Below are 124,370 nucleotides of genomic sequence, written 5' to 3' on the forward strand. Positions count from 1 at the left end.
ATTATAACTGTTTTCCATAACTTTTTGCCCTTACCATTACCTAGTTGTAGCGACTGTTTGTAGAAACGGACAATAAGTTCCTCCTAGTCACGTCGAAGTAACCTATTTAGCTAAGTTTTTACTTTGTTTTGCAATTCGTTCCTTTTGTTCATACTTTCAGTTCAGTCTTTGAGATTTGCTTGCTTGACTTTCCACCTTGTCAATACCAATACATATGAATCAGTGGTAGCTTGAGAAGAAAACTTGCATAATAAGAAATGCCTTTGTTCTGATTGGTCCGATAAAATTTACACCCGGTTGTATTAATTATCTGTACACGAAGACAGTCTTCCGTTTCATATTGGTCGAAGCTCTTGTGAAGGACGGACATGGCAGAGGATTTTAAGATTTAAGAAAGTACAAGAACTGCAAAGTTTTAAATTTACAAATTAGGTAGAAAATTAAGCCATGGTTCAAATTTCATGTGTAACAAGTAATATAAGCGTGTGTTTTTACGCAACAAATTGTGATGCGCGACTTGTTGATATAGTAAAACCGCCACGTTTTTGATAGACTATTGATTACTATTCAGGAAAGTGCTAGGTTTACAACTTTGCATATGAATAAAAGTGTGGCGGCTGCCTATTAACATGAGAACAATAGGACTGCAATAGATTTATGGGATTAAATGCTAAAGGCAGGGACAAAGAGTCATATGGCCAAGAGCGGTATAAATAAGAATAAAAGTGTGTCGGTTCACTAATTTGCATGAGAACAATGGGACTGCGATCAATTTACAGGATCACAATTCATGGTGTAAACCAAGGGGCACCTTGCCAAGAGTGGTATCATCCTAGAAACGTGACGGGGATTTCCATATTGGTGACTTCTTAGTCAAGTGACCGATCTGATAGGGTAAATGTTTATGGCCGGTCTGACCGGGTCAAAGATTGTTGTTACACACCACTATTAGGCGAGTTTTTGACATTATTTCTTTTTCAATAACCATCGGGTTCCAGTCCAACACGGTCAAATGTCGCTGGATGGTATACTTAGAAAATACGAATGATGGCAATCTTTTTCTAAATCCTCCATGGTTTACATTCTCTCTGGTTTTGTAATCTGTATGCGGGGAAAAGTAAACGAATGAACAGAACAACTTAGTCTAAAATGACACAGTTATCGATCTGTGCGATTAGGACGGCTTGTACAGTAATACTAGGGGCCATAAACCCAATCTTGCCGGATACAGCTGTCTAGCTAGACCGAGTCACAATTTTTCCTTAGATAAAAGAAACCTGGAGATGCGGCATCTAAAGATATAAGATCTAAAAAACGTCGCTCATCGGATCTACCTCTCACCGCCGCTCTCACATTAACTGGCGTGCCGGTCTACCATGGATTATCTGTAATTGGAGACTTGTCAGTTTGTAATTTACTCAGAGTCGATCGCAGTCCCTCCACTAAGAATGGAGAGACTGCGGTTCGAACATAGACCCGTATCAACAACGTACACTTTTGCGTGACAAAATCTTTCTAGATAAAAAAGTCTGTGACCCTGAAGTACAACGCTCCTTGAGTACATATCGACCAACAGCAGCCCGGATATATTTTTGTACGTCTTACGTCAATCTTAGACACTGATAAATTTTCACAGGTATTATAGAGTACGCCGGTCCCGTCGATGTAATTTCTTCCTATTAGTCGTCCGGTAAAGCAATCACCTGTCTGGCCTGCGGTCAAACAATCTCACTTCCAACATGGCTAAATTGGTCATATTTATGGGCTGTGCCGTAGTAGCGGCGATGATGCTGCCGTCAGTTACCGGATCAACGAATATGATGGAGATGTTCTTTCCTGAGTTTCAGAAGTCGTTCGCTCCAGGCATACCCCATCCCTATCACAATGTCACGGAGAAGTGCTATGCGGACACTATCAAGTACATGACTGATTTCCATGCATTCCGCCCATACGCAAGAGAAAGTAGGTAAAAGTAATGGTAAAACTGAAGAAGTGTGGGTTCACTGAAGCAATTTTCAAATCGACGTAATCTTAGGTGGTGTTGGGGGGGTTCCCGATGCTTCACAAACGTGTATACAGCTATGGGAGGGCCCCCATTTTTTCATTAGAAAGGTTTAGCCATAAGCAGTTGCTAGTTTTTCAGATGTGTCATAAGAACCGATATGGTAAATCAGTGCTAAAATAGTTATCAGGGGTACGTCATAAATTGTAGTTATGGCAGTATTGGGCATTTAAACATACCTTGGCAAGAACAATGTCGGGTAACAACAGATCTGTGACACTATGGAAGCATGTCGCAAGCTACAGCCATTTCATTTTAAAATTATATGGTAACAGTCGTCTGACAAAGATTGTACTATGGTGCCGATTCACTTCCACTGCGAACCTACAATTTTGGACTTTTCTCTTAGTGTCAATGTACTGCTATGTTATTAAAGGCACATGACGCTTCAAAAATGAAAGATCAAAACTTTCGCTAAAAAATTTCTCAAGCAAACTTTAAACCATTCCTTCAAAATTGAGGGTCACCATGCAAACTTTGTGCTAGACAAATAAATAATCCAACATTTCGGTACCGATTTTGACATTCAAAATGGCCGCAATCTCTGTGTTATCTCTATGGGGAAAAAAGTATGATTATCACAAAGTTAGCCAGTGAAAACTCTATTTACATTAGCTTCAGAATAAGCCCCCAAAAGTAGTGGCCCTAAAGAATATTGGACAAGTTTTAACCACACTAAACCGAATTATCATAACTTGCCAAAAGGTATACAATTAACTACAGTGGTGCAAAATTGGTCATGATAACAAGTATCTAACAATGAGAGGTTTCGTACCGATAAATATTTACACGATCGTTATGGAAAAAAACAAGCATTGAATAATGCCCCAATTGTCCAAACAATGCTGAAATTACGGCAGGTTAGTGCCATTATCGCACAAAGTAAACAGCAACGTGATTATTTGGGTTATTTATGAGCAAGGGTGCATTCAAAAAATGACACATATCAGTCGAGAAGATAGTATAGATATTAATCTAACAACACGCTTGCATGTTCATTTGACCCTTGATTCGGCAAAAATTCTCCATTTTTACATATAGTCTGACGGGAACATGAATTGAATCATTGTAAAGTGTATTTAGCAAAGAGATATTGAATCAAGTATCACAGTCGCGAAAAATAATTGGACGTGTATTATTCGCACAACACGCTGTTCTTTATAAAATCGTTTCTTAAAGTGATAATAGCTATAACTTATAGCAAATGCATTTTGCTCAATGTAAAAAATTGTCTATGGTACATGATTTTGTGCAAACTCAACCATTTATCAACAATTGGTCTTTCCAAATGTACAGCTTAGCAATTCAAGCATAGAGCATTGAATACACGATTTCGGAATAGAAGAGGAAAAATGCTAATGTACCTTTGAAGTTTCGTAAGACTTAAACTTTGGAAATTAACTTGTACTTACGCCCACTCTTAAAAGTGATAGATTCTGCCCTCGCCCTTGTGTTGGCAACAGTCTCAAAACAAAATATAACGCAAAAGCCTCATATATATAAGTCAAGCTGCGTATCATGACAATATCATTCACCGAGTTGACCGCCCACAATAACAAATATTTGTGGAGGGACCGTTGGCGGAGCTAAACGTTTACGTAGAGAAGACAGAAGGGATCGAAGATCTCACGCCGATGCTCTAATACACATCACACACAAATTCACATGCGATTTTACAGAACCACTCAAATGAAGTACGCCTGTCTTTACCCTCCAACAGTGTTCTACTCTTGTGGAGAAATCCGAGAAGACTATGACTTGACGTGGAACCGCAAGGACCCTGGCAACTTCGGTATGTGTCGACAGGTCAAGCCGGGCAATGAGACTACCTTTGAAACAGTGTACTGCTACACGACTATATACATCTCTGAAGTACGTGAGTTCAGGAATTCATATATTAGATAGATTTTGAATGTGATGTAGAGAGAAGACTACATACATAGAATATTTCATTCAGAGCCACAGAATGCGGTCATGCAGTGACACACACTCACATGCGATTTGTAAGAGATTTCGCCGATCTAGTACGCCTGGACGTACTCTCCTAAGTGTACAGCTTATTCCAGCGCACCAGCGCCCGCACATGGCTGAATCTTTCCGTCTAGAAAGCGATGTACTAGCTCTTCGTTGAGTTTTACTTTACCGTTTCGAAATCGCAGCCTTATCATTTTGCAATTTTAGGTTGACGTCATCGTTTTTGAAACACCGAAAGTACAAGCTGCGTTATACTTGAATTTCCCCATTTTCTCCAACTTTGTAAGATTTTCTTTTGTTCGGCGGTTGCGATCAAACCACAAAAGCCCGGAGATGCAAACGTATTTCAACAGAATCATTGTCAAGTACAGTATGGAAAATCCCGATATGAAATGACAAAAAACCTTTCTTTTTTATATCAGCTAATACGCATGGTTTTAACTTTAATCGAAATAATACTGAGCATTCTCGATGCTTTGATTGAATAGTCCCGGATGTGACATGATAGTTTTAATATCTATATCTACAAATCACATGACTAAGAAAGAAATAATATGTCGTATTTCAAATAGTTGCAAATCTATTGAAACCAGCTTGGCGCTGGACGCATATTTCACTTCTAATCCCTAATAGAGCAAATTTTAAAATACCAGGTTGATATTGGTACATGCCTGTATTCAAATAAAATATTTCCTCTACCTCTGTCATCTCTAAGCAAAGCTTCCCATAAGATTTTTTTTAATATTAGCAGAGGCTAGTATTGCTCTCATACCTTCCTGCGTTATGTCGGTATACATATGGTTGTATTATTATTATTATTAAAGGATAATCACCTTACAGCTCAGAGGATAAAAATAATGACCTGACAGACATAAAAAACAAAAAACAAAACAAAACACAGACTAAGTCAGAAAACACACGAAAAAAAAATACACTTCAGAGATTGAGTCTCTTAATGGCTGTTGGAACAAAGCTCTTGCTGTACCTTAATTTGTTACAATTCAAGCAGCGAAAACTCATTCCTGAAGGCAATAATTCAAAAGAGGAATACAAGGGATGGTTTACGTCAGCAGTGATTGATCGTGCTTTGCGCAGTATTGCATTATCCGTGAGCACTGAAAGGGACGGAGTGGGTCTACCAATTATCTTAGCAGCCGTTTGCGAGATTTTTAAAAACTTATTGCGATTTACGGTAGAGAGCAACGAAAAGTAGCAGATATTGCAATAAGTCAGAAGTGGTTCAATAATACTCCGATATAGTAAGAGTAACAGATGTGAATCCACATCAAAGGAACGCAGCCTTCTAAGCACATGCAACCTCTACTGACATTTCTTTTGAAGGGCTGTTGTATGATGACTAAATGAAAGTTTATTGTCGAGAATTACGCCAAGGTACTTGAAGAAGGTCACCTGTTCAACAGGTTCTCCGTCAATACAAATTGGGTCACATGGTCAGGAACCTGACGAAAGTCGATTGTAAGCTCTTTCGTCTTTGATACATTTAGCTCTAGGAAATTCGAGCTACACCAATCAGAAAAATATTTAATCGAATTTATGTAATCAATTTTCGAGTTTAAGTCACTAAGGAGAGCAAGTACAGCTGCATCATCTGAAAATTTGAAAAATGGGCTACTTGGAGAACTACTTTGGCAATCATTTTTATACAAAATAAACAAGAACGGACTTAAAACACATCTTTGTGGGGCACCAGTGTTTGTAGAAATCATCGTGGATTTGGACTGTCTAACCCTTACACATTGTGGTCTGTCAGTTAGGAAATTATAAACCCAATGAATGACTGAAGGTGGAACATTGAACTTTATTAATTTATCTATCATAATATGTCGCTGAATAGTGTTAAAAGCAGAACTGAAATCAATGAATAAAATCTTGGCATAGTTACCAGCTTTATCAAGATGTTCTAACAATTTATGGAGAAGGCAAGCGACTGCGTCATCTGTACCTCTTTTACGTTGATATGCAAACTGATTTGGGTCCAGTTTTGATTGAACGTGGGGGAGGAGATTTGACAGGATCAACCTTTCAAAACATTTCATGAGAGATGTGAGGGCTACTGGTATATAGTGATTTAATTCAGAAGATGATAAAATTTTGTAAACAATTGTTCATGGGTTGTTTCATTGTTAAAACATTGATTTATTTTTCTGGCTTATCCGTCAAAAACAGGGCTGTAAAACATGCGAAAATGCTGCGCCCTATAGCGTAACCACACTTTATCCTCAGCTATAGCGCCAGAGTTATGTATCATCATCAAACGAGCTAATTTGCAAAATTTTGCTGTAAAGAAAACAAGTATTTAAAGGTTAGCTAATTTACTCAAGGTATATCAAAGGAAATAACACATTATAGCCTATCATTTGAATCGAATTCGAATCAGCAAAGAAAAAGCATGTCGCGATATATAAATCTCAACTAGAAAATAAGTGTGATGTAAGGATAATTAACATTCAATTTGTACAGGCTTGAGAGCACTTGTTAAAACAATTATTGGCTTCTTATGACAATGAAACTGAGGCACTATTACTCAGATGAGGATGATGACGATGATGATGATGATGATGATGGTGATGATGATGATGATGATGGTGATGATCGTGATTATGATGATGACAAGGACAATGATGTTGATAATGGTGATGATAATGACGACGACGACGACGACAATGACGACGACGATGATGATGATGAAGATGGCGATGATGGTGATGATAATGACAAGGACAACGACGACGATGCTGATGATGGTGAAAATAAAAAAAACAAACAAGGGCAACGGATGCGATATGCTTTAATATATTTTACAAACGGAAATGCAATCTTAACATTTCAGTATTCGGGCCGTGCCAAATTAAGCGATGTGTTTATGGTAACACACGGCCACGAGGTAAAAGACGAGCGCTATAGCCCGAATAAAGACCAGGCTATAGGTGTATTGTTATATAGTTTTTAATGTGTTTTGATATTTTGCACCGCAACAATCCACTGTGACAAGTTTACTGGGCGATGTTTCTATAGCGGTTTCAGTTGTACGTGGTACCACTTTCTTTCAAAAATATTCTAAACATACCTAGCGACATCCTTGGTTCCACTTCATCTTTTTCGTCGATGAGCTGTCCAAGTTCCTACGCTGTTGGAATGTTGGAAAATGTTGGAAAATTTGTTTTAGAGGATGTATTGTCACCTATCCTGGACGCACATCTCATTCTAGTCACCCACCATTGTTGCACAGCTGCAGACGACACTGCGGTCATGTGCCGGGCACTTTTCCAAATTTGGTCAGAACTGTTTCCCAGGGAAATAGACGTATCTATTTTCACGTGACGTATTCTGGCGAATCGCGACAGAAAATGAGCATGTTGCGTGTTATAAAATGTAATATACATGACTGTACGCGATGGAACAATTTACAGTTATTGTAACAGATTAACAATCAACATTACACAGCAAAAGATATATTCGCGAAGAACTCTTTAGACTTTATGACATGCTCTATTGTAGCATGGTCGCGGGAGATTTCTGAGTATCGCTGCATCAACTCGCGGTACGTTTATAATTGGGTTTCAAGCCGCCGTTGTGCATTTTCGATATCTGCGAACACGTATTAGTCACAGGCACGACTGCATCTTGCTGTGGTACCCGGGCTGTGGTATAGTCGCTTGAGAACTGGCGTTCGCGTAGTGTTGTGAGTCTAAAAAGCTATCTGATTGGTCCAATTTGAATTTCTCTGACGTACTTACCCGCCAAAGTGTGACACTTACGTTTTGCCGTACAAACTGTACGAATCAAAGGAGAAAGATGCTAAATATCGCCGATTTTTGCCCTTTCCATCGAATTAAAGGATAGGTGTGGTAAGTACAGGACATGATGCTGCCACAAACCCAATATTTCAATTGTCTGGCATTTATTTGTTGTGTTTTTCTTAATCTGAAAATACAGATGTTGGAATCCCAGTTGCTCCCCTTGTCTCAATATATAGAGGGAGTGAATAAGTCAAACCCTAACCCTAACCCTAACTTAAGCCTAACCCTAACCCTAACCCTAACCCTAACTTAAGCCTAAGCCTAACCCTAACCATCAGAAATACGTATCAACAAACAAACAAACAAACAAACAAATAAATAAACTGCTCTTTATTGACAATATCAAAACAGCTTTTCGCTGTTATTTTATTAAAAATAACAAATAAACAAACACAAAGACATACACACAAACAAAAAGACACAAATAAACAAGCACGAGTCCCCTGTGGTAAAATGCCCGAGTGTCAACATTTTTGTTACGTAAGCGTGACGTCTATAACCTTCAATCTGATTAAAACCAGATGTAGAGTACGGCCTCTCACTACGAGGCGACAGCAAAAGAATACCGCGTAAGTAAAAACGTCGCCGTACTCTACATCTGATTTTAATCAGATTGGTATAACCTTAAAAATGCTACTGTACATGTGACTAGATTATAGTAGCAAAAGTGTGACATTCACGGTCTATCTCTTGTATTCTTTGTCACAGACCGAACAGAGAATCAGAACTAGCACCGGGATATTGGTTGTATAGCAAGTCCTATCACTGAATACCGCAGTACCTCATAGCATCGCTGTTGGTCACATTTTTTTCAAACTGAAAGGCAAACTATCAAAATCAACAAGGTAGAGAGAGAGAGAGAGAGAGAGAGAGAGAGAGAGAGAGAGAGAGAGGGGGGGGTTCTATGCTGTAGGGCTAAAGGCCTTGAAATAGAAATGTCAATCTTTTCTTTTTTTCTTACTTAACACCAGATTGTAAACTGCTTGATATGGTGTTGTGCAGCAGCTATCGCATTAGCTATTGTGTATGGACCGTATTCATCTGACGACACGTATCGCCTTCCTCAATGGGCTGCGATTTTGTACCTCACACTGTTTCGTTTTGCCATGTCTTTGTGCATTGGCTGGGTGATATTTGCATGTGTCACCAGGAATGGAGGTAGGGATGAGAGAGAGAGAGAGAGAGAGAGAGAGAGAGAGAGACTATATACTAGCTGTGATCAAAACGACACTTACTCACAAACACTCTCGGACTTAACCCATGAAAGTTAGTGTGTCCAATCAACAAATATACTGCCATTCTTGTAAATTCGGTACTTTCACATCGTTACAAAATTATTCTTAAGCCGTAAGCGACACTTTACTTTCGTAGGGGTCAATTGTTGCAATACAGAGGAAGGTACGTCGCTCAAGTTCAATTCTTGCAATTTCCTCAATACTTTAAAGGCCGATTTGTCGTGATTTTAAAGCTGTTATCCGATTGGTCGGCAGAATCTTACCGAGATAATTGAATAATACAAATAAAATCCTTAAGTTGCTGTGAATAATGGCAATCGACCAATCAGATATAACTTTGCAAACACGCTGCAAGTTAGCCGTCTTTTAGCCAGTCAACTTGAACTTTATTTTTGTCAGGTCTAGTCTGTTATCTACTGTTTTTGTTTTGCTTAGTTTTGTTTTGCTTTGTTTTTGCTGATTCAGCATAAATTATCTCACAATATCATCTTTTTTTTTTGCTTTTTTCCTTCCTGTAATCAGGACCAGTAAATAGCTTGTTGTCGTGGAGCGGATGGTTACCATTATCTAAGATAAACTACTGTGCATATTTAGTGCACATGATTGTGTTATTTTCGTACATCAACGGTTTTGAGACATTATGGCACTACACAGATTTCCATTTCGAATTTATTACTAACATTTTACAAATGACTGAAAAATTAACATGTACAAGTTGCTGAAATACTTTTAATCGCGTTAATAATCAACAATGCTTGGTGTAGCTGAATGTGTTCTGTTTATGTAATTTTGGGTACAGCATTTCAGTATTTTCCCTTTTTTGTGTGTAAGGAAATAGTTCTCTTATTTGTTTTGTCATATAAGATAACTCTAAACTTTGGTGATTTTCATTGGTTTATTCAGTCTATGATGTTGCCTGTAGTCTCCATTCACCCATCAACCTAAAAACATTCAATTCTGGCTCAGATAAATATTAGCGTGTGTGATCCCTCATCAGCAAGTGTGATAAGTTTGTAACAATGTTTGCAGAATGCACGAATGTAACAGGGATTTAAATTTGTAGCAACACATTATCGTAATTGAGAAGTTGTCTATGCGCTTTCCAAAAAATGTTTACAAGTAAACTATTCATGTCATCAATAAAGGCAAAACAATCGCATTATTGCCACTCTGACGTTTTTAAGAGAGTCGACTTTCTCAGTAAGTTCACTCAGTGTGTCATTTAACTACTTTTGGAGTAATGTACACCATGATAAGAGCCAATTAATTACACAGAGGCAATGAGATAGACATAGCATGCACAGGCATGCGTCTGCAGTTTGTTTACAGTGACTGTGTTTATTATTCGTCTCTTTGAGAACATGAATCGGACAAGTTAACAACTTTTTGAAATTAAGTACCTAATGTGTATCATAAAGTTCTGAAGGTTTAGATGTATCCTGTGATCCCCCTAGACTTGCACACAACAGTAACAATAGGACTGCAATAGGTTTATTGGGTTAAATGCAAGGCCAGAACGAAGAGTCAGCCGGCCAAGATTGGTATAAATCAGAAGAGAAGTGTGGTGGTTTACCAGTTTGCATGAGAACAATGAGACTGCAATGGATTTACGGGATTAAATGCACGGCAAGAACAATGGGCAATTTTGCCAAGAGTGGTGTGACCCATCAACGTGACGGGAATTTCTATGTTAATGACTTCTTAGCGCAATCAAATAATCAATCTGACAGGGTCAAGGATTGTTGTCACATACCAATATTGCTGCAGATGTTGTAAGTGTACGTGTCTGTCTGATTGCCTCTGTGTAATAAGCTCACAGTCCCTCTTATCATGGTGTACATTACACTCACACACTGAATGCATAAACAGAAGGAACTTAAAGCCCAGGCCAAACGACCCTGAGATCGGTGTTTTAGGTTTTTGCACAATCACTATCAAAGGATTCTGTAAATCGTTTCTTAACTGAACATGCCAGTGAATATGAAGTTGTAGAATCTGATATGGTGTAACCAACTTCGACATATGCTAGTCCACAGTCCCTATGGTTAATGACGTGTAATCTCCATAACGTGGCAGTATTTGGTAACGAATGAATTGAAATCCCCTTGCACTTTGGACTTAAATGACACAATATTGATCTTGGCGATTGGGACGGCTTCTGCGGTAATACAAAGGGCTATAAATTTAGTCTTGCCCAATACACCTGTCTAAAGTGTCTAGCTAGACCTAGTCACAATTTTTGCTTGAGATGAAGAAACTTTCTGGCAATGCGGCATCTAAACGATTTAATATCTTTGCAACGTCGCTGCTCTCACATTAACAAGCGTACCGGTCTCCCATGATCCTCTGTAATTGGAAGGTTGTCAGTTTGTAATTTGCTCAGAATCGATCGCAGTCCCTCCACCACTAATGGATGGACTGTGGCTCGATCATAGGCAAGCTTTCAAGAATGTATACTTTTGCGTGGCAAAAATCTTCCTAGATAAAAACGTTTGTGACCCCAAAGTGTAGTGCTCTTTTCTTACCTCCTTCAATACAAATCGACCAATAGCCGCCTGGATATATTTTTGTACGTCATACGTCACCTAGACACTGACAAATTTTTACAAGGGTTATACAGGCACACTGGTCCCGTCGGTGTTATTTCCTCCTATGAGCCGTCCGGTAAAGCAGACTTCTGTTTAGGCTGAGGTCAAGCAACCTCATTACCAACATGGCAACATTCGTCGTACTTATAGGCTGTGCCGTTGTAGCGGCGATGATGCCGCCGTCAGTTACCGGATCAACGAATATGATGGAAATGTTCTTTCCTGAGTTTCAGAAGTCGTTCGCTCCGGGTGTACCCCATCCCTATCACAATGTCACGGAGAAGTGCTATGCGGACACGATCAAGTACATGACTGACTTCCATGCATTCCGCCCATACGCAAGAGAAAGTAGGTAAAAGTAATGATAAAACTGAAGAATTGTGGGTTCACTGACGCAATTTTCAAATCGACGTAATCTTAGGTGGTGGTGGTGGGGGGGGGGGGTTCACGATGCTTCACAAACGTGTATACAGCTATTGGAGGGCCCCCATTGTTTTCATTAGAAAGATTTAGCCATAAGCAGCTGCTAGCTTTTCAGATGTGTCAAAAGAACAGATATGGCAAATAAGTGCTATGATAATTATCAGGGGTACCTCATAAATTGTAATTGGGGCAGTATTGGGCATTTAAACATACCTTAGCGAGAACAATGGTAGGTAACGAACAGATCAGTGACACAATGGAAGCATGTCGAAAGCTACAACCATTTCATTTTAAGATTATATGGTAACAGTCGTCTGACAAAGGTTGTACCATGGTGCAGATTCACTTCCACTGCGAACCTACAATCTTGGACAAATAGAGTTCACATTCTTCATCAGACGCCCATATGTGCAAATTACAGCATTTTAACTTCTCTTAGTCGCGTTTTTAATATCAGGAAATAATCGTGAAGGTATCCAGACTGTATTCAGCTAGATTTATCTACAAATTGGCTACTGACTTTTCTCTTAGTGTCAATGTACTGCTATGTTAGTCCAGTCAATCTAAGCCAAAAAAGGGGTAAACCTAGGACTAATTGCAACAGAAATTATTTCTTCACCATGCATTTTGGAAAGGTCCTAGAAATAACATACTAAAAGTATAATAAATCTAAGGGGTGCAACAGTGCCTAATTTGCATAAATGTAAAGGGGGCTCATGGGTATAAAATTGTCGCTGATAGACGGTTTCTACTTAAAATATGTGGCTAAACATGCTTTTGATCAGGGTTTTTTGGCTTATTTGCCTCCTTTTTGGTCTAAGCAATGTTGTTGAAAGTATTTTGTCGTCATACAAATATTCCTCATTTGCATAAATCCAATATGGCCGCCCCAACACTTCACTTTTCTTAGTTTTTCTCGAATTAATAACTATTTTTAAGCTACTACTGACGGCAATAGAATAATTTTTTTCACATTGTATTTTAGACAAGTCCTAGAATAACATACTAAAAGCCTAGTACAATCTAGAATTGTAAACAGTGCCTAATTTGCATAGATGTAAAAAGATTATGTGTACAAACTAAGTGCTAATAGAATGTTTCTGCTAAAAATAATTGGCTAAACATGATATGTTATGCAGGTTTTTGGCTTATTTGCCTTGTTTTTGGTTTAGGTAATGTTGATGGAAATATCTAGTCTTCATAGAAATATTCCTAATTTGCATAAATCCAATATGGCCGCCACAACCTTCACTTTTCTTTGTATTTTTCCCAATTAATAACTATTTTTATGCTACTTCTGACAGCAATAGCATTATTTATCCTCTGTGTATTTCAGAGAAGCCCTGACATACTAAAAGCCTCGTACAATCTAGAAATGAAAACAATGCCTAATTTGCATATATGTAAAAAGATTATGGTTACAAACTAGGTGCTGATAGAATGTTGCTACTAAAAATATTTGGCTAAACATGATATATGCGGGTTTTGGGCTTATTTGCCTTGTTTTTGGTTCAGGCAATATTGATTAAAATATTTTGTCGTCATAGAAATATTCCTCATTTGCATAAATCCAATATGGCCGCCACAACACTTCGTTTTTCTTTGTATGTCCCTAATTAATAACTATATAAGCTACTTCTGACTGCAATAGAATTAAATTTTCTTTGTGTATTTTAGAGAGGTCCTAGAATGACATACTAGAAGACCAATACAATCTAAGATTTATAACATTACCTTATTTGTATAGATATAAACGGATAATGGGAGCAATACATTCACTGATAAAAGAAATATGCATATTGAATTGAGAAAAATGCGACATTATGTTCAAGTAATGTATGCATTTATCTTAATTTTTGTCCAAGCAATATTTTTGAATACATTTTATCGGCCGAGAAATATTCCTAATTTGCCTAAATCAAGTATGGCTGCCACTGCACTTCACTTAAAAATTATATTTAATCTACACTATAAGAGTTTTTTGTTTCCACTCTGTATTGAACGTGTAGAATGACAATCAAAATGACTGTTAAGAGGGGAGACAGTGCATAATTTGAATAAATATAAAACTTAGAAAAGGGAACAAAATCGTTGCTGTTAATAGATTTCTTAAAAATATATTCAGCAAATTGATATTTAATTCAAGCAATTTCATTATTTAATGTACTTTTTGTGTTTCTAGGCAATGCATAAAATCATTTAAGAGTCCTCATTTTACATAACTGCAATGTGCCTCTCCTACCAATATACTTTTCCCTTTTTTGACCTATAGTATAAATGACTGTATATAATGTTAAAAAACAACGGAGATCATTAGAACTAAATTTTAGTAGGGTCATGGAAGTTACATATCGCAAGTTTAAAGGCCTGTGTTGGCACCAGATTATTTTCTCATCAGAAAATTTACCCATCAGATTACAATTTCAATGGAAAACAAAAGGCTCTTACACCTCAATCATTCTCTTACAGACTAGAACAAAGGCGATCCCAGGGATCGCGAAAAGTGCATTTAATGAAGTTGTGCATAAGACAGCTAATTTACCAAAATGCTAAATGGGTCATAGATGCTATACAAACCTGGTACTGATAATCTATTAACGAAAGTGATTTAAGAGATAAGCTGACATTGTAATGACTATGTAACATCATTTTCTTGTTTTAGTTCAGGGAATGTTTTCAAATATATCTTACAGCCATAAAAAAATTCTTATTTGCATTTGTCCAATAAGTCAACCATGTCACTTCCTTTTTCTAATTGGAACATGAATTATTTCTTCACCTTAAATACTTAAAAGGTCCAAGAATGGTATATTCAAAGCCTAATACAATCTACATTGTGCAAAGGACAAATTTTGAAAGATTTTATAGGAAATGCCTGCACTGTACTAAATGTAATAATTGAAACTTGAAAGGTTTTACAATATCGTAAAGAGAGATTGGAAGTTTTTACTAACATTGCTAAATATATTTTACCTAATTTTGAGCGATTCCTCATGTGCATAAATCATATATGATGATCATTAAAATAATTTTCTTTAATTTTTCAAATTGACGTCAACTTATTTTAATTAATTATGTTATCAGTAAAATGAGAGTTACATTAAGAGACACTACTTGTTTAAGTTATTTAATACTTTAAATTCTTCCTATCGAAAGATGTCCCTCAGTACAAAGAAATTGACATGGTTATTTATTTTCTGTGTATTTTAACTCATTGTAATGATTATATACTAATAGGCCATACAGAATGAAAAGCCCTGTAAAAATAAACAATGATTGATTCGTATAGTTCATTTCAATTATCTAGAGAATTTGCATAATGTCAATAACATTGGGAACTTACTGGAAGATTTGGATTTTCTTAATGCATACCAAAATGCTTGGCCAAATAACCAACACTTTGTACTAAGGGAGGCTGAAGAAAATTTGTGTTTCAGCTCTATTTTCTTTTATTTTCACCCTTACCCGTATTACTAATATAGATTAAGTGTAGATAAAATGTAATTAAAGACCAGGTTGTGTGGTCACTGGTAAATCAGATATACTTTTGACTGTGTGCAACTTGCCTGCTCATGCCACATACAGAAATTTATGATAATAATGATAAATAAATTATAATGATCATGATGATAGAGAGGTACAATTGTTATACTATACTGCCAATTATCATGAAATATGGATTAGGAAAGCTGTTCCTTTATCAGCTGAAAGACATTACAATAATCAAAGGACACTGCATTTCTCAAAATTTTGAAATTTCTTGAAGACAACAATTGAAAATTAATATAAAGTCATATAGTGGACTGAGGAGAGAGATATCCTGTTAAATCTTACCGTACAAAGCCATAGCATTTGAGGAAAAACTGACAAAAATCTGTTGAATGAATCATGATAATCTAAAACACTGGTAAAAGCAAACTAGATACTTTTCATAATGTTACATGGTCTAGCTGCTCTTTCAAATTTTCATGACCGTGAAACAAGAAAACCAAGATGTGAAGGGATTTGCATCACAGAAGCTGCCGTTAACGAGTTTATCAATTAGGATATCAAATTTGACATCAAATTATCATAAAATTGTTATCCTGTATTTGAACCTTATGGAAGTCTCACCTCAGATTGGCCAGACTCTCAATTCCTTGAGTGATCAATCTTATTGGTAATAATACAAAAGTCTAATAATCTCCAAATGGGAAGTCCATTACATAACAGCCCCATGAGTGATACTTGCACATTTAAGATCTGATATGATACGCAGTACAATTATATCATCCTATGCTTCACATCTTTTCATTGAGTTATCCTTCCCCATACTTATGGGTTTTACGATGAACTGCAGCAGCATGAATAACCCCGACAGAAAGCAAAATCTAGACTTTGTGTTGTCAACGAAAGGATTCTGGCTGTAAACAAATGAAGATGGAAGATGTAAACAGAGAGGAAGAGGAAGAAATTTTGTTATGATAAGGACCATCATAATAATTGTCATCACCACTACCATCATGGTGATTCAAATGATGTTCGTATTTATACTAATGATAGTACAATAATGAGAAGGATGATTAACAGGCACAACTGTTAAGTGTGGTGAACCATTTATTAGTAACTGAATATTTCCATCGTCATTGAAAATAGTGACCAAAAGCATAAAATATTCCTTCAAAAATGTTACTGCAATCGAACATGTTGTAGGAGAAAATGACTTAAAATGACAATTGATGTCAAAAACTTGAGCACGTCCAATGATTTTTTTTATGAATAACCTTATCGTCGTAAAAAAAAGAAGAATATCCAAAGAAAGAATTCTGATTCCTTTTATTTGGACAGTAATGCTCTGAAACTCTTCTCTTTATTATTTGCATTTCTGAATAACCAGAAAATGTCAATGGAAGCTATTGTAGGCTTATTGTATTCAGAAGACCGTTTGTGTCAATTATGCAAATTAGGCATTTTGTATTAAAATATGCAAATTATGCATGCAAATTAGGTCAACCTCTTTTGTTTTAGGTAATTCTTGCAAAACCTTAACAATTTCATAGAGAAAAAAAATTGTTTAAATATGAGCTTAAACATTCATTTTGTCTGAAATAGTGGAAAAACTGTGAATATATGCAAATTACTTAATTTGCATATTCGTTATCGTTCAAGACATTTAGAAAATAACTTATTGAACCTTACTAAATTGTGTTGCAATGAAAAAAGTCACTTGAATTCAGTTTAGATGCCCAAAATGTGAGTATAGCAGTCATTTTAAAGGCGATATATAGCTAATTTGAATATATGCAAATTTAACCAATTTGCACCCCTTATATTTTTCTATACTTTTAATATGTCATTAGTGAGACCTTTCCAAAGGTCATGGTGAAGAAATAATTTCTGTTGCAATTAGTCCTAGGTTAAACCCTAAATTGACTGGACTGCTATGTTATTAAAGGCAGTTGACGCTTCAAAAATGAAAGATCAAAACTTTCGCTCAAAATTTTCTCAAGCAAACTTTAAGCCATTCCTTCAAAATCAGGAATCAAAATTGAGGGTCACCATGCAAACATTGTGCTAGACAAATAAATAATCCAACATTTCAGTACCGATTTTGACATACAAAATGGCCGCCATCTCTGTGCTATCTTTGTGGGGAAAATAAAAAATATCGATTTTCACAAAGTTAGCCAGTGAAAACTTTATTTATATTAGCTTCAGAATAAGCCCCCAAAGTAGTGGGCCTAAGGAATATTGGACAAGTTTTAACTACACTAAACTGAGTTATCATAACTTTGCCAAAAGCTATACAACTAACTACAGTGGTACAAAATTGGTCTTGATAACAAGTATGAATGAGCGCTTTCGTACCGATAAATATTTACACGAACGTTATAAAAAAAAGCATTAAATAATGCCCCAATTGTCCAAACAATGGTGAAATTACGGCAGGTTAGTGCCATTATCGCACAAAGTAAACAGCAACGTGATTATTTGGTTATTTATGAGCAAGGGTGCATTCAAAAATGCATAGAATGATTTAACACCTGTATACATGTCAGTCGAGAAGATAGTATAGATATTAATCTAACAATACGCTTGTATGTTCATTTGACCCTTTATTCGGCAAAAATTCTCCATTTTTACATATAGTCTGACGGGAACATGACTTGAAATCATTGTAAAGTGTATTTAGCAAAGAGATATTGAATCTAGTTTGAGAGGCGCACTTTTTATCACAGTCGCGAAAAAATAGTTGGACGTGTATTATTCGCACAACACGCTGTTCGTTATAAAATAGTTTCTTAAAGTGATAATAGCTATAACCTATAGCAAATGTATTTTGCTCAATGTAAACAATTGTCTATGGTACATGATTTTGTGCAAACAATTGGTCTTTCCCAATGTACAGCTTAGCAATTCAAGCATTGAGCGTTGAATACATGATTTCGGAATAGAAGAGGAAAAATGCTCATGTACCTTTGAAAATTTGTAAGACTTAAGGGACTGGACACAAATTACAGGGGGGGGGGTGGGCCGGTGTTTTTCGAAACACCGCTGCGTCAAAAATAGTGACCCTTCAAAAGTTCATGCACAAAAATTAGTGACCCTCCCCATTATCCGTGCATGAAAATAAATGACCCTCCCCTGTTACTCAATACCCCCAACAAACCCGCAATGTGTTCAAGACCCCCCTTCTGACTTGCTATACTTTTGCAATCCCCCTTCCAAAAGGAAGGCAAAATGTGGCTGATATAACGCTTTGTCCAAAAAATTTCAAATCATATGTGTGTGATAATTCATGTAAATCTACTTTGCTTGAAGTGGCAGGTAAAAGTGCATGCATGTATGTACAAACAATGTAATTTTTAGATTTCATCGATAATGTTGATTCACTATACATGGGAGTCTATGACAAAACTGTGAAAAAATTCTTTCACAATTAATAATATGCACTTTTTCTGCATATATGGACCCTGAATAATTGACATAATTGTACTTGATTAGAAGAGGGTGGTAACACGTGCATCTGTGTACAAGAACTTTGTTTTTGGAATTTCGCATAAAAAGTTCATCCATCATACATTGTAGTCTATGACAAAAGTAAGAATAATTGTTTTAAAATACAAAACTTGGCAAATCTGTCTATTTATGTACACTCCATTATTGGTATAAATGTTCATGATTAGACTAGAGTGGTTTCAAGTCCATGGTTGTGCAAGAAATTTGATTTTGGCATATCACTGAAATGTTGATTCACATGGCAGTCTATGACAAAACTATGAATAATATTTTCCCAATACAAAACTAAGTAAATCTGTGCATTTATGTACACCTAATTATTAGTATTAATGTTAATGATTAGACCAGAGTGGTTTCAAGTCCATGGTTGTGCAAGAAATTTGATTTTGGAATTTCACTGAAATGTCGATTCACAATGCATAGCAGTCTATGACAAAACTATGAATATTTTTTTTTTTCAATACAAAACTAAGTAAATCTGTGTATTTATGTACACCTAATTATTAGTATTAAAGTTAATGATTAGACTAGAGTGGTTTCAAGTCCATGGTTGTGCAAGAAATTTGATTTTGGAATTTCATCGAAATGTTGATTCACTATACATTGTAGGCTATGAGGACACTACAAATACCTCATAGGTTATCTGTTCCTAAATTGTTATTTAAAAGTTGTTCAACCTGAAGCTTCCAGTTGTTATTGATGACATTTTGCACTATTCTGAATAGTTTGTATTCTGTCAATGTCCTCAAAAAATAAAAAATGTACATACGGCGACATGAACATTTGACACCGACCTAATGTATTGCCAATGGGAGAATGATATCAAATAAGTGATCTCCCAAATTGTTATTGAAAGAGTCATAATATGGGACAGTTATGCACAATAGAGGAGTTGGATAAGTAGAAATCATGACAACTTAAATCAATGTGGCTGCTTGGATCATCAATACATTGTTTATTATACCCTTAAAATTGCGCCCAAAGGGCGCGCCGAAAATGGAAATGGCAGAAAATGAAAGTGCCAGGAGGTATTTTTTCTTTTTTCAGTATTCCATATTCTTCAATACGTGCACATGCAAGTTCAGCTTTGATGCATAAAAAAGGTGACCCTCCCCCATAGGCATACACAAAATGTTATGACCCTTCAAAAATGCTTGCGCGAAAAATGGCGACCCACCCCCAAAAAACACCGGCCCACCCCCCTGTCATTTGTGTCCAGTCCCTAAATTTTGGAAATTAACTTGTACTTACGCCCAGTCTTAAAAGAGATAGATTCTGCCCTCACCCTTGTGTTGGCAACAGTCTCAAATCAAAATATAACGCAAAAGCCTCATATATATAAGTCAAGCTGCGTATCATGACAATAACATACAATGAGTTGACCGCCCACAATACCTCTACAAATATTTGTGGAGGAACCGTGGGCGGAGCTAAAAGTTTACGTAGAGCAGACGGAAGGGACCGAAGCGCTCACGCCGATGCTCTAATGCACATCACACACAAATTCACATGCGATTTTACAAGACCATTCGAATGAAGCACGGCTGTCTATACTCTTCCACAGTGTTCTACTCTTGTGGGGAAATCCGAGAAGACTATGACTTGACGTGGAACCGCAAGGACCCTGGCAACTTCGGTATGTGTCGACAGGTCAAGCCGGGCAATGAGACAACCTTTGAAACGGTGTACTGCTACACGACTATCTACATCTCCGAAGTACGTGATTCCACGAATTCATATATTAGATAGATTTTGAATTTGATGTAGAGAGAAGACTGCATACATAGAATATTTCATTCACAGCCACAGAATGCGGTCGTGCAGTGACGCACACGCACACGCGATTTTTAAGAGATTACGCCGATGTAGTACGCCTGGACGTACTCTCCTAAAGTGTACAGCTTATTCCAGCGCACCAGCGCCCACACATGGCTGAATCTTTCCGTCTAGAAAGCGATGTAGCTCTTCGTTGAGTTTCACTTTACCGTTTCGAAAACGCAGCCTTATCATTTTTCAATTTTAGATCGACGTCATCGTTTTTGAAACATCGATAGTACAAGCTGCGTTATACTTGACTTTGCCCATTTTTCCCAACTTTGTTAGGTTCTCTTGCGATCGGTGGTTGCGATCAATCCGCAAAAGCCCGGAGATGCAAACGTTTTTCGATAGAATCATTGTCAAGTACAGTATGGAAAATCCCGAAGTGAAATGACAAAAAAAATTCTTTTTTATATCAGCTAATACGCATGGTTTTAACCTGAATGGAAATTATACTGAGCATTCTCGATGCTTCGATTGAATAGTCCCGGACGTGACCTGATAGTTTTAACATCTATATTTACAAATCACATGACTAAGAAAGAAAGAAATAATATGTCATATTTCAAATAGTTGCAAATCTATTGAAACCAGCTTGGCTCTTGACCCATATTTCACGTCTAATCCCTAAAAGCGCATATTGTACAATATCAGGTTGATATTGGTACATGCCTGTATTCCAATAAAATATTTCCTCTTCCTCTGTCATCTCTAAGCAAAGCTTCCCATTAGACTTTTTTAAATATTAGCAGAGGCTAGTATTGCTCTCATGCTGTACCTTCCTGCGTTATATCGGTATACGTATAGTTGTAAACAATTGGTCATGCGTTGTTTCATTGTTAAAACATCGATTTGTTTTCTTCTGGCTTATCCATAAAAAACAGGGCTGTAAAACATGCGAAAATGTTGCGCCCCATAGCGTAACCATTCTTTATCCTCAGCTATAGCGCCAGAGTTATGTACCATCATCAAATGAGGAATTTGCAAAGGTTTGCTGTTTCTGTCGCTGGCATTGCGTGAAAACAAGTATTTAAAGGTTGGCTAATTTCCACAAGGTATATCAAAGGAACTAACACATTATAGCATATCATTTGAATCGAATTCGAATCAGATAAGAAAAAGCATGTGGCGATATGTAAACGTCAGCAAGAAATAAGTGTGACGTAAGACAATCAAAATTCAATTACAACAGGCTTGAGACACTTCTTAAAACAATTATTGGCTTCTTTTTGACAATGATACTGAGGCACTATTACTCAGATGATGATGATGATGATAAAGATGATGATGATGATGATGATGAAGAAGATTAAGATGATGGGGATGATGATTATTATGATGACGACGAGGACAATGATGTTGATAATGATGATGATGGATGATGATGATGATGATAATGACGACAACGACGACGACGACGACGGTGATGATGATGATGATGATTATGAAGATGACGATGATGGTAATGATAATGACAAGGACAACGACGACGATGCTGATGATGGTGATGGTGAACCTAAAAACAAAACAAAACAAGGGCAACTGATGCGGCATGCTTGAACATATTTTACAAACGGAAATGCAATCTTAACATTTCAATATTCGGGTCGTGCCATATAACGTAATATTGTACATGACTGTACCGCGATGGAACAATTTACAGTTATTGTAACCGATCAACAATTAACAATACACAGCCAACGATACATTCGCGAAGAACTCTTTAGAGCGGTTAATGACATGGTCTATCGTGGCATGGTCAGGAGATTTCTGAGTATCGCTGCATCAACTCGCGGTACGTTTATAATTGGGTTTCAAGCCGTCGTTGTGCAATCAAAGCTTAATACTTTTGGCGAACTATATTTTTTGCCTTTCAGAGCCGCGATACATTACGAAAGGGTGTGTGTTTTCCAAATTCCTGCACAGAGAACGATATAGAGATTTTCATCACAGAGGGTAAGTGTCGTTCAGTTGGTCTAGCTGTGGTTTCTATGAAAGCCAGTCTGGCAAATGGTTTCAATCAAAACGCAGTTAAAGCTGATTATAACGCCTACATACGAGCCGTATTAAGTTGGGTTTTTCCGGTGTGTGGATGCTCTTCGGTTGGCCAATTAATGGTTAAAGGATGCAAGCTGACACTGGGGCCTACGATCTCCTATTCCCATGCATGCGGTACTCTGGAGAACACGTTGTACCAAAAACCACGACTATTAATATTTCCCAAACAAAACACCAATTAATATTCATTCCTCTACATCCTTTCATTTGTACGTCGATATGCACATACGTATAATATATGCATTAGGAAAGCGCATGCTCCATTACCCAACAACCCCTGTAAATCTACTTGTCTTATACCTTTGTGCACATAAATCGTCTAATGGTCCCTTTGGTCAACAATTAAGTCTCGTTTTTGAACTCGCCAAAGTAAGTCATAGATCGGTCCTACTATACCTTAATCTTACCGTAGTACGTGTGCAACAAACATATTCTACTGGTTGCGTTCGTTGAGAATTCGAAATCCGTTTGCTACCAATCTCTGAGACACAACAATAATTGTCACCATAAATGGGTTGACCTTGTTGACTGATAGGCGTCCGAGTGTGGAAGGGGAGAGACAATAGTGCTCTAGGGCGTACCCTTGGTAAACATTAAAAAAAACAGGGTCGCGTGTTTGTATAATTTCACTTCGGTCGCCTTCCTACTTTATACATGTCTTATAATCGATGCCTGATTTGTTTCTTGCTTGTCCTATGCAGCACACTTGACAAATCCCAATATCCCTCGATGGGAATCCACGACAGCATCATGTGCAAAAGCCAGTCATGAATTTAGATGGGCTGACATCCTTGCAGCGTGAGTTAAAGCGTTTGTTTTCTTGCTTCAACATTAACTTGAAATTTAGTGGCATCTCAAGTTGCCGAATAATACCTTCACTACGGAAGCAACGTTCCTAAAAGTATGTTCATCCAACGCGCATACATATACATCCACACACACATACACAAATACATACGTGCGGTCATACCTACCTAACTACCTACCTACATACATACCAACCTACCTAAATATCTACCTACCTACAAACCTACTTACCTACATACATACATACATACATACATACATACATACATACATACATACATACATACATACATACATACATACATACATACATACATACATACAACATACATACATACATACTACCTACCTACCTACCTACCTACCTACCTACCTACCTACCTACCTACCTACCTACCTACCTACCTACCTACCTACCTACCTACCTACCTACCTACCTACCTACATACATACATACATACATACATACATACATACATACATACATACATACATACATACATACATACATATATTCATGCATACATTCATGCGCGCACGCACGCATGCTTCCGTGTTCATTTTTAACGCACTGCTATTGTCAGTCGGTGTTAAAATTAGCTCTATAGATGTTGAATTGTGAAATCGACAACTTTGTTGCACAGTTGTGTCAAAACATGTATATACAACAATACATTTTGATTTTTGGCAAGTTTCAAAGAGGTTTCCAGCTGCTTGTGGACGAGAGGTGCCTCGCTATCAAGATTTTTACACGGATTTGCCTATTGAAGAGACAATTATCGTAGCCGAACTCGATTTTAAGCATTATATTTCGACGGTTGGCATATTTGGCAACGAAACACTATCTAATCAATGCATCCACTGGGTATTGTAAGTAATAAGTTGAAAGGTGTAGGTACAAATTCAAAAATCTGAATAACAGAAAAAAATGTCTTCTCATAATAAATTAATTCTTGAGTAGAATATGTCGCTACTTATAATTTTGACTGCAACAACATTGAACGATTGAAATCGAATTTTTAATCAGTAAATTTCTGTTCAGCAACTATACTTTACAATGATTTGTCTCCCCAGTACGGTATGTTCGATCTTAGCAGCGGTGCTCACACTAGGTACAACGTACGATGTAGTTCAAAGGAGAAGATCTGAACTGAAGAAAACGGCGGAGCCTGAATTGACTACTTTCGCGAAAACGCCATCGAGCGACATTGTCGAAGAGTCGGTAGACGCTCTAAGTCGTAGTGGGAACGTTGTGAACGTTTCTTCTCGAGAACGACTAGATGTAGACGAAGGCACAACGGATAAGCTGACGAAAACCAGAAAATTCAAAGGTAGAACTCCGCGAAGTGCGACTGAAAGTCGACTTGTTGCCCTAATCAGCTTGAATTACAGCCATAGTTTGTCGGATGAAAAGAACGAAATAATATATATATATATATATATATATATATATATATATATATATATATATATATATATATATATATATATATATATATATATATATATATATATATATATATGAGTGACGCAAAACTTCTTATGTCAAAGTCTTCTGAATATCATCTCTGTATCAAATTATATATCATAACGATTCAATACAGAACAAATAAACGCTAAAATTAAGCCAACGTATGAGATGATGTGTTAAAGAAAAGTGAGTCATGCTTATTAAACTTTCTCTTGCAGCTGTAGGATTTTTAAGCGAGTGTCTGTTAGCTTTTTCTGTCATCGACGCTGGCAAAAACATACTAAGCACGTCACAAGGAAGTCGAAATATAGGATGTCTGAATGGCATTCGTGTACTCAGCATGTCTTGGGTTATACTCTATCACCACTGGCTACTTGTGGGTTCATGGCCTTTTACAATCGGTAAGTAATTTGACCTTCCGTGCCATGCATGGTTCATGCCTATGTCATATGTGTGTTTTAACCATTCAATTACGAGGTTATTAAACTTTCGGAATACCTGACATTAAAAATTTCAAGTGACCCTTGTTGTTAGTGATTACACACGCACTCAATCAGATACGAGTACAAAATGGTATTGCTAGACCGATCTCCTTACCAGCTTATTATAGGAATTCAGCGACCTCGGTTAAAGTGGCTTTGTAGATTTAGCTCGGATACCCTTATATGTAAAGCTCCAGAAGGCTGTATACTTACTTTTTGAAATTCGTCGATCGCTTTTCTCTGAATATCGTTTACAACTCCTTGCCAATCGATAAATCGACAGAATCGATTAGTACCAAGGGGCAACTATAGATAATTTATTTTTTATGTATCTTAACATGCGAGAATTTCGCGCGCAATCTTATTCACATCTTTACGAATTATTTACTTCAAAGACAGTTATTTCTCATCAGTCCAATATTCATCGTTGTATTCTACAAGTAAGTACACATCTGTTGGATCTGTAATGCATCATTCAAAAACAACAAATTTCAACAGTATTTTAAGGAGACAACATTTGCAATCTTTGATAATTTTTTCAGGATATTTGTTTCAGGAAACAAGTAAATGTCGTTATTTCTGCTCTTTGAAATGTGTCGATATACAAAATGAAGTTGTTGCTGACAAATAAATCTAGTCCTGACTAAAATTAAGTGTGTTAACTATAACATCATGTATGGCACATTTCATAAACCTACAGGCTATACTGATAAGTTGAGATAGATTTTGGAAAAGGCGAAGACGGTATTTTAGAAATAGAGCAATAATCCTAGGGTAGTGAAAAGGCGTCAATCTTTCATTTTATGGGACTGCAAGGCAGTTTGCGTCTCGAAATTGTTATGCATTAACTTTAATTAGCTTATCAAGGTAGAGTGGGCCTCGGGACATATATTTTGACTCTAAAACCTTTACAAGATTCTTTTGGCCTACCACGTACTTTGGGGGTTAATTTTGAAAGTTTACCTTGGGAAAGTTTTAGCAAAAGCTTACGTCTTTCATTTTCGTGGTGCTAACTACCTTAAACTTTCCGTAAGGAAACTTTAAACCTATGCTTTTCGAAATCAGGAATAGCGATTAACGGGTCACCGTGAACAATTTGGAACAGGTGAAAGAAATTACTGAATATTAACTGAATGAGTCACTCGAAAATGGCAGTCATCCCCGTGTTTACTCTACGAAGAAATATAAAATTTAGATATTAAAAAACAAGGCAGTAAAGAGTTTTCTTACTCAACGTACTTCAAAAATTGGCCCTAAAGGGCGGTAGAAATACATTTTGTTTAAACAAGAAAGTCGAACAGGTGCATTTCAGACCACCCTCCCATATATACGAAAATATACAGTACAACACACAGTTTTATTGAGCAAACATATTCTTCGATGCTGACAATGAGAACCTATCTGCAATTGTCTCGTTCATCTACAGTATAAGTGGATATTTATTTTGCAGGTCGTGGATTGGTGGGACTGTGTTGTCCGTCGTCACAACTTTAATCTCACTTGCATCAACTGCTTACATCGAGTACATACGAGGAACGTCTATCCGTGGGGACCCAGTGTAGGTGAAGCTTATAATCTGAATCAAATAATATGAGTATGAACTGACATTCGTATCTTATTGACAGGTCTATCATTATAGTATTGAACGGCCTCCATAGCCAGGTTCGTGTATGTCACCACTTGTGCTCTCTCGAGTCGAGCCTTTCAAAGAACTCGCTTTTGATCATATGCGGTCGGAGTAAAAAGTGACGTCCATTTGATTTAAAGAGAAAATGTGACGTAAAATGCCTGAGTGCCAACATTTTTGTTAGATAAGCGTTACGTCTGTAACCTTATAAATGTTGCTGTATATGTGACTACAATATACTGTAACAGCAGAAGTGTGACATTCATGGTCTTTTTCTCATATGCTTTGCCACAGACCGTACAGAGAATCAGAATTAGAACCGGGATATTGGTTGTATACCAAGCCCTACCACAGAATACCGCAATATCTCATCGGCATTGCTCTTGGTTACATCTTGTTCAAACTGAAAGGCAAACAAATCAAAATCAACAAGGTAAATAACGAGAGAGAGAGAGAGAGAGAGAGAGAGAGAGAGAGAGAGAGAGAGAGAGAGAGAGAGAGAGAGAGATTCTATGCTGTAGAGCTAAAGACCTTGAAATAAAAATGTGCATCTTTTCTTTTTTTCTTTCTTTAAACCAGATTGTAAACTGCTTAATATGGTGTTGTGCAGCAGCTATCGCATTAGCTGTTGTGTATGGACCGTATTCATCTGACGATTCGTATCGCGTTCCTCAATGGGCTGCGGTTATGTACCTCACACTGTTTCGTTTTGCCATGTCTTTGTGCACTGGTTGGGTGATATTTGCATGTGCCACCGGGAATGGAGGTAGGGATATGAGAGAGAGAGAGAGAGAGAGAGAGAGAGAGAGAGAGAGAGAGAGAGAGAGAGAGAGAGAGAGAGAGAGAGAGAGAGAGAGACTATATACTATCTGTGATCAAGGAAGGCACCTCGCTCAAACCAAATCTTGCAATTTCCTCAATACTTTAAAGGCCGAGTTGCAGCGATTTTGAAGTTGTTATCCAATTGGTTTGCAGAATCTTACCGTTATAATTAAATAATACAAATAAACTCTTTCAGTTGATGTGAATGATGACAATCGGCGAATCAGATATAACCTTGCAAACACGCTGCAAGCCAGCCGTCTTTTAACCAGTCAACTTGAACTTTATTTGTGTCAAGTCTAGTCTGTTATCTATTGTTTTTGTTTTGTATTGCTTTGTTTTTGCTGATTCAGCTTAAATCGTCTCACTGATCATCATTTATTGCTTTTTTCCTTACTGTACCAAGGACCAGTAAGTAGCTTGCTGTCGTGGAGCGGATGGTTACCATTATCAAAGATAAACTACTGTGCATATTTGGTGCATATGATTGTGTTATATTTGTACACCACCGGTTTTGAGACATTATGGCACTACACAGATTTCCATTTCGTGAGTGCTTCTTCTTACTGATCAAACAATTATTTATTTTAAAACGTAGCTGTATGAAAAGTCATATTCAAAAAGTAATCCTTCGACTCAAACGAGAGTGTTCAACAAAAATGTACAGTGGGTTTCAAATTCAGTGCCACAGCTCTGTGTAAGGGAAAGTTTAGTTTCAGCAAACATCTTCTTTCATCTGTTATAGTCACTAAAACCAGGTACATTGTAGATCAAGTTCAATAAACTGTTTAGCTGTCGGTCCAGACAGAGTTGTCCCATTCCGGTTTACAGTTACGGTAACTAATCAATGATTTGGTGACTTTGATACGTGTGGTGATAAGCCAGCTAATCGTTTATATAATTGTATACAATGTGTCTGCTACAATGTGTCTGCCTCACAAATAGGTGACACCGAATTGAAATCCACTGTATGACAGTTCACTTTTGTAATGTATGTTTTACAATACATTCACAATCATTGCATGAAACGTTCTTTCTCATGCATTTTGGATTAATTTCATTACTGGAATACAGGTTTCAGTTGAGGAAAGGATAACAAAATCACAAAAGGCCTAGCCAGAAGATCAAAAGTTAACTTAACCTTTCCGCAATTAATTTCTTTCGTGTTCGAAAACCCGACAGTAAAAAAGAGAAAACACAGTACAGAAAAACAAGTACCTTATGCAAACCAAAGTCCCTTAAGAACGAACACTGTGCTGACTCAACATAAGAAGAGCTTCTTTTTTCTCTCGGGAGACGCGTGGGTATGACCAGTACTATGATACTTTTACCGAAAAACGTACGGCTTTGCATAAAAATTATTGCATGACGTCCACACAGATATCATTGTAGGAGAACAGGACGACATGTCGTGTGCGGGCGCTCCATCATTTTCAGTGCAGGTCAATGCAGTGGACATACCAGACGCTGTCTGTATATGATGGCATCCCGTGTCAATGGGATGTGTTGCATACAAACGCCCTCGTGTCTGCTTTAAGGTGTATCTTCTCGAATGATGATACAGAGCTACTATAATAGTGACAACGAAATGTGTGTGTTTCTTCCCCAGGGACTGGAATTCCTCGGTGTACTGGCTCTGACGTATTCCGTGGCTTTCTTGCTTGCATCTGCAGTCGAGGTACCCTTTTTAAACTTCGAGAAGATTGTGATTCCAAGCAGACGTTAAAATATCCACTGGCCATTGAAGTGAAAGATTGCACAGAGAATCCCATCGCAATACTACACTACGACATTGAAAACACAACGCAATGACTCGATCGGTTTCTAGCTGGGAAAAAAAACATTTAAACGCCGCGCCTGTCAGCTAGTTTCTTGTGTAACGCCCTTCCTTGTACAGACTTTATCACGAAACGTCAATCACGCGGCCAAAGCGTGAGAAGGTTGGTTCAAGATCGGACGAGAAGGAGATAGAAGAAAACGTCATACTTTTAATTAATTATTGGTAAAAATTTCAATGAGAACTATCGAAACGGGATATTACAGGATGTGATCTTGTTTAATCTTAAGGAACAATCAAAGACTGGCGGGAAATTTCTAAGTGATGACTATTGTACGATGATGAGTATTTTGTAGTTATGTAAGCCTAGAAAAGTATTAAACTTTGTAGTGAGTGTATACTGATCATTTAGCATTTTAAACATGGAGTGTCACATTGCCATCTTGAAATAAAGATTAAAAGTGGTGATACTGTCAACTTTTTGGTGTGTCAGCTCCAGTTACTGAAAGTATTACGATCAAGACTGGTACCTGAACTCGTATTCCCATCACTACGAGCACAACAAAGTGGTAGAGAATCCGGGTTAGCTGAAGCTGATACACCAAAATCATCGGGTTTGAGTAATCATGGTGCATCAAATGTATCAAATACCTTATGTGCTATCATATCGTTGTATAATCAACATTATAGTACATCTCATCAGGTGCCAAATGGTCGACATCAGTTTGTGTAATTAATGTTATAGAAATCAAACATCGTACTGGCCAAGTGTTTGACTGGGAGGAGATCTCCACTACTGCGAGAACCTTGGATTCAAAATTGCGGCTTTAATGCACGGCAAGAACAATGGGCCATGTTGACAAGAGTGGTGTGACCCCCAAAACGTGACGGGGATTTCCATATTAATGACTTCTTAGCGCAATCAAATGATCAATCTGACAGGGTCAAAGATTGTTGTCATATACAAATATTAGGTGAGTCTCTGACATTTTGCCTTTGTCAATAACCACGGGGTTCCAGTCTAACATGGTCAAATGTCGCCGGATGATAAAAAATTAGAAAACACGAATGGTAGAATTGTTTTTCTGAATTCTCCGTATTGTGCATTATTTCTGGTTCAGTTATCTGTATCCGGGGAAAAGGTAAACAAATAAACAGAAGGAATTTAAAGCCCAGGCCAAACGTCTCTGAGATCGGTGTTTTAGGTTTTTGCACAATCACAATAAAATAATTCTGTAAATCGTTTCTTAAATGAACACACCTGTGAATATGAAGTTGCAGAATCTAATATGGTATACCAAACCTCGGTGTATACTAGTCCACGGTCCCTATGGTTAGTCACGTGCAATCTCAACAACGTAGGAGTATTTGGTAACGTATAAATTGGAATCCCCCTGCAATTTAAACTAAAATGATACCATATTGATCTTGGCGATTGGGACGGCGTCGACGGTAATACAAAGGGCCATAAACCCAATCTTGCCCGATACACCTGTCTAGCTAGACCAAGTCACAATTTTCGCTTGAGATTAAAGAAACTTTATGGCAATGCGGCATGTAAACTATGTAAGATCTTTGCAACGTCGCTCATCGGATCTACCTCGCATCGCCGCTCTCACATTAAATAGCATACCGGTCTACCATGATCGTCTATAATTGGAGGGTTGTCAGTTGGTAATTTGCTCAGAATCGATCGCAGTCCCTCCACCACTAGGACTGTGGCTCGATCATAGACTGGAGCTTTCAACAACGTATGCTTTTGCGTGGCAAAAATTTTCCCAGATAAAAAGTCTGTGACCCCAAAGTGCACGGCTCTTTTCTTACCTCTTTGAGTACACATCGACCAATAGCTACCCAGATACATTTTTGTACGTCATACGTCACTTAGACACTGACAAATTTTTACAAGGGTTATACTGGCACACTGGTCCCGTCGGTGTTATTTCTTCCTATTAGCCGTCCGGTAAAGTAGACTCCTGTTTAGGCAGCGGTCAAGCAACCTCACTATCAACATGGCAAAATTCGTCGTACTTATAGGCTGTGCCGTAGCAGCGGCGACGATGCTGCCGTCAGTTACCGGATCAACGAACATGATGGAAATGTTCTTTCCTGAGTTACAGAAGTCGTTCGCTCCAGGCGTACCCCATCCCTATCACAATGTCACGGAAGAGTGCTATGCGGACACTATCAAGTACATGACTGACTTCCATGCATTCCGCCCATACGCAAGAGAAAGTAGGTAAAAGTAATGGCAAAACTGGAGAAATCTGGGTTCACACAAGCAAGTTTTCAAATCGACGTGATCTGAGGTGGGGAGGGGTGTTCCACTTAATCAGCTATGAGAGGGTCACAGTCCCTATTGTTCTCCTAAGAACGATTTCGCCATAAGCAGTCGACTAACTTTTCAGATGTGTCAAAAGGTCAAAGCTAAAATAATTATCAGGGGTACCTCATAAATCGTAGTTTTGGCAGTGTTAGGCATTTAAACATTCCTTGGCAAGAACAATGGTAGGTATTGAACAGCTCAATGACACCATAGAAGCATGTGAAAAGCTAAAAGTCGTCTGACAAAGGTTGTACCCTGATGGTGCAGATTCACTTCCACTTCGAACTTACAATCTTGGAAAAAGAGAGTTCAAATTCTTCATCAGATGCTCATATGTGCAAATTCTGGCATTTTCAATTCTCCTAATTGTATTTTCAATATCAGAAAGTAATCCTCGAGGTGTCCCGTTTATCTACAAAAATTGCCCTACTGACCTTTCTCTTATGTACAGCAGCTACGTTATTAAAGGTATTCCAAGCATACCTTTCTCAAGCAAACCTTCAACCATTCTTCAACCATTCTGGGGGTCGCCATGAAAAGTTTGGAGCTAGACAAATAAATTATCCAACATTTCAGTATCGGTTTTGACGTTCAAATGGCCGCCATCTCTGTGCTACCTCTATCTGGAGAAAATAAAAAATCTCGATTTTCACAAAGTTAGCCAGTGAAAACTTTATTCGTTTCAACAGCTTCAGAAGAAGCCCCCAAAAGTGGTAGCCCTAACGAATATTGGACAAGTTTTAACCACACTAAACCGAGTTATCATAACTTTGCCAAAAGGTATACAATTAACATCAGTGGTACAAAATTGGTCATGATAACAAGTATCTATTAATGAGCGGTACCGATAAATATTTACAGGCGAACGTTAGCGAAAAAAACAAGCATTGAAAAATGCCCCAATTGTCCAAGCAGTGCTAATATAGTGCCATTATCGAACAAAGTAAACAGTAATGTGGTGATCTGGCTTATTTATGAGCAGGGGTGCATTCAAATATGCATTCAGAGTGATTTAAAAGCTGTACACATGTCAGTCAAGACTATAGTATAGATATTAATCTAACTCTATGCTTGTTTGTTCATTTGACCCTTTATTCGGCAAAAATTCCCCCGGTTTTAAATACACACCGACGGGAACATGACTTGAAATCATTGTAAGTATATTTAGTGAAGGGATATTGAATCTACTGAGGGGCTCACGTTATTATCACAGTCGCGAAAAAGAATATTGGACGTGTATCATTCGCACAACACGCTGTTCTTTACAAAATCGTCTCTTAAAGTTAAAATGGCTATGACTTGTCTCTTAAAGTTAAAATGGCTATGACTTTTTGTAAATGCATTCAATTTGTGTTAAATGTTAAAAACTGTTTTTGGAACATGATTTTGTGCAAAGTTATCCAGCATTCAACAATTGGTCTTTCCAAACGTACAGCTAGGCAAGTCAAACATTGATCATTTCCACATGATTTCGGAATAGAATAGGAAAAAATACATAATACACGCACGGTTAAAATGGAAGATACTTCCATAGTCAATACTATTCTGAAAATTGTAAGTCTTAAATTTGAAACTTCTACTTACATCCACTCTAGAAAGTGATAGATTCTGCCCTCACCCTTCTGTTGGCAACTATCTCAAAACAAAGCATAACGCAAAAGGCCTCATATTTATCTGTCATGCTGCGTGGCATGACAATATCATACATCCAGTTGACCGCCCACGATACCTACACAAATATTTGTGGAGGGACCGTGGGCGGAGCTAAACGTTTACGTAGAGAAGACAGAAGGGATCGAAGATCTCACGCCGATGCTCTAATACACATCACACACAAATTCACATGCGATTTTACAAAACCACTCAAATGAAGTACGCCTGTCTTTACCCTCCAACAGTGTTCTACTCTTGTGGAGAAATCCGAGAAGACTATGACTTGACGTGGAACCGCAAGGACCCTGGCAACTTCGGTATGTGTCGACAGGTCAAGCCGGGCAATGAGACTACCTTTGAAACAGTGTACTGCTACACGACTATATACATCTCTGAAGTACGTGAGTTCAGGAATTCATATATTAGATAGATTTTGAATGTGATGTAGAGAGAAGACTACATACACAGAATCTTTCATTCATAGCCACATGCAGTGACACACACTCACACGCGATTTTTAAGAGATTACGCCGATCTAGTACGCCTGGACGTACAAATTCGGTCGTGCAATGATACACAAACTCACACGCGATTTTACGAGATTCAGTACGCCGATGTAGTACGCCTGTATGTCCTCTCCTAAAGTGTAAAACTCATGCACAAACGCCCGCACACCGCTGAATCTCTCATTTTAGAAAGCGATGTTGTCGCTCTTTTTTGAGTTTAACTTTACTGTTTCATCAGTTTGCAAGTTTTGGACGACGTCATCGTTTGGAAACATCGATCGTACAAGCTGCGTTATACTTGACTTTCCCCATATTTCAAACTTTGTAAGGTTCTCTTTTGATGGGTGCGATCAAACCGAAAAGCCCGGAGATGCAAAGATATTTAAATAGAATCATTATTACGTCAAATAAGGAAATTTCCGAAGTGAAATCTCAAAAAAACACTTTAATCATTTTCCATATCTGTACATACGCAAGGCTTTATCCTGTATCGAAGTTTTACTAAGCACTCCCGATGCTTTGCGATGATAATGATGATGATGATGATTATAATCATGACGACGACGACGACAACGATGATGACGACGATGATGATGGTGGGGATGGTGATGAAGATGATCATGCTGACGATGATAATGACGATGATGATGATGATGATAACGATGACGATGCTGCTGATGGTGGTGGTGGTGGTGGTGGTGATGATGATGCTGACGATGATGATGATGATGACAACGATGATGACGATGTCATTATCATCATCATCATCATCATCATCATCATCATCATCATCATCATCATCATCATCGTCATCATCATCGATGATGACGATGATGATGATGATGATGCTGACGATGATAATGACGATGATGACGATGATGATGATGATGATGATGATGATGATGATGATGATGATGATGATGATGATGGTGGTGGTGGTGGTGGTGGTGATGATGATGATGATGGTCCTGATGATGACGACGATGACGATGACGATGCTGACGTTGATGATGCTGACGATGATGATGATGATGACGACGACGACGACGATCGATGATGATGCTGTTGATGGTGGTGATGATGACGACGATGACGATGATGATGCTGATGCTGACGATGATGATGAGTAAGGTGATGAGGACGATGATGAGGATGATGATGATGACAACGACGACGACAACGACGTTGCTGATGATGGTGATGATGAAACTAGATAAAAAATAGAAAAACGAGCTGGTCAAATATAGCTTTCATCAAGAGCAATTGATTCCGCATGCTTGAAGACGTTTCACAAGCGGAAATGCGGTCTGAACCATCTTAATATCCCCGCCTTGTCATATAGTATCTCAGTACAAGATTATACTTTAGGTGGAACAATTTATAGTCATTGTAACTGATCAACAATCAACAATACACAGCCAACGATACATTCGCGAAGAACTCCTTAGAGCGGTTAATGACATGGTCTATCGTAGCATGGTCGGGAGATTTCTTAGTATCGCTATGTCAATATCGTGACATGCAATTGAAAGCTGAATAATTCTGAGGAATTATGTGGTTTTGCCTTTCAGAGCCGCAGTACATTACAGAAGGGTGTGTGTTTTCCAGATTCTTGCACAGAGAACGATATAGAGATTTTCATCACGGAGGGTAAGTGTAGTTTAGTGAGTCTAGCTGTGGTTTTTAAGAAAGCTAGTCTGGTCAATGGCTTCACTCAAAACGCAGCTAAAGCTGATTATATCGCCTACATACTAACCGTATAAAGTTGAGTTTTTTTGGTGTATGGATGTTCCAAGTTTCTTGTCCTCTTAATGGTTAAAGGATGCTTGCTGACACTGGGGCATACGATTTTCTACTTCCAACCGGTACTCTTGAGGACCCGTTATTCCAAAAACCACGACTATTCATATTTCTCAAAAACAACACCAAGTAATATTCATTCCTCGACATCTGTTCATTTGTACGTCGAGATGTAAATGCCCATTAAATGGTAGACGATATGGATGAGGAATGAGCATGCGCTACTACAAACAAACTTTGTAAATCTACTTTTTCCATAACTCTGTGCACGCAAAATCGTCCAATGGACCCTTTGGTCAACAATCAAGTCTCGTTTTTGAACTCGCCATAATAAGTCATAGACGGTACTATATAAAATCTTACAGAAGTATGCGTGCAACAAAACATTCAACTGGATGCATTCGTCGAGAATTCGAAGTCCTTTTGCTACCAATCTCTGAGACACCAATCATTGTCTATAAATGGGTTGACCTTGTTGACTTACAGGCGTCCGAGTGTGGAAAGAGAGAGGCATTGCAAATAGTGTTCCTGCACTTGGTTAACACATAAAAAACAGGGACCACGTGTTTGTATAACTTCAGTTCGATCACCTTCCTAACTGTACATGTCTTCAAATCAATGCTTGATTTGTTTACTGCCGCTTGTCCTATGCAGCACACTTGACAAATCCCGATATTCCGCGATGGGAATCCACGACAGCATTATGTGCAAAAGCCAGTCATGAATTTAGATGGTCTGACATCCTTGCAGCGTGAGTGAAAGCGTTTGTTTTCTTGGTTCAACATTGATTTGAAATTTAGTTGCATCGTGCCAAATAAAATAACACCTTCATTATGGAAGCAAAGTTCCTAATAGTGTTTTCATCCTATGCACACATACATACATACATACATACATACATACATACATACAGACAGACAGACAGACAGACAGACAGACAGACATACATACAGACATTACAAATGACCTCAAAAGAGGGATAAAACTGCAGCAAGTGTGAAGGAATACAGTAAAAAATTGGCCGACTAGCGGGAAATACAGTACTCGTTAAAATAAAGAGCAAAGTTAAAACAAATACAGTAAAATACTAACCGACCAGCGGGAGATAAAACACTTGCAAAGCAGAGACTAAAATTCCCTTGTTTGATTGGCTGTTTTTCTTTCTTGTGTTTTCACGTTTCTCTAGCGAGTTTTTAGTACTGACGAAGGGTTGCACCCGAAACGTCTGCGCATTTTAGTCTCTGCTTTGCAAGTGTTTTATCTCCGCTGGTCGGTTAGTATTTTACTGTATTTGTTTTAACTTTGCTCTTTATTTTAACGAGTACTGTATTTCCCGCTAGTCGGCCAATTTTTTACCATACAGACAGACAGACAGACAGACATACATACATACATACATACATACATACATACATACATACATACATACATACATACATACATACATACATACAAAACAATATTTAATCGACGCATACACTGGCATTGTAACAGCCGACTCACACGTTAATAAGTTGAAAGGTTTAGGTACAAATTCAAAGATCTGAATTGTAGAAAACGTTTTATCATAGGGAATGGTATTTGAATAGTACTTAAATTTTGACTGCAACAATATTGAACAATTGAAATCGAGTTTTTTATCCATAAATTTCTGGCCAGTAACTTTAAATTTACTATGATTTGTCTCCCCAGTACGCTGTGTGCGATCTTAGCAGCAGTGCTCATAGTAGGTACGACATATGATATAATTCAAAAGGAGAAGAACTGAACTGGAGAAAAGGGCGGAGCCTGAATTTGACAACTTTCTCGAAAACGTCACCAAGCGACATTGTCGAAGAGTCGGTAGACGCGCTCAGTCGTAGTGGGAACAGTATGGACGTTTCTTCTCGAGAACCACTAGATGTAGACGAAGGTGCGATGGAGAAGCTGACAAAAACCAGCAAATTCAAAGGTAAAACTCTGCGAAGTGCGACTGAAAGTCAACTTGTTGCCCCAATCAGCCTGAATTATCAATACAGCTTGTCGGAGAAAATGAAAGAAACCTTTATGAGTGTAGCAACAATTCTGATATAAAAATCTCCTGAAAATCTTTCTGTATCAAATTTATATCATAACAATTCGATCTGAAAATAGATAAACGCTAGAACGATTTTCATATTGGTATAAGATGGTGTATTTAAGGTAGAACGCGCTTCGGGGACAGATAGTTGGATTCTAAAATTTTTTACAATTTTTATCTGATCTACCACTTACGGGGCCTCATTTAGAGCTATTGGAGAATGAAAAACTTTCGCCATATCCAAAATTTAATTTTCCCCCATAAAGTTAACACAGGGATGGCGGCCATATCGCAAAATGTTTAGTACTTTGTTTGGTTAGTTCCAAACTTTGCACGATGCTGCCCGATTTTTATTGTTTATCTGGTAAGAGTTTGAAAGTTGAAAGTTGAAATTCAGTAAAGTTTGAGCAAAAGTTTAAGTCTTTCACTTTTGAGGCGCATACTACCTTAAAAGTAATTTATACTTATTTCACTTTCTCGTGTAGTAGAATTTTTAAGCAAGAGTCTGTTGGCTTTCTCTGTCATCGACGCCGGGAAAAACATACTGAGCACATCACAAGGAAGTCGAAATATAGGATGTCTGAATGGCATTCGTGTACTCAGCATGTTTTGGGTTATACTCTATCACCACTGGCTGATGGTGGGTTCATGGCCATTGACAATCAGTAAGTAAATTGACTTTCCATGTTATGGTTCATGCCCATGTCATATGTGTGTTATAGTCTTTCAATTATGAGGTTATTTAACTATCGGAATACCTGACAAAAAACATTTCAAGTGACCCTTTTTGTTAGTAATTACACACGCACTCAATCGGATACGAGTACAAAATGGTATTGCTTGACCGATCTCCTGACTTGCTTATTCTAGGAATTCAACGACCTCAGTCAAAGTGACTTCGTTGATTTTCGCTTGAAAGCTCTACCAACAGACTGTTTATTTGTAATCATAATATCTATGAACCATTCGAGGCAGATGATATTCCACATTGATAAAAAATCATTAGCATAAAATGTCAACGCCGAAACAATTAATATAATTTGCATAAATTAATTCTAATCTGCCCCGTATCTTGCACTAATAGTATAATAACGTTAATAGCTGTCGACACATTCCGTTCACCATATATGAACATATGACATCCGGGTTAGCGGCTTATTTTTGAAGTTCGTCGATCGCTTTCTCTGAACATCATTTACACCTCCTTGCCAATCGACAAATCGACAAAATTACTTAGCACCAGGGGTAAAACTATAAATTCTTTCATGAATTTGACTTTGTTTGTGTACCGTCTATTTACTGTCTGTTCTGTGCTGTTTTGTGTCTATGTTTACAACTATTGTCTTACAAATTTTGACCTAGTGTTATTGGATTATGGATTGGTATGATTGCGATTATTATTCTATCAAGAGTTTAATTTTTTCTATATAACTTAACGAGCGAGAATTTCGCTTGCGCGAACTTACTCACATCTGTACAAATTATTTACTTCCAAGATAATCCCCGATATGTGCATGAAGTTGTTGAAAAACGGTGGGCATCACAAGTTCTTTATACCGGGCGTCACGGTGTTGAAGCCTTCCTGGTTCTGAGGTCTGTAAATGTGTAATATACTCAAGAGAGATACGCATTATATATGAGTGCGTATGTGTGTATATGTAGTTAAGCTATTAAAGTATGTAAGTTTTCCTAACAAACGTGTAAAACAAAGAAATACGAAAACTGTACAATTAGTATCCACTTAGCCACTACCGAGCACACACCATCAACACACACATACATACACCCATATACACATAGATACGTACATAGCCACATTGCGAAAATTCATTAAATATGCAAATCACAAATTAGCTGAGGTGAAAATACGGCTAGTTTTCAATCGGGTTCGAACCCACAACATACGGCATCAGTCGCTTAGCGGAGAGGCCACAGAGAGAACCGCTCGGCTAAATCTCCACTCCCAAAAAAGAGTGGTTCAATAGCCGGCTAAGTTGTTACATTTTTCTGACTGAGACCGCTCCACACGTTGTAGAGTTCGTGAAGCACTCACGCACGCATGCTCACTATCATACATCGCACATTCAAACTATATCGAAAATGCATTTATGTTTTAACTACCATAATAACATTATCTAATCAAAATAGACAGTAAGTTTCCTAGAATGTGCTAAGTCATTCCGGTTAAATTTTACGAATGAGTAAAGGCCATTTGATATGTAAATTAGAAATAAGCTAACGTGAAAATTTTAAATGCCCTCAATTTTACTTTATAATATCATCAACATATGAAATTTTACCTATACGTTTGTCATCCCCGTCAATTTTTTTGTCCCTTACTGGTAAAGGTCATTTAATATTCAAATTATTAATAACCTTAATAACTTTCATTAATGCTATATCATCTAGCTTGTTTGATCAACTTTGTTCAAGTTTATCCAGAGATAAACTCTTAAAAGGAAAAGTTTGTTGGATATACAAATTAGCTATTAGGTGATGTGAAATGCTAAACGACTTTTACTAATGTTGTATTATTATAGTATATTCAATGTGCGCAGCAAGTTTGGTTGAATCAATCCAGATATATACCCCTATTTAGAAACGTTCGTTCAGCCTGCAAAACAACATCTAACTTATGTGCAAATGCAAAATAGCGCACAATAAAACTACTTTCTTTCTGTTCTTGCAGTGGTCTGCTAGTAGCCTACTTAACACTGAAACAGATTGAAAAGCGCGGCGGTCCGCATCGCTTCAACTGGCTCCTCTTCTACGTGCATCGCTATTGGAGGCTGACGCCGGTATACGCTTTTTGCCTGATGATATACTCCACACTGACTCTACACATGGGTAATGGCGTGTGGTGGAATTACTGGTACGACCGACATCAAACGTGTCAGGACAGATGGTGGGCTAACATGTTTTATTTTCACAATCTGTATCCTTTCCCTGGATCACATAGAGGCATGGTGAGTTGAAAAACAGGTGGTAACAAAACATAATAATCAAAACAATTAAGATCAATGTTGTGCATGCATCTGTGGTGTTAGGAAAAACTGAATAGGTGTAGTCACTGCAACCTACAGCGAGTGTTGGATGTGAGTATATTAATTCATCGACTAGATCGTAACTGATATGTATCGTCACTGAACTACTAATAAACTGATAAAAATATCTGGACGTTGAAAGTTTTCTTGTGTTTAATAATACTGGTGAAAACTTTCAATGAGCGTCGGTGCACTAACTTGCCTTGTCACAGCGACAGAAAACTGAAATCCAGCCGAGTTCTAACACCGCAGCCAGTTAGTTTTGATGCATGACATGTTTATAGATTATTAACTCATGAATAATAAGATATTATTTTACGTATTGTTCATTGAGAGTCACCGAAAAATGAAGAAACCAAAATAGCATGTTCTTGAGCCAGCTTTTAAGATAAAAAGGTTATTTTACATGTCGCAGTGATATTGCATGAAAGGGCAATATAAGCTCGGTTGGCATGTTAATGAAAACACTTACTCCATCCATCATGGATGTCATATTATCTTTAGATATTCACTTATTTATCATAGTGCAATATCAACCTTACATCATTCTTCATGTTGTGTTTAGTGTATGGTATGGACATGGTATTTATCTTTGGATATGCAGTTATTTATCATCAGTCCAATATTCATCGTTGTATTCTACAAGTAAGTACATTTTGTTTTACATCATATTTGTTCCAGAGAACATGTTCAGTTCCCCTTTTTCCTGTTCTCTAAAATATGTTGAAATACAAAATGAAGTTATTGCTGACAAATAAATCTAGTCCCGACTAAAATTAAGTGTGTCAAGCATAACATCATGTGTCGCACATTTCATATATATTTCAGGTTATATTGATAAGTTGAACACAGGGAAATTCAAAATAGATTTGGGGAAATGAGCGAGAAATGCTAATGTAAAAACATAACAATAATCCTAGGGTAGTTACCCAGGCGTCACCTTTACAGCCGACTGATCTTAAAGGCAGTAGACGTCTCGAAATTGGAAGAGTAAAACTTTGGCTTAAGGTAGAATGCTTCTTGGGGACAGGTATTCGGACTCCGAACCTTTTACAATTTTGTTTTGGCCTATCACTCTTTGGGCTAATTTTGAACTTAAAGAAAGTTTGAGCAAAGTTCACGTCTTTCATTTTCGAGGCGCGAAAATTCTACTATCCGTGATGGTACCTCAAAGCATGGTGGCTTTCCAAATCAGGAACAGCTAATCATGGGTCAGCGTGCACAAGTTTGAAATGGGAAAAACAAATTACCTCAGGCTAATAATTACAGATTGTTGAAATTCAAAATGGCACTCATCCCCGTGCTAACTCTATGAGGAAAATATAAAATTTCGATATTCGAAAAAAGTAAGGCGGTAAAGAGTTTACTCACTCCAATTGCTTCAACATTGGCGCCCAAAGGTGGTAGATCAACAGATTACTGTAAACATTTTAGGGCCACAACACCTGTCCGGGGTGAATTCTACCTTTAAGTTAAAAAGGAGGGGTCGTCGAAACCGAACTCAAAGGTCGTATTCGATCCATACAATCAATGGAAAAGCTGTATCTAAATTAAGTTGGCGACCGGTGAAATTTAATGTTTGTCATGATGTAAAATTTAAATGTTCAGCTATGTTGATGCTCTGCATCTAGATATCACGTGAGAAATGCATTAGTGGGGAAACAAGAAAGTCGTACACGTGAACTGCGTTCCGGATCCCGTCCAATAAACACAAATATGTCCAGTACACCACATAGTCTCATTAAAAGCAAACGTGTTCCTCGGTGTTGGTAATGAGGACCCAACTGCATTTTCTTTATCCAATGTATAATTTTATATTTTTTGCAGGTCGTGGATTGGTGGGACTGTGTTGTCCGTAATCACATCTGTGGTTTCGCTGGCATCGACTGCATACATCGAGTATATACGAGGAACATCTTTGCCTGGGGACCCAGTGTAGGTCCAGATTATAATCTGAGTATAAACTGGTACTCAGATTTGATGGACAGATCTGTCATTATAGTAGTGAACGGCCTCCATAGCCAGCTAGGTATCGTGTATGTCACCATGCACATGGTCTATCTCGGGTCAAAGTCTTTTGAAGAAATTGAACGGCGTCCAGTGTGGACATATATAGTCAGAGTAAATATGCAATGTTGTTCCATTTAGGTAGAAAGGGAAGAGATAACGTAAAATGCCAGAGTATCGGCATTTTTGTTAGGAAATCCTGACTACCGTAACCTTAAAAATGTTGCCGTACCAAATATATAGCAAAAGTGTGACATTCATGGTCTTTATCTCATATTCTTTGCCACAGACCGTACAGAGAATCAGAACTAGAACCGGGATATTGGTTGTACACCAAACCCTATCACAGAATACCGCAATATCTCATCGGCATTGCTCTTGGTTACATCTTGTTCAAACTGAAAGGCAAAAAAATCAAAATCAACAAGGTAAATAACGAGAGAGAGAGAGAGAGAGAGAGAGAGAGAGAGAGAGAGAGAGAGAGAGAGTTAGTTAGTTAGTTAGTTAGTTAGTTAGTTAGTTAGTCGGTTAGTTAGTTAGTTCCATGCTCTAGAGTTACCGCCTTGAAATAGAAAAGTGCATCTTTTCTTTTTTTCTTTCTTTACACCAGATTGTAAACTGCGTGTTGTGGTGTTGTGCAGCAGCTGTCGCATTAGCTGTTGTGTATGGACCGTATTCATCTGACGATTCGTATCGCGTTCCTCAATGGGCTGCGGTGATGTATCTTACGCTGTTTCGTTTTGCTGTGTCTCTGTGCGTCGGGTGGATGATATTTGCATGTGCCACTGGAAATGGAGGTAGGGACATAAGAGAGAGAGAGAGAGGAGAGAGAGAGAGAGAGAGAGAGAGAGAGAGAGAGAGAGAGAGAGAGAGAGAGAGAGAGAGAGAGAGAGAGAGAGATACTATATCACGGTTCACATATTCTCTCAATGGAATTAAATTTCTGCGACAAGCTCAACCTAAGATCACGAAAGTGAGTGTATCCCAACAACAAAACTTCCATTCTTATAAAGTCAGTTACTTCACACCATTACAAAGTTATATCTAAACCGTTGGTGACACATTACTTTCGTCGGGGATCAATTCTTGCCGTACAGTGGAAGGTACGGCAAAGTTCAAATGTTGGAATTTTACCAATACTTTTAACTAGTCAACATTAAATTGTGTCAGCTCTAATCTGTTATCTCACCTCGGTTTTTTCCGCTGGTTCAGCTTTACTCTTCTCACCAAATCACCATTTATTGCTTTTTTCATTCCTGTACTCAGGACCAGTAAATAGCTTGCTGTCATGGAGTGGATGGTTACCATTATCTAAGATAAACTACTGTTCATATTTGGTGCACATGATTGTGATATATTTGTATTTCACCGGTTCAGAGACATTATGGCACTACACAGATTTCCATTTCGTGAGTGCTTGTTCGCCTTCTCGCTTTTCGTTCCTAACTTACTAATCGTCAGTCAGAGAGAATTATCCGTACACTTTGCAATATCGCAGCTACTTGACATTTTCAGTATCAACGGTTTTCCAATGTGCGACTCCCTCACACTTTGCGAAACGTAGCGGTATAAATAGTCATGTTCCAAAAATAATCCTTCGACTCAAATGAGAGTGTTCAACATATCGAATATCAAAAGAATACAGTGGGTTTCAATTAGGTGCCACACCTCTGTGCGTGAGAAAGTTTTGGCTTCAGCAAACATCTACTAACTTTCAGCTGTAACTCGAAGTCTGTAACTATAAACAGCTACTGTAGATCAAGTGCAATAAATTTTCAGCTATAGGTCCGGACAGAGTTGCCCCATGCAGTTTCCAATGTAGGTCTAGTGAACACACCAGGCGCTGCCCTTAAATGATGGCATCCCGTGATGCAGGACCCATGTCAACAGTTTGTGTTGCATACAAAGGTCCATGTGTCTGCTTTAACCCAGGGGAGGGGTATCTTCTCTAATGATAATACCAAGCAACTATATTGGTGATAACATAATGCGTTCTTTGTTTCTTCCCCAGGGATTGGAATACCTCGGTGTACTGGCTGTGACGTATTCCGTGGCTTTCATTACTGCAACTGCAGTCGAGGTGCCCCTCTTAAACTTCGAGAGGATCGTGATTCCAAGCAGACGTTAAAATATCCACTGACAATGAAAGTGAAATATGACACAGAGAATCCCGCCGAAACACTTAACTACCAATTTTAAACACGACGCATGACTCGATGATCAGTATCTAGCGAAAACAAAAAACATTTCAACGTCATGACTTTCCTCTAGTCCCTTGTAGCATTGGCAGAAATCATCTGTAGGAATTCTGTATAACTTTCATCATTTAGGTAATTTATTTAGCACAACGTGAGAGACATCGATCAGTGCCTTGCAGTACTTATGTATTCAACACCTGAACTTTCTTTTATTCTTTACCATATGTATCTATTAGTTTGGCTATAACGGTAAAAGTCCGACATTTTGATGCACTGCTTAGCGTGTTAACTGTATTACAGCATTTTCCCCGAAAGGGGCACAGATGTTATGGAATCATACAAGGATAACTTTGTGTCGTGTCTCTATACTTGATCCCTTAATCAATCAATCATAACCAAATATATGAGGTAGAATAGACGCATACATGTAGCTGCTTGTACTTTGCAATCGTCTGTATCATACAACGCAACTCACAGTGAGGGGTCGTTCAGAGCAGTGCGTAACGAAGTTCAGAGTTTTTTCAGCTGTGAACTCAGTTACCAACCTACAAAATGACTATTAAAACATCGCAGCTGCCATTTTGCCATATCGACTGATCTGTTATCATGCCGACCTATAGTCTCTCCATTACAAAAATTATGTTCACCCTGTTGCTTGATATTGCTTTCATTTCATACAGGAAAATAACACATTTATTCTGAAGAGGCCTACCCATAAAGGTGATAACTAGGCTTTTATATCGTTGATAGAAGGCAGAAGGCTTGATTTTGACCTTTTTAATTCTTACAATTAACACTCGGGCCTGATTCATCTGTGCTTTTAGGTCAAGGTGGCGAAGAAAAGTCAATCATTATGTGGCATTCTTATAACACACATGAAAACCTTAGTGTTAAAATTCATCTTATGTATTAGGGGGGTCGTTTGTAAAAGTGAAAGTTTTTTATAGTTTCTTCCCCTCACATCATAACTTGATTTGTCGCAAAGAAGGTTTGGAAAAAGCGATGCGCGCCTCATTTCGATCCCCGACATATACAAGACGTCGAATGATTTATTTACGCAACAGGCTTCAACCCACTAAGTCAATACAAACAACGATTGGGCAAATCAGAGTGTCTAAAATGTTCCGGCGGTGCATGCTTCTAATATGGAAATAAAAAGAATTTAACAAGAATACGTTTTATTATAAACCTCACAACGTTAACGTGATCAGTCAATTTGTCGATCAAAACAGAAGTGTACGTCGAAACGACGCTTAAACGTCGCATGGGACCTAAATTACGTTTAGTAACTGATGATGGATGTTAAAACATGTTTGTAATAAATGTTGCAGTTGATCTATAGGTAACTGTACACTGACTTTTTATGTAATGTTTGTCAGTCCTGCTGTGACAGAATGTTTTATCACAGCTGCCAGTCTCGACCCCAAAATGACATCAAGTGAAACTTGAAACGTACCTCTGTTTAAACGTCGATATGCGTTAATGTCTGTGGTAAACTGGGATAACTTGTTTGCTGAAACATAGACCGAGCAGTAGAAGACTACATGTACGACATTAATCTTGCTGGTCACACTGTGGCAGAAAACAGATCATCAATGTCCCCTTCCCATTTCCATTCCGACCAGAACTTGTTTTTAATTTGTTTTTTGTTTTGTTTTACAAAGTGATCAATCGTTGTCAGCCGTGCCTAACGACGTAGTCACGCACATGTCGACGCCAAACATAAGTTATTTTGGTTTGGACGCGCATGAATTTCTCGCCATAGCCATAACATCGGTCAACGTTTTCGTGGTGTCCTTCAACTTTTACACCGGCATCTGCATCTTCTGTTTGCCGGACGACAGTAGATGAAAGTGACCATCGCGTTGTGGTCGGGGAAGGGGTTATACGGGTGAAGTAACGTCATCATAATTATCCCCATCTCTCTTTCTGTATCCTATTTTCATTTCAAATCAATGTTGTCCAAGGGAATCAAAATCAATTTGATAGGTCACCGTTTTATTCAGTACTAGATAACTAATTCATGAGTTACAGCTCCATTTAGATGTAGTTATCATTTGTAACATACAGTTTCTTATTTTTTCTTCAAAAACTTATGTCATTCAGGTTGAATTTATGTTCGTTTGTCAGCTTATCCTTTATGAAAATGCAATGTTATTGTTGGCAACCGAATTTTCGTCCGGACTTGAAGTAGCCCGTCAACAATAACACGGCTTACCATATATAATATACAGTGCAGTATTTGCAAGGCATTTGATTTGTATTTCATGTGTTATTGAGAGAAGACGAAGAATACATTATCTTGATCGAAAATAGTTTCAGACGACATGTAATATTGTATTTTTGAATTCTGGCAAGGACGAAGACTAAAATATAAGCCATAACAGTGCACTTTACATGTATAGACGCTGTGTCGACAAGCTAAAATGTTTTTAGTAAAGTAAAACAAGAACTTGCAGTTGACACATAACAAAAATAGTGAAAAATCGAAAGTTACAGCTATTGAACCTTTAGCAGAGAGATCTATTAAAGAATAGAATAAAGTTACCTGAAAACACGAATGTTAACGTGTCTCTTCTTGAATACAAGTAGGGCGACCTCTTTATGTTCCTCTTGTACTTTGTCCTTTTAGCGGCGTTAGACCCTTTGCAATTGTTTTCCTTTCTTATAACTTAAGGAACGCAGAACGCGAGTCCTCCGGAAAATAAACGTGTGCAGAAAGTGAGATAGGCGTGCCTTTGAAGATCGCAGTCCCTGATACACTACAACGTCTATGTATTTCTACGGCAACAAATTTAAGAGGAAGATAACATACTTGTACAACCTTTAATGCTACTATTTTAGTCAATTCGAGCATATGCACTCGGTGGAAGGACACAGACAATCTATGGCTACGAAGGAATTTTCAGCATTTTTCGATGCGCCACTACCTGTCATTTGCAAATTCTACGACCTTAGACGTTGTCCTTACTTTTTAAATTCCAATTATAAATGTTGCTTCCCCAACTTCCGACGGCCGACTTGGGGGTGTTTCTGAAACACATGTACAGAGTACATCACTTACTTTAAGCACTGTAGAGCAGTAATTTGTAATACATTAGTAATTTGAATACTGCGGTAAATTGTAATAAAATTTTGCGGTAATTTGTAATACTGCAGACAATTGTAATAAACTTTGGAGTAATTTATAATAATTGAACTAGCGCAATTTGTAAAAAAAAATGGAGTAATTTGTAATAAAGCTTTATTGTGTCCGTGTCCGTGATATTCTCGAGTCTCACGACTCTCTGTTGATGTTCAGTAACAAGTGTTGTTTAAATAATCAAGTTCTTTGATGTCTTTTGCATTAAAAGTAAAGTATAGCTAGACATTGCTTGAAAATTTAATCAAATTACATGCATGCATGCATGAATGCATGCATGCACATATGCATACATACATACATACATACATACATACATACATACATACATACATACATACATACATACATACATACATACATACATACGTACGTACGTACGTATGTATGTATGTATGTATGTATGTATGTATGTATGTATGTATGTATGTATGTATGTATGCGTGTTAAATTGCATGACTCTTATTTGGTGTCTGACGTTATTGAAACCTATAGTCTGGTTTAGTGAAGATGTTTGGAAGAAAGCCCGAAGACTTAAGTACTACTGCTTTCAATTGAATATACTTTAGTGCTTTAGAATTTTTAGTAATTGGTCATTAATATTAGTTTTACAGGCTAGTATTGTTTCTGGAATTTGAACATATAAAAACGCAAAATATATAAAATATGTACTTGAACCTAAACCCTTTCTTGTACCTGCGACATAGGTGTAATTTGGCAATGTTTCCAGCGGAAAATATCCTATAACCTTACCATTTTCAGAGATTTTGAACAAAATTTCGATATGTTGCAGAACTGTGGAAAATCTTCCAATCATTATAACTCTCAAAGAAATGCAAGATTTATAAGCCTTGAAAGGAGCCAAACGTTTTCCGCTTGTCGCGAAATTTGGCTACTATCGCGCCAGGTATGTAACATAACCAATGATAACATAACCTCGATTCATTCGGACGGAACTTTAGTGTGCTATAGCCCCGCATATAAGTATTTCAAAGTTTATCTCTTGCTTAGTATATTTCAAGAAATAAAAAATGACCGAACCCTAATGATGTAGTCAATCTGAAGCTGGGTTAGGTTTAGGTAGGCTGTCCCCAGTAAGTTACTTACGAATGTAATTTAAGTAGCTGATCATGCGATCGTCATTGCTTCAAAATGGTGCCAATGTAGGTTTATTGGAAACGCTTAAACAATGCTTGTTGATGACTCGGTTCTAAGGGAAGGATAGCAGGGCACCCCCTACGATTGCTAGGCCGCCTGTTACCTGAAAATCAATCTATTCCATACATGTTAAAACTTTGCTAAAACATGATTAAAAGAAAACATGTTTGCTCGAAATAAAAGGATATGTAATCAGCGTTCGCTCACTGACTAATACCACCATTCAAATTAGATTGGCTCATCAAAAACTTGAAGTCTAATTACGATATACTGCAAATTTTATTACAAATCACTGCAGTGATTGTTATTACAAATTACTCCAAATTTATTACAATTTACTGCAGTATTACAAATTACGAAAGTACTAAAAATTACTGCTCTACAAGCACCTTTTTCAAAGATGCGTTTCTAATTGCCATGGCTAAGATTTATCCTTCATTTTTAACTACCATAATTGCCATTTCCGTTTCACTTTCGACAATATTAAAGTAATTAATTGAGAAAAACTTAAAGTTACCTTTATGCATAACTGTTTTCGGTAACTTTTTTACCCTTAGCATTACCAGTACCCAAATGGTAACGGCTCTTTGTAGAGACAGTCGAAAAGTTCCTCCTTACTCATGTCAAAGTAACCTATTTAGCTAACTTAAAGTCTTTACTCTGTTTTTTCATTTCGTTGCATTCCAGTCATGCTTTCATGTCATTCTTCGATTTTCCACCTTTTCGATACCTATTAACATATAAATCAGTGGTGGCTTGAGGGGGCGCTGTACCCAACACAGCGTATTTGGCTCAAAAATCACTTTTTTTGCGTATATTCTTTCAATTGTAATGAATTTCTTACTCCACGATTAAAATATTGGTTTGGTTCACTGTTTAGCTTGTCAAGCAGTCATAAGTGACGTGATAAAGCAGTGTTAATTTATGCAAATGTATGTAAATCACACGATTTCGAGGCATCTTCCTTCTCCCAATTTCAAGATTTCCAAAGATTTTAACTCCACTCTGCCTCGGTCAAATTTTCTGGTATTTTCACATTATGTTCTATAAATACTATATAAAAACGTATTTTGTTTGGCAATAAAGTCCTTACATTTTGTGTAAGAGGCATTTTAATTTTGCCAATCATCGTGATTTTAATCACTTTTTTGAGTGTCAGTCTTTTATCCCATGCCATTTTAAAATGAGGAAATATAATATATAATGCAAAATAAAATAGTCGTTTTTTTCTACGTATATTCTTCTTTCAAGTAAAGTATTACATTTCAGAAAATAGCGTCTAGTTTTTAACTTCAGTTAATTTTTATCATAAATAACAAAATTGAGGTTTTTTACCAAAAATATACACCCACTTCATTCTTCGACTAAACTACTGTTACCATACTAAACTTTAGAGTCTCTGCTTTTTGAAAATATATAACATAAGGGAGTTTCCTTGTCATCTTTGATGAGAAATATTGCTTTGAAAAAAAACTGTTTTGGCAACATATAGCTCCAACTTGAGAAGAAAATTTGCATGATAAGAAATGCCTTTATTCTGATTGGTCCGTTCAAAATTACACCTGTATTAATTATCTGCAAACGTAGACAGTCCTCCGTTTCATATCGGTCAAAGCTCTCGTAAGGGACGGACATGGTGTACTTCTCTGTTTTTGGAAAGAGAATATAACAACGACATGGCAGAGGATTTTAAGATTTAAAACGTACAAGAACCGCAACTTTTTGCCTACACCAATTAGCGTAGAGAATTTAGCCCTGATTAAAAGTTCGCGTGTACCGAGTAATATTAGAAAATCTATCAATAGAGTACGGGATTATGGAGACGTCATGGTCAGTGGCTAGAGCAGTGGAAGTACGATCCCATAGGATGGCGAGTTCGAGCCCCTGTACACTGTAAAAATTGCTATGGAGTAGTGTCCTTGAGCACTTTACTTCTTGTCCTTTCTCCCCAGCCAGGCGTAATGGATACCTGGTAGAACAGCAGTTGTATTGTATACGTTCAGCTCTCCTGCGCTTATTGGCTGCAGATGTGAGCTACTGCTTGCATCCCGGCGAGTTGAGTGGTATCAAATCAGGTCAAGTAATAAGTGTTAATAATAATAATAATTGTACAGCACCATAAGCACAACTTGTGGTTATGTGCGCTATAGAACTCTCGGGTCAGGAATTTTAGGTAGACCACCTAAAACCACTGACCCGAGGTTTTTTCTACACGGTGTAGGCAAGATGGGATGGAAGATGTCTATGGTCGACCAATTTTTAGACATTCTTCAATAAGTCGAACAACATTAGCAACTGCTCGTTTGCAACAATATTGGTGAAAATTAGGGTCAGAAGGTAGCGATAATGTCCCTTCAGTGCACGGCAAGAACAATGGGCCACCTTGCTAAGAGTGGTATGGCCCACAGAAACGTGACGACGATTTCCATATTGATGTCTTCTTAGCGCAATCAAATGACCAATCTGACCGAGTCAAAGATTGTTGTTACATACCAACATTAGGTGAGTTTCTGTCAGTATGCCTTTGTCAATAACCATCGGTATGTCCAATATGGTCGAATGCCGCTGGATGGTATACTTAGAAAACACGAGTGGTGGCAATCAGTTTTTCTAGATGATCCGTGTTTTTTAATCTTTCTGGTTTAATAATCTGTATTCGGCGAAAAAGTAAACGAATAAACAGAATGAACATCAAATTCAGGCCAAACGACTCTTACATCTGTGTTTTTGGTTTTCGCACGATCACAATCAAATGATTCTGTAAATCGTTTCTTAAATGAACACGCCTGTGAACAGGAAGTTGTAGATACGGTATACCCAACTTCAACATACGCTAGTCCACAGTTTCTATGATTGGTCTTGAGCAATCTTAGCAACGTGGCAGTATTTGGTAACGTATGAGTTGGAATTCCCCTTACACTTTGGACTAAAATGACACAATATCGATCTGGGAGATTGGGACGGCCTGTGCAGTAATACAAGGGGCCATAAGCCCTATCTTGCCACACACACCTGTCTAGCTGGACCGAGTCACAATTTTTGCTCTAGGTAAAAGATAAAAGAAACTTTCTTGCAGTGCGGCATTTAAAAGATATAAGATCTAAACAACGTCGCTCATCGGGGCCATCTCGCACCGCCGCTCTCACATTAACGAGCACACCGGTCTACCATGATCGTCTGTAATTTGAGGGTTGGTAGTTTGCTCACAATCGATCGAAGTCCCTCCACCACTAATGGAGGGACTGTGGCTCGATCATAGACCCGCGTTCGACAACGTATACATTTGCGTGGCAAATATCTTCCTTGATAAAAAAAGTATATGACCCCGAAATGTATTCCGCCCATACGCAAGAGAAAGTAGGTAAAAGTAATGGTAAAACTGGAGAAGTCTTGGTTCACACAAGCAATTTTTCAAATCGACGTGATCTGAGGTGGGGGGGGGTGTTCCACTAGCTATGAGAGGGTCACAGTCCCTATTGTTTTCGTAAGAACGATTTAGCCATAAGCAGTCGACTTATTTTTCAGATGTGTCAAAAGATCAAAGCTAAAATAATTATCAGGGGTACCTCATAAATCGTAGTTTTGGCAGTGTTAGAAATTTAAACATACCTCGACAAGAACAGTGGTAGGTATTAAACAGCTCAATGACACCATGGAGGCATGAAAAGCTATGGCCATTTCATTGGTAGCAGTCGTCTGACAAAGGTTCTACCCTGGTGCAGATTCACTTCCACTTCGAACTTAAAATCTTGGACAAAGAGAGTTCAAATTCTTCATCAGATGCTTATATATGCAAATTCTGGCATTTTCAATTCTCCTAATTGTATTTTCAATATCAGAAAGTAATCCTCGAGGTATCCTGCTTATCTACAAATTGACCCGGAGGACCTTTCTCATATGTACTGCAGCTACAGATGTTATTAAAGGCAGTCCCCGCATCTAACTGGAAGATCTAAACATTCGCAAACCTTTCTCAAGCAAACCTTCAACCATTCTTTCAGAATCAACAATCAAAATCTGGGTTCGCCATGCAAAGTTTGGAGCTAGACAAGTAATTTTCAAACATTTCAGTATCGGTTTTGACGTTCAAAATGGCTGCCATCCCTGTGTTATCTCTATGGAGAAAATAAAAAATATCGATTTTCACAAAGTTAGCCAGTGAAAACTTTATTCATTTCAACAGCTTCAGAATAAGCCCCCAAAAGTGGTCGGCCTAAAGAATATTGGACAAGTTTTAACCACACGAAACCGAGTTATCATAACTTGCCAAAAGGTGTACAATTATTGACTACAGTGGTACATATTGGTCATGATAACAAGCATCTATAAAGGAGTAGTTTCGTACCGATAAATATTTACAGGCGAAGGTTAGCGAAAAAAACAAGCATTGAAGAATGCCCCAATTGTCCAAGCAGTGCTAATATAGTACCATTATCGCACAAAGTAAACAGTAATGTGTTAATCTGGGTTATTTATGAGCAAGGATGCATTCCAAAATGCACCTTAAGAATGATTTAACACCTGTATACATGTCAGTCGAGAAGACAGTATAGATATTTATCATATACCTATGCCCTATATTATGTCTGTACTGAGTTCAGTGACATGATTTATCATGTTGATTTGCATGTCAATAAAGTGATACGCCTTGTTGATTTGCATATGAAAGGAATGATCAGCGCGTCTTTCTTTCATTCAATTGAATATTTGCATATGAAAAAGTGATACGACCTGTTGATTACATAACAAAGCCTGATACGGCCTGTTGATTTGCATACCGGACTACTTACATGGTGGCGCCCTAATCAAAACAAACCATGGTGCCCGTCTATGATTTTGACTTTGACTACGATATCATGTCCGATCTCCAAAAGTGGCAGGGTTTTGGAGGATAGGGAAATGCGGGGTAACTAATTAAAACACATGTGTCGATATCGGATTAACCTGCTAGTAGTGCTACCAATTTGAACAAATTAAAGAGCAGAGCATCACACCGTACGGGCACTGACAGATCGATGACAGTCCAGCTGTTTGCATGAGTGCAGACGACAAGCAAAAGTGCTTTTGAGCATGTCGGAGGACCGGAAAATTCAAAAGCACAACTTTCAAAAATATCATGTATTCATGGTAAATGCGTTCTGGAAAATAATACCAAACACAACACTTGCATGTACCGTACCGATTCGGTAGATATCCTACATGTTTGATGACAGAGTTCAAGCATTTCTCTGCTCAACCGTAAAATTATTGTCAATGAGCCAGCTGATAGATTACGTCAGACGCTAGTATATCAATCCGCCTTAGCAAGATGACGCAAATAAATGTAGTCCATCAAGAAAAACCACTGTGAAACGTATCATATTTTAATATACGAGATTTATTCATTCAATTACGTGGGCATAGGTATATGATAAAGAGGTTATCTCTCGATTTCACCTCTTGCTAGGGTCGTATTGCTGCTCGTGCGGTTGTGGGCCGCATCACACTCGTCTTCGACTCGTGTGATGCGGCCCACAACCGCACTCGCAGCAATACGACCCTACCAAGAGGTGATATCGAGGGATAACCTCATATAATCTAACAATGCGCTTGTATGTTCATCGTTATGAATCTAACTCAGTCTATATTAATCTCACTCCATGCTTGTATGTTCATTTGACCCTTTATTCGGTAAAACTTCCCCGTTTTTACATATAGTCCGACGGATAAATGACTTGAAATCATTGTAAAGTGTATTTAGCGAAGGGATATTGAATCTAGTCTGAGAGGCGCACGTTTTTATCACAGTCACGAAAAAAAATATTGGACGTGTATCATTCGCACAACACGCTGTTCGTCATAAAAATGGCTACGACGTTTTGTAAATGCATTCAATTTGTGTTCAATGTAAAAATTGCATTTGGCACATGATTTTGTGCGAACTTATCCAGTATTCACCAATTGGTCTTTCCAAACGTACAGTTTTGCAAGTCAACCATTGATCATTTCCACATGATTTCGGAATAGAAGAGGAAAAATGCATATAACACGCACGGTTAAAATGGAAGATACTTCCAAAGTCAATGCTAATGTACCTTTGAAAATTTGTAAGTCGTAAATTTTGGAAACTTGTACTTACACCCACTCTAAAACGTGATAGATTCTGCCCTCATCCTTGTGTGGGCAACATTCTCAAAACAAAACATAACGCAAAAGGTCTCATATCTATCTGTCATGCTGCGTGGCATGACAATATCATACATCGAGTTGACCGCCCACGGTAAGCCTACCTCGACAAATATTTATTGAGGGACCGTAAGCGGAGCTGAAAGTTGACGAAGAGAGAAGACGGTAGAGACGGAAGCTTTCACGCTGATATGGGGTGAGAACACCGCCAAAATTATCTTGAAATCTTTATTTAAACTTATCTCATCATTATTATTCCATTATTTGGTGATTTGGTCATTTTTACGTTATTATTTGGTCTTTATTATGCGATTATTTGGTGATTATTACGACATTATCTTGACATTATTACGAATTTATTATGTTAATTCGGTTCTTTTTCAATTATTCGGCATTGATGTCTTGATTTGGTACTTATTTCATCATTATTTTGCCATTATTAGGTGATTTGGTCATTTTTATGTCATTATTTGGTCTTTATTATGCGATTATTTGGTGATTATTACGACATTACCTTGAAATTATTATGAATTTATTATGTTAATTCGGTTCTTTTGCCATTATTCGGCATTGATGTCTTGATTTGGAACTTATTTCATCATTATTTTGCCATTATTAGGTGATTTGGTCATTTTTATGTCATTATTTGGTCTTTATTACGCGATTATTTGGTCATGATTACGACATTATCTTGATATTATCTTGACATTATTATGAATTTATAACGTTAATTCGGTTCTTTTGCCATTATTCAGCATTGATGTCTTGATTTGGAACTTATGTCATCATTATTTTGCCATTATTCGGTGATTTGGTCATTTTTACGTCATTATTTGGTCTTTACTATGCAATTATTTGGTCATGATTACGACATTACCTTGACATTATTACAAATTTATAATGTTAATTCAATTATTCGGCATTGATAACTTGATTTGGAACTTATTTCATCATTATTATGCCATTATTTGGTGATTTGGTCATGTTTATGTCATTATTTGGTCTTTATTACGCGATTATTTGGTCATGATTACGACATTATCTTGATATTATCTTGACATTATTATGAATTTATTATGTTAATTCGGTTCTTTTGCCATTATTCGGCATTGATGTCTTGATTTGGAACTTATTTCATCATTATTTTGCCATTATTAGGTGATTTGGTCATTTTTATGTCATTATTTGGTCTTTATTACGCGATTATTTGGTCATGATTACGACATTATCTTGATATTATCTTGACATTATTATGAATTTATTATGTTAATTCGGTTGTTTTGCTATTATTTAGTATTTATGTCTTGATTTGGAACTTATCTCATCATTATTATTTCATTATTTGGTGTTTGGGTCATTTTGTGTCATTACTAGCCATTATTATGCGATTATTTGGTCATGATTACGACATTATTATGACATTAGCTTGGCTTTCACATTATTTGACCTACTTTATTATCTGAACTCATTATTTGACCTGCATTTGAACCCTACCCAGAAATCATTGCACATCACAATGGCGGCTGTGATTTGGTCGGTCTCCTCGGATAGAGAGAGGAAAGCCGGCTTTGTGTAAGTTTTAAAGCGCAGCTCAGCATATCGCGTATCTAGAATAGTTGGGCGTGCTCGAAAACAGAGGTCGACCACGATTTCGGATTAAAAATCGATTGTTTTCGGCGGCGGAACTGGGCGCTCCATACTGGAAGCCAGCGGGCTGTCGACAGCCCCAGCCCTGCCACGTAGACTCTCGTAGAGCCACTAGCACCATCGTAGTTGATAGCGCTTTTAGTGTTGTAGAAAAGGGCACTAAAAACGCTATCAACTACGGTGGTGCCTGTGCGTAGAGCTAAAAGGTGTTATTAATACCCGAACTCTATCATATAAATCGGCCGACACGGTTTACTCATAGGGCACAGCAATGGTGGGGGCCTCGACCTCCACGCCTATCTGCCTGAGTCTATGAAACCCATGGCTATACGTAGCTGTGGGTCGATCCACTGTGGTGTTTTCTGACCGGATTCCTGCCTTTTAAACTTTAGGCTGGTTTTGACTTTTACGATTTTGTGGTGGCGGGGTTAAAATAGTAAAAGTCAAAACAGCCCGTAAAAGGCAGCAATCCCGTCTGAAAACACCACAGCTATGGACCCACAGCTAGGCTATACGCATCGAGGCAGCATTTTTAAGCTTACTCAATTTTAATAGAGCCGTCTTTTTAAAATTGTGTCCTAAACATTGTGTTTAGAAAACTTCAATGTGATTCCGAACGATTCCTTTTTTGAAGAAAACGTCGAACCTTTGTAATTGAAATATATAAACCATGATTTATCAATGTTATATATATATTATGCTAAATTACAATAGGCCTAAATCATTTATAGGTGATTAGAATGGCATGATGTAGGCCTAAACAGGGCGGAACTTTCCGATTTCCACTGTACCCGATTATCAGAACTTACTTTTAATTTTCTTGGTATAGTTCTGAACGTTTTAAAAGAAATCCGTTTCTCATAACTGGCTTCACCAAATGTAGAAATTATTGCGGTTTTTCAATATGATTTGAGTTGGGCCGGTGATCGTATATCTTTCATTTGTACTTGAGTACAACGCGTCTCTATACATGCTATAGCCGAGATATTGAGATGTAAGGTTTTGAAATCATTTTTCTAGACGATGTTATATGTAAAATTAAATAAATTTAACAAACAGGAATGATATCGTACAATATTTGACAAACAATTTATATGGACAGAGTCGGTTGCAAAAATGTCAACAATAAGCAGGGAGGAAATTTTAATTCCCGTGAGTATTTCAATATAAAACTTCCAAAAGGTAAAATATATTCGTACATTTCCAAGAATTTCCATAACTGATGCATCTTTGAAGTTACGGTTACAGGTAATATTTAATTTCTTCCTATATGCCCGTGGTATAAAAATTGAGTGTGTTTCAAGTCCTCGCATACCGTCCTTCCCGACATGTTATTTTCAAAAATACTCCTTGCAGTAAATGTTTATTTGTTTTAATAATTGCCAATGTCATGATACTGTACAAGACACGGCACAACAGCTATGTGTATGGCGATGCTTCGGTGTATGCAGTATGTTTTATTTGCCTAATCAACACAGCAAAAAATACGTACAACTTGCAGCTTGAGGAAACAGCGACTGCATGTTCGGCCGTGTGGACTTGATAAAAACAATTGTTTTCGCTATTAATATCGCGCTCTGCGGAAGAAAAACAACATCGCACAATCGAAAGGGAAAACAAAAGAAAGAATCAAAATCGTGCATAGGGAGACAATACAGTTTTAAAGGTTGGAGTCCTCACAACGAATCAACATACTTCTTTACGGGGGAAAAGTCATAAAGTTTCATGACAACAACGCAATAAAAAGTCGTTAGGTTAGCGACCGTGCCCCTATGAGTTTACGATAAAAATAACATATGTTCGAGAATAGTTCCTGACAAACAAAAATGTAATGTGGCATACGTATGATAAGACATCTTCATTGAACGAATATTTCCTTGATACTTATCACCGGCTTTTCAGACTGTAGCATACAGATGCAACTCTAACTGGCCTTAAAATAAGATAAAAGAAAAGTAGGCCCTATTGCTTTCTCATTTTTTTCATAATTCTCATCTGGACTCATCTGGATGAGAAGGCTTCAATAATGGCACGAATATGTTTAAAATGTAATCTTAACCACATAAAGGGACTGTGGCTTAACCTTAACTGTGACTAAGGCAAATAGCCATCAAAGTCAGAACTACTTTCCACAATGTTAAATGTCGGACATTTACTTTCTGGTATTGAAGTTTGACGTCCAACATATTTCCGTCATACACAATCTAATATCGGGTCTAATATCGGTACTAGACGACACAAAAATGACTTGCCGTCTGTCGCAGCACGCCGGGTTTGAGAAATTGCCGATATTTTACTTCTAGCTGATACATATCGGCGATTTTGGGACTCTAAATTATAGTAATCGACACTAGGCAATTCTAGAATGACTTGCCTTGCGTCTCAACACGGCGGATCTGTGAAATCACATATATTTACTCGATATTTATCGGCGATTGGGACCATATGGTCACTAGAATGACTTGCCTTGTGTCTTAGGCACGTCTGATCTATGTAAAATCTCCTATGTTTATCGGCGATTCCGTACAAATGTCCGATATATATGTCAGAGATTTGCCACCTCACAGATCTTGCAAAACCCGCCCGGCAAACCGATTTCCTCAATATGGCTCTAACTTCGATACTTAACGATACTATACTTGTCAAATCGTGGGTAAATAATTGATGTTTATCTGGGAGATCACTATGTGTAAAAACTGGTCCAGTGGTCTAGCCAAGCCCGACTTCCGTAGTCCGAATCTGACTTAAATTATACGATACTTGTCTAAAACAGTGGGTAAATATCCAACATCGGAGATTTCACCATCTCACATATCTGACCATAAAACGTAGTTTTTCTCGGGGGTCCACGATCTGACCAAACAATTCTAATTTCGATACTGTGTCGTCCAAAAGTCCAATGTTGCAGTGTCCTCGAAATTCAGTTTACCGCGACACATGCAACACGGTCGATGCGCTATAAAACAATTACGCTATTATGACCACAAGGAGATCTTGAACCTAACAAATGAAATGCTTTACAAATCAGGATATTGCATAGCGCCACTCATTACTTTGGCGATAAAACGTGAGGTGGGCCTAGGCCTAAGGTCTTTGGCTTTGACGTCGTGCCGATCAGTCTGTTAACTTTTATTTGCGAATCGCGTTTTGCAAATCTCTTGAAAGAATAAATTTCGTATCTTTGAATAATTTTGTCGGGTATTTAGCTTAGCAAAACATTTTGGTAAACATCTGTACATACAGGAAAAGTTTAACGTTACTGTCCCTCGCGTTCGTCTTTAGGAACAGCAGGACATCTGTCAAGTGTTACTGGTCCGGCATGAAAACAGCTGGTCTTAGGCCACGGGGTTAGCGTGAATTTCGCACGCTGGCTATGCGTGGCAGGTTGGGTGTAACCTCGCTCTGCATGGCAGGGCTGTGTGTTACCGGCGTTATACGGCCTGCCTAATGTGGTGGGAGGCCGTATAACGCCGGTAACACACCGCCCTGCTACGCAGAGAGCTAGGTGTAACCACAGTCCCTCTACTCTGGGGATGGAGGGACTGTAACTGCCTAGCTATGGAGACATGCCACCGTCGGCTACCCCACCACAGCCCAGTTCCGCCGCCGAAAACAATCGATTTTTAATCCGAAATCGTGGTCGACCTCTGTTTTCGAGCACGCCCAACTATTCTAGATACACGATATGCTGAGCTGGGCTTTAAAACTTACACAAAGCCCGGTTTTTCTCTCTGTCCGAGGAGACCGACCAAATCACAGCCGCCATTGTGATGTGCAATGATTTCTGGGTAGGGTTCAAATGCAGGTCAAATATTGAGTTCAGATAATAAAGTAGGTCAAATAATTGAAAGCCAAGCTAATGTCATAATAATGTCGTAATCATGACCAAATAATCGCATAATAATGGCTAGTAATGACACATAAATGACCCAATCACCAAATAATGAAATAATAATGATGAGATAAGTTCCAAATCAAGAAATAAATACTAAATAATAGCAAAACAACCGAATTAACATAATAAATTCATAATAATGTTAAGATAATATCAAGATAATGTCGTAATCATGACCAAATAATCGCGTAATAAAGACCAAATAATGACATAAAAATGACCAAATCACCTAATAATGGCAAAATAATGATGAAATAAGTTCCAAATCAAGACATCAATGCCGAATAATGGCAAAAGAACCGAATTAACATAATAAATTCATAATAATGTCAAGGTAATGTCGTAATAATCACCAAATAATCGCATAATAAAGACCAAATAATGACATAAAAATGACCAAATCACCAAATAATGGCATAATAATGATGAAATAAGTTCCAAATCAAGACATCAATGCCGAATAATTGAAAAAGAACCGAATTAACATAATAAATTCGTAATAGTGTCAAGGTAATGTCGTAATCATCACCAAATAATCGCATAATAAAGACCAAATAATGACGTAAAAATGACCAAATCACCAAATAATGGAATAATAATGATGAAATAAGTTCCAAATCAAGACATCAATGCCGAATAATTGAAAAACCACGAATTAACATAATAAATTCGTAATAATGTCAAGGTAATGTCGTAATAATCACCAAATAATCGCATAATAAAGACCAAATAATGACATAAAAATGACCAAATCACCGAATAATGGCAAAATAATGATGAAATAAGTTCCAAATCAAGACATCAATGCCGAATAATTGAAAAAGAACCGAATTAACATAATAAATTCATAATAATGTCAAGATAATATCATGATAATGTCATAATCATGACCAAATAATCGGAAAATAAAGACAAAACAATGACATAAAAATGACCAAATCACCAAATAATGGCATAATAATTATGAAATAAGTTCCAAATCAAGACATCAATGCCAAATAATGTCACAACAACCGAATTACCAAATAGGTTCGTTATTATATCAAAATAATATCCAAATAATGATCAAATAATTGCATAATAATAGCACAATATTTACATAATTATCACAAAATCACCAAAATAAATGGAATAATAATGATAAGATAAGTTTAAATAAATATTTCAAGATAATTTTGGCGGTGATCTCACCCCATACTCACGCTGAGATGCTCTTATGCACATCACACACAAATTCACATGCGATGTTACGAGATCATTCGAATGAAGTACGCCTGTCTATACTCTCCCACAGTGTTCTACTCTTCTGGAGAAATCCGAGAAGACTATGACTTGACGTGGAACCGCAAGGACCCCGGCAACTTCGGTATGTGTCGGCAGGTCAAGCCGGGCAATGAGACTACCTTTGAAACGGTGTACTGCTACACGACTATCTACATCTCCGAAGTACGTGATTCCAAGAATTCATATACTTAGCTAGAGTTTGAATGTGATGTAGAGAGAAGACTGCATACATAGAATCTTTCATGCACAGATACTGCATGTAGTCATGCAGTGACACACATACTCACACGCGATCTCATGAGATTACACAGATGTAGTACGCTTGTATGTACTCTCCTAAGCGGCCGTTAATAATTGAAACGTAGGAACGGTAAACCAAACTAAGTGCGTTTGTCCTCAACCCCCTCCCCTCTCCTTAACGAAAGTTTGGAAGTGCGAAAATCAAACAGACCGCAATCTCTGTTCAGCGCCAACTTAACAATGACGAATTCACCAATAGAATGAAATGAAACTGTGTATACAAAATGACTGTTACGTTATTTTGCTATCTGTTTCACATCTATGTCAAAATAATGTTGGTGTAGCACTGGTGCCGTTCCGGCCTGTGGTACACGTCAAATAATGTAGTGCGAAAAACGAGTAGCGAGATGTTGAGAAACAAAGCCAAACACACTCTACCCTACGCACGTAACTTGCGTTCACCGTGCGCGTGATTTAATTACCCACGACCATTTAAGTGTACAACATAGTCCAGTGCAAAGGCGCCCGCACATGGCTGAATCTCTCAGTCTAGAAAGCGATGTAACTCTTTTAATTTTGAGTTTTACTTTACCGTTTCGAAGTCGCAGCCCTATCATTTTGCAATTTTTGGATGATGTCATCGTTTTTGAAACATCGAGAGTACAAGCTGCGTTATACGTGACTTTCCCCATTTTTCTCAACTTTGTGAGGTTCTCTTTTGATGGGTGGTTGCGATCAAACCGCAAAACCCCATAGATGCAAACGTATTGCAACAAAATCATTGCATGGCAAATCCCAAAGTGAAATGACAAAACACTTTCTGTTGTTTATATCAGCTAATAAGATGGTTTTAACCTCAATCGAAATTATACTGAGCATTCTCGATGCTTCGATTGAATAGTCCCGGATGTGACCTGATAGTTTTAAAATCTACATTTACAAATCACATGACTAAGAAATAAATAAAATATCGTATTTCAAATAGTTGCAAATCTATTGAAACAAGCTTGGCACTGGACACATATTTCACTTCTAATCCCTGCAATCACAAATTGTAAAATATCAGGTTGATATTGGCACATGCCTGTATTCCAGTGAAATATTTTCCTCTACCTCTTTAATCTCTAAGCAAAGCTTCCCATACATCTCTAAGCAAAGCTTCCCATTAGATTTTTATAAATATTAGCAGAGGCTAGTATTGCTCTCATGCTGTACCTCCCTGCGTTATATGTCGGTATACGTATGGTTGTAAACAATTGGTCATGGGTTGTTTCATTGTTAAAACATTAATTTGTTTTTTCTGGCTTATCCATCAAAAACAGGGCTGTAAAACATGCGAAAATGCTGCGCCCCATAGCGTAACCATTCTTTATCCCCAGCTATATAATATAGGGCCAGAGTTATGTATCATCATCAAATAAGCGAATTTGCAAAATTTTGCTGTTATGTCGCTGGCATTAGATGAAAACAAGTACTAAAAGGTTAGCTAATTTCCTCAAGGTATATCAAAGGGAAAAAAAACATTTTAGCCTATCATTTGAATCGAATTCGAATCAGATAGGAAAAAGCATGTCGCGATATATAAATTTCAGCAAGAAAATAAGTGTGATGAAAGGCTAATTAAAATTCAATTAGTACAGGCTTGAAAGCACTTGTTAAACCAATTATGGGCTTCTCTTAATAATGATACTGAAGCACTATTACTCAGTTGATGATGATGATGATTATGATGATGATGATGATGATGATGATGACGACGACGATGATGATGATGATGATGATGATGATGATGATGATGATGATGATGATGATGATGATGATGATGATGATGATGATGATGATGATGATGATGATGATGATGATGATGATGATGATGATGATGGTGATGATGATGATGATATAGAAGGTGGTGATATGATTATGATGAGGATGATGACGATGGTGTTAATGATGAAACTAGAAAATTCAACAGCAACTGATTTGGTGTGCTTGAAGACATTTAACAAACGAAAATACAATCTTAACCATTTCAATATTCGGATCAAGCCATATTTATGTAATATCGTATATGACTGTACTTAGGTGGAACAATTTACAGTCATTGTAACCGATCAACAATTAACAATACACAGCCAACGATACATTCGGGAAGAAGTATTTAGAGTGGTTTATAACATGGTCTATTGTAGCATGGTCGGGACATTTCTGAGTAACGCTGTATCAACTCGAGGTACGTTTATAATTGGGTTTCAAGCCGCCGTTGCGCAATCAAAAGCTTAATACTTTTGGCGAACTATATTTTTGCCTTTCAGAGCCGCGATACATTACGAAAGGGCGTGTGTTTTCCAGATTCATGCACAGAGAACGATATAGAGATTTTCATCACGGAGGGTAAGTGTCGTTCAGTTAGTGTAGCTGTGGCTTCTATGAAAGCCAGTCAGACCAATAGTTTCAATCAAAACGCAGCTAAAGCTGATTATATCACCTACATGCGAACCCTGTTAAATTGGGATTTTTTGGTGTGTGGGTGTTCTACGATTTTATACGATTTCCTATTTCCATCCGGTACTCTTGAGAACCCGTGCCACCAAAAAACACGACTATTACTATTTCCCCAAAAAACACCCATTGATATTCATTCCTCGACATCTGTTCATTTGTACGTCGATATGCACCTGCGCATAATATGGTAGACAATATGGATGGGGAATGAGCATGCTTCATTACCCAACATCCCTTGTAAATCTACTTGTCCCATACCTTTTTCAACTCGCCAAAGTAAGTCATAGACCGGTCCAACTATATCAAATCTTACAGAAGTATGAGCGCAACAAACATTCCACTGGATGCATTCTTTGAGACTTCGAAATCCTTTTGCTAGCAATCTCTGAGACACCATAATAATTGTCTGTAAATTGGTTGAACTTGTTGACTGAAAGTGAGAGACCAATAGTGCTCTTGCCCTTTGCAGCGTTATGAACAGGACTGCGAGTTTGTACAACGTCAGCTCGGTCGCCTTCCCGATTGTACATGTCTTAAAATCAATGCTTGATTTGTTTACTGTTGCTTTTCATATACAGCACACTTGACAAATCCCGTTATCCCGCGATGGGAATCCACGAGAGCATCATGTGCAAAAGCAAGCCATGAATTTAGATGGTCTGACATCCTTGCAGCGTGAGTAACAGCCTTTGTTTTCTTGGTTCAACATTGATTTGAAATTTAGTTGCATCGTGCCAAATAAAATAATACCTTCATCATTGAAGCAAAGTTCCTAATAGTGTTTTCATCCTACGCGCACATACACACATACATACATACATACATACATACATACATACATACATACATACATACATACATACATACATACATACATACATACATACATACATACATACATACATACATACATACATACATACATACATACATACATACATACATACATACATACATACATACATACATACATACATACATTTACGTACGTTAGGTCATACATTACCTACCTATCTATTTACCTACCTACCTACCTACCTACCTACCTACCTTCCTTTCTTGAATGATATGGTAAAATAGGTAACAAAACGGACAACCGCTCTTGTAGTCTCCACTGCCAGTAGGCTTACTTACATTTTCATTTTTAGCTCGCTACTATTGTGAGTCGCTATCAAAATTAATTTTTAGATGTTGAGTTTGAAATCGACAACTTCAGCGTACATTTGTTTCGATATATACGAGAAAACCTTTAATTTTTTGCACGTTTGAATGAGGTTGCCAGCAGCTTGTGGACGAGAGGTGCTATCGATATATTTTCCGCAGATTTGCCTATTGAAGTTTTATATTGCGACGGTTGGCATATTTGGCAACGAAACACAGTCTAATCGACGCATCCGTTGGGTATTGTGACAGCAGGCTCACAGCTAATAAGTTGGAAGGTTACTATTAAATTCAAAAATCGGAATAATAGACGATGTCTTCTCATAAGGAATTGATGCTTGAGTAGAATGTGTCGTATACTTACAATTTTGACAGCAACAACATTGAACAATTGACATCGGATTTTTAATCCGTAAATTTCTGTTCAGCAACTATACTTTACAATGATTTGTCTCCCCAGTACGGTATGTGCGATCTTCGCAGCGGTGCTCATAGTAGGTACAACGTATGATATAGTTCAAAGGAGAAGAACTGAACTGGAGAAAAGGGCGGAGCCTGAATTGACAACTTTCTCGAAAACGTCACCAAGCGACATTGTCGAAGAGTCGGTAGACGCGCTTAGTCGTAATGGGAACAGTATGGACGTTTCTTCTCGAGAACCACTAAATGTAGACGAAGGCACAACGGATACGCTGACAAAAACCAGCAAATTCAAAGGTAGAACTCCGCGAAGTGCGACTGAAACTCAACTTGTTGCCCCAATCAGCCTGAAATAATGAAAAGAAGGAAATCTATATATGAGTGATGCAACACTTCTGATGTCAAAGTCTTCTGAATATCATATCTGTATCGAATTTTATACTTCCGTCACGGCGAATCAGTACGGAAAATTAATGAATGCTAGAATTAAGGCAACGATATTCACGCAAGTATGAGATGATGTACTGAAGAAAAGTGAGTCATGCTTATTTTACTTTCTCTTGCGGCTGTAGAATTTTTAAGCAAGTGTCTGTTGGCTTTTTCTGTCATCGAGGCTGGGCAAAACATACTAAGCACGTCACAAGGAAGCCGAAATATAGGATGTCTGAATGGAATTCGTGTACTCAGCATGTCTTGGGTTATCCTCTATCACCACTATCTACTTGTGGGTTCATGGCTTTCTAGTTCTTCACTCGGTAAGTAAATTGACCTTCCATGCTATGGTTTATTATAGGAATTCAGCGACCTCGGTTAAAGTGCCTTTGTAGATTTCTCTCGGATACCTGTACATGTATAGCTGTATAGCTATAAATAATGTATCTTTCTCTGTATAAATTAACAAGCAAAACGTTCGCATGCTCAAAGTTACCCACATCCGTACAAATTATTTGTATTTCAAGGTAATCCCCGATATGTGAGTGAAGTTGTTGAAAAACGGTGGGCATCGCAAGTTCTTTATACCGGGCGTCATGGTGTTGAAGCCTTCCTGGTTCTGAGGTTTGTTAATGTGTAATTCACTTAACATATATACAATATATTAGTGCGTGTGCACGTATAAATGAGTGTGTGTTTATGTAGTTCAGCTATGTAAGTTTACCTAACAAACGTGTGAATCAAGGAAATGCAAAAACCGCACAATTAGTATCCTTCAAGCCACTACCCCGCACACACCATCAACACACACACAGACACATCCATACATACATCATAGATACAAAGATACGTACATAGTTAGAAACATACATTGAAACATAGGTACATAGATACATAGATACATACATACATACATACATACATACATACATACATACATACATACATACATACATACATACATACATACATACATAAACATCACAAGATAATAGAATTTAGTGACGATTTCTCAATCCGCACACTTCTTCTGAAGAAGACATTGGCAAAGTTGCCATGCGAATCGCACACCTTAACTTTAGAATTGACTGCATCGGTTGACATCAAATTCGAAGATCACGATTCGCCATGGTTGATAAAAGACTTCACTTCGAATCCGACTGTATAATACTGTGCAAAAAATCTTGGTTTTGTTTCATTTGCCTTAACACAGAAATGAGGGTCAAAGAAATATACATAGCCTAGAAAAAAAAACAGAGACGAACTATAAATGCTAACGTGTTTCAGTATATGTTGCAGTTGTCTGTAAACTAACACTTTTCTCCGATATCATTTCAGTAGTTCGTAACTTAGTCAAACATTATTATAATAAACATAACGAGCAATATTCATCATGTGTAGCTTCAACTGAAAACAAATAGTATGTGCACTATTTAGTAATTAGCTGAATTATCATTGATTGATCTCGATCCTTAAGTAGCAAGTTCAAGTGCCTCTGCTCAGGTCCGTCAAATTGCACATGCAACATTGTGAAAACTCATTAAATATGCAAATCACAAATTAGCTGGCGTGAAAATGCATTCTGTCTTCACATAACATCATCTAATCAAAAGAGGCAGTAAGTTTCCTAGATTGTGCCAAGTCCTTCTAGTTATATTTTACTAATCCGTTAAGGCAAGTAGATAATATAGATAGATAATAAACTAATGTGAAAATGCTAAATGCCCTCACTTTTACATTGTTATATCATCAACAAAACAAATTTCACGAACTTTTGTCATCTCCGTCCATTTTTGTCTCTAACTGGTAAGGTCATTTACAGTGAATTTCAAAGTAGCTTAGAATTACAACGCTATAGAATGATAAGTAAAACGCTTGAGATAAAAAATAACGCCACCTGAATTCATTACAAACGTTCTCCTTCGATAGATTTGCATTAATTTAACCCAATACGATGTTAATTGTGCCACTGTCAACATCTTCAGAATCACCGCGTTCCCATTGAAAAACACACCCGTAAACTGACTTTTTGAACATTCTTATATTGCCTTTATCACATTTCCCTTCGATGAAAATGCACAGAATGCTAACGATAGGTTTTGTCAGTACAGTGTGTACGGTTCGGTACAACGATTTGTGTTTCCTACATTGATCTCTTTGTTCAATTCAATTGGGATGTATAAACCTAATTAGGAAAGTTCCTTAATATTCAAATAAGCTGTGCTATCACCATAAAAAACATTGCATGACTTTAAAATCTGTCATATGGTTAATGATTGACATCTGTGATAAGATTCATAAGATATGATGCTGAAATTCTGAGAATATCTGATATTTGAATAAATGATTATACAAATAAGAATTATTTATGCAAGGTACATCCGCCAAAAAAATGATCATTTCTTGCCAGTCCCTTACCAAATCTGTGTACCGGATTTGATTCCCATCTTATAAGCCCTTCTGCACACATGCACACGCCGAGAGACAAAATTATGACAATACCTCACGTGTACGAACACGTGAGCTAATAATGACTTCGATACCTGTTCGTATACCGAAAAAACTGGACACATTAATACACTAAGTAAACAGTCGTCTGTAAACAAATCTGGTCTAGATATTGTATAGATAAATTAAGTGATTTACTCGTAAATCATCTTATAACTATTGGCCTTATTCACAAAAACTTCTTTCTGTTCACGGGTTTAAAAATATCAGGGACCCAAATCAAAGGAAATTGCAGTGAGAGAGCTGAAAATAAATCCTTGATAATACAGAGAAAACGGCCTGATCTTTTGTGCGAAAATGGCACACTGTAAGGATTTTGGCGCCAAAGATACAAGATCAGTTAATCAGAAACCTCTGATTAGTGTCTGCAATCGAGTTCTCGCTGAAATATCCCGTACATCATCAAGCAGATTTCACGTAAGTTTCGCAACAGCACTGATGTCAATCAGTGTGGACAAAAAAAAAATCTACCGATATATTCTGGAGGTGAAGCATAAAGGGCTCAGATCATTTTTTTTCTGATACGGTAACTCTTAGAATTAGAAAGTCAGGTATCAAAATGTACTTAGGAACATATAATTTGGTATGTTATGTAAGTAATGATGTTAACTTGGTTATTCATTAACTGCTCAGGTATAATTTTGTAAAGCTTCTAAAGACTTTAGGTCAGACTTGAGAATGAAAGTATTGTATAATGTCACATGTGTAGAACGTGTAGTAGCTGATCGGGATAATTCCGGTAGATCAACATGAAGTTTTTTTTACATTTCGGATCAATTTTCATAATATGTCGCACCAACTAAGTTAGTATCCACCAAGATTCCGCTTATCATCATCATTACTGTGCATTCTGCATCTCAAAGGGGGTCACGAAAGTCTTTGTTTGGTTGTTTCTAAGTTTCCCAAATTGCCTGAACTGGTCCACCACGTTTCACTTCTTTCTTTCTGTCTTTGCAGCGGTCTGCTAGTAGCCTACTTAACACTGAAACAGATTGAAAAGCGTGGCGGTCCGCGTCGCTACAACTGGCTCCTCTTCTACGTGCATCGCTATTGGAGGCTGACGCCGGTGTACGCTTTTTGCCTGATGATATACTCCACGCTGACTCTACACATGGGCAATGGCGTGTGGTGGAATTACTGGTACGGTGAACAGCAACTATGCCAGGACAGATGGTGGGCTAACATGCTTTATTTTCACAATCTGTATCCCTTCCCAGGATCATGGTATAGAAGCATGGTGAGTTGAAACGCAGGTGGTAGCAAAACATCTTAATCAAATCGGCTAAGCCCAATGTTGGGCAATCATCGATGGTGTTAGGCAGCTCATTAGCAAACTCAGTCTGCCAGCTTCGAACGGTCGTCGATGCACTGGCTATCATCGCGTTACCCAAGGCACGACGAAAACTGATATACAGCTATAACACGGTAGCCAGCTACTTGATGCACACGTGTTTATAGAATATTATAGAGTTATAGAATATAATAGAATTATGGAATATATAATATAGTCATGAATGATGACATATTACATTTATTAGCATTTGAACCTATCTACTTGTGTTTTTAGGCACGACCACTTTAAGTATTTAAACATATAAATCATTCTTCAAAATATATCTTCTCTGATGTTTGTAAGAATCATAGTTTTAATGTTTGAGAGAAAGTAAGTTTAAATTTTTCATTTCTTAACGTCTGTGAATTTTTAAATATAAAAATTTTTAACCAACATTCCGATGCAATACATTTTTATGGCTCCTATGGTCACTATTTAAAAATATGTATGAAAGGTCAACCTAAACTTGGTAGGCTTGTTAATGAAAACACTTACGCTATTCTTCATGTCGTATCTAGTGTATGCCATGGACGTGGTACTTATCTTTGGATATGCAGTTATTTATCATCAGTCCAATATTCATCGTTGTATTCTACAAGTAAGTACATATTTGTTAGATGTGTTGTGTATCACTCAAATCAACAAATTTCGACAGTATTTAAAGAGCAACTCATATGTAACTGTCGGTAACGTTTTCATCATATTTTTTTCCTTTTCTAATGATCTTTAAAATAGGCTGAAATACAAAGTGAAGTTATTGCTGACAAAAAATCTGGTCCCGACTAAAATTAAGTGTGTCAAGCATAACCTCATGTATCGCACATTTCATAAACTTACAGGCTATATTGATATGTTGAGCACAGGGAATTTCGAGATGGATTTTGGAAAAGAGCGAAAACGGTATTTAAAAACAGTGCAAAAATATTAGGGTAGTGAAAGGGCGTCAATCTTTTAGTTGATGGAACTGTAAGCCAGTATGCGTCCCGAAATTGAAAGACATTAACTTTTGTTTATAAAGGTAGAATGGGCCTTGTGGATAGATATTTGGACTCTCAAACGTTTTACAGGATTCTTTTGGTCTACCACTTAGGCGGGTTCAATTTACTTGGGGAATGTTTGAGCAAAAGAGTTAGTCTTTCACTTCCGAGGGGTGAACTACCTTACACTTTCCCTAAGCCAACTTTAAACCATTGGTTTTTAACATCAAGAATAGCAATTAACGGGTCAAAATTTTGAACAGGAGAAATAAATTACCTGATATTTACAGACTTAATCTTTTGTCTTACAGACTTAGTCTTTACTCTACGAAGAAAATATAAAACTTCGATGTTAAAAAAGCAAGGCAGTAAAGAGTTTACTAACTCAAAAGTACTTCAAATTGGCCCCAAATGACGATAGACCAAAAGATTATTGTAAACGCTTTAGCGTCTGAACACCTTCCCCGAGGCGCATTCCATCTTAAAGGGGAGAGGTCATCGAAAGAACACTCAAAGGTCATGTACGACTCAAAGGTCTTGTAAGATCGTGTATAAAATACATTGTGTTTAAACAAGAAAGTGGCACAGGTGCAGTTCTGACCCCCTCCCATATATACGAAAATGTAAAGTACAGCGCACAGTCTTATTGAGCAAACATTTTCTTCGATGCTGGTAATGAGGACTTAACTGCATTTTATCAGTTATCTACAGTATAAGTGAATATTTAATTTGCAGATCGTGGATTGGTGGGACTGTGTTGTCCATCGTCACAACTCTAATCTCGCTTGCATCAACTGCTTACATCGAGTATATACGAGGAACGTCAATGCGTGGGGACCCACTGTAGGTCAAGCTTATAATATGAATTAAATAATATGAGTATGATCTGATATTAAGATCTGATAGAAAGGTCTGTAATTAAAGTAGTGAACATCCTCCATAGCCAGGTCCGTGTATGTCACCCTTTGTGCAATTTCGAGTCGAAACCGTTTGAAGACATAGTACGGCTTTCAGAATGAGCAGATATAGTCAGAGTAAAAAGTGACGTTGTTCTATTTAAATAGAAAGGGAAAATATGACATAAAATGACGGAGTGTCGGCAAATTTGTGATGGTAAACGTGACGCATGTAACTTTTAAAATATTTGCCGTACATGATCCTAGAATATGGCAAAAGTGTGATATTCATGGTCTATATCTCATATCTTTGCCACAGACCGTACAGAGAATCAGAACTAGAACCCGGATACTGGCTGTATACAAAACCCTATCACAGAATACCGCAGTACCTCATCGGCATTGCTCTTGGTTACATATTCTTCAGACTGAAAGGCCAACAATTCAAAATCAATAAGGTAAATGTAAATGACACGAGAAAGAGAGAGAGAGAGAGAGAGAGAGAGAGAGAGAGAGAGAGAGAGAGAGAGAGGTGATGTTCTATGCTCTAGGGCTACAGGCCCTAAAATAGAAATGTGAATCTTTTCTTCTTTCTTACTTTTCACCAGATTGTAAACTGCTTGTTGTGGTGTTGTGCAGCAGCTATCGCATTAGCTGTTGTGTATGGACCGTATTCATCTGACGATTCGTATCGCGTTCCTCAATGGGCTGCGGTGATGTATTTCACACTATTTCGTTTTGCTATGTCTCTCTGCGTCGGCTGGGTGATATTTGCATGTGCCACCGGAAATGGAGGTAGGGACATGAGAGAGAGAGAGAGAGAGAGAGAGAGAGAGAGAGAGAGAGAGACAGACAGACAGAGAGACAGACAGAGAGAGAGAGAGAGAGAGAGAGAGAGAGAGAGAGACAGACAGACAGACAGACAGACAGACAGACAGACAGACTATATTCCATCACGTTTCAGATATTCTTCCGACAGAATCTGATTTCTGTGATAAAAACTACACTAACTCATGAATATCTCGGACTAAAACCACGAAAGATAGTGTGCCCCCAGAATACAACTGCCATTCTTGTAAAATCAGTTATTTCACAATATTAAAAAAACTATATGTAAGCCGTACTTGATACTGTACTTTCGTAGGGGATTAATTGTTGCCATAAAGAGGAAGGCATCTCACTCAAGTTCATATCTAGCAATTTCCTGAATACTAGTTAACTTTAACTTTGTGTCAGTTTTAGTCTGTCACCAACTGTTTTGGTTTTTTTTCTTATTTTGCTAATTCAGCTTTCATTGTCTTACCACAGTTATCATTTATTGCCATTTTCTTCTTTTGTGTACTCAGGACCAGTAAACAGCTTGCTGTCGTGGAGTGGATGGTTACCATTATCTAAGATAAACTACTGTGCATATTTGGTTCATATGATTGTGATATACTTGTACACCACCGGTTTTGAGACATTATGGCACTACACAGATTTCCATTTCGTGAGTGCTTCTTCTTACTAACTGATTAATGCCCCGCCACATTTCTAAAACGAAGCTGGATAAATAGTCATGTTCCTTCGACTCAAATGAGAGTGTTAAACGAAAGTGCACAGTTTCAATTCGGTGCCACAGCTCTGTGTGTGAGAGCTTCAGCAAACATCTTCTTTCAGCTAAAATTGTTACTAGAACACCTGTTGGTCCAGACAGAGTTACCACATGCTGGTTTACTGTTTCAGTAACTAATCAATGGGTAGGTGACTTTGATACGTGTGGTGATAAGCAAGCTTATCGCTTATATTGTATACAATGTGTCTGCCTCACAAATATGGTGGCACCGAATTGAAACCCACTGTATGAAAGTTCATTTTTGTAAAGTATATTTTACAATGCATGCACAATTATTGCATGAACTGGTCTTTCTCGTGCATTTGGATTGATTTAATTACTGAAATAGAAGTTTCAGTTGAGGAAAGAGTAACAGATGACAAAAGGCCTAGCCAGAAGAGCAAATATAAACTTATTGCACTGATTTAGCTGTCTTCTGTGGTAAATATGTAAACTTAGTTTCCCTAAAGTAAAGAACAGTGCTTTATTGCTACTTTCCCAAGTTAAGTCAGGTCATTGAAACGCCTTCTCTTCATTTATGAATCGATTTACTATTGCTGAGAAAAACTTTGCTGTTCTCAACTTTTCTGAAAGTGTTCAGTTTCCGTACGGGAACATTTTAATTACATCTGTCTGATTGTTCATATTTCGCATGCATATCAAAAAAATTTTCCTTGAGTATTGGTTCTTAAAATACGCACGTAAGTTAGTAGTTTCAAAGAAATCCGATCAAATCGACCTTTCCGTAATTAAGTTGTTTCACGTTCAAAAATCCGACACAGAACAGAAAAACAAGTACCTTATGCCAACGGAACCCCTTACGAACGAACACCATCAATTGCGCTGATTTAACAAAACAAGAGCTTATTTTTTGTCTCGAGAGAGACGTGGATATGACAGGTACTATAATGATATTTTTACCGAAAACGTACGTCTTTGCATATAAATTATTGCACGACGTCCACCCAGCTGGCGCTCTATCATTTTCAGTGCATGTCCATGCGGTGGACATACAAGATGCTGTCTGTGTATGATTGGCATTCTGTGTCAATGGGTTGTGTTGTATACAAACGCCCGATGCATGTGTCTGCTTTAACACCGGGGAGGGGTATTTTCTCTATTGATTGTACCAGGCTACCGTAATAGAGACAACAAAATGTGTTTGTCCGCTTGTTTCTTCCCCAGGGACTGGAATTCCTCGGTGTACTGGCTCTGACGTATTCCGTGGCTTTCTTGGTTGCAACTGCAGTCGAGGTGCCCTTTTTAAACTTCGAGAAGATTGTGATTCCAAGCAGACGTTAATATATCCGCTGACAATGGGAGTGAAAGATTAGACAGAGAACCCCGCCGACATACGAAAATACCTATTTGAAAACACAACGCAACGACTCGATCAGTATCTAGCCGGAAAAAAAACATTTCAAAGCCGCACCTTTCAGCTTGTTTCTTGTGTAATGCCCTCCTTTGTAGAGATTTTATCTCGAAGCGTTCTTCACGTGGCCAAGGTCGTGTGAAGGTCGGTTCAAGATCACACGAGCAGGAGATAGGAGATAGCGCCATAGTTTTAATTAAATATTGGTAAAGATTTCAATGAGAACAATCGAGACTAGGATATTCAATGGTGTGATCTTGTTTAATGTTACGAAACAATCAAAGACAGGCGGGAAATTTCCATGTGATGACTGTTGTATGATAAAAATAATTTTTGTAGTTGTAGAATTTTAGAAAATTATATACTTTTAGTGAGTGTACTGACGACTTAGCATTTTAGACGTGGAGTGCCACGTCCACGTTGCCATCTCGACATAAAGATTTAAAGATGTGCTACAAACTTTGGTGTGTCAGCTTCAGTTACTGAAAGTATTACGATCTAGGCTGGTACCTCAACTCGTAATCCCCTAACTACGAGCGTGACAAATTGGTAGAGAATCCGGGTAAACTGAAGCTGATACACCAAAATCATCAGGTTTGAGTAGTCATGGTGCATCAAATGTATCAAATATCGTATGTGCTTTAATATTGTTGCATACTCAACATTGTACTAGATTTCATCAAAATTTATGTACTCTTTGCAGATACACATTTTTAGCAAATATGCAAATTATCAAAAGTGACACTTTTCAATCTCGTACAGCTCTGTAACATTTCTATGAACAACATCTGCAGCAAGTTTCTCCCCATTGGTGAAGGTTTTTCTTTAAATATATTACTTTGTTTCTAAAATGACATCAAGCAAATTAATGCTAGCCACATACAACAAAAGCGATTGAAGTCTGCCAATTTTGCATATGCACCTATGTTTCAAATTTCAAGTCTATCTTGTCAACTGTTTTTGAGATATTCTGCCCACAAACTCAAAGACACATATAGTCGCAATTACAAGGCGACCTTTATTGTTGAATTGGTGTGTATACATTACCCGGCATCAGCTACAAGGACAGACCTGGAGAGTGCGTTTTGAAGTGTATAGTGGGGTCATACCCATGCTGACAGTAATATAGTTAAATGCGAGACCTTACAACAAAATTATTTCACCAAGGATTATAGGATCAAAGAGAAACTTCAAGAATATTTACATTCTGCCAATTTGTTTTAGCCGGTGACCATATAAAGTCGCAGTTACTGAGTTCAAACATAGTTTCCCTGTTTAGAGGCTCAACTTTACTACAAAAAACAATGGAGTTGTTCCATACCATGGTTGTAAAAATGTTAAGCAAATCTGGGCTACCACTGCAATTCAATTACGAAAAAAGTCATTTAATAAGTCAATCAATAACTAATCGACAGGATGTTGCTGAATACTTAAACACTACTAGGAGATCAACATCTGTACCATGTTTCATTAAATTTGATGCAGTATTTCTGAACAAATCAAATTAATTAGGCAAGCTCACTAAATATGCCAATTGAAATTAATTAACATGATACCGATACACTTCATTAAACACTGTTAAAGTGACATGAGCTACACATATATTCCAAATTTCAACAAATTTGATGAAGTATGTCTTGACATGTCAGCCTAATAACGAAAATTCATTAAATATGCATATCAGCAATTGATTGAAATGATTATGCTAAATGTCTTTGCATGCTCCTACAAAACTTTGAGATTAACATCTGTACCATGTTTCATCAACTTTGCTGCAGTATTTCTAGACATATCACACTTATTATGAAAGTTATTCAAATATGCAAATTAGCAATTAATTAACATGATAATTGTGTTTATTTACTATTACAACACTTTGTACTGAAAATCTTTACCAAGTTTCATCGAATTTGCAAATTTGCTGCAGTATTTCTAGACATATCACTCTAATTACAGAAATTCATCAAACATACAAATTAGCAATTATTTGACAAGATACTTCTAGAAGCACACTATTAGAACACTGAGAGATCAACATCTGTACAATGTTTCATGACATTTGATGCAGGATTTATAAACATATCACCTTCATTACAAAATTCATAAAATATGCAAATTAGTAATTAATTGACATGATCTTGCTTAATATCTTTGCACACTGTTGGTGTTCCTTGACATATCACCCTAATAACATAAGTTCATCAAATATGCAAATAGCTATCAATTGACATGATCTTGCTAAATGTATTTGCACAAAGTTACAGCTCTGGTATATGAACATCGGCACCAAGATTTATAAAATTTGAGTCTTAAAATTCATTGAATATGCAAATAAGCAATAAATTGAAACAATACTGACAAATGTCTTTGTGTACTTTTGGAGCTCTGCGGGACCAATATCTTTAACGAGTTTCACCAAATTTGGCGTAGTCTCCTAAGAAACAAAGCTCTTTTTCAAAATCACTAATTATGCAAATTAACACTAATAATGCATGCCAAACCCTAAACAATATACATATGTATGCAACAGGGTATTCCCCTTGTAAGACGTTTAAAATGAATTGGCTCGGACATGTCTGAAATATCTGCCTGGATACCAGACGGGCAGACGGAGGGATGCACAGGCGGACCCCAAACGAAAAGTCCCCCGGACTGAACGTTGTGGTCAGTTTTAACGAAGGCTTTACTAAAATCGAGAAAACAGATTCTGACCATGTGACCTAGATGATCAAGTTGGTTTAACCATGTTTAGATCATATCCACCAATGCAAAAGTAGCTGATGACTTTTTTGTACGTATTGTTTTGGTCAATCTTTTCCATGACGTCATGCTTTATCCACTTCTCAATTAGCGATTCCATTAGCTTACTAATTGTATTTGTCAGCAAGATTGGTCTGAAGTCGTTTAATGAGCCTGGACTGGGAGCTTTTGGGATGGGAACCATATTCGCCCATTTCATTGACGATGGCACAAACCCTACTTGAAACGACACGTTTAGGATATTTACTAAATGGGGTTGCTAAATCTTCGGCAAATTTTTTCAGCAACACATTAGGTAGTCCATCTGGACGTCCCTTCTTGTTTGTCGGTCGGCATTTCAGTAGCTTCACCTAATCATAGTATGTCACTGTTTGTAGAGGCACTTTGTGTGGCAAGGAAGAAACGAAGGTGTCATAGTCCAATGGTTCATAATCCTCTTATTTGCTAATGAATGATTATTACATAGCTTCGGCAAGGTCATTTCAATGCAGTATTTTACCTTTGATATGCAGTTCAGAATGTGAAATGTAATGAAGGGCTTCTCTGTTGGTCGATAACATTTAGGTCATAAATTTGTGTCCTAAACCCCAGCGTCGCTCACGTTGATTGGTAGGTCTTATGTCCCTATGTCCCATTTGCGTTTATTCATTGGCTGCCTTTATGTCCTCAAGTCTCATTAATATTTACTGTTCCGAATGCAACTCATTCATTGGCCGCCATATGTTCTTGTCCTTGCCTCTCTTTCGAGTGTTCCTTGTCTCGTTCTGCCATGTGCTCATTACTGTAACGCATCTGCGAGCCTAGCCAATCATTACCAGACAGCTAGAGCGTAGTCGCAACGTTTGTGAAGACAAATTTGCCTTTGCACCTGCGGCTGCATTTAATCTCATCGTCAGGAAACTCTGGCATCAAAGTAGTCTGCATTCCCCTGACATGTGGACATGTGAAACGTGGAAATATTGGTCTTATTAGCTGTAAATATTTCTGTCAGTAAAAATATACTGCTTCTTACCAAATGAAAAATATACAACTTTGGAGTTACACTCTTCAGCTGCAGGTTCATTTGTACAACAAAATGCTTGCCATCGGATTGTGTATTAAAGCTCCATTAGCTGTCCCATTTAGCTATTTTCAGTATTGTTCTCCGTTTTGACTCGAGATTCTGGTGTTAATCCCAGGGCTATGATGAAATAAATACTAAGTGCAAACTTCGTCGATGCAGTTTAAATGGATATAATCGGGCATTATTGTTGAATACTGTATTCAAGTCCGGAATTCATTTATCAACAATAACAATGGTCATTACACATGTACTGGCTGTGTTGACAAGTAGAGTAATGGACACTTTAAATTAGCACAGCACAGGTATTAGGATGAGAAACTATAGTAGATATCCTGAACTAAAATACTGAAAAAATAGCCAATTAAAAGTTACAGCTCATGTTCCTTTCATTCCGAATTGATAATAAAGGATTGCATCATTGATTCTAGATGATCCATGTACATGTATAACGTAGTCAGCATCTTTGATGAGACTAGCTCTTTGGTTTTTGTTCGGACATTCACGTCTGTTGATGATTATTTTGGCAATCGTCTACAGATCCAATGTTGGTGTACATATATCATCGAAATGAGCAAGGTAAATCTACTTGTGATCCGTTCGATGCGAAACAAAGATTACAAGACATTAGCCGTGGAGGGCAATTCATGCGCCTGTTGTGCACCTGTTTGAAGTTACTTTGACAAAACTCCGGGCAATCAGAAACAACCCTGCTAGATGCCGCGCGTTTCCCGAATAAACTTGAGACTTTGATTCTGACAAAACCAAGACGCTGAAAACCTTATTTACTCCGCAGGTGCTAGGCTTCAAATGAGTTTACACAAGCGGTAGATCAGAAAAGTACGATAAAATGAGATTTCAAAGTGCCGCTTAGATGCATTCCACCCTTGCTAATGTATTTTCCAGTACTTTTAATCAGCAAAAATAAAAATGAAATTCTACGAAATTTGTACTTCATATATATTTTAATTGGGTAAGAATACTGTTAGATAAATCGGTAAAATCGCAAAACGTGATCAGTAATGTGGCTTGACACATGGATAAAATTTAATAGGAAGTATAAAAGATAACTAAATGAATTGAGTGAGCTTCAAGCTCTATTAGCGTTATATCTAATATAGTTCCCACGTCTTTTTTCTGTAAAAGTATCTTTTTCTACAAGCGATATCATATGAAAATCCACAGTATGACAAGACAGCTTGTGTTATTGATGTTCAATGTTATTGCTGTCATCTAAATTGAAAAGGCCAGTAAGTGTTAACTTTTGGTGATTTTTTTCGCTACTGGTGTTTTTAATGTCAACCACAGTTTCTTGTTCTACTCTCCTAAGCATGTTGAGATACACATTATTGCATATGTACTGCAGATTGTTCTATTGTGCCCCACCACATAAAGTTGGTATTGAATCTCAGTAATGTGCAAAATAGTTCCTTTTCAAAATTCGGTTTTTGGCAGGATAAATTGCATATCATATTGACCACACAGTTGCTTCCTACACTTTATTAATTTTATCATAATAATACAAAATGTTAACAATAATCTCCTTGTCAAACAGCTAAAAACGTACTTACAGATTGAGGGAGAATGTCACAAGCCATCAAATAACTATGCAAATTAGTCATGTGCCCATTCAATAATTTTTCGGTACTTTCACGCTAAATTATGCAAATGAGTATCAAATTCGGCGGACTACTTCATACTTTGGTAAAAATTGTCGTCTACTGTATATTGAAACCCGCTCGATGGAGGACCGGCATTACGACTGGCAAAATTGCGAATATGTTGATCATTTTGAAAGTGAATTTTATTTCGGAGACACAATGGAAACACCTTGTGACACGGAGAAACAAGTATTTTTTAAGGATAACGCGACGGTAACGTCGTTGACAGTGCCATCTGGGACTGCACAGGGAGATGTGCCTGTGTCAACACAGCTGACATGTCGAAAGTTGCACCGCAGAAAAACCAAAACACGGAAATGAAAACACGAAGCGAAGTGGCACTTTTCAAGGAATGGCTTCACACCATGACAGTAGAAACTTGCGAAGTTCTGAACATTCCACCACCTGAGTTAGATCAATTGCTAGCCCGTTTTTTTCTGAGCGACGGGACTCACTGACAGCGCTCGTAAAGCCTGCGTACAACGACTGCTCGATGCCAGCGTTCCACCAACTGTGGCTTCACAACTAAGCTAAGCGGGCACAAAAATCCAGCATTACTCAACCGCTATTCTATGGCCAGTGCAGACCAGCAGCGTCAGATGAGCAACATACTCGCCGGTATACAACCTGCATTTGATTCACAATCGACCGCTACCGGAAGTACAAGCCTGATGCCGGCCGAACATCACCGCGACCGGTGGCCGGTCCTTCGTATGCTATTCGAGGTGCTTTGTCGTCAGCGCATCAAAATGCCCTCCTTCAGTTGCCGCAACTACCAGGGATGTTTTCAAATGCACAAATCAGTGGTGGATCGTTCAACTTTACCTTCAACATCACCGGAAATAATTCCCTATCTCAACAGTCTTCGCCTGTATACCACGCGTCGTTGCACGTCTACTCCGATTCCGATTCCGATTGTATGATTCAACCGATAACATAATTAGACTTTCTTCTTTTGAATATTTACTCATTGTTCTTGTTCCAGTGTACATGAATTTCGATTATAATGATATAAAAACGGTTTCACTTGAAAACATTTTGCAGTGTCATTTGTGTGAGAGAGGTTGAGTGTACTGAGGGGCGAATAACTCTATCCGCCGACCCCCAAGAATTCACTTGTTCGACGAAGTTACCAACGTGTGTAATTTGGGAACATATCCAGCGTGCGAAATTCACGCTAACCCGATGGCCTGAGACCAGCTATTTTCATACCGGACCAGTAACTCTTGAAAGATGTCCTGCTGTTCCTAAAGACGTGGGCCAGTAACTTTTACTATATGGACAGAAGTTTTGCTAAGCTAAATACCTGACAAAATTATTCAAAGAAACGAAATTAATTCTTTCAAGAGATTTGCAAAACGTGAAATTCGCAATTAAAAACTCTACAGACTGATCGGTACTGCATCTAGGCGAAAGACTCACCTCATATTTTCTCGCAAGAGTAGTGGCGCTATTCAATATGCTCCCCATTTGTTATAGCAAGTGTGCAGGTCGAGATCTCGTGGTCATAAAAGAGTCATTGTTCAGCGTATCGACCGTGTCGAGGTAAACTGGATTTCGAAGACACTGCACGGCGACCTTGCACTTTTATATGATATCGGATATTTACAGCTACTAGACAACACGGTATCGAACTTACAATTGTTTTGTCAGATATGTGAGGTGGTGAAATCTCCAATATAGGATATTTATCCACAGTTTTAGACAAGTCTAGGAGAGTTGGACCAGGGAAATCGGGCTTGGCCAGACCGCGGGGCCAGATCTGCACTTGGCAAGGTACAAGTGAAATCCCCGATATACATCGTTACCCGCGATCTGACAAGTATCGACGTGAGGGTCGGATTGAGGAAGTTTGGATTGTCAAGATCTGTGAGGTGGTAAAATCCCCTATATACAGTGGATATTTACCCGCGATTTAAAAGTCTAGAGTTGACTAGTATCGACAGCTGTGGGTCCATAGCTGTGGTGTTTTCGGACAGAATTTCTGCCTTTTTACGGGCTTGTTTTGGTCTTTACGTTTTTAACCCCGCTACCACAGACGTGCAAGAGACACAAGGCAAGTCATTGTATAGTATCGATATTAGAGTCCCAGCCGATAAATATCAAGTAAACATCTGTGATTTCACAGATCCGGCGTGTCGAGACCCGAGGCAAGTCATTCTGGAATTGTCTAGTATCGATTATTAGAGTCCCAACATCGCCGATAGGTATCAGCCTCAGGTAAAATATCGGCAATTTCGCAAACCCGGCGTGCCGCAACAGAAGGCAGATCATTATTGTATCATCTGGTATCGATGTTAGACCCGTATATAGATTGCTATGTATGACAGAAATATTTTTGAGGTCCAACTTCGATACTAGAAAGTAAATGTTCGAGATTTAAACATTGTGCAAAATCTCGCCTTGATTGTAATTTTACCTTGATGGCAAAAATTACATTTTTGAGATTCATGGGTTTCGACAACAGTATTTTTTTCCCTTCACCAATTGCTCTAGTTTTTTTTTTGTATTCTCTTCCTTGGATTTGATGATAGTCATTTTCCCTCAAAGAGGAGAAGCCAGAATTGTTTTTGAAATAGTCAACTGTTGTGATGACTCCATTTGTGTGTGATCCGGTGTTTGTACTCATCCCTGATCGGAGTTCTGGACGCTTAGCTTTTTCGTGTTGGCACATATTTCAAGCCCACGCTCATGGTCGTTTTCTCAATGTTAGAAATACTTGTTGTTTCATCAATCAATCAATCAGCAAAAGTTTATATAGCGCCAAAATCCAAAACAGAAGTTTTGCTCTGTGACGCTCAATGGTTAAGCCACACTGTATGCTCTGGTGAACATGTGAGTTTTCAGCTTTCTTTTGAAAGTTTCTAAGTTTGATGATTCTCTGATGTCAAGTGGTAGTGCATTCCATAGTTTAGGGCCAGCGTGAGAGAAGGTACGGCCACCATAGGTTATGTTTTTGTAGGTTGTGCAAGTTAAAAGTTTCTTGGTAGATGAGCGCAGTGTGCGTGAGGGAATATAAGGCTGGAGTAGATCACTGATGTATGTAGGCGTTTGGTTGTGGATAGCTTTGAACGTTAACAACAAAATCTTGTAGTCAATCCTGAGACGAACTGGTAACCAATGGAGATGGGCCAGAACTGGAGTGATTGGTGTGAATTTCCTGGTGCGTGTGATTATCCTGGCTGCAGCATTTTGCGCTCGTTGTAGTAAAGAAATAGTGTTATCCGGAAGGCCGTACAGAAGGGAGTTGCAGTAGTCGAGTTTGGCTGATAAAGTTGCATGTATGATAATTCGACATGTCTCGTTACTGAGATAGCGTCGTATAGAACCAATCCGGCGGAGGTGACTGTAGATTGATTTGCAAGTTTGCCTGATGTACTGACTGAACATGTGTTTATTGTCGAAGATCATACCAATGTTGCGCGCAGATGGTTTGTGCTTAACCTTTCACTTATTTCATATGTTTTTTCAGTTGCCCAAACTTTTGGTTTTGATAGTCATCTTGATTTGCTTTCCTTTAAAAGAATTAAAAAGCACAAAATCAATTTGATGTTAGGATGTTGAAGTGGTGTCTTTTTATTTTTTCGATCAAATTTTATAGGCCCCTATACTGAGCGCGGGTAAAAATCTGCACTATATATTATATTATTTGGATTTGACCTGAGGATCGGACCACTTGATTTTCTTTAGGGCCAGTGATTTTTTAAAGTTGCTGGCCCGCTTGACCAGTAGAGATTTTGTGTGAGTTTCACACACTGAACATATGTGATAATAACAGAACTCCATGACCTTGCCTTGACGTTTGTGTGTTACGAAAGTTATTTTCACTCGTGATGCGGTGTATCCTTGCTGTATTTTCAATCGCTTCGCTCGTGAAAATACGGCCGCAACACACAAACGTCAAGGCAAGGTCATGGAGTTATGTCATAGTATTTAGCTCAATGGTTTATTCAGGCTGTACATGTACAGACTGTATTATATCGGGTGAATTATGGTCCGGTCGAGAATTCAAATGTAAACAATAACAGTGTATTTTACACACCATGTTGATTAGCTAAACCGTTGATGTTTGAGCATGGTCTAACAAGAAATATCAGAAACTTATGAAAACAATCTTCATAAGTTGGAGTTACTAGCTAAGATCAGAACTTATTTGTCATCAATGTCATATTTAGCATGCCATAGTGTGTATTTTCACACATTCAGACTTTATGGAAAAGACAATAAACATGTACTCTTTTATACTACAACTATGACTAAAATATCTTCTTTTTTTGAATTATCTTCTTCTTCGTGTCTTTTTCATTTATACAGTACGTTCACAGGAGGCGAGAGTATAATTTCTATAGCACGAGCAAAGTGGGAGAAAAGTTTCTCACATTTTTACACTGTCCGACTTGTCAGTAAATGACGTCAGTATGTCAGCCTTATCATTTGTATATGCAATTCTCTCTCGGCTTTTGCTGTTCTTGAAGAATTGGGTGGTATGGTAACACTTTGAGTTTTCTTTTGTTTTTGGTTTTTTGAGGGGGGTTGCTGATTTTTGTTTCATCGTATGGTCATAATCTTTCGAAATAAATTATAAAATAAAGATAAGAAAAAATAATTTTACATTTGATTGCAAACTATGCGGAAGTATGTGCAGATTTCCTGACAAACCCTCCCACTCTGATTTGTTTTGGCGAGATAGGCTCTAAAGTATGATTTCAAAATGACTATCTTCAACGTTTTATCATCTAGGCTTTAGGATGTTATCATACAACAAAATAATGGGTCAATGTTTTATTCAATACCGGATAACTATTTTATCCTCAAAGTTTATAGCTCCTTTAAATGCAGCTGTTGATGCGGTTTCCATTACTTTCAATTTGTTAAGTGAAGTTTCTTGTTTTGCTCCATGAATCACGCCGGAATGGCTTTGTTCATCTTATCGGATCGTCTTTTTATGAAATATCTAATGTTGTTGATCAATGAATTTAAGTCCGGACTAGAATTCAGTTGTCAACACGACATATGGTATAGGAAGTGCAATTGTAAAACTTATTCTTAGTATTTTGTATGTTTTTGAGAGAATCATGTGAACTTGTTTTCTAGATCAAAAATGACCTTGGACGACTGGTCGCCTGAGCAATAATGACACAGTGACTATTATTCAAAAGTTACAGATATTGTTCCTTGGAAGAAAACATGATTTACTCCTCTCGTTTTACAGTTGATCATCAAAACCTCTACATCATCATATTCTTCATTCTCCGAAAGGTCAGAAACTGTATCTTTTGATGATTGTTTCACTGTGTTTGTTTCTCAAGTTAACCGCAGTTTCTTGTTCTACTCCCCAAAGCATGTTTAAATACATAGTATTTTAGCCTGTACAAGGGTGAACGGTATGGCTCTTCTTGGCAAGCGAATTCCTATGCGGACTAGAATTCAAATGTAAACAATAATAGTGCATTTTACACGTGTGGACTCTGTGTCGACGAGCTAAATAGTAGGTGTTGCATTATTCTTCGGAGAGTAGAACAAGAACTTGCAATTGACGTACAAAACACAAATAATGAAAAAAAAACACATCAAAAGTTACACCTACTGGCCGTTAAAGAGTAAAATCACATGACAGAAGTAACTCATGTTTTCTTGTCTTTCCTTTAGATTGGAATACCAGCATTATGACCACTTGATGTAATTTGTCCTCTTGGCGGCGCTCGACACATTACATTTGTTCGCCTTTCCGGTCACCTTAAGAAAACTGAACGCTATAGCCTTGAAAGTAACTAAAATGCGGAACAACAGACCAATGTGTTTTTGAACATCAGAGTTTCTGACACGGGATTGTCCGACAACAAAGAGAACGATCAAGATACGTATTCAAATGCAGCTATTTTGGCTAATTTAAGCGTTTGGATCCGGTGAAAAGATGATCGATGCAGGAAATCTGAGGCTACACATAAGAATTTTCAGCATTTAATTAACAGGTATAATGTTCACTTGTACGGTCGATGCTACTACCCTATCATGTACGAGTTGCCTGGCTCTAGATGCTCGCCTCTTATTCCAATAATTGTTGCTTCTCCCCTGTTACCAGGGAATGGGATGGTCTTCCTGCATTTCACTTTTCCAAAGGGATCTATTTGTTCAAAGTGTATTTCATTCGATCTGACAACACAGGGTATATAACACATTGAGCATTCTAGTAGTCTGAGGTGGGTTTCTCCGTCACTGCTCTGTCTCTTTCCAGAGATTTATCTTTCATTTCTTGTCATTATCATTTCAAGGCGAATAATTTTAACCTAATCGGTGAGTTTTACAATAAGTTTAACCACTAGTGCCTCCTTAACGAATAGTCTTACTATTTTCAGAAACTTTAACGATTAACTAGTTATAGCTGTCGTTTGTAAACACGACCGATTAGTTCCTCCGCACTCGGATCCTACTAACCTATTTTATGTACTAAGTAGACTACTTTTTTACTTTGTTGTGTATCTCATTACATTTTAGTTATACACCCATTCAGTCTTTCAGTGTTTTCTTGCTCATTTTTCAACAATGTGGAATTATTTCAGCCCCTCCCCTTTTCATCTTTTCCACCGGTTGGTTTTCCTTTTAAAGCAACAGCTGTCCGCCTGGAGTAGACCACCTGTCAAATCTGTCAGTTGCAGAAACGTCGATTTTGAAGCTTAAGTAAGTTGCCTGTGGCATTTGACTATAAACAACACTTTTGCAATGGCATCTGTTTCTGCAACGATCGAACCTCCTAAACTGTAAGACCTTTCCAATTGCATAGTTCTCTGCACACACAGACCAGAAACACTACAAACTTCTAAAGGTAATAAGCTTTGGACTACATATGCACCTAAACTCGAACTCCGGCTCAGTAAGAATTCTCCTTTAAGTGGCCAGTAGCTTAACTTTTGGTGTTTTTTTCACGTTGTGTGTGGTGTGTGTGTGTGTGTGTGTGTGTGTGTGTGTGTGTGTTTAATAAATGTCACCAACCTTGTTTTTTTAGGGGCACGTGGGGGCGTTCGATCGGTGAGCCACGTCTTTCTATGGCTCCTGTTTTTTTTTTCTAATTTTCCCCCGAGAACATTGGCTAGACATGCTCGAGAAGGTCTCCATATACACGACGTAGTAATGGTCATCAAATTGTGAAGGTTCTGATCCCGAAACGTAATAGAAACCGGAGAAAATCGTCAAAAAGTTCGACTGGTTCCAGCACTGGCGGTGGTACGACGCCAAAACGTACTAAGATGGCCGAAACAGGTGAGAACAGTTCAATGGAAGTCAGTCACAGTACCTAGTCCGCTAAAGGGTAACAGTAGACCTACTGTGAAGAGGAAAAAGAGGCATCATTTTACAATTGGTATAGCCACAAACTGATGACGTCAAACTCGCCATACACAAAACACAGACGCCCCGTTATTGCGGCACTGACTAACTAATAAGGTTAAAATAATATAAATTTGCACTTTCTTCAAATCACTGTCACAATCTCCGACTGCTTAGTTTTTGTATCGGGTGAAGTACAGTGGGGGCCAGGAATTGGGGTTAGCTGACCAAATTGTCGGAACGGAGCGAGCGAACTGTACTTCACCCGACACAAAATCAAGCAAATGAAGACCATCACAGACTTTTTAGGGTTAGGGTTAGTTAGTTCATGTGATCGCGGCAATAATTCCGTCTCATTCCGGGTACAATATGTCCCCTCTCACGTTTTATTCATCAAATTTGTTGTCATGTACAAACTGACCCCGACGGCAATGGCCATATTGACCCCTTTTCAATATAGCCGTTGCCAAAGACGGCACACAGTTACATAACAGAATTCAGAGTTCATTCAAATGCAAATAATAATCAATATGACGGCCAAAAAATCTTTGTATGTTTTCATTTGCATTACTTCTTCTACAGACCGAAAATCACACCTGTACATTAGTTCAAACTCTGTTATTGATTGGTTTAATTTTTTGTCCACAAATTTGTTTCCTTTATCTTTGCGATATGCCTCCCAATAGATTTTTAGCCAGGCTGTATTATGGAAATTTATGAATACACGGATGTAAACAAAAAAATCATCTATAATGAATTCAAGTTCCGGAAATCCAAATACAGCTTTGGTCGACACAGTGACAGACATTTGGTGATTGGAGTCATTGGTCGCGATATTTGTGCTTGCTTTTTAATTTCTGTTGACCGGCGTACGTAATGCCAATGCTTTATCGATTTGTTCCTACAGGTTCCAATATTATTCCGATGAATGGTAGGGGGCTTATTCTTCGTTGTCCAAGTCTCCTCAGTTCTCTCATTTCACCGCTAATCATTGTCTTCGTTTTGTGGATCCTCAAACCTTCGCCCACACCAACACCTTTGAAGGCATGTGGATGCATGCCATGCGAACTTGGATTGGCTTCACACCTTCAGACTTATTTCCAACTTATCTTTATGAGTTCATGTGGCGGAGGCGTTTCGGCGATAAAGCTAAGGCGTGGATTTTACTTGTTCAACATATTTCAATTCTCTGTCCTTCAAGTTTACAGTCCCCTTCATCAATTCATTGCAACTCTGCACATAACACCATATTTAGCCAAATGTTTTTAGACGGTCTAAAAACTAATATCACGCCTAAGTTTAGAACTCAGAAGGCTACTGCCGCTGATGTGTGACACTGGGAATGCACAAACCAGACGAAGTTCGTGCTAGTGACAATATATGCACCCTAAATCATTATATTGGCAACGAATTTCGTTTGCTTCTGTACTTAATTCACTTCGTCGATGGGTGCAATTTTTATGTTATTTCCGTGGCATATCCAACGAATTGTTGTTCACGTTTTCATCTACAATAGCAATGAAATATTGCATTTCATACATGTTGAGTGATGAACCATTCTTTTTTATAAAGTGTATCCTGTCAAAAATGGAACACACACCCTTTTCGTATTGTAAAAAAGGCAGCAAATGACAAATTCAATAATAAATGTCAAACACAAAGTTTTCAACATATAAAACATCCTAAACAAGTGACAATTTTATACCTCAACTGTGCAAATACACAAATAATACGAAAAATATTGAAACAATAACAAATCTGCACAACAAACACGACAATGCAGAGAAAAAAATAAAGACAGGCAATAAAGCAATCAATGCAGAGGCATAAATTCAATAAAAGAAGGAAAATGCGTAAAAGACTTTCAAATCATTACAAGTGAACATTATAAATTAATCAATTCCTGCTTAATCCAAACGTTTATATTGAACATTGCATCCCTTTCTCGCAACTTGTTCTCGTGGAGTACAGGTTATAGGTAGTGCTTCACATGCTGGAGGTGCTGGGTTCGACCCCCGGCAGTAATAGTTGTTGTGTAAAAAAAGTAACTAAAAAATAACACTTCTCTCCCTTGTCATTAATCAACCGTTGCTTCCACATAGGTATCAGGCTGGCTGAAGAAGACGTGGATAGAGTAATAGGATACTACAAAATGAGGGAAAGGAGTGAAGATAGTAAAAAATTGGGACCCTTCTTTTCAATCATTTCCCCCTAAGTTTCCAAGCCCCCATTCCTAACTCTTACCCCCAAAATAATTTATCGCCCCTTTAGAACGTAACCTTTGACCTCATTTCCATAAGTACGCACATCTTTGACGTCATCAGTTTGTGGCTATACCACTTGTAAAATGATGCCGAAAACGAGTCACCGACTTCAAATTTAACCCTTCATGATGTTTTCACCAAGCTTATGGACAAAATGTACGCAATTAGTGCAGATGTTAGAACTGATATTCAAGACTTGAAAAAGAGTTTGTCGTATCTGGATGAAACTGTCACTCAACACGACACAAAAATCATGGCAATGGAAAATGAGCTGGAGACTTATAAAGAAGAAATTGGACAACTAGTTGAGAGACAAAAACATTCAGAGCAGTATCATCGCAGATATTCTATGGAAATTCATGGAGTGTGTACCAAGATACATCTTTTGAAGAAATTGGTTCGACTGTGTGTAAAATTGCGCAAGCGCTTGGAGTCGACATGGCTCTCAGCGATATTGATAATTGTCATCCACTGCCACGTCGCAGCCAGGGTCTACCGGTAATATTGGTCAAATTCAAATCAAGCTTCCCCGCGGAAAGTTCTATTCTGCAAGAACTAAATTACGACGAGTTCAGAACTCCGAAATTGGAATATCTACGCTCTCTAAGCAAGTTTTCATCAACGAAAGTTTGACAAAAGAAAATGCTTGTATTTTCAAAAGAGCGAGAATGATGAAGAAAGACAGAAAATGGTTCAGTGTGTGGACCAAGTTTGGGACAACCTATTTAAAGGTATCTAAAGAGGCTAGAGCTGTGAAATTTCTGGAATTGAATGTGTAATTGGATGTTCAAATGCCATTGAGGTCGAACATTGTAAAATTTTATTTTGTAAATTGTTTTCTGGGGTCTAGCCATGTTCTCTTGCTTGTTGTCTTCTGTAGTTAATGTTGCTTCAACGTGCCTTTTTTGTTTGTTTTTCTCTTTCTTTCTTTTCTTTTGTTTCATTGGTTGTATGTTTTGTTGTTTTCTTCAGGCTATGTCTGCTGTTTTTTTCATGTCTGTTTTTTGTTTCTTGTTTTATTTGTCCACGACATTGTCTTCAGTAGTGACATTTTAAGTGAAGACTTGCATAGTCTGAGTTGGTGTTCGAAATTTCATTTTTGTCGGGTTCGGTTATGAGCCAAACCATTACCCATTTCCATTTTTACTAGACCAAAATGAAACCTAATTTCTCTTTTATGTCGTTGAATGTCCGAGGTCTGCGTGACCCCAGCAAAAGAAAGGATGTCTTCAATTGGTTACGCAAGCAAGATGCATCGATTTTTTGTTTGCAAGAGACCCATTGTTCTTTGAATGAGTTTACCAGATGGCGATTGGAGTGGGGAGCACCTGCATTCTTTAGTGCGGGTGACATAGCAGGGATGTCGCCATTCTTTTCAAAAATAATTTCGAGTACACTTTGCATTCTGAACAAAGTGATACAAATGGTCGGTTTATCTTACTAGATTTAACAATATATGATTTCCGTTTTACTCTTGTCTGTTTGTACGGTCCAAATGAGAACGATCCGGCTTTCTTTGTTGATATAAAGGAAAGAACTAATATGATTGGTAATGACTCCGTCATATTAGTTGGAGATTGGAATGTTGTACCCCAGTCGACACTGCAGGCCGTACAACAGATAAGCATTCAGATGCACGATTCGAAATTGACCTTCTCTGTGAACAGTATAATTTAACTGATATCTGGCGTATGACAAATGAATCTGTACGCCACTTCACATGGCGGAGGCGAAACCCCGTATTTATCCAAGATTGGACTATTTCCTTATCACGCCTGATTTGGTTTCTATGACTACTGGGCAAAGATTCGCGCGGGTTACAGAAGTGACCACTCTCTGATAGTTTTATCAATATGAATTGATCAAACTCGTCGTGGTAAAGTATTCTGGAAGTTAATTCTTCACTCCTGAATGATGATGCGTATGTTGACTTGGTCAAGAAAACAATACGCGATACTGTAAATGATTATAGAGATGTAAATTCACAATCTGAGCACAGTTTTAGTATCTCGGATCAATTATTACTTGATACATTGAAAATCAATAATATTCGGGGCTACTATCCCGTACGCAGCGAGGAAAAAGGCCGATTGATAAAGGCTGAAAAAACACTTCAGTCTGAAATTGAGTTGTTACATTCTCAAGTTAACTTACTGTCCTCAGATGAACAGCTGAATGATCTCCATGAAAAACAAGAGCAGCTGGTTTAGTCTGGCTCCCTGTCCCATTTTCCCGGTAGAGGGCATGAGAAAAATAGGGACCCTATATTCCCCATTCCTCTACCGGGGAAAATGGTCAGGGAACCAGACTACAGCTGGTTGAACTTCGTAGTAGCAAAGTAGAGGAAGTAGAGTGAGAGCCCGTGCGAAGTGGTCGGCAGAGGGTGAAAAGCCTCGTAAATATTTTTGTTCATCGGAAAACGGAACTATATCAACAAAACCATTGGGAAGTTAATTTTGAATGATGGGTTGACAACTACAGATGACAAAACCATTCTTAATGTGCAAGTAGACTTTTATGAAAAACTCTACTCAGCCCCTACAAATGTACTGTGTACTCAAACTGGTTTGAATGATTTCATGTTGCACGAAGATTCTATGAAAAAGCTAAATGTTGATAAAAGCGAGTCTTTGGAAGGAAATTTATCTATGTAAGAATGCGAGCGTGTGCTAAAATCAATGAAAAATAATAAGTCCCCGGGTACAGACGGTTTTACAGTTGAATTTTGTAAAAAATTTTGGTCAGATATAGGTCAGTATGTAGTACGCGCCTTTAATTCTGCTTATCGTTTAGGTCAAATGTCAATTTCACAGAGAAGGGGTTATAATCACATATATTCCGAAACCAAATAAAATAGGTATCTTTTGAAAAACTGGCGTCCGATTACGCTCCCAAATACAGATTACAAAATTGCTTCAGGCGCATAAGCAAATCGTATGAAAAGCATTTTGCCTAAAATTATTCACTCAGACAAGAAAAGCTTTATTAGCGAAAATACTCGCTTAGTATTTTATGTATTGTTAATCACAAAGTTGGACAAAGTTCCTGGTTTGCTGGCACTTCTGGATTTCGAAAAAGCGTTTGACACCCTTTCGTGGGAATTTATTTGCTCAGGTTTAATTTTGGACCTTCCTTTCGAAACTGGGTCAAAGTTTTGTATGCGGACATCTCAAGCTGTGTTATAAATAACGGAAATTTTTCTCACTTCTTCTCTCTTGAGCGCTGTGTCCGACAAGGGGACCCACTGTCCCCTTATTTGTTTATCACGTGCGTAGAAATTCTTGCTCATGAAATCAGAGCAAACCATAACATCAAAGGTATTCGGCTCAGAAATAAGGAATTTTTGCTCGGTCAGTACGCCGATGACACTTTCTCATTTTTAGATGGCTCTCAAAAATCATTAAAATGTTTATTAGACACATTAGACGCCTTTGCACGTTTATCAGGTCTACGTATAAACTATGATATAACAAAGATGGTCTGGTTTGGCTCCAAAAGTCACTCCGATGACGTGTTATTACAAGACAGAAATTTGCTTTGGATTGATAAAGATTTCAATATACTTGGTAATAATTTTAATGTTGATGTGGGCCATCTAGAGCTGATTAATTTTGTCCCTAAAATGAAGGAAGTAGCAATTTTGTTAGACAAATGGTCCTGGCGTCCAATGACTTTATGTGGAAAAATCACAATTATAAAGACTATAGCTTTATCTAAATTTGTGCACATTTTTCCATCGCTACCTCCAGTCTCTCATATTAATTTAACTGCCTCAATGGAAATATTTTATAATTTTATTTGGAACTCGAAGCAGGACAAAATAAATAGGTTGAGATTATGTTGCGATTATAAGATGGGTGGTTAGAGAATGACACATCTTCCGTCCTTTGTTCAAGCTCTCCATGCGTCATGGGTTCAGAGACTAGTACAAAACAGAGATTCCACATGGTCTAAAATGTTTGAAGCATGAGGAGGTATTAGTCCGACCACTCTCGTTTGTTTTTCCGCCGAGCAAATTAGAGAGTTTGCGAGAAAGAAATTTTCTTTTTATAACTTTTGGTATGCTGTTCTAATTAGTTGGTCTGAAACTCTCAGCGTGAAAAGCCTTGTTCCTCCCCCACGTCAATGTATTTGGTTTAATCCCGTAGTGAGGGTTAATAATACGAGCATTTTTTATATTGAGTGGTATCGGAAGAGTGTAATGTATCTTTCAGATTTATAAGCCGAGAACAATGATTTTTTGTCATACGATGTGTTGTGTAATAGATACAATTTTACTCACGACCGACTTAAGTATTATGGTTTGATTCGAGCTATCCCAAAGTCTTGGATGAGAATAACACGTCAACCCGATACTCAGTCAATACGGCAGTTAACTAATGATTTCTTGTCAAAAGCCACACGTAAAAGGAGTTATGAAACAATGCTTGAACTGTTCATGAACGAGCATTTGAAACCTTTGAAATGTAAACAAAATGGGAACTTCTTTTTGGTGCTTTTGATTTTCAATTTTATGCCTCTTTACAGTTCCGGATTACACAGGATTGTGCATTACGTAATTTTCAATATAGGATAATCAGTAGAATACTTACAACAAATAAATACCTGAAAATTAGAGGGATAACTGACTCCGATAAATGCTCGTTTTGTGGAATTTATGAGGAGGGCATCTTACATTTATGTTCTGAATATAACTATATCATAGAGTTCTGGAAAGTGATGGAGGCAGCTTTACAGAGCAAATGTAATATTAGCATAGAGTTGTCACCTTTTGACGTGCTCATGGGTATTAGTACGAAACATCAACTATCAAAGATTGTTGGAAAGCTTTAAATTACTGTGTCTTGTTAATTAAAAAATTATTTGCAATTGTAGGTCAAAACGAAAAATACCCTCACTTGACCATGAGAGAAAATGCCGAGAGAGTTTGACCGGTTGACCTCGCTGTTAATTTTATGCAGGAAATTACAATAACAATGCTTGGTCGAATGACGCAGTGCCTTGAGGGTGGGATCACCAGTGGTATATGGGGAGGAGTACCTTCCCGATGGTGATAAGTGGTGCAGATTACCGTCGCCTAGGTGACTGGCGTATACGCGTGCCAAAAGACACCTATGGTTGATTTCCTGTTGACCAGTCGGATGGCAGAGTTGCAAATACCTGGACTGAACCATTTGGTTTTTTGTGGGTGTCGGTGGTACTTTGACAATATAAGTAAAGATGCACATATATTGAGTTTATTGTCTTGTTTATGAGCGGCCAGTATTTCCAACAGCATAAATTATGTGCATTTGCCCTTGAAGGAATAAATAATTTTCGAATAAACATCGCGAATGTAACTACATTCCTTAAGCTCGACGTACACTTAAGTGCCCCAAAGAACCATGAAATCGCCCGACTTTCGATTGAAGAGATGAGTTTTGCCAAACCGCGTATACAGAAAAAGTGGCAGATGACTTTATTTTTAGAATCATAGACAGTATAGCGAGATCTAAAAAATGTGAAACAGGCTCCCCACCTAACTTTCCTAAATGTTTTTGTGTCGAGTTTGTGTTAGGCAATAAGTACCACTGCGGGGTACGGATTTTATGTTTATTGGATCAAGATACTTACAAGTATCCTGGTTGATGTGCTTGTTCTCGTACATTTTAATTAATAGTTCGTTTACTTTGTTTACTGTTTGTTCTGGCTTGTTGTGTATAATACTGAGTGTTACGTAATTGCCTTTCGCATTCGAGTACGTAATCGTTTGTGTTGACAATAACGAAAAACCGACCCTTGTCGAAGGGTAATTTTCCCAAAATTTGTCATTGTTTGCAAGCTGGTTTATCGCGATTCTTTTGGCACGCGACATGTTTTGTTTCCTTGTTTGAAAGGGTATCTCTAGAAGTGCGAGTTTAGAAGCTTCAGATAGCTTTCAAGTTTTTGTTTTTTTGTTGTTCGTGGAGTCCAATGTAATAAACAAATAAAAAAAAATCTTACAATAAGTAAAAAATCAGGAGATTGATAAAAAACACCAAAGAAATGGTTTTATTTTTATGGAAAAAAGTCACACACACAAGACGAGGAAGCCAAAATGTGCCAGTGTAGTTCGAGCACGCACGGTAATGCTAGCAGGGATGGCCGCAACGCGCAGCTGTTTACCGGCTATCATTCCAGCCGCATCTATATTCACGTACTCGTGTGCGGGATACAGAGTAGCCGTATTTATCCACGGAGATTTTTTGCAGTCGATGTTATTTCCTACAGTTTTTGTATGCTTGCTAGCTACTAGAATGCGAAAACGGAAAAAATCACTCATAAACGAAACAGCACTGCTAGTCAGTACGACGGGTGTCTACCTACGTGTACGGCCTCAGACAGTGATAAACGTAGCCCTTCTGTCACCGTAGTGTTTTTTTTTTCCATTTGCACTGTCCACGACTTTACCGAGAAGCCAGCCAGGCAGATTGTGTTGGCCAGTGAGGTAACACAAGCTTGCAGTCTTGCTTCCTCGTCACAATCATTGAAAACATAAACAGAACCGAAAAAATCTGCCAAGTTAGCCGGTGAGGACCGAGAAAGAGCTGAAAGAGTTTACGTGTACACTCACGCTGCGCTGTAGGTCGCCATGTTAGATTTAACACATGAGCGTCGCTGCATAGTCAACTTCAACGAGACTTATTTCAAAAACGGAGGCTTAAGCCACTGAGATTTTTCAGATCGTATGGACCTACTCAAGATACGTCCCTCCCTACTTCTCATGGAAATTTGAGTTTGGATATGCTTTTGCGGCAGTGTTTAGTGAACGGCATTTTCGGTCGCTCGAAAACCATGAAAATAAGGCTAACGCAAAAACGAATCGATAAAACCCCATAAAAAATCATCGGCGAACACTAACTAAGAGTACAATTCAGCCGCTAACTGGAAACAGGACGGATGCTAAACGAAGGTTGAGATATCTGCGGATAAAATTCTGGCGAAAATGCCATAACCGTCACTCACTGGCTAGAGGGCGCTGTTCGAATTTGAACTAAATCCCTAATTATGCATGCAAATGAAGTACCCTCCTTTCAGACTGTTTATGCTTCTTTTCGCCGATTCGATGTGCTTGGTGAGTAGGTGTTTGCCGCCTTCTTGTCACTGTGTGTGCGTACATGGACAGTCTGCATAGCCCTTGAATGTGGTCTCGATTTTGATCAAACTTACAATTTAGGAGTATATATCAAAACTGATAAATGATTTATGTGATTACTGTAGCTATAGATAGGCTACATTCAGGACGGGCAGCGACGGGCAGTAATTAGTAGGCAAAACAGGTGGTTTTCACCGTGGGCAGAACTCGGTGCAATGATACTGAACATTAATAGTAAGCCTGTCACCTTGAAGGTAATTCTGAAGGTGAAACAAGGACTTCAAACACACGATGGTACAAACAACACCACAAGTGAAACGTACACATAGAAATACACGCGTTCCTACGTTGTGCCCACCCGGGCCACGCGATTAAATATGACTGATACTGCTGGATAGTGTTAATTGGGTCGGTAAACAGTCAATTAATAGTTTAATTGACTACCTGGGTGATTGGCAGGTCGTGTCCAACGACGCATATGCAAAGCAGGCCAAAAGACAAAAGCCCCAAAGTTATTGACAGCTTGCCAGGGGTCACCATGAATACGTAATGAAGCTTCACTACGCAGAAACTGCGTAGTCAAGCCCTTCTTAACCGGTCAAACTCTCTTGGCATTTTCCGGCATGCTTCTTCTAACTTCTTTTTTCAGTATTGTACGAAAATCGGACACTTACCGAGCAAACGTGATGGGAAAGGACACTCATTACAAATACTGGGGAATTTTTAAAGGTCTTGTGTAATGTTAATACCGATGTAATTTTTTTTCATTACAATGTAATTGATTTCGTTTTTTGAGGACAATAAAGTGAATTAAAAAAAAAACCAAAAACTTTTGGTGTTTTTTTCACGGCTTTTTTTTGTGTGTGTTTAATAAATGTCACCAACAGTGCCTTGTTCTCCTCCCCAAGAATGTTGTGGTATACAGTATTTAACTTGTCAACTCAGTCAGTACATGTATAAACTGCATTTTCTATTGTTGTCAAGTGACCTCTGGTCGCGACAGCTATTGGTCCTTTGATAGTGCGGGTTTGTCTAGAATCACTTGCTGTCTCATGGAATGCCAAACAAGTTCATTGCAACATTGAGGTAGAAGCGAGATTGTAAACCGTCACGATGACAGGAAAATCGGTCAGTTCTATTCTGAAACATGACGGGAATTTTCCACATTCTTCGCTGCCAGTTGGCTGCCATACTGTCGCCATTTACTGACAAGTCTGACAGTGTCGATAATTGATTATTGTTGCATACCAATATCAGGTGGCTCTGATAAAGACACCATTCGTTTGTAAATAACCGCTGGGTTTCAGTTCGACACAGCTCGAGATCGCTGGGCTGTACACCAAGAAAACATAAATGGCGACAAGTTTGTGTTTAAATCCTCTAACCATATGCAGTGATTTGCGTTATTTGTCAATCTATATAATCTATATAAAAAAGCAACCAAATAAAGTGTCACTTTCAGAGCATTTCGGGAGACCGATGGTGTTGCGAGTTCTGGGCCTGCACCATCACTCAGTCTGTCAAATTATTTCTGTAAATCGTCTCTTAAATGAACACGCCTAGAAGCTGAAGAGGGTGTACCCAATTTCAACACCTGTTAGTCACAGAATCTCAAGGAGAGAGTGGCCATTGTTTGCAATGTGTCAGTTTGAATGTCCTCTTACATCTTAACGAAAAACTTTTGATTACGTTATGAAACGGTATCGATCTCGGTGATTGGGACGGCTTTTACAGTAATGCCGGGGTGAATGGACCCTATGTCCATTCGCGCTAAATGCACGTGAATTCGCTGTGTTTCGATGTTTGCTTGAGCATGTTGCGTCTGTGTTTACAAAGATCTACTCCACGTCTCTCACGGATCGACCTCAGTTACACAGCAGGTCTTACAGTAACTATTGATATCAAAAATTAACAATCGATACAGAAATATGTGGAACAAGATTGCGTCACTCTCTGCTAGCCCGAACTTTTATATTTTGTCCAGTACTACTGTCAAGAAAAGAAAACAGTGTCTGCAATTATCGTTTGTGATTCGGGGGTTGTCGGTGGGGTATTGGCGAAATTTCTGATTACCTCGAAGGTAGTCCTTGTAACTCACACACAAACAATAGAATTCTGGCGGTCCTAACATGCTCGACCACAGTCCCTCCGCAACTGACGGCGGTACTTGCTCGACTATAGACAACTTCAACGACACATACCTAGCATAACAAAACATCTACTTTGCCGAAAGGTCTGTGACCCTATAGCCATGCTCAACCATGTCATATAAAGTCAACATTTGTCAGTGTCATCCGTTTTGTCTGCATAAGACGACATTATGGTCAAGTGTGAACCGAAAGTAATGTTTTTGGGCTAGTGGCTAAGTGGACAAAGACATGAGGGCGAATTGATGATCCCTAACATTCTACCGCGACCTTGACCTAGCTCATATACATGTATCACGGCCCGTAGGACCCTTTATATGTAAAACAAAATGTCACTTCAGTTTCAGTTACTTTTTATATTATTGCAAGTTCGCAAGGGTTTCTGTACGTGAGTAAACGCCTCAAAATTCTGAATTGTGAAGAGAATCGTCTCAAAATTGAGACAAGACTTGTCACGCACGTCACGATTTGATTGGTGGCCTTCTACTTTTGGAAGCATGCTGTGTTCAAGCTTGATGCTAAAATCTTGAAAATCCTGAAATGAAGTTATTAGAGCGGCATGCTGTAACTTCAAACCTTTAAGACTTGTGAGTCAGTGCGAACGACAAACAAGTGCACGGTATGATGGATGTCTTTTCATATGCCTTCAAATACAAATATGATACCAGCAACATAGCGACAGATATATGGCTGTATAAATAAACAGAGCCAGAGAAAACCTCACATAAAATACTGAATTTTTTTCTCTGTCGCATAAGAAATGGCTGCTTTAGTTCGTGCTGTAAGTTCAGGATATCTATATTTTACTGGTAGTGAGCTCTTTTGTGATACATCTTTTCTTTCAATTGACTGTGTACATGTAGGTATAGATTGCATGGACATTCACGAACCACAGGATATGGTTGCCTGGTAACGGTTTTCGTTGCATTTAATAGTAAATTCAATCAGTGTAAACTCTATGGGAGGGGAATTACATTTTGGAATTTTCGAAAAACAAAGACCGGTGAAAGTTTTTCTTTCTCCAAGAGCTTCAAAATTACGCCCCACAAGTGGTAGATCAGAAAAGAATTGTAGAAATTTGAGAGTCCGACTATCTGTCCCGCCCCGAGGCACGTTGTACCTTAAATGTGCGTCTGCTTGCGAACTGTGTACAGAATTTACAGCGAACAATCCCTGACCCCTGTGTCGCAAACACTCTAAACGATGTTATAGGAACCATTTATTGCCAGTAATAATCATGTGACAGTCAGCTATTGTCCTCATTAATCGGTGCACAGCGCATGTCAAAATGTACAGCGCTTGTGTTGATTTTATAGTGCTCCTTGACCACACATCGACCAATAGCGGCCCGGATATTTTTAGTTTATTGTATATCAATGTAGACAATGATAATTTTTTACAGGAGGCATACAGGAACACTGGTCCCGTCGGCGTAGTTTCTCCTGTTCAGGTGTTGCATTGGGCAACGAAGTCTCCCGTCGAGACTGCCGTCAAATAACCTTTCCACAAACATGGCTAAATTCGTCATACTTATGGGCTGTGCCGTCGTAGCGGCGACGATGCTGCCGTCAGTTACCGGATCAACGAATATGATGGAAATCTTCTTTCCTGAGTTTCAGAAGTCGTTCGCTCCAGGCGTTGACCACCCCTATCACGATGTCACGGAGAAGTGCTATGCGGACACTGTCAAGTACATGGTGGATTACTACCCTACATTCCGCCCATACGCGAGGGAAAGTAAGTAAAACTAATAGGCTCTATAACAGCAAAATTCAAGAAGCCGGGGTCCATACAAAACAATAAAAAAAAATCAACGTACGTAATCTAGGAGGATCCAGTTGCTAACAGCAACAATATATTATACACAAAAACCACGAATTGTCTCTGATGCCCATTGAAACGAAAGAGAGTATTTATGACAAGATAGTTCTGTCCATCAAACGCTACGGCATACAAAAATGTATAGATTGTGCACAGTACAATGCTATCTGCAGTTTCACAAGAAAGATCCACATGTAGTTATTGGTGTGGTTTGGGGAACGACATAACGAAACGAGAATTGTCATCGCGAATTTTTTCTATCTCCCTCCCTAAGTAGCTAAGGATGGATTTACAAAATGAAATACTCGGGTCAGAACAAACCAATATCAGAAAGCGTACCAAATATTATTGACTGCATGTTGAATAGTACAGAAATTTCTAAGGTTGGAATATTTGAGGGCACTCGACCGATTTTAGAGTTATAACAACTGGCAAAAAAGGTATAGCTTTAGATGTGGTAAAATAGGGGTGATAATAACCAGTAGCCAGAAAGGCGCGGTTTCTTATCGAGAAAAATTTACAGTCCTCGGCAATGCTGAAATTTCGACATGTCAGCACGCGTTGCCAGAAGCATCGGCCGCCATTACAGTGCAAACAAAAACAATAACGCGATAATGTCGGCTTATTTATGAGTACTCGTACGCGAACGAACGTTCAAAAATGCATTTGTGAGAACGATTTAGCCCCTGTACACTTGTAAATCAAGGGGACAGTTAAACATATCGATCTATCTGGACACTTACATATTCACGTAGCCCTTACTTCGTTAGCATAAATTTCTCATTTTACGTATCGTCTGCTAGGAAAATGAGTTTGAAATCATCATTAGGTGTAAAATAGCGATGGGATATTCAATCAAGTCTTGAGATATGCAACGTTTTAATCACGGCCGCGAACAAAATGTTATGGAAGTGGGTCATTCGCATGAAACATTATTCGTCGCAAAATCGTTTCTTTTAGTGATAATAGTTATAACTTTCTTTGCAAATGCGTTGTGTACAATTTACAAAGATTCAGTTGACATATGATTTTGTGTGAACTTTGATTTGTTGTCGACCACGCGTCTTTTCAATCGTACGTAAAATATTTTGATATGAATTTGGAATAGATTAGAAGAGTACACATAACACGTACAGTGTTAGACATGGACGACACTTAAAAAGTTAATGCTCAGAAAATGCACCCTTGGAAAATTATAAGATTTAAGTATTGAAAACGTCTGCTTACGCCCAGTCCCCCACCCCAAATTGACAGATTATTTACTTTACTTTTCGTTGGCAACAGCTATTTGCCGCACCCGAAGCCGTTTTGACCGACCTTTAGTGACGTACAAAGCCTCATATATCTCTGTCCAGTTGTATGATATGATAATATGAATCTTGTTGACTCAGTATGCAATATTAATATGCAGCAGATACCTTGTGACAACAACAAAGTAGGTCGCTGTAGAGGCACCACGTGACCTATATCTCGCCCTGTTGAAGAGACAAATCCGGTCAAATATAAGAAAACGTTGAGTTTGACAGCACTGTGTTTCACGATTTCCATTAAAATGAATTAAAATTGAGTTAGTTTAACGTTCATTTAACAATCAGAACACAAGTGAACGTTGGAGGGCACCCTAGGAGATAGGTGGCTTTAATCAGAATTTTAGGTGAGGAAGGTTTGAAAAGTCCATTCTATGTAAAAAACGGCGCTGATTCCAAAAAAAGCAGTCTTATTGACCCCACTCAAGACAAAATTGCCATTTTGGCCACTTTTTCCTCAAAAAATGGTCATTTTTGGTCAAAAACTGAAAATCACTTGTTTTTTTTCACATTTGGAGATCAAATGATGTATGAAAAGTTCATTCCATGTAAAAATGGGTGCTGATTTCAAAAAAAGCAGTCTTATTCACCAAACTCCAGACAAAATTGCCATTTTGGCCACTTTTACCTCAAAAAATAGTCATTTTTAGACAAAAATAACTTAAAACGATTCGTTTTCTTCGCAATAATAGATAAAACGATGTGTGGAAAGTTCATTCCATGTAAAAATGGGTGCTAATTTCACAAAAAGTAGTCTTATTCACCAAGCTCAAGACAAAATTGCCATTTTTGCCGATTTTCCCTCAAAAAATGGTCATTTTTTGACAAAAACGGAAAACCTATTGTTTTCTTCACATTTGGAGATCAAATGATGTATGGAACATCCATTTAAATGTAAACATTGGTGTTGATTGAAAAAAAAACAGTCTTATTTGCTCCACTCAAGACAAAATTACCATTTTCGCCACTTTTTCTTCAAAAAACTTGTCATTTTTTGAAAAAAACTGAAAAAAATGTTTTCTTCAAATTTCGTGAGCAGATGATGTATGGAAATTCCATTCAATGTAAAATATAGTGCTGATTCAAAAAAAGCAGTCTTATTACTTGCCATTTTTACCAATTCTTTGTTAAAAAAGATCATTTTAGAAGAAATTAAGGAAAAAATTATTTTTTTTTCACAATTGGAGATCTATTGATGCATATTAAATCGTGTGTTTGACCACTATCATTTCTGTCATGGGGGACTAAAAGCTCCCCGATGTTTGGCGTAAACCCACTGTTTCTGGTTTTGTATGATTGTTTTGTGCTTTCTGTTCGTGTGTGTTGCGTAAGTGTGAATTATCCCCATGCGTAAATAGACTCTCATATGGATAGCAACATCTCAAACAGTGCGCCACTGAGTTCACTTTGGTGACGTCAGTGAGGCGTATTAGGTTTGTCTACGTGCGAGTATTTGCGAGGCGAATTGGTGCCGAAAATCAGTGTCGGATCAAGACCGGTCGGTGACCGATATTAATTAAAAAAGTAATATATCACATCAGATAGGTTATATTTAGAACATAGAATGACGTTGTTCGCCAAATGTTAGCAGTTTTTGTGATGAAAGATTGATTTCTTTGCCATGTGGTTCGGATTTTGGTGTTGTTTCATTATTCCTAAACAGTAAAGAAAGGTATAGCAACATTCACATTATACGAAAAATTACAAGTACATTTGAATGCTAATAAGGTTCAAGAGATTTTTACGAGATATTCATGTTCTTCTCGTTTAAGTTACTCGTGTTGGCTTTGATGAAGCAGAGCTGAGAGAAAAACTTTCATCATCTGTGCTGATATAATAGGCGTATTGTACACTTGTGCTTCCATAAAAGTTTAATTACAGATAATTTCTCTAAAATCCTGTATCAGAACAATCTACAGCTATTAAATGAAGTAACAAGTTACTAGTAACTCTTTGTGGCTCCGAGATACAGAAAAATCTTCAGAGTATACAGTACAATTTGTTAACTGATTAAATTGAAAAACAAAATACAGTGGATCGATATTTGAGTACCTTTGTAAAAAGAAATCAAGTAGGTGTCTACTTTCAAGTCTATCCCTCCATACTATATTCTCTTTATTAAACAGCCTTCCTGTCTTTTAATAAGATGAATGATAATCTAGAGTTGCCTTTGCAGTGTGTGCTGCATGTGCTTGGTGATAGAGAACATTTAAATGAGGCAGTGACTCATTTTACAAAACAGACATGGGAGACAGCAGGCGAGATAGCTCAATTACGGAAAGCATATCAGAAGAGATCAAAGTACGTTGTTTTATGTGATTCTATTAACTTTGAAGTTGAACCATTGCCACATTATGGTTTTCACAGTAGTTGTTACAGTAACCTTACATCATATCAGGTACATTCAAAAGAAAGAAAAACTTTTTCTGATGTTGTGGAAACTAGATCTAGGGTGGAGAAATCAACAGTGGGAACTACTACAACTACCGGAGTGCTTCAAAGCAAGTGTATTTTCTGCAATGGCCTAGATCGCAAGCATTTTCTCATGAAATATAAACCAACCAATCCAGAAAGTCCACTGGGGAAAATAAAGGGAATTGATGCAAGTATGCTGCCACCATGCAAAGATGTTCTTGAACAAAAATTAAAACGATGCAATTATGTGGCATATCTATGGAAGCATGCACATCTACGAGATCCTCTTGAAAACATTGAGCCTACAGATCATGGCTGGAAAGAGGTTGATGGAGTTTTTCTACCAGTCTGGTTTACTGGTAATCAAATGCCAACCATTCTTGCTCAGATCATTCAACCACAAGATATCACTAATGAAGATGACGATGACGACAGCAATGACAACGACAATGATGACCACAGCAACAACAACGATGATGATGATGATGATGATGATGATGATGATGATGATGATGATGATGATGATGATGATGATGAGTGATCATATTAACAATGAGAAAAATGAAGATGACAGACAGATAATGTAACGGGAAAGGAGAAGTTTTAATTTCTGGTGACGATTGCTTGCCATTTATTTTGAAAGGAACGAAACTAACAGTCACAAATACAGATCATGAAGATGTGGCTATTTTTTTTACTAAAAAGGGCGTTTTTGACGGGAAAGTACCCAAAATGGCAATTTTTTATTGGTGGGGTCAAAAAGACCGCCTTCTTTGAAATCAGCACCAATTTTTACATGGAAGGGACTTTCCATGCATCATTTTATTTCCAAATGTGAAAAAACGAAATCATGTAAAGTTATTTTTGTCTAAAATTGACCATTTTTGAGGGAAAAGTGGCCAAAATGGCAATTTTGTCTTAAGTGAGGTCGATAAGACTGTCTGTTTTGAAAGCAGCACCGATTTTACATGGAACAGCGTTTCCAGACATGGTTTTATCTCCAAACGTGAAGAAAACGAATCGTTTTTAGTTTTTTTGTCTAAAAATAACTATTTTTTGAGGGAAAAGTGGCCAAAATGGCGATTTTGTCTTGAGTTAGGTAAATAAGACTACTTTTTGTTAAATCAGCACCCATTTTTACATGGAATGAACTTTTCATACATCATTTGATCTCCGAATGTGAAGAAAACAATAGGTTTTCCGTTTTTGTCTAAAAATGACCGTTTTTTGAGGGAAAATCGGCCAAAATCGCAATTTTGTCTTGAGTTTGGTAAATAAGACTGCTTTTTGTGAAATTAGCACCCATTTTTACATGGAATGAAGTTTCCACACATCGTTTTATCTATTATTGCGAAGAAAACGAATCGTTTTAAGTTATTTTTGTCTAAAAATGACTATTTTTTGAGGTAAAAGTGGCCAAAATGGCAATTTTGTCTGGAGTTTGGTGAATAAGACTGCTTTTTTTGAAATCAGCACCCATTTTTACATGGAATGAACTTTTCATACATCATTTGATCTCCGAATGTGAAGAAAACAATAGGTTTTCCGTTTTTGTCTAAAAATGACCGTTTTTTGAGGGAAAATCGGCCAAAATCGCAATTTTGTCTTGAGTTTGGTAAATAAGACTACTTTTTGTGAAATAAGCACCCATTTTTACATGGAATGAACTTTTCATACATCATTTGATCTCCAAATGTGAAAAAAAACAAGTGATTTTCAGTTTTTGACCAAAAATGGCCAAAATGGCAATTTTGTCTGGAGTTTGGTAAATAAGACTGCTTTTTTTGAAATCAGCACTCATTTTTACATGGAATGAACTTTTCATACATCATTTGATCTCCAAATGTGAAAAAAAAACCAAGTGATTTTCAGTTTTTGACCAAAAATGACCATTTTTTGAGGAAAAAGTGGCCAAAATGGCAATTTTGTCTTGAGTGGGGTCAATAAGACTGCTTTTTTTGGAATCAGCGCCGTTTTTTACATAGAATGGACTTTTCAAACCTTCCTCACCTAAAATTCTGATTAAAGCCACCTATCTCCTAGGGTGTTACATAGCAATGGGAAGGGGCGCCGCAGACATTGTTGCAAGTCTAATAGAATATATATTCTCATGCACACATGGATTCACACTCGATTCCGAGATCACGCTTGTCTGCATTCTATTACAGTGTACTACTCCTGTGGAGAAATCCGAGATGACTATGACTTAACGTGGAACTTGAACGACCCTGGCAACTTCGGTATGTGTCGACAGGTCAAACCGGGCAATGAGACTACCTTTGAAACGGTGTACTGCTACACGACCACCTATATCTCTGAAGTAAGTAAAAGCATCAGTCTATACTATAATATCCTAAGCTGGAGCATGAGACTGATGTAGATCCTAAATTTACCGCCTCCTGACTGTTTCGAAGTTGCAGTCGCTTTTGAGACACCGATACTATAAGCAGCGTTGTACTTGACTTTCCCCGTTCTTATTCCCACTTAGGGAGCCGTCATTATTTACGGCCTTGGGGTCGGAGGAATGTGAGGGGGTCACTCAAAATACTGAAAACTCCAAGGGGGTCGCTGAAAATGTGAAGAGAAAGAAAAATGTGTTACTCAATTTTATGTGCGAAATAAATTGAAACACCTCTCAGATTGCACCATTGCACTCATAAATTTCTCAAAAAATTTTTATGCGAGAGAGGGTACACCCCCTCTCGTGCTCTCCCCTTCGGGTGTTCTAACAGTTTTTCCTAGTAAAAAACAAACTGAAAACACCTCTAAGGTTGCACCAGACTGCAACATTGCACACATCAATTTCTCAAAATTTTCCACGCGAAGTAGCGGACAGCCCTCTGACGCGTTCCCCCTCAGCCACTCGCGTGATCTTCCAGTCAGATGTCCTGAGTGAACACCCCTATCATGATACCCATCCAAGTTAAACAATACTATATGGTTGGATACTGGTTAAATCGTGAGCTTTATATCTGTATTTTGTTGTCACTTTGAATTTCATTTTGTTGGTTTCACCTTTTTCAACCGTTACGAGATAACCGATAATAATGTAACAAGGGTCTTGTACTTGTGTAAATTTTACAAATACACGTATCGGTATTTAACTTTTCTAAGGGGTGGTCAAAATTTCTGAGTTAGAGATGGGGGTTACTCAAATTCATCATGGTTAGCGCGGAAGGGGGGGGTTACTCGAAATTTGGGAATTTCCGGTGAAATTCCTCCGACCCCCCCCCCCGGGCCGTAAATGATGACGGCTCCCTTAGAAGGGTTCTCTTTCAAAGATGGCGATCTAAACGCCCGGAGATGGCAACGTATTCCAGTCTGATTCGTTGCCGATACCAGCAAGTAAAATCCCGAAGTGGTTTATTTTAATCTGCATACATTCTCGGTTTCAACATCAAACGAAATAACTTTAATTAATTAAGCACTGTCGATGCTTCGAAGCTAGTAATCGTGGTAGTGGCGGTGAACATCTGACTTATTCATTTATGTTCTTAGTAACTCATTTCTCGCTTTCATAATCTTAAACAGAAGCCGCAAAACGGAATAAATATGATTTGCAGTAAGGTAGCTTTTATTAAGGGATTGGACGCAAATTACAGGGGGGAGGTCGGTGTTTTGGGGTGGCTCTCAATTTTTCGAGCAAGCCGTTTTGAAGGGTCATGAAATTTTACGCATGTTTTTGGAGAGGGTCCTAATTTTTTGCTCAACTACGCAAGACGTGGCTAATATAGTGTATGGTTCAAAAACATCAAATCATAATACATGTATATGGAAGTCTATCAGGCAAACTATTGACAATTTTCCCCTACAAAACGAGCTATAGCTGTACATTTGTATATGTTTGATCGTTTCTGTAAATGTATTTTTGCTTGAAATGGGAGGTAAAAAGTACATATATGTGTACAAGAAATTTGATTTTGGGATTTCGTCGAAAATGATGGTCCACGGTAGTCTATGAGAAAACTATGAATATTTTTTTCAAATATAAAACGAGTAATATCTGTGCATTTCTTGAAGTTTAATGTGTAAATTGACATAAACGTACTCGATTAGAATATTAATTGGGAAATGTGATCTTCTTTTATTGAATTATTTGAAACCTTGTATGAAAGTGGTTATTTGTAAAAATTAAATAGTATTCGCTTGAAGTTCAAAGGTCAAATGAGAAATTATACGTCAATTAAGATAGTATTGTTAAGACCTATGACACGCACGGAAGGGTCACCATTTTTTGCGCTTGAAAATTGGGGAGGGTCACAAATTTTGTTTTCTTTCAAACACTTATGAAGGGGCACTATGTTTCGCCATTTTGAGAAACACCGACACCCCTTGTAAATTCTGTCCAGTCCCTAAGAGCAGCTGATGCCGTATATGTGTATATGTTTACCAAACTCGATATTCAGGTCTCTACGTCAGGATCTTATATGACTGTAATTTAACTGGAGTGATTTACACTCATTGTGTCCAATCAGTGTTGAACATGGCCAGCAATGCTTCTGTGAAAACATCTATGGCACATTGTTTCATTTTCAGGAGATTCCAACGCTGTATCAACCATCGCGCGTGTTACGTTATAGTAAGCAAAGCAAATGTTGTGAGACCAACATTTTTCTTTACTTTCCAGACAGGTGATGCTATAAATAAGGGTGTGTGTTTTCCAGATTCCTGCACAGAGAAAGATGTAGAGATTTTCATCAAGGAGGGTAGGTATCGTTCAGTTAGTCCAGGTGTGGTTTTATAGAAATTTTGGCCTGGCAAATAAATGGTTCACTCCAAAGCTGTTTATCACGCCAACATAGGAAACAACCTGTGTATTCTACACGTTTTAGCCTTTTTATGTATTTTTGAATGAATTTAGCGCCTGTTTTCGTATTTCCATCCGGTACTCATTAGAACCCATTTTTCCAAAATCTATGACACAAAGAAGTATCCGTTAGAATTCCCCGATATTTACTCATATCTCTTTTGATATGCACGTGCGCATAAGGAGTGCACTACTGAACGACCTTTGTACACCTTCATTTTCCACACATCTGTGTTTCAAGGGCACATGCGCGTCGCCTTTTGTCGACAACTATTAAAGTGTCATTCTTGCTTCAACTAAAATGATACTGATGATAATAGACCGGCCTACTACCCCAAACCGAACAATAGAACGGTCGCTCAAAATTTCGCGCAAAGATTGTACTTGATGCGTTCGTGAAGCATAGAAAATCCCTTTGCTATCAATCTCTGAGACACCACATTAATCGTCTTGAAATCGATTGACTGGGTTGACTAAAAGGCAGCTGAGCCTGGTATAGGGTGTCAGAGAGATGCTGTACATTTGATTTCTTGTCATAGGCTGACACATTGCAAAGACTGAGGACTCCATGCATGCACAACTGTTACCTTCTCACTTGTACATGTCTTCAAATTAATGCCTTATTTATTTGTTCACTGTTGCTTTTACCTCGCAGCCGCTCTGACAGTTCCGGGCATCCCCGGATGGGCGTTCACCGTAGCGTCGTGTGCCAAAGACAGCCATGAATTCCGATGGTCTGACATCCTTGCAACGTAAGTGGAAGGGATTGAAACTGAGACAAATATATTCGAAAATTAGTCGTACCTTGCCAAATAATACCTTAACAACGGAAGCAAAGTTCCAAACAAATCAACGAAATTAATACACGTAAATGTCTTGGAGATGCCCTCGGTGGGAAAATATTTACTGAAGCTGCGCTGTTTCCGCCAAAAATTTGCTCGCAAAAGCAGACCTTCAGAAGTGTAATCCATGAATTTCTGTTATGACCCAGTAACATCGATAAAATGAAACAACTGCACAGTGAAGTCTTGCATTTGGCTTTCCGTGGTAGTCGTATTGTTTCCTTGTTCAGTTTAACATACTACTGTAGTAAATTATTATTAAAAATATCTCTTGGACGTATGGCAGGGCATTAAATCAACAAGGATGCTCTTTTGTGGCCGATACATTTACACTACTAACAGGGCTACAAACACCATACCTTATAATTTTTGACTCTGAATGATAGGTTGTCAGTTGTGCATTGACCCACAGAGTAACATGGACAGTGTATGTTACTCTGTGATTGACCAGAGGTGCCCCGATATCAAGAAAGTTGGCAGTTCGCAAATTTCGGCTACTCTGGGAACAAGTGCTTTGACTCACACACTGTTAAGTTATGAATTCAGAGATCAATAAGCAATTGTCTCCCAATGCTTTGACCAAGGAGAGTTTGGATGCTAACGAACTTGTTCAGCATCATTTATAATTTTGACGTAAGGTACATGTAGTATGCGCCTCGAAAGTCAAAGACTTAAACTTTAGCACAAAATTTCCACAATGAAAGTTTAAACCACCCTTTTATCAAATCAACAATAAAAATTTGGGCTGACCAAAAATTTGGATGCGATATTTGAAATTCAAAATGGCCGCCATCCCTGTGTTAACTTCGGTTTTTTGAAAAACGAAGACGGTGAAACGTTTTCTTTCTCCTAGAGCTTTCAAATGAGCCCCCACAAGAAGTAGATCAGAAAAGAGTTGTAGAAATTAAAGAACCCGAATATCTGTAGCCGAGCCACGTGCTACCTTAAACAACATTAAACAAGTGGCATTGAATATCGTAATCCGCAACTGCTATGTAGACTGCAAGATTCGTCGCTGGAGGGCGCTCTCTACGCTCCTCCTTCGAGCGACGGATCTTTCCTTGTGACTGCTATACAATAACTGTCAGGTAAAATTGTTTGCCTCCTCAGTACGCTGTGTGCGATCTTAGCAGTGGTGCTCATAGTAGGTACGACGTACGATATAGTTCAAAGGAGAAGAACTGAATTGAAGAAAATGGCGGAGGCTGAATTGACGACTTTCGTAAAAACGACACCGTCTGATGGCGACATCGTCGGAGAGTCGGTGGACGCGCCGAGTCACAATATTAATGGGACAACTGTGAACGTTTCTTCTCAAGAACGACTAGATGTAGAGCAAAGCGCAACTTCAATGCAGGGGCAGACGAAAACAAGCAAATGCAAAGGTAGAACTCAGCAAAAGTACGATTAAATATCAAATTTTCAGGTCAATCAGCGTCAATCACTGCCATAGCTTGTCGGATAAAAAGAAGCGAACTCATTTCAAATATGTGATGTGGCACTTCCGGTGTCAAGGTCTTCTAATCATCATCCCTATGCCGAATTTTATAATAACGATTCAATACGGAAAATAAGTAAATGCTAAAATAAAGGTAACTATTTTTACTTAAATATAAAGATGATTCATTTAAGAAAAGTGAATTATTATGCATGCTTATTTCACTTTCTCTTGTCGTAGAATTTTTAAGAAAGAGTCTTATGGCTTTTTCTGTTATCGACGCTGGCAAAAACATACTAAGCACGTCACAAGGAAGTCGAAATATAGGATGTCTGAATGGCATTCGTGTACTCAGCATGTTTTGGATTATTCTCTATCACCACTGGATCTTTCTGGGTTCATCGACACCGATCATTGGTGAGTAAATTGACCTTCGATTTCATTGTTCATCGTTTATGACGTATGTGTGTCAACGTCATAAAATTATGTGGTCAGTTGCCATTGGATTTTTTTTTATTTTGGTATAACTGACACATGTCATATAAAGTGAATTATGTTGGGTTGAAGTAGAATGCGCCTCGGGGACAGATATTTGGACTCTCAAACTTGTACAATATTCTTTTGGCCTACCACTTGTAGGGGCTCATGTCGTGATATTGAGTTTTATGATCAAGGCTCCTTAGTTTTACACAGAAGCAACAGCAATCGTGTATTTGCAATGAACTCACCTGGTTTATTGCAGCAATGACAATGAGAATGGGTAGAAACTGAACTATTATTGTAGCAAACTAAAAGCGCCTATAAATAGGCTTGAGACGAACGCGATAGGGAACCAAAGAGAACAATATTTAGGCGGGACAATCTGGGCGCTAGCGATTGGTAGGAAAGTTCATGAAGCGTCTGATTGGCTGGATGAATCGCACATAGGATCCGCATGATTATATTACTACAAAAGTTCAAATAAACTGTGTCTCCGAAGGCTCATTTTGAAGCTTATGGAGTAAATAACATTTTTACAAACTGAGTTTCGTGAAATTGGAGAATCTTAATCTCTCTATTAGAGATAGCGAAGGGATGGCGGCCATATTGAATTTCAAATACGACAAGTTTTCAATCGGGTTCGAACCCACAACATACGGCATCAGTCGCCTAGCGGAGAGGCCACAGAGAGAACCACTCGGCTAAATCTCCACTCCCAAAAAGATTGGTATCAGTATATATTGGAAAATTTGTTTCTCTAGTACCGAAATTTGCACGGTGACCCCTATTTCTTTTGAAATAGAATGGCTGACAGCTTGTTTGAGGACAATTTGAGCAAAGTTTAAAGTTATACTGTCACCTGTTCCAATTTTGCCACAGTTACCATGGAAAGAGAAAATCTAACCAATCACAGATTTTAAGCGGGTGCCGCTTTTTAAAACCAGCGCCCTCACATGGGCATTTTGAATACCAACGAACGCCCTTTGACCATATATGGACATTTTTAGATTACAGGTGACTGTATACCTTAAGTCTTCTTTTCGAGGCGCAAACAACCTTATCTCAGTACGTTAGACTCAGACTCAAATCAGATACGGTCCCCTTGATTACACAGTGCGGTGGCTTCGTTGACCGCTGTCGCTCGGGTATAGACACGCAAACAAAATTATGCAGGAAAATTTTCTGGTTATACTGACATCAAAGGTTGCTGACACGCTCGCTCCTTTTACCTTGTATGGACATGCTTGTGAAAATTTGCGGAAGTAGAGGAAGCTGATCGATGGCTTTCTCTGAATATCGTTTTACAATTCCTTGCCAAAAGTCGATAGAATTGCTGAGCACCAGAGCTTATTGTAACCAGTTTAAATTATTTTAAATTTTAATATGAGAGAATTGTTTACTGGTACACGCAAACTCACCCATACATATCTTTGTTATTCATTTAATTTCAAGATAACCCCCGATATGTGCACGAGGTTGTAGGAGAACGGTTTGCATCGCAAGTTCTTCGTACTGGGGATCTTGGCGTTGAAGCATTTCTTGTTCTCAGGTTTGTAATTTTGTAAATGTATAATGTGCTTAACAGATACACACACACACACACACACACACACACACACACACTTATGAGGGCATGAAAGTCTTTGATTGGTTCCTTAAAGGTCTCCCAAATTCCCAATTCCATGAACTCATTCAACACATAACATTTTTTGGGCAGAAGAGATTTGTGCACAATAAATACTGCTTTCTTTCCGTTTTTGCAGTGGTCTGCTAGTAGCCTACTTGACACTGAAACAGATTGACAAGCGTGGCGGTCCGCGTCGATACAACTGGCTCCTCTTCTACGTGCATCGCTATTGGAGGCTGACGCCGGTATACGCTTTTTGCCTGATGATATACTCCACGCTGACTCTACACATGGGTAACGGCGTGTGGTGGAATAACTGGTACGGCGCTCAGCAAATATGTCAGGACAGATGGTGGGCTAACATCTTCTATTTTCATAACCTGTACCCTTTTCCTGGATCAGTTAGCGAGGTGAGTTGGAAAATAAGCGGTCAGGTTCATTGTTGTACAGGTATCAGGGGTGACTGTGAGGACGTCATTACAACGAAGTTTACATAATGCAACTTCCGTCTGCAGGAACGTGGACTCTGTAGGGAATGTTAGAAATAAGCGAAATTCCATTAATCCATCCATTGGATCGTAATCAATCGATGTCATCATTGATCTACCATTAAGGCCCCGTAAGCTGTTTCGTTTTGCATTTTACTTTCCACAAAAATAACACTAGCCTTTGGAGAGATGTTTTTGATTCTCGTTCACAAGCCATATTGGCTTTGAAAATGTCACGAGTTCAATCCTTTGTGATGGTTTGGTCAATTAATGGTGCCTATACAGGCATGTATTTATACGGCGGCAATATTTTAGTTCCAACTTATTTTCTGCGTTCGTCGCCTTAATATTTAAATACCGCCCTTTGGTCTTACTTCGGTAGCATTTTTACATATTTTGTATTTTGTTTTCAAACCACCTTAAACGTGAAAAGGCAAAAAGATACAGCTAATCATATTATAAATATAAGCATGAAATTATGCACATTGTTTTGATCATTCGGAACGTGCCTGTTTGTTTGTTTGTTAATTTTTTTTCGAATGTTCTTGTCAAATGTCGCCTTATCATTACATCAAAAAGTGGGTAAAACTTTCCATGTATGAAATTTTATAAATTGTGTGAAAATTTAGAGTTATTTTTTCTTTCGTTCCCAAATACCTTACAGACCAGTCGTCTGCGTATGTTCATGAAAAATCATTGTGAAAAACCAAAGAGTTAAACAAGTTTGTGATTTTGCCCGCTTATATATTTAATGTCATAGGGACATTGCAGAAAAGTTCAATATATTCTATGCTAGGCTAATGTAACGCTTGTATTATGTTATTGGTGTTAGGCCTATATTTAGTGTATGGGGTGGACGTGGTATTTAGCTTTGGATATGCAGTTATTTATCATCAGTCCAATATTCACCCTTACATCATTCTTCATGTTATATTTAGTGTATGGGGTGGACGTGGTATTTGTCCGTGGATATGCAGTTATTTATCGTCAGTCCAATATTCATCATTTTATTCTACAAGTAAGTACACTTCTGCCAGATCGGTAATACGTCACCGTCAGTTAACAATATTTTCAAGAGTACACAAAAAGGAACAAGATGGCGGCGACGCTCATTAAGCAAAATGCCTTCGACCAAGCAACACAGGTATACAGCTCAAGAAAATCTAGCTTTTTGAGTTTATTTCGACCAAAAAAGTCACAAAAACAAATGTTGTCTTCATCGTAGATACATCAACGCCCGACTACCGAGCCAATAAAAAGTACCACATGATCAAAAAATGCTCATCGAAAATACTTGTCAATGAATCCGAGTCGCTACTTCAAAGGGATAATTTGGTAACTTTTTTCACCGTATTGATTCCAGCAATAGGGTTTTTTTTTCGTCTTCTCCATGCTGATATAAATTGAAATACCAAGTGTTGAAGAGCCAACAACTTGCACTGCATTGCGTACAATCATGGGAAGTTACTATAGAATTGTAAGCGCGTATCGGTGGAAAACTTGAAGTAAACAGACAGTCCTATGCAAACACTTTCTTCCATGCTGCATCATCTACTATGTAACACGATATTTATTTTACAGGTCATGGGTTGGCGGTATTGTATTGTCCGTAATCACAACTCTGATCTCGCTTGCGTCAACTGCTTACATCGAGTACATACGAGGAACGCCTATGCGTGGGGGCGGAGAGTAAGTCCAGATTATTATCTGCATTATAAATAAGCTTACAGGAGTAAGAATCACTGATGAACTGGCAGACAAAATTTAACCTTACAGATATGTGTGTGTGTGCCGTGTGTTTTGAAAGGAAAGTAAAAATTATTTACAAATAATTACTTTGATAGTAGATGTGTCAACCACAACCGTGAAGCGTCACGTCTACATACCTGTAAATAAGCAAGGCAAACGAAAAATTTACAAAGACTGCTTGGAATAACAAAGTGACAATAACATAATGTCAATAGTGCAGTTTAATCCTTAAAATGAGTTCAAGGAGTATCCTTTACCACCAAGTCTCACTAGACCAGAAAATTTACCTGTACATTTAGTTTCCGCATCATGCGTGTAATCTACTGCACTCAAAGGTTTATTGCTAGATCTGACATGCCATTTCAGTCTCGAAAGCACCCTAGAGCCGAGTCTGTGTATATCACAAGTTCTGCTGTCTCGAGGCTGAAGTCTTTCAGTGTGGGTCTATGGTCTGTATGTGAAGCGACGTTGTCACATTTAGACGGATAGAAAGGGAAGGTAACAAAAAGTACCGCAGTATCGATATTTTTGTAGTAAAACCTGACCTCTGTAACCTTGAAAAATGCTGCTTCAACTAGAATATGGCAGTACAGTGATATTCAGTGCTTTTTATTTTACATCCCTTGCCACAGGCCGTACAGAGAATCTGAACTAGAACCGGGCAGCTGGTTATATACCAAACCCTACTACAGAATACCACAGTATCTCGTCGGCATTGCTCTTGGTTACATGTTCTTCAAACTGAAAGGCAAACAAATCAAAATCAATAAGGTAAGCAACGAGAGAGAGAGAGAGAGAGAGAGAGAGAGAGAGAGAGAGAGAGAGAGAGAGAGAGAGAGAGAGAGAGAGAGAGAGAGAGATGTATGTTGTTGTTGCTGTTGTTGTTGTTGCGTTACATTCTGAGCTCTACAGTTACGATGGCGTTGCACATAATACAACGTATTTTGCTCAAAATCACTGTTTTGCAAAGATTCATTCAATTTTCATTAAATTTTAAGCCAACGTTAGAATATTAGTTAGGTTTGCCTTTTATCATGTTGAAGTTGGGTGAGGAAGAAGAGTAAAATTATGCAAATGTATGCAAATCACAATATTTCCTACCTCCTTTTCCTCCCGTTTTCAAATCTTCAAAAACATTAACTCAACTCTGGCTTGGTCAAATTGTGTGATATTTGTACATTATGCAGACGACGAGTGCATGCGGGAGGACTCAAACAAATTGATAAATCGTACAGTAAGACATTATTATCAATATTGTTCACCATTATCAAGATTTATCGTTTTGTGTACTACACGGTTTATCCCATACTTTCCCTCCTTTTAAATGCGTAGTCCTTTTTTCGTTTTCCAAAAAAACTTGTATTGTTATGCTCGCTGTGGGGCCGCAATGCTGAATAATGAATACATTATCAAGAAAAATGTGGGGATATGAAGTCACAAAATGCACTGGTATTGACAAAGCTATGATATTATTAAGCAATAAAGCACACCCAGCGATGGTATACCACGAGATTTTGACCAGTTCATGACACATATGCACGAGCGATAGCGAGTGCATATATGAAGTGAAATGGTCAAAATCGAGTGGTATACCGTCGCTGGGTGTGATTTATTGCTATTATGTCATAACAGTATATTGAAATTCTAGCATGGAACAACATAAAAGGAATTTTCCTCAAGCTGAAAGCTAGCGCGCATGCCAGCCGTGGTATATCGCCAATATACCACGGTTCTCTTCGCGTCTCGACCAATCAGATCGCTGTCACGGTATTTGCACCATCAATATACTTGTATGATATAATTTCAGATAATGTATATAAAAAACGAAAATTTTCTGTGGCAATAAAGAATAAGAATACAAATGCAAATGAAATTGTCATTGTTCTACATATACTCTAATTTCAAATGGAATATCAAATTTCATAAAGTAGTAACAAGTTTTTGACTTAAATTTATTTTCATCATTGAAAACAAAAGTGAGATTTTTACCCCAAATACGTACCCCTTCATCTTCGGAGTAAACTATTGCTACCATACCAAAGTTTAAATATGATATGAGGGGGTTTTCATACCATATTTGATAAGAAATATTGTTTTGAAAAAAGTTTGTTGGTTAGATGCAACGCTACCGTTGTAAACTTCAAATAAACATGTGAAACTTTTTTGAAATTTTTTCCTTACACTAGATTGTAAACTGCTTGTTGTGGTGCTGTGCAGTTGCTATTGCATTAGCTGTTGTGTATGGACCGTATTCATCTGACGATTCGTATCGCGTTCCTCAATGGGCTGCGGTGATGTATCTTACGCTGTTTCGTTTTGCTATGTCTCTGTGCATCGCCTGGGTGATATTTGCATGTGCCACCGGGAATGGAGGTAGGGATATGTAAGAGACAGATAGACAGACAGACAGACAGATAGACAGACGGTCATAGACAGAGAGACGAAACTTCAATTACGGCCGAACACTCTCGAACGAAATTCATTCATTGCGAGATGCGAAAATTAATGTGTCGCCACAACGACACTGATATTGATGTCTAAAGTTGCCAAATAATGTCGCTTTTTTAACGTGATGATGTGAATGTGCCACAGTAACATTTTATGTCGGATTTTATACCTAAAACCGTTACATTGTACCCTTGATATCAACTTTCGCCATGGAATGCAAGGTACATCGCTCAAGTACACATTCTTGCAATTCTTCAATTCATTATACCACTTTAAAGCAGTGTGCGCCTCGAAAGTGAAAGACTTAAACTTTTGTTCAAACTTTCCTCAAGGAATCTTTCAACCATTCTCTTTCAAAGTCAAAAATAAAAATCGAGGGCAGGGGTTACCATGCAATTTTTGTACGAGAGAATTAGAAACAAATTACCCAAGATTAACCGATATTTGAAATTCAAAATGGCCGTCATCCCCGTGTTAAGTCTACGGAGAAAAATTAAAATTTCAATTTTTGAAAAATTAAGACGGTGATAATTTTTCTTCCGCCAAGAGCTTTAAAATGGTAGAGATCAAATAAGAATTGTGAAAGTTTGAGAGTCCGAATATCTGTCTCCGAGGCGCATTCTACCTCTCAGTGTAACTTATATCAGACCTGTTTCTAGTCTCTTATGTCACCTTCTTATGTGAATAAGTTTTCGTCGTCGCAGCGTGTCCCAATTCATCGCTATTCTCTTTCCTTTGTGTACTCAGGACCAGTGAATAGCTTGCTGTCATGGAGTGGATGGTTACCATTGGCTAAGATGAACTACTGTGCATATTTGTTGCACCTGGTCGTGTTATTCTTGTACACCTGGGGATTTGAGACATTATGGCACTACACAGACTTCCACTTCGTGAGTGCTCGTCTACTTTTTTCCCCGACCGAAACACCGACAGTTATATTTGTACATGATTGTGCGATATCACAGGCATCTTTATTTCATCAATGATTCACAGTTCAAAACTCATTCCTTGGCCGTTTAAAACGTGATTTTATAAGTCGTTATGTTCCAAAAATAGCCTTTTAGTTTAAATGAAAGAGTTAAATATCTATACTCGAAGAGTATATTTGATTCATGAAATGGACTTTCCTGTCAAGGAATGAGTAACAAATAAAGTTATGAAAAGCCTTGCCTGGGAATCTAACATGAGCTTATTGTATACCTTTTTAGCTAGACTCTATGACAAAAATGTGAACCTGAGTGTAAGGTTAAGGCCAAAAAGGCAGTGTTTCTGGTCACCGCGCGCGTCATTTAAGAACCTGCGCGTCATGTCTTTTTTGCGGGGAGAGGGGGGGGGGGGTGGGGAGGTTACATACTCATCTGTACAGCTATCCTTGATATCCCTGGTTTGCATGTCCAAAAATGCTAAAAGGAAAACGGAAGTATTAGGCAAAAAAATTGTTTCTGCTCCTTGACATTCAGCAAAAGTGATACGGCGACGCGGTTTTCTTTTTTTTTTTCTTTTTTCCCTTCTTTTTTTATTCCTAACAATGTTGGTTTGGCACTATTGATGCAACAGTTGTTGTCTTTTATCACTGGCTGCATAATACTTCCGTTTCCTTTTTAGCATTTTTGACATCAAACAGGGATATCAGGGATAGCTGTACTGATGAGTATGTAACTCCCCCCCCCCCCCTACACACACACACACACACAAGACATGACACAAAGGTTCTGAAATGACGCACGCGGTGATCAGAAACAATCTTTTGGGGGGGCTTATGCAGCCAGTGATAAAGACAATAACTGTTGCATCAATAGTGCCAAACCAGCATTGTTAGGAATAAAAAAGAAGGTAAAAAAAGAAAACCGTGTCGCGGCATCACTTTTTGCCAAGGACCAGAAACAAGTTTTTTGGCCTAATCAATATAATTCAATTTCGCCCTAATTGAAGAACAACACATTTTGTTGTTTTACCTGAGCTAATCATGCCAGACGTCGTTCCTCGATTCACAGAATCGATCTTTTATCACTGATATCCAATTTGCTTTTCTCAAATTTTATGAAAGTGAGTGAGTTGTCAGTTTCAGCATGGGAACACTTTTAATTAGGTCAATCGAATTGTTTCAGTTTTCGCACGCAGATACTTGGCTTTGGTACAGGTTCTTAAAATACATGTTACACAGTGTTTTATCAAAAACTCTACAAAATTCCGCTTTGAAACTACACACTATCATACTGTAATTTGTTTCATTTGCGGAAATACATATAAGAAATACACATATAAACCTAGCCTCTTCTTAGCAGCCATTTCGCAAATTCGAAGCATCGACTGCTGGACGTGGCCTGTAGGCGTACCAACGTCAAGGGTCTGTGGGGCATTCACACGTCTATGTGCATGTGCCTGTACGAAATTACTTATTACTCTATTATGTTAACACGAAGCTAAGGGTGATAACGTAATGTGTATTTTTTCTTAAACAGGGACTGGAATTCCTCGGTTTACTGGCTGTGACGTATTCCCTGTCTTTCCTGGTTGCAACTACGGTCGAAATACCTTTCTTAAACTTCGAGAAGGTCGTGATTCCGAGCAGACGTTAAGATATCCACGGAAGACGAACACCACACGGAGATTTACGAACATGACAATCCCAAAAGAACACTGAACCCTAACGAAACACGACTATAGTTTCTTACCCTGTCGGTACCAAGTGAAACTAAATTTAAATACCTTATATTTCCGCTAGCTCCTCACTTTTGTGTTTATTTGCATAATTTTCACGAAAAGGAGATACATAAAAAGCACGACGTTAAATGAAGACAATGTTTTCCATTGACCAAGGTCAATTTTTAGTTCTAGTCCTATACTATTTATGTATTCAACAGTTAAAGTTTTTCACATTCTTTTCAACATAACTTTAATAATCATCTATATCGGAAATACGCTGATATTTTATAGATATCCGGCTGTGCATGTAACCTGAATTTCAGCATTTTCTCTAAATGGAGTACAAGCCGGGATTATCTAAGCATATCAAAACAAGTTCCCCAATCAATCAATCATAATTTTCATATAATTATACGGTTGATTGAGAAGCGTGTAGCTATTGCACTTTGTATGATACAAAACATGTAGAATATTTCATTAGTGGTCGTACTGACCAATGAATGGTGCGATTCAAAGTTTTTGCCAGCAGTGTACTCAATTATCAGCAGACAATATGTATATTAAACAATATTTAAAAAGTCGATCTGAGTATGGACCATCATCCTATCGCGGTAGAAGTGTTGTCATATGTCGTTTGACCCCTTCGACCTATAATCTCCCCATGTAATGTTCCATGGTGAAACTTGATGTCGCTCACACCTTGCATAAGAAGATTACATGTCAGTTTAGAGATGGTTGCTCCTCAAAGTGATAACCAGGTTTATTTCGACTTTGATAGTATGCAAAATACCCTTGTTATTGACCAATGTGTATATATTTTCATAAAGGTAGAACGCGCTTCGGGGATATTTAGTCGGACTCTAATTTTTTTAATACTTTTCAGATCTACCACTTGGGGCTCATTTTAAAGCTCTGGGTGTAAGGAATATGGTCACTGTCTTAGTTTTACAAAAATCGAAAATGCTATTTCGCCCCATAAAGTTGACACAGGGATGGCCGCCATTTTGAATTTCAAATATCGCGAGTTTCTTTCTTTAGTACCAAACTTTTCACGGTGACCCCTGATTTTTATTCTTGGTTTAGAGAATGGTTTAAATTTTCATTGAAAAAGTTTCATAAAAAGGTTTAAGTCTTTCACTTTCGAGACCCATACGACATGTCATTTGTGCTCTCGCTGAGGTCCGAGTTAGTTGGTGTAGCACGCGCTTCGAAACTTGCAGACTTCAATCAAATTTCCCTTAAGGAGACTTCAAACCATCATCTTTCATAATCAAGAATATAAGTCTTCCTGCCGTATGACCAGTAGGCCTAAAACATAAAGTTTGAATTACAGACCCGAAAAGCTTTGTGTTAAAAAATCTTGTTTGAGAAGGGTGTTATCTTTCATTTAAAGCTGAAGTTATTATCGTTTCTTTCTCAACAATCATACAGTACTTGCCACTAATGAATTCGAAAAAGTAAAACTCAAGGAAATGCGCGCCTCGAAAGAGAAAGTTTTAAATTTTTATTCAAACTTCAAAAAGAAACTTTGAACCATTCTCTTTCACTATCAAGGAAAAATCTGCGGTCCCCGAGGAAATTTGGGATGGGGAAAACGCTGCTTAACTCAAACTTACCGTTATTTAATATTTAAGAAGGCTACCTTAATATGTGTTCACTATGTAGGGAAAAATCAAATTTTCGATTTTGA

The 124,370-nt window shown here is 38.0% G+C and overlaps 4 protein-coding genes across 4 annotated transcripts; all 4 read left to right on the forward strand.

Moving 5' to 3' along the window:
* The first annotated feature begins 1,695 nt into the window (after positions 1–1,695).
* Positions 1,696–30,444, forward strand: LOC139147032 (O-acyltransferase like protein-like). Its single transcript, XM_070717883.1, has 14 exons — positions 1,696–1,962; positions 3,783–3,934; positions 11,914–12,028; positions 20,667–20,818; positions 22,798–22,876; positions 23,680–23,776; positions 24,860–25,116; positions 25,475–25,661; positions 26,134–26,178; positions 27,189–27,296; positions 27,660–27,798; positions 27,945–28,131; positions 28,594–28,736; positions 29,797–30,444. Exons 1-14 carry the CDS (start codon positions 1,740–1,742, stop codon positions 29,911–29,913), a joined length of 2,001 nt encoding a protein of 666 aa, XP_070573984.1. The 5' UTR covers positions 1,696–1,739; the 3' UTR covers positions 29,914–30,444.
* A 1,418-nt stretch (positions 30,445–31,862) lies between these two features.
* Positions 31,863–76,513, forward strand: LOC139147627 (nose resistant to fluoxetine protein 6-like). Its single transcript, XM_070718774.1, has 14 exons — positions 31,863–32,199; positions 34,189–34,340; positions 65,401–65,479; positions 66,169–66,265; positions 67,212–67,468; positions 67,744–67,926; positions 68,131–68,227; positions 71,069–71,348; positions 71,963–72,042; positions 73,157–73,264; positions 73,637–73,775; positions 73,926–74,112; positions 74,664–74,806; positions 76,097–76,513. The coding sequence occupies exons 1-14, from the start codon at positions 31,977–31,979 to the stop codon at positions 76,211–76,213; spliced, it is 2,142 nt and encodes a 713-aa protein (XP_070574875.1). The 5' UTR covers positions 31,863–31,976; the 3' UTR covers positions 76,214–76,513.
* On the forward strand, positions 38,152–48,118 carry LOC139147628 (nose resistant to fluoxetine protein 6-like). The gene is made up of 10 exons (XM_070718775.1): positions 38,152–38,200; positions 38,797–38,973; positions 39,805–39,901; positions 40,998–41,274; positions 41,918–41,997; positions 43,180–43,287; positions 43,649–43,787; positions 43,970–44,156; positions 44,626–44,768; positions 45,371–48,118. Exons 1-10 carry the CDS (start codon positions 38,167–38,169, stop codon positions 45,485–45,487), a joined length of 1,359 nt encoding a protein of 452 aa, XP_070574876.1. The 5' UTR covers positions 38,152–38,166; the 3' UTR covers positions 45,488–48,118.
* Positions 76,514–101,885: 25,372 nt separating the features above from the next.
* LOC139147626 (nose resistant to fluoxetine protein 6-like) lies at positions 101,886–123,261 on the forward strand. Its single transcript, XM_070718773.1, has 14 exons — positions 101,886–102,349; positions 108,324–108,475; positions 110,783–110,861; positions 111,618–111,714; positions 112,915–113,189; positions 113,483–113,659; positions 115,175–115,271; positions 115,486–115,759; positions 116,776–116,855; positions 117,419–117,526; positions 118,219–118,357; positions 119,773–119,959; positions 120,782–120,924; positions 122,497–123,261. The coding sequence occupies exons 1-14, from the start codon at positions 102,124–102,126 to the stop codon at positions 122,611–122,613; spliced, it is 2,151 nt and encodes a 716-aa protein (XP_070574874.1). The 5' UTR covers positions 101,886–102,123; the 3' UTR covers positions 122,614–123,261.
* Positions 123,262–124,370: the final 1,109 nt, after the last annotated feature.

This window comes from Ptychodera flava, chromosome 13, assembly GCF_041260155.1.
Source record: "Ptychodera flava strain L36383 chromosome 13, AS_Pfla_20210202, whole genome shotgun sequence".
In the NCBI taxonomy this organism is placed as follows: domain Eukaryota; kingdom Metazoa; phylum Hemichordata; class Enteropneusta; family Ptychoderidae; genus Ptychodera; species Ptychodera flava.

Bases quoted from the DNA above. Each gene is read 5' to 3' on its own strand.
- LOC139147032 (XM_070717883.1), top strand. From the start codon at position 1,740: ATGGCTAAATTGGTCATATTTATGGGCTGTGCCGTAGTAGCGGCGATG. The intron at 22,877-23,679 runs GTAAGTGTCGTT...TGTCCTATGCAG, and splicing joins AGAGATTTTCATCACAGAGG to CACACTTGACAAATCCCAAT. The intron at 28,132-28,593 runs GTAGGGATATGA...TACTGTACCAAG, and splicing joins ATGTGCCACCGGGAATGGAG to GACCAGTAAGTAGCTTGCTG.
- LOC139147627 (XM_070718774.1), top strand. From the start codon at position 31,977: ATGGCAAAATTCGTCGTACTTATAGGCTGTGCCGTAGCAGCGGCGACG. The intron at 32,200-34,188 runs GTAGGTAAAAGT...ACCCTCCAACAG, and splicing joins CCGCCCATACGCAAGAGAAA to TGTTCTACTCTTGTGGAGAA. The intron at 34,341-65,400 runs GTACGTGAGTTC...TTTGCCTTTCAG, and splicing joins CGACTATATACATCTCTGAA to AGCCGCGATACATTACGAAA.
- LOC139147628 (XM_070718775.1), top strand. From the start codon at position 38,167: ATGGAGAAGCTGACAAAAACCAGCAAATTCAAAG. The intron at 38,201-38,796 runs GTAAAACTCTGC...CTCGTGTAGTAG, and splicing joins AAAAACCAGCAAATTCAAAG to AATTTTTAAGCAAGAGTCTG. The intron at 41,275-41,917 runs GTGAGTTGAAAA...TGTTGTGTTTAG, and splicing joins CTGGATCACATAGAGGCATG to TGTATGGTATGGACATGGTA.
- LOC139147626 (XM_070718773.1), top strand. From the start codon at position 102,124: ATGGCTAAATTCGTCATACTTATGGGCTGTGCCGTCGTAGCGGCGACG. The intron at 110,862-111,617 runs GTAGGTATCGTT...TTTACCTCGCAG, and splicing joins AGAGATTTTCATCAAGGAGG to CCGCTCTGACAGTTCCGGGC. The intron at 115,272-115,485 runs GTTTGTAATTTT...CCGTTTTTGCAG, and splicing joins GAAGCATTTCTTGTTCTCAG to TGGTCTGCTAGTAGCCTACT.